Source organism: Vespa mandarinia, chromosome 11, assembly GCF_050613455.1.
Source record: "Vespa mandarinia isolate Hongniang chromosome 11, ASM5061345v1, whole genome shotgun sequence".
Classification (NCBI taxonomy): domain Eukaryota; kingdom Metazoa; phylum Arthropoda; class Insecta; order Hymenoptera; family Vespidae; genus Vespa; species Vespa mandarinia.
Genome location: NC_140820.1, coordinates 7746309 through 7890487, shown reverse-complemented (window position 1 = coordinate 7890487; position 144179 = coordinate 7746309). Strand labels below are relative to the sequence as shown.

The following is a 144179-nucleotide window of genomic DNA, read 5'->3' as shown; positions in this document are numbered from 1 at the left end:
GGGTACGAATGCAAGAATAAAAACAAAATGATAAAAATGGAAAGATTTCGGTCATAATATGTAACATACATACGTATGTGTCCAAACGAAAAATGTTCACTAGATTTATTACGAAATCTAATGACACTTTCAAAAACGGCCAGATCAAGATAATTTTTGTCTTCGAGGAGAACACGTCTTAAATAGATTCATCTACTTTGGGTTAACTGCCAAAGTTACCGAAGAAATGATAGTTACCGAAAAAAATTGGAAACATTAGATGGAGAAAAATTAGATATTTTCCATTACATCTCTTGGAATTCATTGGACATAATATATGATAAAATTTCAAAATTTTTAAATGTTTATAAAATATTTATTCTTATGAATTTATAATATTGTTGTTACATTCCTTATTGAAAGATGTTATGATTTCTGAATTCGCTGAACAATGAAAATCTCAAATTGACTGAATCTATTGATTGGTAATACTACTAAATATCATACTATTTGAAATATTTAATTTTTTATTTATAATTCTTGTTTCGTTTACTTCTTCAGCTTGGTGGATATAACTGCGTAAAATATCTAAAATATGTAAAATATCTAAAATATGGTTACAACCGAACATAATTTTTATAACACTTTTATCGGAAAGAAATTTCAAAAATGTTTATCCTACCTGAATAAAGTTACACGCAATGTATATTTAAGACATACATTTTATTAATCTATCTTATTTCTTTTAACAATTGGAAATTTTAATATTATATTTTATTTATATATATATTATTTTTTGCTAGTAAAGATAATTAAGGAGAAAAGGAATCTATGTTAAGAAGTATAATTAACCAGGGAATGAAACAAGAAAATACAAATAAAAATAATTATCTACACACGTCTAATATATGATTGTTTTTATCTTTTTTTGTCTATTAAAATTTTAATTACATTATTAAAACTTTATTTATTAAAATTTGTTAAATTTATTGTGATTAATATTGGAGCATATATACTTGTTTGTTTTTCAAAAACGAAAGACAAGTTTTTTCCTGGATTTTTTATTCGAATCATCTCATGAAGGAAAAAAATATTCGGAGTAGGATATTCGGGATAAAATCAATACTGTAAGTCGCATTTATTATTTAGTTGCAATAAAATTTTGTTTGTTGAATAAAATTGATGGAAAGTGTCTATTTCATTTCAGGGAAGTAAAATATCAGCTAGCTAAAATTAGCTTTATACTCTTAATGCTTTATAAATTCCCTAATATTTAAGTACGTACATATTACGTACTATTTAGTACATATTACATTTTACGTACTGTAAAGTACATACATTTGTTGAATAATTTGTCGTTACTTATATAATGAAAATTATTTTCAGATTAACTTTGCATCATGTTTTTCGTATCTCTGATCACAACAATGATTAATTTTCATCATGGACAAAGTATACGATGAGAACCAAAGTATAAGCTGAACCAAATTTACAACCCGAGCGATCTAAAACATGTTTCAATAACATATGATGATATTAAAAATATGAATTTTTTGGAACCCATGATAAAGGAAACGTTACGTCTTTTTCCTGCAGGCCCCGCCATCAATCGGACAATAACGCAAGGTATGAAGTGATACACATATAAAATCAACATATGAAATAATAGTTTTTATATGTTTTATCCTTAATACAATATAATAATATATTATATAGAAATAATAATTATTCATTTATTATATTAAGAGACAGAAAATTGGTCTATACCGAAAGGTAATTCAGCGGTATTTCTCATTTATAAATTCCATAGAAGCGAAAAATATTCCCCACACCCATTAGTATTTGATCTCGATATGTCCCTATCGGGAAAGAATAGTCCCACATATTTCTTTCCATTTAGTTACGGTCGAAGAAATTGCGTAGGTAATTACATACTTCTATAGATTATTAAAATTATATTCCATAAAGTTATTGAACAAAATGCATTTATAATTGATTTTATTTCTTTAAGTCAATAATTTGCTATGCTAGAGATGACAGCAATAACCGCTCATAAGAACATAGATAATTAAAATAGATAACCCAATAGCAATTAATGAAATTGGAATAAAAACGTATCTTTCGTTAAAACTGACGAAACCGATAAAATTAAAAGTGGGAAAAAGAATATTCGTTTTTAATAATTATAATAAATAACTTCATAATATGCACATGTTATTAATGCCGAGTAACACTGAAAGCGATTATTGATAAAATCGTTCATTAAAGAACATTAATAATTAATTATTCATGCCCTCTCTACTTTGAACTATATCGAGTATATCAATGTTATTGAATGAGATTATATATCTGTAATCACTACAATTTTTAGTAATGAAAACTACTTTAGAATTTTTCAAAAAGAAAAAAATTTATTTTTATGATTATTGGCTATCAGTTTAAAAATAATATTAACTAATATTGATTTGAATTCGTCCGATAATCAGCGATTATCTCGATGATAGCAAGCAAACGAAAGTTCTATTAACAACGAAAAGCAACATTTATCGTAATAAAATAATTATTCTACTTTCCCATTATAATTACAAATAATTATTCACATTTTTGGACGAATTCTTCTAGTCAGTTTTTTCATTCAGTTTTAATTATATACTTATCCATGTTCCTTTACCAAACAATTAAATGTTTACGTGACATTTTATAGTTAACAGGTTTTTTATAATGTAAAAACATTTTTTCACTATTTTATGAGATAAGTAGCCATTTCGGTATCTTCGGACCTTTACAGCGTCCATACGTAAGCACATTAGATGATGCGCATTATTCAATGCTTTTGCATTCGTCTAGAGTGTATCACAAGAATATTCGTATTATTAAAGTAATGACTCTTCAATTCGAACATCCATTCATTTTTCATTATCTTACAAGTCGTATCAATGAGATTGCTAAAAAAAATCTAATTAAGGATAAAAATAAATATCCTAGACACAGTTCCTGAAACTGATAACTTAAGATCGTTGTAGGTCATATCCAAAAAAAAGTAGATGAATAAAATTCAGGAGAAAAATCGGTTGATATTATAATAAATTTTGTAAGAGTTATAAAATTTTGTTGAATGGAATCTGACTTGGTCCATTGTATTTACAAATATTGCATGCCTATATGCGTAAGCGCGTGTGTATTCTGCCTATATCAATAAAAATTAGATGGCGAGGGAGAAAGAGAGAGAGAAAAAGAAAGACATTCTTGACAATAAGAAATGATTCGATAGTAACTTAGAATAGAGTAAAATGATAATTGAAAAGAATTGTCTATTGTTTGAAAATCTCAAAATCTTGTTCCTTATACTTCCAAACAAATAGTCTACCTCAACAACATTTATCTTACTTCAAAAATAAATAAAAAAAAATAAATGAAAACAATTAAAAAAAAAATTTTATACAATGATTTATGGTCCATTTTGATATAAAAGTACGGTATTTGTTCCATGTCCGAATATTTACATACGATTAATACAGCACGCGAATGAACCGATCTTTTTTCAATCCATCACTCATAAATGTATACGGTCACCAGAACAAAGGACCCAACATGAGAATATTTATCTATTTTGAACGAACAATATGCATCATTCCTTCCATTTCCATACACATTTTTTCCCTTTCCACACACTTTCTTTCCCTTTCCTAAATTTATTTTCGCCTTTGCAGATAATCCGAAAGAAACCATTATAGTAATCAACCTCTACATTTGAAGTTAAAAATAGTAAGACAACCGAGTCTTATTAGCAACGTTAATCAAGCCTCACTCGGATGTAATCAGCACAATTAACAATACATAGTAATGAAACACAAATACCGAAAACTTTGTATCTCAATACTTTAGATATATCATTATAAATTTAAATTCACAAAGTCTCTTTTATCACGCACCTTCCTCATGTATTCTCCTGGATCCATTAAAGAAATCGCGTTATCTCAATGGTTTTTGGAAAAACGAAAAACAAATTAATTGTCAGGGGAACGACTGAAAAATTCCGAGCCTGGAACCGCCATTTTTTACCCTTTGTACTTGAGCGACGCCTATACGGCGTCCGGGTGATTTGAAGAATCAACTCGAGCGACGCTGTTACGGTCTGCTTATTTACGATGTGCGATAAGATATTTCTCTCGGAAATACTTTCGTGGTCTAGGCTCGGCTTACATTTTTAGCCAAATCTTAGCTCAGTTTAGTTAGTCTTAACATAGCATTCGCTTAAAACAGTCTTGGCAGTGAATATAGCAATTGAAAAGTTTTTGTGCCCTTAAAATATGGATAAAGATAAGATCAGCTCAAGTACGGACGAAACTTAATTTTGCCGCTTTGGATGAAGAAATTACATTAATTCACGACGGATTACGCCACTAAACGAACGAATCCAGTGGAGAAAATAATGAGGAAGTAAGAGGTGTGAGACGACGAAAAATTAGAATTATAGAGAGCGAAAGTAAAGTCCAAAGTGAAACTGCGGAAGGTGCAAGGAGTTCAAAATGGGTACTTTGCAGAGAGTACGAAGAAATTACAAAAGTACATAAAGTTATAAAAAACCGTAGCAGCGCCGCTCGAGTTGACACTTCAAATCAGCCGGGCGCCGTATCGGATTAATTGCGATCAATGATTTTATAACATTGATGTAGATATCTTGCTTGCAAATCGACCGTTATCACAGACCACAATGCGACAAAAGTGAAGTTGAAAATAAAAGACCTTTTTTAAATTCCTAGAGAATTCAATACATAACAACGGGTTGTTATCTCTATTCAAAGGGAACTCAGCCTGTGAGGACGTGATTAAGAACATGCATAATTTTTGATTGATTTTGATTTTGATGAAGAAGGTTTCACTTCAAGGAAAAAAGTTTAATCTAGGATCTTGCTTTTTCAAATTTTTTAGAAAGCTTTTTATAATATGGATTGTTTATCCCAAAAAATGTAAAATAATCTTAATTAGTATTTTTTTTCGAATATTAATTTTACAAGTTTTGCTGGTTTCAAACTAACGTTTGTTTCTATTCCAATTTTTTCGAATGCTACTGGTCGATCTATTTTAGATCGATAAATCTTCTTTGCGAAGTAACAATTAGTACTTTCATTTCCAGCGATGTCAATCTTTGATCTGTAAAGTAGAATCAGAATTAAATACATTCTGTTCTATAACTTTTTAAGATGTAATTTCAATAATTTGTAAAAATGTGCAATTACTTGTGTAATTTCTTTCTCCTTGACTGAATGCTAAGAAATTCCATCAATTACCTTCGACGATTTGAAATCCGTCTGGATCGAATGTTAACATTTTGGTTCAATATTTTTCGTTTCGCTCAACTTTGTAGATAAAAATATGGTCGAACTGCATTTTCGTATGATCTCCTCTGTAGATTTTTCTTAAAGAGTGTGCATGAAAGAGAGAGAAAGACAATGCATAAAATAACAAGTATAAGAATAACAAGTAACCATTTCATTTCATTTAGTTCTACCAAGGCTTAAAATGTAATAGATACAACACATAACCGATGATCATGAGAAAACTATATGATGTGAATTATGATTTAATAATCGGTTATAAATATCCCCCCTTTTGTCCCTTTTTCCTCCTTCACACCGTACTCCATCTCTCTCTTTCTCTTTCTCTCTATCAGTCTCTCCATTTCCCTTTACCACTTCATCATCCTCACTATCTTCCTCTTTTTTCCTCTTGCTCCCACTCTATTCCATTCTTCGACTGAGCAATTAGATTTATATGATGTTGCGTACTTTCTTACAGGAATACTTCATTAATTCATTAGGTTTCTATATAGATCTGTCATCACGTACGGAATTTATTATGTATAAAAACATAATATATTAATAATATATTTATTACATTTATATATATTGTACAATTTAATTCTTCTTTAAAACTTTAATCTTATAGATCTGATCGGCTTTAACATAACATTTATTTTTATCAGAATTTCTTCAACTATTACTAACCAATTTATTTTAATGATATACCTTATTAACAAAGTGGAAATTATCTTTATTTCTAGCATTAAGATTTATTGACTTTAGAATATAAAATCCATGGTACATGCGGCTTCTACAATTTATGGCATATAATTTGTATAATATATAAATATAAATATAAGAAATAAACGTAAACTAAGATAGCGATCAGAATGAGTATTAGTCCACGTGCAACTTCCAAGCGCCCTTGGACTAGACGAAGCTCGTTGGCCCGTACTATAAACAAATGTATACGAGTATGACAGGTGTGAAAGAAAGAAAAGCACGATTACAAATCATATAAAACACTAGGCATGAGTGTGAGAGAGAGAGCACATCGGTTGTTCTATTTCAACAATGTCGAACATCGAATGTCGAGCGAATGAACATATGAAAGTCTGTGTGATCGATGACGATATAGATAAATTGAAAGCTTTTCACGGCTGAACTGTATGGCATTGAACGTGTAATTAAAAAATAATGTTTTAAAGGTACGTTAGGTACTTCTTCTACCATATACAAATATCTTTATTTCTTGTACTATAGGAAGATAACGTTTTGACGTGTCAAAATATTGATGGAAGCTTTAGCGATAAACGTGATGATATCGCTGATACTATTTATACATTATTTGGATTTGCTGTATTATCGTTAATACATGTTGATTATCCATTGAATAAAGTAAATTCGATTTATTGTTTACCACAATATGTAGTAGATCGTTTAGAACTGGGACTAACACAAGTGGACAGAAGATTCTATACATATATATATTAGGTGGACCGAAAAGTAATGTCGTTTCTGCGCATGTCGATATTTGATTGTGATTAAAAATAAAAACTTGTTAAAAATTTATTCGTTTGAATTTAATTTAAGAAAGCGACATTACTTTCCGGTCCACCTAATACATTACAGAATTTAAAAATAAATTTAAATTATGAAACATTTAATTACATTATATTTATATATTATAAATCATAATGGAATATGGAATATAATATTTTTTGTACGATATTATCTTTTTTATTTTCTATAGAATAACAAATTTGAATCAAAGAAAAGAAAAATGAAGTAGATTATTAATAATATGTTGCAGGAGTTTATATCATGAATGATCACAATATTTGTCCGATTTTGGTTAACAAAGAATCATTTGAAAGATAAAGTTATTTTACACGAGGTTATTTTATCAGATTTTTGGAAAATGTTTTACCCTTTGCAAAAATCATGAGTAATAATAAATAATTTTCAAGAGTAGTTTTATTATGCTTGTCTATATCTTTCATGCGCATGCACCACTTATTTGGGATTGATCGCTTCTATAATTAAATGAATAGATTTAGCATATTTTGTTTTCATAGTTTAAAATAATATATTATTACCTCCAGCAAACACCAGAATGGTTTTCTACAATTATCAAATATTTGTACTTGTAACTAGAAAATTATTTTATTATTTTATCCTATTATCTGCTGAAACTATAAAACGATGAAAATGAAACAAAACCTACTGTAACAGATCTTTCTCATGCCTGATACAAGAGATATCTTAATATCGAATGAAAACAAAACAAAAATCTACAAGGTTTTATGGTAAAAGGAATCTACGTTACCGAAAATTACCAAAGAGATACTTCGGTATAGGTTGGTGGATAAAAAGGAATCTACTTTGATGACTATTGATGAAGTAAGTATCTAATTAACCATTAGTCAGTAGCAATGGGCTCTGTATACAACCTTGGTTCAAAAGAAGATTTCTTTGTTGTTGACTGATACTTTATCATCAATCGATATTGAATAACTTTTTCATCATTACTCTATTATAAAAAAAAAAAGAAATCTACTTTATCAAGAATCGGTAATCAGTAATCTTTATTAGTTATCCCTGGTAAAACTGGCAATTGTAATATAGATTGTCAATAAACAGCAGGCATTTAATTAGAAACTTTAAATTTAATTAGAAATTTTAAATCGATAGTTATTGAAGAAATGCGATTTTAATTTTCTGGTTGATAACAACTTTTATTTTATTAAATGTTAAAAAGGTTCAAACGTAATTAATAAAACTAGTTCTTATTTTGTTTCTAATGACTGGACGAATTATACATGTTAAATGATTTATTCAGCTGACTCTTTAATTCATTTCTCCTTCAGACATTCGAGAATACAATCTGGTAATCATCTATTTGTTTTGTTCTTTTAACTCGACTACCCGTAAATTTTGTCGAAATAAACAATCAGCATATCCTTCCAATATGCCCAAGCTACACTGAGACCTATCGAAAAAAAACGTTTTTAAGAAATAATACCGATCTCGTAAAAAAAAATAGAAAAAAAAAATATCGAGTTCGCTAATGAAAATTGTCTCGCCATTTAATGCTATAGACATTAGATTCAGTAATCGAGATTTTGTTCATAATATAATAAATATTTAGTTAATGAAAAATCTGAAATTAGTATTGCAATAAATTTAATCACTTATTCATTCCAACTGTTCAACTCATCGCCAAATAAAAATCTCAAATTAGCCAATGCTTTGGTTTACGCTTCTTACTATCGTTATTATAAATATCAATCTCTAGAATCTTCGATGATGCTTTAGCATGTGGATTTTTTGTTCTTTTCCATAAAAAGCTTGGAAATTAGAAGTACAGAAACTTTAACTGACGGATCCCTAAGATGATTATTTTGTTTTTCAGGCATCCTCATATTTGTACTGTTCGATGACACATTTACTTACCAAAGCATCTATCGCTAAATTGGTCCATTGAATAGATAAACGTACGTGTGAGGATACCACCATGAAACAAACCAATTTCCATATTCAATTAACAGAAAATATATTCCGCATGATTGATGAAACAAAACTCCATGACAATGAACCAACATGAGCTTTCTTACCATTAGTTTCCACAAAATTTTCAGTGACAATTCTTCTTAAGCATTATTTGTAATAAACTGCTTTTCTCCTCCTCTACGATTGTTATTAGACTAGCAGATTCGATAGATAAATTTCTTCTCTTTGATCTATACATATTTGCTGCAGCTATGTTTTTCAATATCCCTTCAGATGATCTCTTGCTTTTCTCAATCTTTACGTGCATAATGAATCTTTCGGACGAGAAACCATCGACTAACTGACGAATACATATTATCGAATGATATTCTTGAATCCTAAGATATTTTTCTTTCCTATTTTTATACAAATAACAACCGTTCTTATCCAATAAAAATCCAGTAATCATGGAGGATGGAACGATGTTGAAGCATGATCATATCGTGGCAACATTCTCGTTGAGGGTCTAGTAATAACCTGCGAGAACATAAGTCAGAATCGAGATGAAAACACAACTCTTGGTACGTACCAATTGAAAGCCAATCCAATCTATTGCACAATGGAATATTCCTTTGTTGCATTCATTTCCTTAGTATAGTAATAATCTAGTGCATAATGATACATTTCTGGATCGACGTCATCATCTTTCATTCTTAAATGAAATAATTTCAATGATCGGCCAATTCTGAAATGTTGCACATTACGTACATTCATACATTAACATAATTTGAAAATAAAGAAAAGATACACTTTTGATGCAAATATTTCACTTAATAATAATAATAAAGTCATTATCATCTTATATTTTCTTATTAAGAATAAATGAAAAAACTTGCAGTTAACAAAAGCAATAAAAGAATTATATATTTGACGGAATATTTATTAAATTCTATTTCGCTTGCTGATGAACTATATACCAATGATAGAATATTACCAATTAACGAGTTACTTCATTCAAAACATTTTGTCAATTCTCTGCACGATTGTGACTCAGATTCGTTATTATTCTTTCTAAAAATATTTTGACCTTCCCACATTTTAATATACCAAGTAAAAACTTCTTACTAAATATCTGTTTGAAATGTGCTTTGGAAATAATAATATCTAATAAAAATAATTATTAAGAGTAAGTAGTACTATTAATACAATTAATTAATTAGAATGAATAATATAATGAAAATGTTCCGTAATTTTAGTAATAGCTTCTTCAACTTGTTATGTTTTACTTTAAAAATAATTTGATCCGCTTTATTTCTTGATGTGTTAAAAGCTTTCGATTAAAATCATATTTAGAAGTTAATTTTAGTTTCTACAAACGAATATCATTTAATAAATCTTCAACATGGTAATTTTGGTTTCAAGATTGAAAACCTATTGAAAGATTCATTAAATGAATGACATAAATAATGGATAATATGATATACAAGAACCAATTAATACCACTGGTGAAGACTGTAAGAACACACCAATCCACAAAAATGAAAAGAAATACTAACCTTAAAAATCTTTCTCATCTTTTACAGTGTACCTGATTGCGGCGATAACTATAGACAAAATATCAACTACAAGTGAAAGTGGTGATGGCTGTCCCCACCATGCGTCTGTTCAATAATTGTATAAATTTGCATTGGTCATAACATATCAATGATTAGGGCAGAATAGATAATGTTAGTAGGCCGTGACCTTACATTTTTCAATCTCTTAAATGTAGATCTTTTTTAGATGGTCGCTTTTAGGTGGTTTCGCAGTGATCCGAATTAGATATAACGTTGGTACGCATTTATTCCGCAATTGCATAAAGAATAATAAATATAATTGTTAGATATAATAATTAGTATATAAATATAAGTTAAAAAATAAGATTTTGTAGAATATTTTGCCAAAAATAAGTAGTGAAAACTTATATATTTTATTATTTTAATATAAATTAAAACATGAATTCATTTCCTCTCTACCTACGAGCGTATTTTTCACGTAATTTTCTTTTCATGACTATTCCACTCTATACTATTTCATCTATTACTTCTATTGTTCTATTGTAGTAGTAATAGTCCACTACTGATTATAAATATACTAGTAGTAATAGTAGTCTATTACTGATTATAAATCAATAATAATAAAAACGTATTTAAATATTACATACATTATGCTTATTTTATATTATAATAGTAAAAGCACTAGTGATACTTTGCTATTTGAAAATCTCGGATTAAACGTCCTAAGCATGTTGTGTTTTTAAAATATGCGCGGAATTAGGAATCGAAAGATAACAAATTTTACGAGAATAAACAATTTTGGACAGAGGATACATGTAATAAATGTGAGTATATTCTTTTATTTTCCTTCTTCTTATTATTCTTCCTATTATTATATTGTTATATTATGTATTATTATAGTAATAGTAGTAGTAATAGTAATTACTCCTACAGAGAAATCCATAAAAAGTAGCGCTGAAAGAAAATCCCCGTAGATAATGTGGAAACGAACTCATATTTTGATCTTTAATCTACCACTAATTATTATTATTATTGGAAAATCAATCGAAAATTAATCGGCAACATAGATCACATCAACTATCAGTAGATGAAATAAATATAAAATATTGGATAGTAACGTTCTATTTAAGTATCAAATAAAAAAATCAACGAATAAATTAGTCGATTATTTTCTTTTACATCGATACAACAAAAAAAGAAAAAGAAACAACGGAATCATTCAGCCTCAGAGAATCTACGATTTCAGAATTATTAATCTAGATGTTTGTCAATGTATTACATATTGCTTATAAAAACTCTACGATTTAGTTTATAAAATATAAAAGGAACTACAAAATTTTCTAAAATTTAACAATATTTTAAAAATTCAGATCCATTGACATGAACGATTGAACACGCATTTCCTTATTTTCGCCGTAAAATCATTTTCGAAAGTTCATGAAAATGTTCATTGTTTCTCCATAAGAACATCGTGAAACGCATTTCTTAGCGTTCAGAAAAATTTAGTATCATCAGTTTATGCAAACAAACAAGCGAGCTATCGTTTACTAAACCGAAACAAATCATTCCAGTGTAGATATGAAAATCAGTCGTGGAGGTACGAACTTCTCTTTTGGCGCAGATTTCACAGGGAGGATAATATACAAAACTTTTTCTTTTCAAAAAATGTCGAAATAGCAATTGAACAATGAAAATAAGCATATTTCTTAATTAAAGTCCCATTTTGGAAATAAAGGTTTAATCTAGGACCCCACTGTTTGAAATTTTTGAAAAAGCTTCATATTTCTGCATAAACTATTCTAGAAAGAACATCATTTTTTAACACAATTTTTTTTCAAAGAAAATAAAGTGATATATGTGTATATATTAGATAGTGAGTAGACACCGTAGAAAAGAACAACATGAGAAATGCGAAGCCAATAAGAAAAATCGCTTTCTCTTTATCGGCACGCGAATGAAAAAAAATTCAAGTATATTACCTATATCTCGTTTGCGACGTTGTACACACATAAGTGTAAATAACAATAAGTTATTAAAGATTATATACTTAATCTTATATGTGAATCTCGCCTACAGTAACAAAAATAGCATTAAAGTATTATATATGTATATCATGGGCTAAATGATTAAACAGATTTACTAATTTATAGTGCTCGACCATTGTGAAGAATGACCAGAATGACTGCGTATTATGATAAATATGTCTTAATTTATTGAACCGATCAGACATTATGAAGACAGCTATATTTAATCTTGGACAATATAATATGTTTTGGCATTGTAATAAATTTCAGTATGAAGGCTACATCTTTCCAGACAGTTTTCTATCATTATTTTATTACAATGGTTATAATAATGACTTTGTTCATAATCACAGACTTACGAATTAGCCCTCACAGTCTAAGTCATTGTAACTAATATACGTTTGATTTGGCTACTCCTTTTCATATTTATAAATAAAAAGAGAGAATTATGAATATTTGGCTTGTCTTGTATATATTTACACGTTTCTTCTGTAAGATACAATACGCGAACAAATTCCTAAACAAATGGAAGAGAAGTTTTATGGGCTTATTATATATACTAATATATTCTATATACTTAGTTATGATTCGCTCATTAGTGAATTTCTAAAATTGAATAGTACTCCCCACCCCCAAGTTTTAATTAAAGGTAAAAAATGTATAGAGAAGAAAATCTATATGGATGCAGTTTTAAGTTTTCACTATTTTATAAGAAATTCGAAATTAGTAGTAAAAATGATCTTGAAATTATCAGATTCTGGTGGACGATTTTTATACAATACTTATTTAATACATTTATTAATTTATTTCTGCTACCGATTAACACGCACAGAATTCGTCATGCATGTATATATTTTAATTAATTTCCTCTTTCAAATTTTAGTTTTATTGATTCCGCTGATTTTAACTTTCAAATTTACTCCAACTTCTTCAATTCCTATTGGCTAATCTATTTTAATTATAGTTATTCTTACCAGTGTAACAATTATTAATATCATCTCTAGCGTAGCGAATTTTTTATCTAAAGAAAAGAATAAAATCATTTATAAATGCATTTTATTCTATAAATTTATGGTATGCTATTACAATAATATATGAGTATATAATTATCTATGCAATGTCTTCTTCCGTAGCTGAATAGTAAGAATTTTGATAAAGTACTCATACTTGGTAGAAACCTATCTGCATTGAATAGTAACCGCTGGGTCGAATATTTTTCGTCTCGATAGAATTTATAGGACTCCTTTTCGGTATAGTCCAATTTTTTGTAACTTGCTTTAATTAATAAATAAATATTATTATTAAATAATATTAACGATAACAAATTATATCATTAATTAATTATTAACGCTAACAAAATATAATACTTATCATTTTATATGTAGAGATATCTTCTATATCTTTTTTTACTTTCCGAGCAATGACTAGACCTGAAGGAAAAAGACAACGTTTCCTTGATCTTTCTTTCCAACAATTTTATATTTTTAATATCATCATATGTTATTGGAACATATTTCGGATCGTTCGAACCGTAGATTTGATTCAGTTCCTCGTATCCTTTCTGATCGAAATTGTGAAAAGGATGATAAGAAGTTAATATGAAAATTATTTCCATTATATAAATGTTGATGCATACGTACGTCTCTCCATTGTTCGCGGCACTTTGTCTTAAGAGTTATATATCACCATTGGAAATATTTAATTGGGAATCTATTGGATATTAACTAACAAAATGCATAAATAAAAACATGTGGCCACCTTTGTCTAGGCCTAGGCATTCTTAGTAAAGTATCTGGGATTTGATATATGTCAATCCGGGCAATAAGTAAATAACGAAAGTAGACGCCTAGGCGCGATAAGCTAAGGGCTATCTGGCTTTTAGCTTTGTAATATCCATCGTCATACTCTAATCACACGATCATTAGAACAAAGGAAGCACATACGGAATGTTTAAACATTCCAACAAATTATCCCCGACCAATGGGCATTTATTCTTTCCCTTTCCATATTCAAACTTCGGCCTTTACCAATTTCTGCTTGGATAGTTCTAAAGAGGCCAAAAAATCAGTCAAGTTACATCTTTCAGATTCAAAACATCTAAGCTCTCAAGCCTCCTTCAGAAGCAACTAGTACAACTAACTACACATTATACACGAGACACACAAACAATTGTAACTCATTTAATCAAATATACGATGAGATTTATATAGCATGCATCATTTAATATCGCGCAATTACTTCTCCATTTCTCACGGGATCCTTTAAAAGAACACGCGTTCTACTATTAATTTGCGGGAACGCGGCGAATGATATTTTGCTGACGGCCTACAACGGTATCCTAACCTAGTGCCGCCGCCCTTATTCATTGCGACCAGTGGGTCTATAGCTCGGTCAACAAGGACGAGACGGGGGACATTTCCTCTGGATGAATCGAGGTCATCGCTGGTCCGGTACGAGACGCGCATTTAAAAACGCTCTCGTCAACAATCTACAATAAATAATCACAAATAATTAAGAAAGTGTAATATGTATGTACGTTCTTGAATATCCAAATTTTATTGCATCTAAATAATAAATGCGACTTACATCTGTAGCTATCGTATAGATGTCTTCCCGAATATTTTGCTCTGAATATTTTTCTCCTTCGTGCGTTGATTCGAATAAAAAATTTAGAAATGTCCTCGGCTTTTGTTTTTGGAAAATAAATAAGGATCCTTGATTAGTACAAAAAAAGATGAGAACTATAATTGTATTGTATGTATTATAGTTATTTTTTTCCTCTGTCTCATTAAATCTTCTGATAGAATTACTCATTAAATCAAGAGTATTTAATAAACACGAATAACCAATGAAAGAAATCTAGATAATGACCGGTGGGTTAGGCAAATGTATAATGTAAAATATATTTTTAGTGTAATGTTCAGTTTGTAGGAATGCTTGATTCGGCAAATAAAAATATTTAATCTACTACTATGTATGTTAGTGTAAGTATGAAAGAGAAATAGAATGAAGGAGATATGAAATAAAAGGAGGAGAAAACAATGATAACATAATAATTAAACATGCAATCACCGACAATTGTCACAGATCATACCGAATAGTTTCTTTTTTCGTGGATTTTGGTTATTGCATCGCAGCTTTCACACGCGAAAATTTAACCATTATCTAATAATGAATGCTTAGCGTTCTATCTCTTTCTTTCTTGCAATGATCGAAATACTGAGACAATACATGTGGAGTTATTTTAGAAAATATAAAAATCATGTTGACCAATTTATTTGATTTTAATAATGGTATACATACGTTATACATTGTAATGATTTATGTAGAATGCAACATAAAACGATAATCATTTCCTATAATTCTTTGAACTGGACGAGTCGGTAAACCCTGAATGAAATAGTCTAAGTACTAAACTTTTGATAGATTGCTTATAGCAGCTATTTACGACAGTCAATTGATGTTATAACTGAACATCGTTTTATAAAACGGTTATTAATTAATTTTTCATTGGAATATTAATAATTCATATGTCATAAATCATACGAATATGTTACGAATATCACCTTTTCTGTTAACTTGTTACTTGAATATATATTTCTACTTTAATTTCTAATTTTGGCGTAATAAACAGTAATTACATTATTCATTATACAAAAAGCAATTATTTTCTATTTTCACTCATGAAAAATATTTCTTATATACATAGTTATACAATAAACGCTGATTTTTGAAATAACAATATATATGAAAAGTTCTAACTATTCTAAAGTTACTATACTTTAGTATAGTTCTAAACTAACTATACTAAAAGTTCTAAAATTCTAACTATATATAGAATTAGAAAGATATCCTCTGTGCAAATTGGCAGTCATCATTAACCACGGTAGAAGTACAACGCACCTTTAAAAAATTATTTTTTAATTACACGTCCAATGCCGTGCTATTTAACCGCTCCTAATTTATTTATATTGACATGAACCACACAAAATTTCATCTGTTCATTCGTTCGACACTCGACGTACGATATTTCTAAAATAAAACAATCCATTTGCTCTCTCGCATTCATGCCTAGTGTTTTATATAGGTAATCATGTGGATTAATACTCATTCTGATCGCTATCATAGCTTACATTTCTTCTTTATATCTATTTTTATTTATCATACAAATTATTTACTATAAATTATAGTAGCCGCATTTAACAATGATTGTATATTCTAATCCACTCTTTTGGTGGAAGTCAAAGCAAGCCTTAAAGTATCAGTACGAGTTGATACTTAAACTTTATACTACTATATTTAATGTTATTGCCGGTAAATTTATATTACAATATCTCCATAAAGATCTTTTTTTGAAAAATATACGATTCATATTTATTGTGAACGATAAAACAGAATCCTATAAAAAAGATTTCATCTTGTTTATACACCTTACTTTTTAACCGACAATTAGAGAAATCATTAAAAAGAAACCTGATGAAATAATCAAGTTTTCCTTTAAAAGTATGCGCAACATCTTTAAAAAGTTTAATTGCTCACTCGAAGAATGATAAAGAGCGGGAGAAAGAGGGAGAAAGAGAAAGATTGTGTGGATCATGAAGTGATAGAGGGAGATGGAGAGAGTGATAGAGAGAAAGAAAGGATAACATAGTAAGACTAACAAGAAGAAAAAGAATGTACGTATGATCAGTTGTTACAATTGTGACAATTATGTATCAAGGGATCCTGGCTATGAGCGTAGTGCATATTGCTCGTGAAAAGTTATTTTGGGATAATATAATTATGAATTTTTGCATTCTTTCTCTCTCTCTCTCTCTCTCTCTCTCTCTCTCTCTCTCTCAAATCAGAACACTTAGGTCGAATATATAAATTTTTCTATTAAACCACGAATAGACAAAGTGATCACTGTATCTCCTTTTAATGGACCTATCCACATTTTACATACTGCTATGATTATAATATTCACCAATATTCATGTCGACAAAATACTTTTAGTATGGAAAAATATAATTAGAAATAGTTCAATTAACGAAACGAATCGAAAGAAACAAACAAATCCACACGGTAATGACATGATCGGATCATGATTGAATTCAGGAATTTCAGATTGCCAAGCACTCTTCGGGCGGAAGTCGAAGCAAACCTTAACAATGACTTATATAATCAACCTTCTGTTTCAACAATTAACTGTTGCAAATAGTTGCTATAATTAATCTATCAGAAGCTTAGTACGCTACTGTTTCATTTAGGTTTGCTGACTGTTCGAGTTCAAAGAATTATATGTTCAGATATAATGCACTTTTTCTTACTATAGGTATTTTACGGAAATGATTATCGTTTTCTACATGAGTCATTAAAATATATAACGTATGCATATCATCATTAAAATTAGATAAATTAGTCAACATGATTTTTATGTTTTCTGTAAAAACTAGTGCGATCTCTTCGATCTTGTGATTATGTTGATCATTGCATGAAAGAAAGAAAAAGAATGCCAAGCATTCCGTATTAAATAATATAAATATTGGTTAAATTTCCTCGTTTGACATCTACGACGCAATAACGGATATCTACGAAAAGAGAAACTATTCGATATGATTTCCGTCAATCCATTGGCATGAGACGTATAGGAACGCAGAAAGAACGAGTAAAGTCTGAAAAGAGAGAGAGAGAGAGAGAGAGAGAGAGAGAGAGAGAGAGAAAGAGAGAGAGAAAGTCAGAGAGAAAATGGTGAGTAAAATGAAATATGCAAAATTCGATCAAATTTTTGATTCGGATATCATCACTAACTACGGTGTGAGAAGGGTAACGTTATTCGCTTTGGTAATTGATAATTTATAATGTAACAAATCTTTTTCTTAATGTAAACCAATCACTCTATGTTTAATTCGACGTAATACATGATCGTTTTAGTTGTTTCTTTAGCTAGGATAAACAGTCTTCATTAACAAGTTAATTATTCCATTTATATTTTACGTAGTGCAATCTTCCAATGGTCGAGTTCATGTCGATATTTTGACTGTTTCACTTGCATTAAGTATTTCTTGTTGTAACTCGAAAAGTAGAATAATGAGAATCTTATTAAATATCTGATCAAAATATACACAAATTATTACATAAATTTAGAAAATATTGTAATGAGAATTTTTTTATTATCAACAAAATGTGTAAAATCTTAATAGAAATTTTTTTAATATAAGAATATATAATTTGTATACATTATAAATTAATTGAAATATTAATGGAAAAATATGAGATGTTTCAATTTTAAATATTAAATTTTACATTAAATTCAGAAAATATGCATACAATTGCGCTGTAATTATTATTTCATAATATAAGTTCATTTAAGGTTAAATTCTTTCGGTTACATAAAAATTTGTTAACTTTGCGGTCTACCTTCATATAATATCGTTTAGTTTCATATGTAACGCTTCGTATATAAGTATTCTTCTCATTACCTTAATGTTATTGTTTATTATATCTTATGATGATATACAAAAAATTATTTCTTCAAAAATATTTCTTGCAATTGTAGATACTCATTCAGTGTTTGTTTTTTATCATCAAGAAGGTCGAAATATTTGCCATTTCGAGAACTTTCAGAGTTGTACAAGGGACTTAACCATTGGGAATTTTCCATTTTTTTTCTATCCTCGTCTATTTTAATAAGTATATTGTAAAAGTCTTTAAATATAACTGATACATAATAGAATCTCATTATAATTTTTGAGCAAAGATCATACTCCGTATTTTTCAAATAACTTTAGCAGTCACAGGAAAAATTAAAAGATGTATTTTCATCTGTAATTCGAACACGACGAAAAGAAAAATGTTCGGATCAAGGTATGTGTAGATCTAATAATGATCCAAGTTATTTTTAATAACGTATTTCATTATATAGCTTCTACAGTTAAACGGATATTACTTATAAGAAATGATTTATATATTCTCTTTATAAATCTCGTATATTCTTGCCCAAAAGTGTACTAGTCGTAAGTTATTTTTAAGTACTTGTCTTGTTTATACCCATGAGGGTTTTTATTAGATTGTTTCAATGAAAATGAAATTTCAACTATTCCCATTTTAACAAATATCCTTTAAAATTTTATTATCGTATATAGAAAAATATAAACGAGTAATGTGCGTATATAAATACGTGAAAAGTAAAATATATATATAGACGTGTGTGTGTGTGTGTGTGTGTGTATGTATATATATGCACTCACACACATATGTTGACATAGCAGAAAAGAAAAAATGCAACAAGAGAGGCAAATGAAAAGATAATTATCAATCGATCGGTACTAAATCAATACCAGTAAAGATAAAATCATTTTCTTCCCATTAATATGCATACGAACATCGCGTGACTCCCGATCTACACGATATTCATTATAATTTAAGTCATATTAATTATCTAAATAGTTTAGAATCTCAGTCTTGTGCGACATTCTTTCGTAATCGGATTGAAATTTTCCCATTTTCTTTAGAATGTAGCCGTTGATACATTCAATTTGAAAAATAACACTATAATTATTCAATCGACAGACGACAAAAATGGCGTTGGTTGTATCATTGAAAATGTTTCTTCTTTTTTTTCTTTTTCGTCTGAAGACCGCAAGTTCGTCTGATTTTCATTCTATCAGCGACTAACAAACTCCATTTCTCATAGATATTTACAAATTATACGGGCCGAAATCTGTAGTATTTTTATATACCGAATCGATAAAAGGTAAAGATATTTCTCATTCTCATTTCTTCATTTCTATCATATTTATTTTCATGTTTCTCAGAAATGGAAATGACAACGATGGTGTTTAAATGGAGGCGTGCACTTTCTCGGGAAGGTATTGCGAGCACGAACTTGCAAATTTCACAATTGCACGAATCATCGTACTACGTAAAAGAAATTGTACGACCGTATTACATCGTAGTGATCCCTAATTACAACACGATTAATGAATTTTCCTTAGCAGCAAATACCTTTGACATGTCTTTAGCTGTGTGGCTAGTGATATTCATTTACAAGGGACATAGTTCCGATTATTGTCACAATCCACCAGGTAATATATTTAATTTAAGATTCAACACCGAAATGGTGATACGTTGTGATACAGAAAATATTTTACGAGAATGGTATTCGGTCGATACGAATCTAATCGAGATCAATAATATAGCAACGTGGAGCTTAGAGAAAGGAATCTGTAAACTCAAGGTAAAGCATTTTCGTTTAAATGCTTATTCTATTTTCTATTAAAAAAGATTTAACTTCATTCTTTTCCTTTTTACTTCTTTCCTCCATTAGGATACAGCATTCGTAAGAGTAAAGGAGGATGAAGATTTAGATGGTTTATTCGGTAAAATATTAAAAGAACTTTCTGTTACCCTTAATTTTAATTTGAATATTGTCTCGAAAGTGGAAGAGCATGGAAGATGGAATGAAAGAAAAAAGTCATGGTCTGGAGCAATCGCAGAAATACATGGTGGACGTGCTGACATTGCCCTTGCAGAATTTTCATTAACAATAACAATATCAATAACAATAACAATAATAATAACAATAACAACAATAATAATAATAATCACAATAATAATAATAATAATAATAATAATAATAATAATAATAACAATAATAATAACAATAATAATAACAATAATAATAATAATAATAATAATAATAATAATAATAATAATAATAATAACAATAATAATAATAATAACAATAATAATAACAATAATAATAATAATAATAATAATAATAATAACAATAATAATAATAACAATAATAATAATAATAATAATAATAATACTAACAATAATAATAATAATAATAATAATAATAATAATAATAATAATAATAATAATAATAATAATAATAATTTTTTTTTGATGGTCTAAGAATGCCAAACTTTACGCACTTACCCAGGGACCCTGCTCGCCAGGGGAACCTTTCAGCATTTGGATATCCCTTTAAAGTCCCTGGAGTGTCATGCTCACCTTTGGGATAGGCACTACCGACTAAAGTCATATACATCCTAGTGGCATATTAAAACCATCCCGGCACCGCCATGTGGCATTACTTTAGAATGGCGCCACTGCTTCTTCTCTCTTAACTGGACTTCCTTTTCGGCTCTATGTGGCAGGAACCTGGAGCAACGTTGGTGGCACGTCTATGGGCTACACACCTCCTTCTTCTTTTTACGTAAGATTGCCCTGACGTACCAGGCCACCTTGTTCCAGTCCTTCTGCCCTCGCAGCATTTTCTCGACAACGTTGTCCGGCGAGATGTTTCCGAGGTCCTGCTCCAAGGCTAGTCGTTCGGCGCTCCACCGAGCGTGGATATATGAAGAGCGTGTGGTGGGCGTCGTCATTGATCGAGTCCCCATAGGGGCAGTTGCCGTCTGCTACCTTCCTCATTTTTGCCAGGTAGGAGCGGAACAGGCCATGCCCTGTCAAGAATTGGGTGCGGTAAAAATCGACTTCTCCCAGATCTCGATTTATACAGTTGTCTAGCTGACTAATGAGTCGGGAAGTCCATCTGCCCCTACGTATCTGCTCCCATCTACTTTGCCAGGTCTTGATGCTGATAGACCTGGCGAGCCTTGATGCCTCCTCCTTTCCCAGACACACCTTTGCTGGTGGACGAATTTCCTCTCCTGGGCTAATAGATAGATCGGGATTACTCCGCCGACAACTAGCACTGCCGGCTCTGAGACCATGCGGTAGGAGCACGCGATTCGGAGGGTGCCCCTCCTCTGTACCGCGGCTATGCGCTTACGATATTTCTCTTTTCGCAGCGCATCGACCAATACTTCCGCACCGTACAGCATCACTGCTTCGGCGGCACGCATCAGTAGTCGCCTCATGCACGGCCGGGGCCCGTTGACGTTTGCCATGAGTGTGCCACGCGAGGCTACTACTTTTACCGCCTTGTCGGCTACCCTGATTATATGCTCTCCATAATTAAGCTTGCTGTCAAGCATTACATCGAGATATTTGACAGCCTACTTAGTCTTGACCACCGCGTCTCCTACAGTGAAGCTGCGCAAGGTGTTGATGCGCTTCTTCGTAAGTAGCACGATCTCTGCCTTCTGGGCTGCTAGAGATAGCCCGTGGTCTTCCATCCAGAAGATAACTCTGCGCGTGACCTGATTGAGCAGCAACTGTGCCCCATCCGTGTCTCTTGCGGTTATGACAACTGCAGTAAGGTCATCTGCGTACCCAACCAAGAAAGCACCTTCAGGGACTGCCATACGTAGGATACCGTCGTAGAAAATATTCCAGATATCCGGTCCCAGTATGGAGCCCTAGGCTGCCCCCGATGTTAACTCCAAGCTTCAGGGACCATCGCCAGTACTGTATTCTAGGAAGCGCTCATCAGCCAAGTCCCACCTGACAAAGTTGAAGGCATTTCTCACGTCTAAGATGGCCAGCAGACACAAAGGGCTAGTTAGATGGTTCCCTCGCTCCGTCATTTTAGTGGCCGTGACGACCTCCTGGACTGCCTGGATGATGGAGAGGCCGGATCGGAATCCATACTGGCGGGCAGCAAGATCCCCGCTGCCCTTAAGGCTGCGTGCAGCCGTGGCCTAAGCAGCTTCTCCAGGAGCTTGCCAGCTGTATCGAGCATACAAATAGGCCTATATGACGAAGCGGCATCTGCTGGATCCTTGCCCTTGCGTATGAGCACAAATCTGGCTTTCTTCCACTGGGCAGGAAGATGCCCTCCCTAAGACATGTTGTACATGTTTAGCAAGAGTTTGGGATGACTCTGCGCAACGGCTTTCATTACTTCCGCTGGAAGGCCGTCTGGTCCTGGAGCTTTCTTGTTCCGCATAGAAGATGCAGCCTTGAGTAGCTCCTCCTCTGTAAATTGCAGCCCTTCAGGGCTACCAAGCGTCGCCGTGCGAATCTCTCTCTTCGGATGTGAGAGGAATAGGGTATGAATGATGTTTTCCAACATCCTCGCATCCTGAGATATTTCTTGCGTGTTAGTCCCCAGTTTGCGAGTGACGATCTGATACCCTAATCCCCACGGATTCTGATCGACATCCAGGCTCAGCTCCTTCCAGCACCGTCGTTGACTGGCCTTGATGGTCCTCTTCAAAGCTTTTTTGGCCGCTTGATACTCTGTGGCCAAGGGAGCAGCGTCGAGATCGCGTCTTTTCGCTCGTTGTGCTAAACGGCGAAGTCTTAAGCACTTCTTGCGGAGATCTGCGATCTCGTTCGTCCACCAGTATGCAGGACGCCTGTGCCGTTTCATGCACTTCTTGGACACCGCTATGGCGCAAGCCTTTTGGATGACTGCATAGTTGCTGCAGTAATCATCCTGGCTTGTGCAATTGGCGATAGACTCGCGGAGGCAATTTGAAGGGATCTCCAACCTTCATCTATGACTGAAGACAGCCTGTAGCCAGGGCTGCGGAAGGTTGACGTCGAACCTGTGTTGAGTACTGATAGCTCCAGTCTCGACGCTACCTCCATGATTCATCTTCCTCTGGAGTCCGTCCTGGCCTCCCACCATTCGAGAGCTTTGGCATTGAGGTCTCCAGCCACAATGAGATCCCCTTGCATTTCCCGCAGCGCGTCTTCCAGATCGTCCAGTTTGATCTAGAAGTCGTTCATCCGGTCGTTCGGGATGAGATATACGCTGACATATGTCGTCAAGTTATGTCTCACCCGCGTCCGGATCCTTGATTCAACACATGTATCTGTCGGGGATCTGGGATCCAGATGGCCGTGGTGCCCAATTCGTCTGCGTACCATCCTACTCCTGCTCTGTCCTGGTACTGTTCGCTGATTAGAACAATATCAGCTTTTTTCTCAGAGCAGAGCTGGGTCAGTAGGTAGTGCGCCGTCCTGTTCCTATTGAGGTTACCCTGAAGTACTCTCATCCTTTTTTCCTCTTGTTGGCTGTTTCAAGGGCCTCCTGGAAAACTTTGCAGGCCCTTGATCCCGCCAGGTGCTTCCTAGTTTCAACAACGCTATTTGAGCACAAGAAGTAAGTAGGGTCACTGACTTTGCACTCTTTGATCTTGTGCCCCATGCCACCGCAGAAATAGCAAAACTTACTGCGATCAGGTCCCTTGCACGTGGCACTATAGTGACCATAGTCGAGACAACGGAAGCATCGCCTCACTTCTGTCCTGCGCCTGACCCTGCAGCTGACGAATCCGACCAGCACTCGGCCGGCCTTTAAAAGCTTCGCAGCTGCTTCCTCTTCTATTTTGACGAGGGCCAGGCGTTGTTGTCTTGCGTTGGGGTTCGTCATCTTAATTTCGATTTTCCCCGCGTAGCCTAGCAGGGTCCTCTTTAGGTCCTCCTCGACTTCTACCAACGATTGCAGCAGTCACAGTCCCGTATCTCCAGCGTAGCTCTAGGGACCAGTTCCGTGATGCTGCTCGTTTCTCCTACTTCTTTTCTCAGGGTTTCTGCGAATGAGGCCCTGATATCCGCAGTGGTCTTCTTTAGTTCGAGGAGAACCCCTCCGGTTCTGGTCTGCCGGACCGATCTAACGTCTACCCCTGCGGCGCTGGTCTTGATGCGCTGGTGGATGGCTCCGACCACGTCTGCGTAAGATTTACCTTGCGCAGGTTTCAGGAGGATCGCGTCCGGCTTCGTTCTCTTTCTCGGACTGACCTCCGATTTGCTCGACTTCTTTTTCTCCTGCTGTGGGTGTTTCATCGCTATTTTGGCTAGTATGTCTTTATTCCTTTTCTTCTTGACGACCTCCGTCCTCTCGGTAGTCGTCGCCTCTTGCTTCGGTCTCTTGAGACATTCTTTGTGCAAATGCGGCGGGCTTGTGGCTATTATTTTAACAGCACCAACATCTGATATAGAAGTTGCCCTAGGACTCTGAAAAAATCGGGCGAGGGTCATCGCTCCCTTATTGACATTTTTTTGAGATTTATACATAAACTCGAGACTGTCAATGATATCCTCAAGTTCTGGGAGCCCTTGCTTAATAGCGTTGTTCACGTTTGGCTGTCTAGTAATAGCCAACTTCATTTTGGCAAGGAGGGATTTCGCTTGCGCGAATTTCTCTCTCTCCATCTTGGGTTGTCCCCTTCGCAGGCTGGATAGATGCGGTCAAGCCGGAGAGCCGAAAGCCATCAACGGCCCTGGCAGCCCTCTGCCACTCCTCCAAGTGGCCTTCTTCATATTTTACCCTTCCTGGCACTTTCGTAATACCGCAGACCAGGTCGTCTATCTGTGGTGCACCTCCTGATAAATTATCCAGAGCTGTAGCCAGGTTGACTACACCAAACTCTTGGCAGTTGCTGGATGACGACGGTGCGTGGACTGCCTTACACCCACCAGACACCGCCGTGGCGTGGGTGTCCTTACCACGTACGCTATTATCTCACGCTGTACTATCCGTCATGAGTAATCTACTTTTGGGAGGCAAGCTCCACAATAGACAGGAAAGAACAGGATGGAAGCTAGAGAGAAAGAGAAAGAATAGAAAAAGATATAGATAACAGAAAAAAGAAAGGAATGACCATACAAGAACATTCACACAGTCCCTTTTAGTCGCCTCTTACGACAAGCAGGGAGGACTGTGGGAGTATTCTACTTCCCCCTACCCACTGGGGGGAATAATAATAATAATAATAATAATAATAATAATAATAATAATAATAATAATAATAATAATAATAATAATAATAATAATAATAATAATAATAATAATAATAATAATAATAATAATAATAATAATAATAATAATAATAATAATAATAATAATAATAATAATAATAATAATAAAAATAGAAACATGGATACATTCTTTATATGTTCTATAATTAAGTAACTGATTTCATTCGATTATTTATTCTGTTTCCATTTTGACCAGTCGTTCTATATAATATGGTTATAATTATCTTTATAATTAAATGCAAATGGTGTATATTTGGTATTATTGATAATTAAATAGATAATACAAAATCCATTCATTCTTTCATTCTCTTTATCATTGTCCCTCTCTTTTTTCTTTCTCTTTTATTCATTACAATAGAATTAATAACTACTAGAAAAGAACACTAAAAGGACAAAAGTATTTTTGTATCGTTTCGTAATCGTTTTCAAGATCGACTCTGTTCCTTTCTAACAAACTGAGAACTTTTTACTGAGGTGGATTATTCTTGGTTCATTATCATCCAATGAAAAATAGTGCTATATCAAAGAAGAGGATGACGGTGGAACGTCAAGTTGAAGGGGTTTCGAGAAGAGCAGGCAAGTAAATTCTCAAATAGAAACTTTCCTTTTCACATCAACGTTTCAAGAATGTCTTTTTTGCTTTTTTTCTTTCTTTTTACTTTTCCTTCCCTTTCTCTCTCCTCTCTCTCTCTCTCTCTCTCTCTCTCTCTCTCTCTCTATCTATCTATCTCTCTCTTTATCTCTATAATCGAGTTAAATAGAGAAATAGAGGATGAGTGAATGTGTGAGGTAGTAACATAAGGCAGTAAAGAGTGTGTGAATGAAAAATGTGATGAAATTGTGAATGTTCAGTAAGATAAAGAAATAATGAGAGTAAATGTATGAAAGAGGTAGATAGAAAGATTGTGAGTTAGTGATTGAATAAGATGGAGAAATCTGAGTGTTTCATTAAGACAGAGAAATAATGAGTTAGTGTGTGGGTTAGTAGGATAGAGTAATAGTAAATTAAAATGTGTTTAATTAAGATAGAGAAATGGTGAAATAATTAAATATGGTACAGTAGAGAATGATTTGAATAAAGTTCAAATACAAAGTTTTAGTTACGGAGATTTAAAGTATTTATATTTTTATTATCAAATTGCAAAATCGGATAGAATTATATGATAGTCACTTGCATAGTAAGTGTAAACTCTACTGCGTACAGTAACCAAGAAACTTTTACTTATCTTTTAATATTAAGAAGAAAAAAAATCCTTCAAGTTCAGGTGTAATATTTTAAGCGGACACATGCTTAAGGATACATAAATACTTTTCATATTTTGCATTTTTATTTAATTTTTAAATTTTTATACGTTAATATCTAGTTACTAAATTTTTAACTTCGTCACATCTTCGTAACATAAATAGTATTAATCGAGTGCATCAGTCTATTGGAATGGACTTTCAACCGTTTTGAATAGCAATGTATAATTCTAAGTTTTTTGGTTTTTGTTGTTTTACGAATTTGTCGATGTCGATCTATAATATTTTGTTTGGATTTAAATCCGGAGGCTTTGACAGCCACTTCATTTTCTTAATATTTTGCTCAATTAGAAATTATTTTACTATGCGTGCCGTGAATTTCTGAACGTTATCAGCCTGATATATTCAATTCTTTGACATTTCATTGATGACATATGGGAATAACACATTTTTAATTACGTTCGAATACTTAAAACGGTCCTTGATTCCTTCTATAATGTGTACGGGACCGGTTCCACTAATGCTTATAGCACGCCAGATAAGGACGGTACCTCCACCACCTTTGATTGTGGATTTTGTACAAATCTTTTTAAATTTTTCTCCTAAGAGAAATGTTTGACATATGTTTTCCCTTCAGAATTAAATCGATTAAACTTCAACTCGTCCGTAAAAATTACTTTAGTATTGTTCTGATGTCCAATGAAAATGTTTTTTGGCAAATGCAATTTTCACTAATCGATTCTTTTCCGAGGTTAATAGTTTTTTCCGTGCCACTCGAATCATTAAACCAAACTCATTTAAACGACGCCGTATCATTCAAACACTTACTTTTTTATCGAAATCAGGATTAATTTCTGAGTGAATAGTTACTGCAGTTTTAAATCTATCTGCCTCGGAGAGTTTATTGGATCAGTTCTGCAATCAGATTTTCATTGCCACGAAGGAACATTAATTTGTTTTTGAGAAAAACCTATGGTTCTAATTAATTTTACGAGGAACATTGTTAGTGATTCCAAAACGTTTGATATACTACTTCATGGTTTGAAACCAGGCGATTCTGAATATTACAAGTTTCGAAAAAATTTGGCCGTACGATTCCCCACTTTTTCATAAAAATGTGCACTTGTTTTCATTATTCCGGTTATTTCATTGTGATATTTCTTTATTTACTCGTGTTAATGCTCTTTATAATATGTCTAACTAGAACTACTCGATCGAGACTAATAAGAACGATTTACTCTTGCTGACAGTACGATAACATACATATTACTTCTTATTTCTTAGAATACGAAAAAAACATTTGCTCCAACATTTACATTATCAATACGAATTTTACTCTTTCGTTAGGACAGTTCGCTTCGCCGGAGAAATGCCTCTGAACGGGGCACCGAAAAATGTGCACATTGTACGTCGATAGTCTATGATGTTCGCACTTACGTCTTTCAACGCTATTTTGGTATTTTCTTGTATATACACCTTAAGTGTTACGTAACGACTGTTTCGCCGTATTATATAAGAAACATGAAAATAAGTACATTTTATGCATATTCAGTTATTTATATATTTATAGATTTTGTAATTATTATAAAAAAAAATACAATTTAGGGTAATTAATATATCAAATTATAATTCTTAGTAATTTAATTGAGAATGGTAGATCTTAAAACAAGGATCGACATATAAACCTACATTACAATTTTTAAATTCATACCTAGATTCGCGTCTTTCTTTTACATATTGTTTGTATTGGAAACGATGCACCTTCTGTTTCGGTTTTTCTCTACCGATACATAAACTGAAGGAAAAATATTTTTCTGTTAGTCGCAATGGTAATTATTGCCTGTTCGATGATAATGATTTATACTTTGATGATACTTTCTCTGATTAATAGCAAATGAAATTTGGTCATAGATATAGGTTCTTTCATTTTATATTTGTAAAAGCAATAATATTTTTTTTTCGTATACGTACAGATAAGTTTATCTTTTTTTTATTAATATAGAACGAGGCTTAATAGAGAAGGATAGGTAATATAGATATATGCAGTATATGAGTGTATTTTCAGTCAAAAAGTTCTCTGGTCAAAAGCAAAACAAAAACAATCGAGCGATTAAACTCCAAGGATTGGAAAGAGATCTTCATTCCTTTATAGTATTTCAGTGAGTACAAATCTACGAAAGCGTTGATTAATATCGATTTAATTATGTATTTTATTAGCAAACATTTTCATTCTAATTTTATCACGATTAATTTAATAAGGAAATTAAATATGAAATTTATTATTACATAAAATAGTATAAAAATATGTGTAACTTTTACATTATTCACCATCGAATTTACTCCTCTCTAGTCATTGTATTATTTTAGAAAATTTATTTGATTTTTTTAATAATTGAATCTCTGTAAGCAGCTACCTTCAAATGATAAAAAGGTGAGTAATTTTTCAGATTTTGATAATGAGCAAATTGATATTGACAAAAAATAATATAAAGTTAAAGCATATAATATAATTATATATAATTAACTCTGAATAATTTCATATTATACATTATTTACAAATTTGTAAAATATGTTAGTAAGTGCTTATTTTTTTTTGTAATTTCATAACTCCATTGCATATTAATTTATAAGAGTATAATAATATGCATAATACATATTGAGATTTTAATGCTTTATTTTTTACGCTTCTAGTTCAAAGTTTAACTTATTTTTAAGATTACTTTAAAAACGAAAGTACAAGTTAGTTAATTTTCTACCACCTAATAATTAAGATAGTTTAAATATATATTGGATATATAAAAGGTTTATATACTGAAATGTAATGGGTTGTTCAGAAAGTAATTTCGTTTTTTTTTGTGAAAATGAAAGACAATTTTCGTATAATGAACAAATATTTTATTAAATTATATATTGGCCATTCTGGTTCAATACCTTTTGCCATCTTTCTGATAGTAACATGATACCACGCACATAAAATTTTTGGTCTTTGCTGGCAAAAAATTGATCGAGGTGGTTTTTGACCTCCGTATTTGAAGTTAAGGTTTTACCGTCTAAAAAATTTTGCAGTGACCGGAACAAATAATAATCCGAAGGTGCCAGATCTGGAGAATATGGTGGGTGTGACATTGTATCCCATTCAAGCTGTAAAAGCTTTTGGCGAGAGACCAAACTTGTATGAGGTCTTGCATTATCTTGGTGGAACACTACACCTTTTCTGTTGAAGTGCATCATTCAGTTTGTCCAGCTGATGACAGTAGACGTCCGAATTAATTGTTGTGTTATCCGGTAAAATCTAAAAAAAAAACGGTTCCTTTAAAATCTCAATAAACAGACAGTATCATCTTTTTTTGATGGATATTGGCTTTGGAAATGCTTTGAGCCGGTTCATCTTTTTTGCTCCATGATCTCTTGCGTTTGACACTTTATATATAACCCATTTTTCGTAATGGTGCGCTTCAAAAATGGATCATTTTCGTGACGTTTGAGAAGTGAATCACAGACGTCAACGCGACGACACAAATTTCTATCTGTAAAAACATGGGGAACCCATATATCGAGTTTCGAGGTTAAACCTGTTGAGAACCTATAAACTCAATTTGAACAAAAATAAGTTCCCGCCCCTTTTATAGTCAAGGCCAGCTTCGGCCATCTTGATCGATGTATCGATCCAATGTATCGATTCCTGTCGAATTGAATAAATACTTCTTGTCTTACAGAAAAAAAAACAGATCGATACAAATTTGTTTAATTAATATCCCATGTGCATAATTCTGTTCTATCAAAACCTAGGCCTTTCAAATGATCATAAACAATTGAATTTGATAATTTAACCTCTCATCGATCTCACGTGTTGTTATTCGCCAGTTTGCATCAACTAATACCTTTATCGTGTTTTTATCAGCTTCAACCGGACTTCCAGAACGTGATGCATCTTCGACATCAAAATTGTCGGATCGAAATTTTACAAATCAGTTCTAGCACTGGCGTACTGTCAATACATCTTCTCCATACATATTGGTTAATTTCTTTCTGGCTTGAACAGGATTTTTACCTTTTTTATAGTAAAAAAGTAAAATAGGACGAAAATGCTGCTTATTGCTCTCCATATTTAAAAGGGCACCAACCAAAAACTACTGCGTAGAATCAATTGGACTTTTTAACATACAAGCCTTGCTTAAATCAGCTCTCAAAACATATAATGATTATGCGGCTTAAGTGTGAAGTTGGGTGCAAAAAAAAACAATTAAATCCTCTGTCGGGAAAAAACGAAATTTCCGAACAATTTGGGTTTATATATTGGATATATATTGGATGGATTCATAAATTAATGTCATTAGTTATAAAAAGACATTTTCTTATAAATTAACACAATATTTTTTCATATTTCTTATTATTCTATTTAACTATTAAATGTCGATGAATGTAACATAGGAATGTTAACGATAAATGTAACATAGGAATGATTATAACATACATATATATACTTTGTATATACCTAGGACGTACAAATTATACGTACAAATTACATCAATTCAGTATATAAAGATAATTTCGTAAAACTTCCACACGTATTTGTCTACCAAATGAAAAAAAAATTTGCAATACAACTTCAATGATTTTCGTATTGAGTTCACAGTGCTTATAACCATATCGGTTTTATCTACTGTATCCATTGAATTATTATTATCTAATACGCATACAGATTTTTGGATAACTTCTTTCCTTCATACCTGAATATTGTTGCAAATTTTGCTGTATGCAATCATTAAGAATAAAGGATTTCATGCCAAATTTACTTCTTTTTAAAGGAATATACTGTTTCATGGACAACAGCCGCTCTTTATGTAAAAGTAAACTTTCGTCAATACATAGCCGCTGATAAGGTTGAAATGATTGACTTTATATACACGTTTTTCATAACATATCAATGATGTTTCGTATTTTGTATAAACGATCATTAGTATGTCCGACATCATAGATGAAATGTAGCATCCCTAATAATTTAATTGTTTCTAGTCATTATTTCTCCAAAAATATCACTATGCAGATGTTTGTCTTTATTCCAGTACTGTACTAATTACAACTTTTTGTCCCGTCTGGGTTGCTTCTGGATTGCGTCTACGAATCATATTGGTGCCTCATCACCACAAATTGTCGATGTCCTTTCGATTGGTATCAGAAACGATTTGGGATAGAATATTATCAAGTATTGGTGAAAGCGAGACGATATCGTTGGACAGATGGCAATTAGTTATATAGAAAAATGCTGACATTCACAAAAGAAAACGTTAACAATTATTTTTCGTTTGGCGTAGACCCTCACATAGTCCTTGAGTTACACAAGGTCAAAGGTAAATTCAATTGTTTCGAAGATCATCCCTCTTTTCGATTGACGCGAATAAAGCTTCGAGTGCATAAAAAAAAAGAATAATAATAAATCTTACTTCAAGTTTCGAGAAAAATTGAAACTTCTTTTCTTAGTAGTAAATGTAGCGCAAAGAACGTACCACAAAAAAACAATGAGAGAGAGAGAGAGAGAGAGAGAGAGAGAGAGAGAGAGAGAGAGAGAGAGAGAGAGAGAGACGCTATTATTAAAATAAAATATATAACTAAGAGAAAGGGAAAGAGCAAGAGAGAAAAAGATTAGATATGTCTTTTCTAATCGTGTTTCGCGGGTTCGACGTCTGAATAATAACTATAAATAACGAACTTAGAAGATTAGACGGCGATTATTAATAAAAATTAATGCAAATATCTTATACGTGCTCTTGATGTGCATGTGTGTGCATATGTTAGATCTAGCTAGCTATTTCTATGTATGTGTGTATGAGTGTGTGAGATAGATATACTGGTTGACAAATGACCAGAAAGACGGAAAGTTTCAAAACTTGCTAATGTGTCTGTGTATGTGTGTATATGTGTGTGTGAGATAGATATACTGGTTGACAAATGACTAGAAAGACGGAAAGTTCCAGAACTTGCTAGTGTGTCTGTGTGTGTGTGTATGTATGTGTGACAAATTGGTGGACAGAGCATCGACCAATTATAAATACGATATATGAAATTAAAAACTCTAAAAAGTAATATCTTGTTAATCCAAACCATGAAAATTAATCATTAAAATCCGATATCAATAGAAATATAGGTTGAAAAATAGGAAAAAAAAGTTGTAAGGGAAATGTCGAAACATCTACATAAAATTGTTTTTTACGGAAATATCCTGTTTTCATCATTATAATGACTCGTTAACGATATCGATTGAAAAACATTTATTTCTAAATCGATTGGTATATTGAAAAATTCTTTACGTTAAAAAATAATATGCCGATCTCCTGCTATTGACGAGACGATACACATGAATTCAAAAGAACGATAGTTGGTTGCATCGAAATGAACGAAGCTCATACACAGTGCATTAACACTGCATATATCGCACGACAAAAAAAAATCATTAGTAGTTTTATTAATCGTTAACGTGAACTCAGGTTTAGTAATAATTAATGTCGTTTTCCAATACATTTTTAAAACTAATTTATTTAAACAAAATAAAACAATTTAATCAACGATATAGTCGCCGTTGTTTTCAACTACTTGTGCCCAACGCTCAGGTAGCATCTTAATCCCTTTATTGTAAAATTCTTGTGATTTTGATCCAAAAAATTCGGTCAAGGCGTTTTTGAGGCACTCTTCATTATTGAAATGATTTCCAAGAAGAAAATTTTGTAAGGAACGAAACAAATAATAATCGGATGGGGCAATAATTGGAGAATATGCAGGTTGTGGGAGAACTTTCTATCCCAACTGGCGTAGTTTTTTTTCCGCCATGATTCTTGCAGTATGCGGTCGTGCGTTATCGTGATGAAAAATTACGCCATTCTGATTAATCAGCGCGGGTTCCTTTTCTCTCAAAGCTCGGTCTAAAATTTCCAATTGTGCACTATACATTTCACTTGTAATGGTTTGGTTGATTGGTAAGAGTTCATAATGAAGAATTCATTTAAAATTCCACCAAACACACAACATCACCTTTTTCGCATGCAAGTCAGGCTTTGACGTGGGCTGCGGTGCTTCGCTTTTGTCCAATCATTGTGACCGTCTCTTCAGATTAACATAAAGCACCCATTTTTCATCTCCGGTAACAATTTGCTCTAAAAATAGCACTCGGTTTTGACGAGAGAGGAGCGAACTGCAGATTGCGATTCTTTGGTTACGGTTGTTTTCAGTTAATTCATGTGGAACTCACTTTCCAAACTTTTGGACCTTACCAAGTGACCGCAATTGATTGCAAATAGTTTTTTGCGAACAGTTTAAAGCTGTCGCAAGCTCTTGTTGCGTTATTTGAGGATTTTTAATCAAAAGAGCCTGAAGTGTTTCCTGATCAAAATTAGACACACGACCTCGACCAGTCTCGTCATTCAACGAAAAATTTCCCTCGCGAAATTTCTTAAACCAACGCTGACATTTTCTTACTCCAACAGTATCTTGACCCAAGGCATTACAGATATTTTTTGCAGCCTCATTTGCTTTTCTTCCCAACTGGAATTCGTAAAGCATGCAATGCCGAATATGCTCTTCATCTGCCATCCTTTAACCTTAGTTTCGCAAAGTAAAACAGTTCAAACACAAACTTTTTGCAGCAAAGCTTGTTAATTACGCTTCATACTTTTTGTATGTACCACGCGTTTGTAGGTTATGTTGATGAAGTTAGCGGCAAGCAGGATTTTAAACGAACACTAAAAAACGACACTAATTATTACTAGACCTAATAGATACTACTAATAGATATTTACTTACGTACACAAGCTTGTCATCACACGTACTTACGTAATTTCTTTTTATACAACGTGAGTCAAAACTGTATAAAAAAATATATACTACATAATTACGTATGAAAATACATAATTTCGAAATAAAATAAAGAAATAAATAATATTACATATTTCGAATTTAAATTTTATATTGAAAAATTATTGAATAAATATTCATTATAAAGATTTTTTTTTCCTTTTGTATACGAGATTATCTTAGCAAATTTTCAAATCATACTTTTCCTTGCATGAAAATCACTCTTGAAAATAATTTATTTTTACGCGACGTGATTTTATCACATAGAAAATAATAAAGATTTTTTAAAAAATCTGAAAATATAATCTCAGGTGTAAAAAGAAAAAAAAGAATATCTTTCGAATGAGAACCCTTGTAATCATTAAAATCACGACGTTGAGAATTCCTTGCAACACATTGGAAGAGAACCCATTTAAATAAATACGTGAATATTTTTTAATTAATATATTTATCCATTATTCGTTTAACAATCGCTATCGAATTTATATGGTTTTTATTATAAAGAGAATACGGAGCTATTGTTTTCAAGCTAAATCCTTCGGTACTTTTGATTCTCTTTCGGTACTTTTCATTCTTCATGGGAGAAAAGAAAACATTTTTTGAATGACTTCTCTGAAATCGGATGGTCGAAAAATAGGATAAATAACTAAAATTTTATATCTCCATGTGGAAAAACGTTGATAGAGACTGATCGACGAAGTCTTTTTTAGAAGAAAAAAATTAGGATTATGTATATTTGTGTATATAAAATATACACTATGTATATATGTGTATATAAAATTAGGATTATGTATATATATATATAATGTATGTATGTACATTATGTATATATATGTAATGTATGTATATACATGTTCCTTTTTTTATTTCCCAATTAGAAAATTTTCGACTCGTTTTGATTGGTTTCGTTTGTTGGTACGACTTGTATCAACGCATATGAGAAAAGAATACTTCTGCTAACATTGGAGCCTTTTTTTCGAGATCATAACAAATATACTGAAGCATTTGATTGAAAGTAAAAAGAATTTTTATCATATTCCTTTACTTTTTTTACGAAATTTATATTTTTTTTACATATATTGACATAAATAAAATCATTAGTACATTGCGCACCTTACTGCGCAGATGCGTATTGGTGTACCCTTCAAAATGGTAGTTTATCTGTAACATTTCATTTTTTTGTACAATTTGTTCTCATTTTGTTAATACAGCTATATTATTTTATTATTGAATAATAATAATTGATTTTTTTATATGGAGCTTATATATATATTTATAGATAATCACGATACAAAGAATATAATACTCGAAGATTTAAAAAACAATAATATGCAAAATAATGCTTGTGCTGAATTAATTTCTTTTTTTTATTCTTGTGTTATTTTATTTATTTTATTTTTTTTTCTTCGTTAACGAGTAATTTATTAAAGTGGTAATGCGTTAGAATATAATGTTTTTAAATTAATGGAAAGAATAAATATACTCAGTGTTGCTAAAAATGTTACTTAATAAAGTTCAAAAGTTTAACAAACTCACTGAATGAGATAGAAAACGATTAAGTTTCTGGTTTGGTACGTTGTCTAATTGATTTTACAATTTTACAGGTTATATGTGTAAAATATTGATAATGGATCATTTTACTACTCAAATGGAAGAAAAATTGAATTGTTTATGGAATATGTATAAACTTGCAAGTACAAAAGCAGCAAGAGTAGAAATATAAAGAAGAAATAATTAATGAAATAAAGGAATAAAGAAGAAATAAAAATACTATTCGTTTTAATCTTAGATGTGATTTAGTAGTATTTTCTGTCGTTATCATTCTGAACAAAAGGTAAGCATTTAAAATTGATTATATTTTTAAACATCAAGTTTAATATTAGTTCTGCTTGCACTTATGTACCATATAAGCATTTTTACATTTTATTTGTATGAGTATAATATTTATAATAAAGTTCTAAAAAAAAAGATACATTTTTTTCAAATTGTACGCAACAATAAGCATCAAAATTCCATCACATTTGCATAAAAAGTTATTAAACAAAGTTTCTGATGCACAAAGATACCATATTTATACCGACAGATACTATACCAGCATTCATTTAACAGAAAAATTGTTAAAGATGAAATATCATCTTACTGATACAATAAAAGTCAACCGAAAAGGCATACCTATACAAATACGAAAACCAATATTTTCAAAAACAAAAAAAAAAGAACAGTTGCATGCAAAAAAGATTATGCTTCTTGCATGGAAAGATAAAAGAATCGTTATAATCCTCAGCAACTACAATACTCCAGGAATGCAATCTATTTTCAGATTATGTGGTGAAAATATTATATCAGTCGATAAGCCTTAAATGATTTTAGATTATAAAGCAAATATGGACGGTATGGATCTTGCTAATTAATACGCTTCAACGTATTGTTTTATACGGAAATCTTTAAAATGGAGAAGAAAATTATTTTTTTGGAGACTGGAAATGTGTTATAAATTCCTTCATAATTTATCGAATCTCAGAAATAAGAAAAAAAATAAAAACCAATAACACATTACAAGTTTATCAAATCTTATAAATCAGTTAAGAGGTGATTTTCTCGAATCTATAACACGTCCATTCACATATTCATCGGACGATAGACTAAATAATAAATTACATATTCCCAATGTGGGAGAAAGAAAACGGAACTGTATTGCTTGTTCTAACGGAAAAACACCAGGTGGAAGATGTCAGACAACGTATTATTATGATACGTGCACAAATCAGCCTACAATGTATATTAGGAATAGATTCAAAATTTTTTACACTGTAGAATATTATAAAAAATAAATTTTGGTTTTTTTTGCAAATATATATTCCTCAAGTTCATATAAATCAAATATCATTGCAACACGTTTAAAAAAGTGCCGAGTGCAAAGGATAAAAGTTGATGTTTCATGTAATAAAGGAAAAGTTTATGAAAATAATAAATAACTCGTTAAAAGAAGGTTGCTTCAGGGAGAATTGAAAAACATCAACGATATTATCGGTTCCGAAAATAGCAAAAGCAAAAAAGTAAATGAATAGAGGCCGATTAATATGCTATCAATCTATGAAAAAGTGCTAGAATTAGTTGCGAAGGAGTAAGTTGAAGGGTATTTGAACTTATCATTATCATAACGGAACACAAATCAGGTTTTAAAAAACAGTATTTCAGCAAAACGGTAATACAAACAATTGTTGACGAATGGAAATTAATAAATAATGAAGAAAAAATGGTGGGAGTGATTTTCATGAATATTAAGCAAGCAGTTGAAACAGTGAACAAAGAAACGTTAACAGAAAAACTGTATTAATTGGAATTAGAGGTACTGTTTTAGAATGGTTTAGATTATATCTAAATAATAGAACGCAGCGAGTTCGTTTCTACGGTAAATGGTCTGAATTAATTAACACTGAATATGGAGTGCTACAAGAATCTGTAGTGGAATCCTTATTGTTTATCTCATATATGAATGATATAATTATAATATGCCCCGAAAGATGTAATATAAAAATTTTTGCGGACGATACACTAATCTATGTCACTGGAGAAAATAGCATACAATTAGAATCAGAAATGAGTAAGATGTCTAATATAGTAAAAGAATGAATGAATATGAATAAATTAAAAATGATTCAGAACATGATAGTTAGGAGTGTAAGAAAAGAATTGAAAGGAAATACTATTTTGAAATCCTTAGTAGGGAACCGAGATAAAACGTGTAGAGAATATAAAATACTTAAGAGTAATTATAGATGATAAGCTTAGATTTAAAGAGCATTGTGATTATATATTAAAAAAGATAGATAAAAAAATTAACTTACTAAATAGAATAGGCAATTATATAACAGCATATGCAAGATGTACTATATATAAATCCATCATAGCAGCAAACTTTGAATATTGTGTATCATTGCTAATGAATATGGGAGAGACACAACTGGATAAGTTGCAAATAGCACAACATCAGGCAATGAAAGTTGCGTTGCAATGCAACAGATACCAAAGTGGAACATATGCTGCAAATATTGCAGTTTATATCCATAGAGTCTATGCTATAATGTATGTATATTGATTTTTAAGATAATAAGGAATTTACTAATTAGGTAATTAAATAGTAGGTTAGAAATAGTAGGTAATAAAAACGGAAGACACACGATAGGATGCAGATGTTGCAATAAAATTTCATAAAACAAGGAGTACGCAAAAGAAATTATTGTATGATGAAATAAAAATATACAACGCTTTATCAGCTGAAATTAAGCAATGCAAAAGGCTACATACACGTATACGTATATATATTAGATATACTATATATATTAGATATACTATATACATTGTATACATAGGAAAAAAAATTGAAGATGTATAAAAAATGGCACATTCAATTCTACTCTATTGATAGGCAGACGCAATGCTGAGGAAAACAACGTTCAACTCAACTTTTTAAATATAAAAATATATTTAACAAATATAAAACTATAAAAACAAAGATCACATGCTGTTCACTGTCCGCTGTTCGCAGACCCGCTAGTTCTTCTCACTGTTTCGCTTATACGCTTATTCTTACTTCGCTGGTTACATTCGCTGCTTCGCTGGTTGCACTGGCTGTTATGTTGGTACGTCACCGCTGGTCGTTCTCGCAGTTTCGTTGGTAAGTTATTTCACTCAAGAATCTATCGAGACACTCACTTTTGTCACATTTTATCACTCTCTCTCTATCCTCAGCTCATTTTTTTCTTTTCATAAACATAAGCACTTTGCAAAGATAAATCACGCTCTGTCAACCAATTTGACTTATACACGCGCAAGCTATTAATTACGTTAGAATCTTCCAATTCTTTGTTTAACTGTCAATCGGATTACCTCATACACGCACATACACATGACTAGCCAGCTTTGGAACCTTCCATCTCTCTGTTCCACTGTCGATCGATATAACACATGCATACACAAACGATAAAGGTTCAAAAGCATGCTCTGGAATCTCCCATCCCACATATATGTGCTACCACACAAACGCCGTCACACCTTCTGTTTTGCTTATAAGGCTTTTAGGTTGTAAGGATTTATATTTTTCTCTTTTCTATTTTTTCTATTTTTTATATTTCAAACAAATTTTTAAGAAAGGAAATCATTTTGCTTTTTCTTCATAAATTTTTAATAAATTCTCGCAAAGTAACTTGTACAATTTCTATAATATATGTATATATGTGTCTGTATGTGTAAATTTTGTAATATTAATGCATGAGAAATCAGTTCTTTATTTAAAAATATTTTTTTATATATATGTAATAATCCATTTGAAAATTTTTAATATTCAACGATATTTTAACTTTTTTATATCCTGTGTGCATATAATGTGTGTGTGTGTATGTATATTTACATATATATAAATATATAAATTTCAAATTTTTATAAATAAAATAGTACGGAAATATTTACTTTGGTTAAATGAAACATTGTTGATAATAAATTTACTTCCTTACTGTTTAAGTATAAATACGCATCATTCCAAAAATAACAAATCGACGAAATAAAATGAATTATTTGAAAAGAAAAAAAGACATGAATATATAATATAATATGTATTATACATACATACAAACATACATATTAATTAGTATACGAGCCTAAGTGAATGACTTCGCATTTAATATTATGTCATATTTTTCGTTTTTGTATTTTTTTCGGTTTTTTCTTTTTCTTTTCTTGATACGCGACAACAAAGAAAAAGAGAGGGACGACGATGACAACTTTGAGAATCTTTTCTATTTCTCTTTCTGTTTTCGTTTTTTTCCTTTCCTTCCATTTTATTTTTTTTTCCAATGACCGCATAAAATCAACGTGGAATTTACGAGATAAATTACTCAATACCACTCTAATATCCCGATATGACGAAGAGTTTTGTTATTAAAGCTATTCACTACCCCTGGTTTATGTTATCAATGAGTAATTCTTGACCGATTGTAACGAACAAGATCGTATTTTAAAGATAAATGTTTAATCTAAGGCGCCTTTTCAAAGGATTTTTGAAACAGCTTTATTTTCTTTGAGAAAAATCATATTAAAAAATGATATTTTTCAAGATTAGCTTATGTTTAAATAAAAAGCTTTTTCAAAACTCCGCCGAAAGGACGCCGTAGATTAAATTTTCGTCTTTAAAATAGACCTTGCTCATAGAAATATGTCGAGAATTACTTCCCATTGATGGCGTCAATGCTATTTTCGACATTTTTCGCGAAGAAAAAGTTTAATACTGTGGTGTCCCTTGAAATTTGCAAAAGAGATGAAGCTTATATTCTCACTGATTTTCATATCACGTTTGAATGGTGCATATTTATGTCCGTGAAGTAGCGATTGCTTACTTGGTTGTTGTATAAATAGCTGGTACTCAGATTTTTGAAACATTTTTAAATGCAAACAAATGAGTTTCACGATATTCATACGGAGAAGCTACGGTAATTCACTCGATCATTTCATTAGTAAGCTTTAGCCAGATGATTCTATGGGAAAAATAAAAAAATACATGTCCAATCGTTTATGTCAAGGGATCTGAATTTCTATATTATTGTTAACTTTTGGAAAAATTTATAGTTCTTTTAGATTTTATTAATTAATAAGATAAAGACTCTACAAACAATGTGTAACTCATTGGCAAATGTTTGGATTCGTAATATAAAAATTGTAGATTCTTCATGACTAAATAATTTTTCGGTGTTTTTTTTACTGTATCAATGAAAATAATGAACTAATTTACTCTTTCTTCCTTATTTGATAATTTGATAAAGTCTTATTATCTAATTTCTTATATTTGTTTCCTCCAGTGATGACTGACGTGAATTTCGCGGTGATCTATGCTAGATAGGACATAGCAACAGTATAATTTTGTTCAATGACAAATAATTATGAAGTATATACATTTGTCGATTATTTTTTCAAAATTAATAATTAGTGAACATATATATTATATATATTATTTTTAATAAAGATCAAAACACGAGTTCCTTTCTACATTATCTATGAGATTTTTCGTCCAGTGCTATTTCGTATTATTTCCTCTGTAGGAGTTCACTTCACATTATTACTATTAGTACTACTGTTATTATAATAATAATATATAATATAATAATATAGCAATAAGAGCAGTAATAAGAAGAAATAGAAGATACTTATATACATATGATGGCATATGATGGCTGTAATTTATAATAAGAATTGAAATTAAAATATATCATTGTGTGTGGTGCTTGACGTGCGAACTCTTAACAAATCATGTCCTTGATAATTTCGACATATGAGATTTATCGATAAATAAATCTAACACTAACGACATATGAATAAAATTATGAAATGTTTCTTTTGTTTTCGTCTGCTAACGTTTCTTCTTGTTTTACTATCTTATAACCATTATACATTTGTTCCCATACTATTTCTTACTCACGATCAGTCAAAGCTAATTATCTTTACTGTTATAATATAAAATGTATTAAATAATATCTAGATGAATATAAATATTATTTGAGTACATTTTTATTATTATTATTATATTATATTATGTTATTATTATTATCAGTAGTTGTAGTAATAATAGTAGTAGTAATAATCGAAGTAGTATAGGGTGGCCTACTCCTACAGAAGAAACCATGTAAAAAAAGCACTGAAAGTTCTGCCTCATAGGTAGTGTCGAAATGAACTCATGTTTTAATTTGTATTAAAATAATACAATATATAACTAATTACTTTTAAGAAAACATTCGACAAATTTTCATTTTTTTTCGCAGATTAATATACTGATTCTTACATGTATCAATTATGTTTATTATTTCCTACGCATTTATCATGAAATAAATGCGTATCGATGTCGTATCATCACTGTGAGAAACACGTTACCATCGAAGAAAGATATATATATGAGAGATTGAAAGATGTGAATTCACTGTCTACTAACATACTTACTCTTTCTCACACAAAACCTATTATCATTTAATTGGCATATACCTCACCCTTCGTACTCTCCGGATATTATTGCCCTGTGTGATTATTAGTTATTTTCTTTCATTAAAAAATTTTCTTTATTTTAATTACAACTACAACGGAACGCATTCCGTCTTTTCCTCATATTCTACTCACCCGATATATTCAAATAGATTGCTTGCTCGTCCTTTTATATTTTTACTCATCGATCCTCCGAAGCGATCGCACGTTTCGTTTATAGTACGATTCTCACGCAAAAAACTCATTTGTTCTATCATGTTATTTCCTTTCCGAAATTTTTAGAAATAAATCTATATGTCCTATAATTATTCTGAAAGTCTTGTAATTCAACAGTTATATACACACACACACATACATTTTAGATATTCTAATGTAAGCCTTAAAGATCAACCGAGATAAAGTCAAAATGAAAGTAATTTCAGTTCCTCGCATCCGTTTTAACCAAAACTTGTTTCTTCTGTAATTCGGTCCGCCGAAATGATTGGTAACAACTGCAGAACTGTGGCACAACTTCTATCGGAGTTATTTCGATTCTTAATTGCTGAATCCAGTAACACTCGGGTCTCCGAAAAGATATCGTTGTAATTCAAATAATATTTTCGAAAGAACGTTATATTCTTGTTACTATTGATAAACCTCGTCTATACAATCCGGTTTAGAAAGAATCGGACAAGATTTCAACTTTTCACGTTTTGGCAGACGGCTACATACGTAAAAATAGTCATGAAGCCAAAGTGAATAGGTTTAATAAACACTAAATCAAGTTCAATCACTATAGAATTAATAATGTTTTCTCTAAAATTCGAAAAGATCGATTGACTGAAAGTATCGAAAAATATTTCTTCTTTTTTTTTTTTTATTACTGCATCAGTTCGAAAACGAAGTAAAAATTAATATCTAACCTACGTAATAACAAAAATCTAAATAAAAAGAAAGAAAAAAATCAAAATCTTACCATCAAAGTAAATAACTACAGTCGTCGATAACAATCCTCAAATAAAAGACATATGTAATTGAGTATAATATATTACATTATAAAAGTTTCGTGTTAATAAATAATTTTATTAATTATTAGTTAAACGAATTAATATTATTACTTTAAAAAAATTGTTTGTTTACCTGCTTTCCTGATTACTTTAAATTTTTTTCTCTTCTATTTTTCCTTTTCTTCCGTTGTATTTCTCTTTTTAATCGTCAGGTATTTCCTTTTTAACATTTAAGAAAGTCTTTCCTTCTTTTTTTTTATTGAGAAAAGATATAAAAAATTTATGGCTCTATTTTTTGAAAATATAATCTTTCGAAGGGATAGTAATAATAAAGAGTTTATTCATGACAAGAATTAAACACGTTTAGTTATATAATTCGAGTTATCTCTCATAACATATATATTTATTTTTCGTTTTATGAAACAGAAAAGAATCTTATTATTAATACGTATACTAAATTTTTCAATGTCCATTAGATTTTTTAAATTTATTTTTAATTTCTTTTTTACCTTTTTTTGATTTAATATTGCTACTATATAATATATATATTTTCTCTCTCTTTCTCTCATCTCAGAGAGAGCTGCAATCTTCCATCCAATCTAATCAGTCGGCGAGCCTTTACAAATTTTCAGGAATTTAATTATCTAAATTATTTAGTTTCTGCTTGAGCTGTCTCTTTTCTTATTAAGAAAGCTTACTAGATATCTCCCTCTCTCTCCTTCTTTCTCTTATTGTCTCTTATATCCTAACTGATTTTTATTCTTCAATATCCTTCTTTATTCGATTATTATTATTATTGTTATTGTTATTGAAGTTGTTGTTATTGTTATTATTATTAATGTTTCTAATTTTCTGTATTCTTATTTAATATTTGTTTTCTCTCCTATTATCTAATTTCGAAACCATACGAGGAACACTCTCTCTCTCTCTCTCTCTCTCTCTCTCTCTCTCTCTCTCTCTCTCTCTCTCTCTCTCTCTCTCTCTCTCTCTCTCTCTCTCTCTCTCTCTCTCTCTCTCTCTCTCTCTCTCTCTCTCTCTCTCTCTCTCTCTCTCTCTCTCTCTCTCTCTCTCTCTCTCTCTCTCTCTCTCTCTCTCTCTCTCTCTCTCTCTCTCTCTCTCTCTCTCTCTCTCTCTCTCTCTCTCTCTCTCTCTCTCTCTCTCTCTCTCTCTCTCTCTCTCTCTCTCTCTCTCTCTCTCTCTCTCTCTCTCTCTCTCTCTCTCTCTCTCTCTCTCTCTCTCTCTCTCTCTCTCTCTCTCTCTCTCGCTCTATCTCTCTCTTACACGCAAACATATACATATACACAAATGTAAAGCAGATATAGATAGTGAAATAAAAACTTATATCAATTTCAAATATCTCCATTTTTTTTTAGAAATATTTAAAAAATTTTGATTTAAAAAACTTCATTTTAGAAATAAGTAACAATTTTCTTTGCAGGTGTATATTGATAAATAATATATGAAAGTCAATTGTATTTTTTTCATTTTTGTTTGTTTTTTTTTCTTTTTTTCCTTTTCAACGGAATCTTATTCTGTTGAAAATATCTGCGATAATTTTTGATTCTCGAGTTCAATGTTTTCTATAAAAAAGAAAAAAAAGATATTAATCCATTACGCATATGTATATGTGTAGATATAAAATTATTAATACAAGAGATATATTTTAATTTATAAGGTATCAAATCACACAGAGCGCTCGAAAAATGGACTTATTTCAAAAATCTATAAATTCAAAAATATCAAACAAATATTTTTTATTTTTGGCTACATGCTAGTTTATAGTTTAAACAATCTCTCTTACAAAAATTATTGAAAAATATTAAAAAATGGTAGCGCTGCAGTTGATGCCGTAGAGATTTTCCACCGGAACGCGTGTCGTTATAAGTTTTAATTTTCACATTTCTCGTCAGGTGGATTTAGTGTCAGAAATGTGTTGCGTTCGTCGCAACTGTTATTCCTTCTCCAGCAAGACATAACTAACATGCCTCGGCGCCATCAAACGTACATGCGGCAAACCAACGTGAACACAAGAGAAATCATTCATTCATTCTTCGATTTCTCTAAAGATCACAGCCATAGATGCTAGAAGTCATAGTCTAATTGTACTTACTGTATATCGAACATAGTTGAATGAACATATCACTATTGTTACTTCATGTGCAAAGTTCTTTCTACATAGTGAGTTGTCGACGATAAAATCCATAATTGGTGACCCGGGCGTGATCTTGGTGCGTCAAGAGCTCCTACGAAGGAAAAACATATTGGCGTCAGCCATCCTGTCTCATAAAATACAGGCCTCGTGTTCAAAACACCTGAAAGAAAATCACAAACGCCGAACCCCATTTCAAAAGCTAACAGGTACACACAGATTTATTAGGATTCAATGCGAACCTGAATCCAATCTCCAGGAATTAAAAACAATGGCAAGTTAAATACGTTGGTGACACAGAAGATACAGACGACAAGGATAGTGGAGATATTAGAAATTGATTGAAGTTTTTGTTTCACCATCTATATCTGCCTGCTTTGCATTTGTGTATATGTTATGTTGCGTGTAAAGGAGAGGAGAGAGAGAGAGCGAGATAGAGAGAGAGAGAGAGAGAGAGAGAGAGAAAAAGAAAGAGAGAGAGAAAGAGAGAGAGAGAGAGAAAAAGAGCGAGTTCCTCGTATGGTTTCGAAATTAGATAATAGGAGAGAAACAAATGTTAAATAAGAATATAGAAGATACAAAGGAACCTATCTTGAACAAAGGAATCAAAACAACAACGGACAAAGAACGCTACATAACACTGCGAGAGCTTTACCACTCTCAATAGAGTAAATGACAAGAACAATAGCAGGAAATATTTCTAATACGCAAAATCTGCACAATTATAATCGATTACCAGTGTATAACAAATATTCGATGAGTCGAATTAAATTGGTGAGATTTACCAAAAATCGACTGGATCTCTGGCTCATTATGACTGAAGATGAATTCATTACTTTTGGAATCGTCAATGACAAAGTAAAATAGTTAACGGTCCTTAAGACTCTTGATCAAGATATAATCGAGCTGATGTTAAACGTAGTATGACAGGAGCCCGCTTCAGAAAAGTACAAAGCTCTCAAAATCGCGATAATCTCACGACTCTCTGATTCCAAACGAAAACAAGTAAAGAAAATTTTACCTGAGTCAACGCTTGGAAATAGAACGCTTTCCCAGCTCCTGCAGTAAATGCGCGATTTGGCTGATGGTTCCGGTGATGGCACCATATTGCATCAATTTTGGCTTGAACGAATACCAAACCGCATCTGATTACCACAAATAAATTTCCTTTTGATACTATAGCCGAGTTTGCGGACTGTTTTTACGAGCTGATGCCCTAGGATCAACAAAATAACCTGGTCATGGCAATCTCTGTACGCTATCTAGCATCACCAATTCTTTAGGACATTGACTCAAAGCTCATAGAAATTAAAAAATCTCTTATGATGGAGATCAATGAGTTAAAATCACAGCAGTATAAAACACATATATAAATAAAACACATGTATAAAACACATAACAGCAACTACAACAACTCACTTTAGTACAACAATCAGACCAACAACTGCAGGCTTAACAATCTCTAATTCATTGGGATCATAAAGCCGATTAGCAAGTTATGCTTAAGCCATGCTTAAATTCAAGCCATGCTTAAATTCAAAAGTACGCTCATTTGCGCACAAGATTACTACGCATAGTCCACCAGTCATTGTACGAGCATGCAAACTAGCGGATGAACAGGCAGCAACGCCAAAAACTCAAATCAGAGAATTTCTGGACTCCGGAATCATTAGACTCTCTAGCAGCATGTACGCCAGTTCTATTCACATGACATGTAAGAAAGACAACAGCTGGAAAATGTGTGGTGACTACTGTAAACTTAATGATACTACTGATCCTGACATCTTTCGATCATCCAAGAACTCTTTCTACGTCTACACAATAAAAAACTTTACAGCAAAATCGACTGTGAAAAAGCATACCTACAACTACTTATGCATGAGGACGACTTTGAAAGAGTTGCCATCATAACTCCATGGGATCTTTACGAATATATATATATAGCCTTTGATCTAAAAAACGTCACTCAATCATACCAATATTTTATGGACGCACTTTTTGGAGACCTGGACTTCGTCTTCGGTTACATGGATGACATTCTGGTATTCTCGAACGACGAAGACCAACACCTGAAACACATATGCATCATGCTCGAACGCTTAAAAGACAACAACATTATTATGAATCTCAAAAAATACCTGTTCAACCAAACGGAGATAAACTTTCTGGGTTACACCATTAATGAACATGATTACACTCCAACATGTGAACGAGTTGATGCCATTAAAGGATATTAGAAATGTGAAACTATCTTTGAACTCTATAATTAACTACTATCGTGGTTGTATACCTCAAGCAGCTCATGCTTCTTCTCAATAGTTACTTTAAAGAATCAATAAAAAATGATAAAATCAAGATTGCATGGATTCCTAAAGCCAATAAGGCATTTGAAACATGCAAAAACACACTCGTAACAATCACATTGCTTGCTTTTCCATCTTCTAACGAACCAATAGCTTTTACAATCGACGCATCCGCAACTGCCATCAGAGCTAAACTAGAACAGCTGGAAGGTGATACCTGAAAACCTGTAGGGATTTTCTCCAGAAAACTGAGCCAGACAGAACAGAAATACAGCACATACGATCATGAACGCCTTGCTATTTTTGCATCAGTCAAATTTGTTCATCACTTGCTTGATTGCCGTCAATTTTTCATCAAAACAAATCACAAATCACTCACTTTTGTCTTTAAGCAAAAAATGGACAAAGCATCGGAACATAAACTACAATAGCTCGACTACATTTCACAATATTCTATTGACATAGTCTATGTGAAGGGTGATGATAACACAATCCCAGATACACTATCTCGCATTAATACCATCAACATGCAATTTATTCTAACACCTCTTGAAATCCAACAAGCATAACTAAACGATACTGAGCTGGCTGATCTGATCAGAGATTCAACTTTATTGAAACTACAAAAACTCACACTAGAATCAATATCTATTGTGACATTTCTACAGGATTTATCAGATTATTTTTACCAGCCAGAACCATTACGTAAGACAACTTTCAATGTCATACACAATCTTTCATATCCTAGTAGCAGTACCATATTTCTAAATTTACGCGAAAAGTACATCTGGCCTGGAATCCATAAGGACGCACTAGAATGGTCTAGAAAATGTCTTGCTTGCCAACAAGCAAAAATTCACTGTCACAACAAGATCAAGCCAAATCACATAAACGTATCTGACAACCGCTTCAACCACATTCATTTGGATATTATCTTTCTACCGAAGGTCAAAGACTACCAATAATTCTTAACCATTATTGATCGTTTCACTAGATGGCTTGTAGTTATATATTTAAAGGACATGATAACGGATACCATCGTTACTGCACTATATGAACATCTATCATTACGGTATACCAATAAATATCACAACCAACCAAGGAACTCAATTCGAGTCAATGCTTTTCCAAGCTCTCACCCAGCTCGTGGGAGCAACAAAAACTCGGATGACATCCTACCATTCTGAATCCAATGGAATTGTAGAGAGAATGCACAGGACTCTCAAAGCAGTACTGATGTGTTCTTCTAAACCATGAATGGAGATCTTACCTACAACATTATTAGGCCTAAGAACAAGTTCTAAAACTGACATCCAAGCCACTCTAGTTGACATGCTATATGGTACCTGTTTATGCGTACAAGGCGAATTTTTCATCACTGCTGAACAACAATCAGAGCCACAAATCTTCATGAAGAAACACAGAGAATTTAAGCATACATACAGAGACTTATACTGACTCCTAACCACAATAAAGCCAGGATCTTCATTCTAAAAGACCTTGACATCAGTTCTCATGTATTCCTGTGCTTTGATCACGTGAAAGCTCCACTAGAATTGGTCTATATAAGATTATAGACCGAATAAGTGATCGAGTATTCAAAATTAACATTAACGAGGAAGAGAAAAATATTTCAATAGACAGATTGAAGCCTGCATACATCAGCAAGATCGATGATGATCAACCAGACTCTTCACCAGATTAATAAATCCAACCACATCACTGGAGTTCCATTACAGATAAATCTAAACGAATTTAAAGTCACGTAAGTAAGCATAATGGATCATACTCAAGTCTGTCATGTAAAGTATCAATCGCTTTTTGGTCATATAGATGAATTTTGGAACTTTTTTGTGAAGCAATCATTTCACTTAATTTGCATGTTGAAAACATGGCTGAAACCTGAGATCTCTGACAGCATGATCAGCTTACAAGATAATAACTTACTGAGATATGACAGAATTGGTAAAGTGGGTGGAGGAGTTTGAATATATGTACATTTTTCAAGGCTCGAAAAATTGCAATATCAAATGAAACATATTGTCATCTTCCAGAATATATAATAATCGAAACACTCTGTAAAGATAAGGCCAAAATTCTAATTGCAGTAATATATCATCCACCGAAAATTGGCTTCCTATCTGAGTTCGAATCAAATTTATGAATTTAGCAAGTCTGTCGAGTCATTCGATCATTTTGGGAGATTTTAATTTTGATCTCCTTATAACATCCTTCAATAGGAAATAGTTCAAATGGAGATTCTTATCTTTTATAAATGATCATGATAAGCTAATCGCATCAGGACAATTTCTAATTCCATTTCACTCGGCCCATGACTTAATATTTATAACCTATAGATATAAGGTTCCTTCCTATTCTTGGTGGAAAGATGCAGGACTTCAAAAATTTCAACTACAATGAATTTCTACGGAAACTGGAGAACTTTGACCGGACTGAATTATATCACGCTAACTCTGTTAATTGCATGGTAGATACAATTTTATTAACCCTTTCGCGCCGAGTGTCGCATATATGCGGCATCCATTCGACGACCTGTAGGTACGTGCGCCGTATATACGCGGCATTCACGCCACCACTTTTGGGTACGAGCGCCGCATATATGTGGCATCGAAATGATCTGTACAAGTGCCATCTATAGTCGATGGCAACATTTTTCGTTATCGGCAAAGCATTCTCTGTTGATTTTTATTGACATATTGGATTAATCATTTCTTAAAACTTTTTAAAACTGCTCTTTGTTGAAACCACATACAAACGTATTACGCAATAAACTACAAACATCAAGGCGATCGTTTACTGTTTTATACCAAATATTCTATCGAATCCATTCGGTAGTAAACGATTTTACATATTTGGTTTTTACAGGAATTAGGAATAGATCGGCTTAAGGTATAATTCTTAACTCTTAAAAATTATAGTTTTCAGGTTAGGGTTTTGTTTGAAAATGTATTTACAAAAATAGTTTAGTCCCTTTCAAAATGAGTACAAAGCATAAAAATAGTATTATGTTTGAAACTGAAGTAACCGATTCTGAAAATGAAAATAATGTCCACCAAAAGACGACGGAGTAATAATATATGCAGCACTTCAGAATCAGAAGCAGAGTTAATTGACGATAATACAAACGACACCCAGTGCAACAAAACATGGACATCGAAAAATTTCCGCAAGTATTTATAAATTTTCCTGATAAATTCAGGACTGACGAAGAAAATAGAAAAATCGTCAAAAATTATCGATTACTTCGAACTGTTTTTTATCAAGAGCTCATAGAATATATTGTAGATGAGACTATTACTCGGCTCAAAAGAGCAATATGAACAATCAAAAAAACACGACACTATGTTACCTATAATTTTGTATTTTGTATTTTAATAATTTTGTAAGTCCTTTCATATTAAAAATGTAAATATACTCGTCACATTAGAGCAATGATTGTTTTATTTAGCACAGTTTCTATTTAAGACTTAGAACAACATATATACAGAAACTACAAGCACTGTGCATATTTCCGGTGCGAGTTTCCGTTCAGTGACGGTACTCCGGCGGACAGGGCTGCCGTAGCGAAAGGGTTAAACAACATTGTCATTAATACTTAAATAAACATGCACCAATGCACACAATAGCATATAAAAATAAACCTTAGCTAAATGACAATATAAGAATTCGGATACGAGAAAGAGACATTAAACGGAAGATGGCCTTTAGGTCAGGATCGACAAAGCACTTTGAGAAATACAGGAAACTACGCAAATTAGTCAAAGCCAAAATTAGACAACAGAAGAAAAAATATGATAATGAAGCTCTTCCATTGGGTTTTCAATTGAGTTCTTTCCAATGGGTTTTATCGTTGACAACCCACTATGTAGAAAGAACTTTGCACATCAAGTAACAATAGTGATATGTTTATTTAACTATGTTCGATATACAGTAAGTACAATTAGACTATAACTTCTAGCATCTATGGCCGTGATCTTTAGAGAAATCGAAGAATGAATGAATGATTTCTCTTGTGTTCACGTTAGTTTGCCGCATGTACGTTTGATGGCGCCGAGACATGTTAGTTATGTCTTGCTGGAGAAGGAATAACAGTTGCGACGAACGCAACACATTTCTGACACTAAATCCACCTGACGAGAAATGTGAAAATTAAAACTTATAACGACACGCGTTCCGGTGGAAAATCTCTACAGCATCAACTGCAGCGCTAACATTTTTTAATATTTTTCAATAATTTTTCGAAAAATGTCGAAAATAGCATTGACGCCATCAATGGGAAGTAATTCTCGACATATTTCTATGAGCAAGGTCTATTTTAAAGACGAAAATTTAATCTACGGCGTCCTTTCGGCGGAGTTTTGAAAAAGCTTTTTATTTAAACATAAGCTAATCTTGAAAAATATCATTTTTTAATATGATTTTTCTCAAAGAAAATAAAGCTGTTTCAAAAATCCTTTGAAAAGGCGCCTTAGATTAAACATTTATCTTTAAAATACGATCTTGTTCGTTACAATCGGTCAAGAATTACTCATTGATAACATAAACCAGGGGTAGTGAATAGCTTTAATAACAAAACTCTTCGTCATATCGGGATATTAGAGTGGTATTGAGTAATTTATCTCGTAAATTCCACGTTGATTTTATGCGGTCATTGGAAAAAAAAATAAAATGGAAGGAAAGGAAAAAAACGAAAACAGAAAGAGAAATAGAAAAGATTCTCAAAGTTGTCATCGTCGTCCCTCTCTTTTTCTTTGTTGTCGCGTATCAAGAAAAGAAAAAGAAAAAACCGAAAAAAATACAAAAACGAAAAATATGACATAATATTAAATGCGAAGTCATTCACTTAGGCTCGTATACTAATTAATATGTATGTTTGTATGTATGTATAATACATATTATATTATATATTCATGTCTTTTTTTCTTTTCAAATAATTCATTTTATTTCGTCGATTTGTTATTTTTGGAATGATGCGTATTTATACTTAAACAGTAAGGAAGTAAATTTATTATCAACAATGTTTCATTTAACCAAAGTAAATATTTCCGTACTATTTTATTTATAAAAATTTGAAATTTATATATTTATATATATGTAAATATACATACACACACACACATTATATGCACACAGGATATAAAAAAGTTAAAATATCGTTGAATATTAAAAATTTTCAAATGGATTATTACATATATATAAAAAAATATTTTTAAATAAAGAACTGATTTCTCATGCATTAATATTACAAAATTTACACATACAGACACATATATACATATATTATAGAAATTGTACAAGTTACTTTGCGAGAATTTATTAAAAATTTATGAAGAAAAAGCAAAATGATTTCCTTTCTTAAAAATTTGTTTGAAATATAAAAAATAGAAAAAATAGAAAAGAGAAAAATATAAATCCTTACAACCTAAAAGCCTTATAAGTAAAACAGAAGGTGTGACGGCGTTTGTGTGGTAGCACATATATGTGGGATGGGAGATTCCAGAGCATGCTTTTGAACCTTCATCGTTTGTGTATGCATGTGTTATATCGATCGACAGTGGAACAGAGAGATGGAAGGTTCCAAAGCTGACTAGTTATCTGTGTTTGCATGATCGAGGGTTAATAAACATATATAATATTTATATGTATGCATATATAAAACTATATTATGTAACATTATATGTATAACTTTATTATACGTATGCTCACATGTGCATACGCAAATATATGTGTTTGTGTGTGTGTGTGTGTTTGTTTATATAATATATATTTACAATGTTGCGTTTGCTTAGATTTATGTAGAAGGGATGAATATATCCAAGAAGGTTGTTAATGATATTATTTTATAAGAAGAAAATAATTTTGAACATTAGTTTTGATGATATATATGTATATATGTAGAACTAATATTCAATAGTTATATATATAATATATATATATATATATATATATATATATTATATAAGTTCAAATTATTCAACTATATTATGAAATTTATTAAAATATATTAAAATATATTTATTCATATTATAAAATATATTTAATTCGTTTAAAATTTCAAAAAATTAAATCATAAATGTTAATTTATAATATATTTCATTATTAGAGACTTGGAACTTTTAAACGAACTTAATCTAATAAAAACTCAATAATATTTTTATATTAATTTTTATTTTCCTAGAGGAGCTCCAAATAAATCCTGACAAAATTCTAGAAATTAGAACAAGGATGAGAATGTTTCTGTAATAGCTTATAATTTCGTTCGCCAGCTTTTTACCGAAAAATCGAATCATACTTGCGTTAAACGAACGAGCGTTGGTTCTCTGATAAAATTATCATTTGTTCGTGAAGATATGAGGGAATTAAGAAGAAGAGAGCTCAACCAGTTTATATATTGTACAATACCACATTAAAATTGAAAACAAAATTTTGATTCGATCTTTGCGACAATTTAAAATGATATTTAAGAAGATGAAAATAATTGGAAATTATCTTTATAATTATTAAACATACTTCTCTATTAAAATAAAATATCAAGATTTGCGTTATCATTATATAATATGAATATGATATCACATTCATGTTTCAATATTATATTATATTCAATATTATATATTTATGATACATTTTTGCTAATTATATTGGATTATATACGACGTATTAACCCTTTCGGTACTACTGCCGCCTATTGGCGGCATTCACCAAACATTCCCTGGGTTCTACCGCCACCAATTGGCGACATATACTAAACGTTCTCTGGGTCTTACCGCCGCCAATTGGCGGCATCCACTAAACGTTCTTTGTTGCCTACCGCCACCAATTGGCGGCATCCACGGAAAGTTATGTAGGTATAATTACTCTCTATAGTACGCATTACTTTATTATTCTGTGTTTAAAATTTTCGGCTGTTTTAATCGTTCCATTATAATATATAATTAGTAACAGTCAACAGCATGCCTTAATTATATATGTTTTATAATATATAGATAAGCTACGAAAAACAAATTGGTATGTTTATTAACTGGTATGCTTATATCGTTAATTTTTTGAATGTATAACTTACAATTTAAATTTAGTTCTCTTCAGGATAAGTGTAAAACGCTTGAAAGGAAAACAATGGATAAAGGAAATCATTGATTCCAAAATCATTGATTTCTAGAATGCCGCAAAACATGTTTCCGCGGCTTACGCTATCGTACAGTGCAATCACTCTCGCGGAAAACTTCCTCGTCCCACGAATGTATAACCGCGGCCAGGTCCTCCGTACCGAAAGGGTTAATAATAAAAAGGAAAATAAATATTTAATATACCTATTTTTCATTAAATTATGTTATTATCATTTTCCAGCAAATATTTATAGTAAATTCTTTTATACCATTGAATTTTCTCAAGCAAATTTATATTTAAAACATTTTATACAAAATTTTACGAAAATCCTATTTGATTTTTCAAATAGAATGTTATATCAGAATTTGTAAGGACAAGTTATTAACGAACAATGGATTTACAAAAATAATTAACAATACATTTACCATAATTACTATATGCAGAAAAAATATTTTGTTGACGTATGTCGATAAGAAAAAGAAAAAAATAGAAAAGAGATAAAATAGAAAAATCCGACGAAAAAACGGATTTTTTCTTATTATTATTTTAAACGGATTTTTTCTTTTATTATTGTATACGGAAAAATGATTTTTTCGTGCACAATAATAAAAGAGAATAAAATAGAAGAATCTTAAATCTTTAATAGAGTCAATACGGAAAGATCAGATGGAAACCTTCAACCTCGATATGTAATTATGCGTATACGATAGAAAGGATAGTGAAAAGAAAGAACAAAATGATGTTAATAAAGAGGAATTGTTCGAAGATGGGAGTTTGCAGAAAGAGTAAAAGAGAGAAAAGACGAGAAAAAGTATCGTGAAAAGCCGCTAATGCTACAAATCGGGAGGATATGAAAAGAATAAAGCAAAAGAAAAACAAAAAGAAAAAGGTACACAATAGAAAAGAAAAGAAAGAAAGAGAAGAGAAAGAGGGAAAAGAGATAATAGAAATATATGAAGTCGGAAAAAGAGGAAACAGAGAATGATAAAGAAAGAAGATACATTAGAGATAGACACCCGAGAACAACGCGTTTTCATGCAAAATCTCATTCCCTCTTGAATGGATCAAGGAAAGGATGAAAATTATCTTGCTGTAAATATTCGGAAAGTAACACTTGTTCTGAATTATTCTCTTATTATTTTCTTACAGATATTTAACAATATCAATCCAAGTGAGCTTAATCTTTTCATATTCTATTTAACATAACGTTCTCTTGAATAATGAAGCAATTGTTGGCTATATAATGGATCAAAGTAGATTTTGAATATTTAAAATTTTAATAATCAGATTGTTTTTATTTAAAACAAATGTCCAAATACATGATATATTCAATCTCTTGATTGTTTGCCGTAAGATTATTAAGTTGTCTCTTTATATTTATAGATTGTCTGTAATTATTCAATGTTAATATTGCGCTTGAAAATTATGCTCATAGTAAAGTAATGAGTATATTGTCTCCAATAAGGAGTTAGAAGAATGTTTCTTATTGATAGATGGCATTTATTATCTTTTATTATCAATATTTTATTATCAACATTTATTATACAACATTTTAACACAATATTATCGAACTGTAAATGTTACCAGGTGCATTATTTAAATTATAATTATTATTGACGAATATAAATATTATTGATATTTCGAATTATTTCGAATATATTGCAATAATGGGTAAGAAAAGAAAATCGATGACATTCTTTACTTTTCAAATAAATTAAATTCCGTGAATATCAATAACAAACATCCAGATATTTTCAATTTAATTGATCGGTGCATGTATTTCATTGATATAACTAGTAAAGGAGAAATCGTTGATGATAGATTTGTCATGTAAAAAGAATCTTCTTTCAACTGTCGATTCCAAGTTCTCGTAATCTGTCGTTCCAAGTAATCGCCTTGAGATGTTAATCTGAAGAACATCGATGAATTTCAATCGGATAAATATTGATAAATACATAATTTTATCGTTAAGATATAGAAATCGAATTAAAATAATGATCGAAGATTGTATTGCGATTTTCGAGAATAAATCTACTTTATATATGTACATTATCTATAAACGAGCAATCAAAGATCTAATTCATAAATTAAAAATGAGTTTGTTCGAACGAATTATAAGTTTAAGTAAATAATTCGAAAAATATTAATTCCAATAAAAAATGCTTAGTTTAAAAATGCTTAATTATATTAGTATGAGTAATATTTAAATTATCTGCACGATCTTTATGCAAATATTGAATATATCGCCTAAAAACTGGCATTACTATGTACTTTTGTCATATACTCATATTATAGTTTTCAGAGCACTTTTATCGAACTAATAAACATTTTAATTTAAAAAATAAACAAAAATTTTGTTGGTATTTAACAATTGAATTTAATGTATAGAAAAGTTTATTTATAAAATAAAAAGACAACAAGAGAACTAAGAATGGTAAAATAAGAAGTTTCCTCGTTGTAAGTTCGGCTTAGTCAGACGAAATTATTATTTAAGACGATAATTCGCCTCGAATACATCCAGTTTTGTTTTAATCAATACACTTTCCATAGATCAGTTCAAGCTTCCCATTCAAGGTTGAAAAAAAGCAAGAAACAATAGCTTTCAATTTCTGCTAACGTTATATTAGATGACATCAAATTTTATTTTAATATTTTTTCTTATTTTCTGATTCATTTTTTAATTTATATATATTTTATACAGTTTTACATAATGGGGGAATCATTATTTTTTGTATTCAATCAGGAAATTAAAATTTGTCAAAGTGCTTAATCAATGATGTTGTACAAGAAAATACAGTAGTTTAATAATGATAATATTTTTTTTAAATAATATGGATTCAAATATATAAATGTGTATAAATAAATACAATTCACAAATACAAATTTGTTTAATTTCTATTTATTCTAATTAGTATCTAAATATATTCAAAATATATTCTAAATAATTTCTAATTAGTATTTGATATGTATTATAAAATAAAAAAAATTTTATAACGTGAGTTCGCATTAGATAATTATTACATCGTTTTCTCGTTTTTTCACGATACAAACATCTCTTAGTATATATCTCTTCGTGTATATTTGTACATGTAAAATTAAAAAATAGAAATACTTTCATAAGCTTTAATTGTGTTAATTACGTTAATTATGTACTTTAATTTTTTATAATATACTTCTTATGAATCTGGTGTTTTGCTTCTACTATCGAGAGTACTATGTCTTAATTTAAAAAAAAATTATATTAATAAATTAAAAATTTTATGAAAAAATAAAAATATATAATTAAGTCTTCAATATTGATTTTTTTCTTTAGATGCTTTCCTGTAATCTTTTTATCCTTCACTTATCTAACTTCTTTCTACATGCATTTTTTTTTTGCTGTCTCGAAATTTTACATTTTGTCGCACATTTCTGGTCTATCATAAACTGCTATTATAAATTCATTAAATATACGAGTAAATATAAATATACGAATAAACGTACTAAAAAAAAAAGTATATAGATGATTAGTTATTAGTTAATGCTAGCAATTAATTATGATATTTTACCTGCTGCTTACGTATCTTTTAACTGTTTCGTTTTTTTTTTATAGATTTTTTCTATATTTAGAGGTTTTCTTAATCTTTGTGTCAACCAAGTAAAAGATAAAATATTATTCTCTTTATCTATATTCTCGTTATATAAATTAAAAAAATTATTTCTAACTTATTTCCAAGTATATAATTAAAAAGTAAATTTCTTTATATCAAAGATAGACTAAGTTATCAGAAATTATCTAATTATAACTGTGTGATTAAGTCTAAAGTCAAACTTTGTAAAGTATCTATGAGATTAGAGCAGACATAATCCTTTACCATTAGATGTTTATCAAAGATGTTTATAAGTTTTGCAATTTTGTCAATATCAAAGAGAAAGTTTAAAATCGATTAGCTGCGATGTTCTTAAATGAGCTCATATATGTGTCAATAAAGATTAACTGTGTTCTGCATCACAATATGAAAAATAATTTAATAATAAAATGATGTACAACTGTAAATAATTGACTTTTATTTATTTTATAAAAATAAATTCATTTACCCTAATATATATAAATTTAAAATTCTGTAATCATCTAGTAAGTGTTACTGTATAGTAACTCTAATTTAATCTTATTCTTCTATATATGCTATAACTGTTTCCTTGTTGATTTTATATATACTATTTTGCCAATTCGTTTCCATAATGGATCCAGTTAATTGTAATCTTTTCGACAAATGTATCAAATATTTAATAAAATATTGCTCATTTTGCTTCATATTATGAAAATTTATCTACTGTTAAGCAAATGTATCATATCTCCAAAAATTAATCTTCTGGAGCCACTAATTATTTTGCTTTGAAAACAATAAAACCAAAACTTTTTGAAACAAAATCGTTAATATAATACAGTTAGATGTCATATAAGAAAGAATAGTATATCCAAAACTGTTTTTATATTTTTAAATTAATATTCTCACAGAAATTTAAATAAGTTATAGAAGCTGTGAATATTTATTTTATTTATCCCTTATATTAAAAAATTGAAACTTCTTACAAGATCTTTATATATATATATATTACTACTTATTTCAATATTGGTTATAGGAAAAAAATCTTACTTCTCTATCTATTCTAACAATTACTTGTTTTAGAATTATAATAACTATATATTAAATTCAGGAAATTCCATTTATGAAATAATAAATGAAGTAATAAATGGAATCTCCTGAATTTAATTCGTATCTTTGTCATGTTAATTTCTGTATGCTATGCCATGAAAAACATTAATATTTATTTCACTTATTCTTTCACAAATTATTTTAGGTTGTTATAATATAAGATAGTATTATATAATATATAATTTTATGAGAAAACAATATTCATTTTATAATACTTTAAATCAACCTTTCTTTTTACGACATATTAGTTCATTCCTTATTTTCACACAATCTTTCAAAACTGTGTGTTATGTGTGTATGTGTGTAACGATAACAGGAACTTTTATAGTTCATTTTATATTATATATTACAAGTATATCGTTGTTAGATTTTTATTTTGTTTAATTGAAGAAATAAAATAACTGAATTAATGAGGTTACGGTGGTAATTCGTTCTTTATCACTGCGGCTCTCTAGCGGTATTGTAGTGAGACGTTTGATTCATAATTGCTTTCTCGGCGTAAGATTTCAATGTAAAAATAAATAATTATGCATGGGGCTCCATAAATCAATGATACATTTCTGAACTATCGATTGTCGTAATTGGTTCATAGATCTAGATGAATATATTATTCGTTAGAATTTTCATATGAGTGGAGAGGGCTATCGACAGTGGAAACGATAAGTTTATACATCGTTTATCTTTTGAGAAGAGTGATCCTTCTGCTTCTAGAGAAGAGTTTCGAAATTCTTTATCTCTTATCTCTTCTGATATATTTGTAATTATTTAATTGGGTAAGATTTAAATATTTTATTTATGCATCTTTTTTTTTAATATAAGAATTTGTAAGAATTTTAAGTAACCTTCGATTTACTTTTAATAAGTTACTAAATTCTGATGAACAGTTATAAAGCAAAATTTCCTTTATTCACATATTACGTTAATAGCATATATAATGTTATTTAACATTTTTTGTGTATGATTTTCAAAGTATTTATTTATCATTTATTTGATCAATAATATATTAGTATTTTAGAACGTTTCTATCGATATTTTACGACATATTTTGTTCAATAATTGCTACTTTTTTCTTTTATATGTGTAATATTCGTTTGTTACATACATTTATCATAAATTTTTATTATTCTTAAAAAATCACGTTTATTTTTGTAAGACTCGCTTTATTATTTTGTTCTTTGCTAGCGCATTTATTTGTCTGTTCTTATTATCTATATCCTATTATATATTAATAGAGTATATCCTCTTATTATTATATATATCCTATAATCTTAGAAGGTCATATTTATAATCTGATGAAATACACACAATCACAGTAATAATCAGTTCGCGTTTGTTAAGAATATGTTTCATTCGTTATGCCTTTCTGTAGTTACTTTTTATTCTTGAAAATTTATTATAGAAATATTATTATAAAACGGAAGAAAATAAGAATACGTGTACTAGGAAACAAAGATTATATACGTAAATAAAATTTTGTTTCGAATTTATAGAGGTGACTTCTTTTTTGAATGTTTATTGTTCTTATTCACTACAGATCGCTTTGTGAGTTAACCATTGTCCTTTTGTTTGATATTCGCTCTCTATAGAATCATTACTTTGTATCGAGGTAGTAGAGGTGACTTTTTTGCTAATATATACATAATATATTATTTGCTTTCAATCATTCCAGAAAGTGATTGTTTTTCTATTGTTTAATTTTCATTTCGAAGGTGTTTTCAAATTCATTTCAAGATAATAGAGGTTATTTTTTTTGTAATGTTTATTATTCTAATTTGCTTTAGATCGTTTAAGCATGGTAATCGTTCTTTTTTTACACTCGCAACTTGTAAAAATTCATTTTCTCTTTTAATAAATTTTATACCCTTATGTAATTATAGATATAGCAGCAATTTTTATAAATTTCATAAGATTTTTTTCTGTATTACGTTATTATTTATATCTTTTTTAGATTCTATGTTATTTAATCGTATTTATATAGTATATTTACATTTATAATAAATAATCAATTGAGAAATAAACAATAAATAATAATAAAAGAGTTGTTCAGATTTTCTAAGAATTTAATCTTACTAAAGAATTCTTTTAAATATGTGATATATTGTTTTAATTGAATTAAGAACAATTGAATAGAAAAAAAATATTTTTAATAATGAAAAGAATTATTAAATAGAAACAAGTATTTTCTACTATATTTTTGCTTAACGATCTTTTTTTATTTTATCATAATATTTTTTCAGTTAAAGCTTATTTGATATATTTTTTCTATATTATAATTGGGATTGTAAAAATAATTTTATTCTATCATATTTTTAATTCTTAAAAATATATTGCAATCTATAAATTACTGTTAAATTTCCTAATTTCTCTTTTGGTTTAATTTAATTAATTAATTTTATCATTTTATTGTTATGCTTTATAAAATACTTGTAACTATTCATTGAACAATGTCATTTAATACTTTCAAATTTATATTATAGATGAAATAGCTAAGATTTGTTTATTTGTTTGGAATATTATTTAATATTTGCTATCTCTTTCTAGATAATACACTTCCACTGCCAAAGAGAAGATTGTTAGTGAGATATACGTTCAAGGGATTGTTTTTGCAAGTACTTAATATTATGTCGATCTGTTATGTAAGTTTATTGAATTCAGATTATGTGTGTAATATATAATATACGGACTATAGAGATTTATGGATCTAAGCAAGATAAAGTATACAATTATAACAAGCTTAATGTTCATCTTGTTTATTGTTTTTGCCATTAATTAAATAGATATTCATTTTTTATATGGATATAATATATAATAAGAAATGTTCTATAAAATTAGAAATAAGAATAAGAATAAGGTCATAAAGTTAAATATTTTATAAGATTGACAGTTTCATTCGTTCAATCTTCATCGTTTCATTATATGAATTTGGATAGAGTACATCCTAAAATTTTAATAATAATTTCATATGTATTTGATCTTCTAATAGCTTTTCACAAAAATGTATATCTTTTGATTGTTTGTGGATATCACATAAGGAAGATATAAATCTTTATAAACATCCATTGTTACATATAAGTTAAGAATATGAACACAGCATTTCAAGTCCTTAGACAACAAAGAAACCCTTTGCTCAGAAAAGATACTGGAAGGTATTCACTATTAATTTTCTTATTCATATCATTATATTTTTCCATCCTACTATTATATGAATTTTCATTTAAATATCCACTAAAATTTGTAGTATCGGTGATAGTATTTGAATCTTCCAATTCTTCCACTTCAAATATTTTAAAAGCTCCTATAAGCTTATTTATATTATCTGTTACAGTGGTTATAGTGTTATTTCAAATTAAATTAAACTCATTGTGAATATTTTCAAGTATGTTGGTTATTTTGACAAAAATTTTTCTGTCCAATAGAAATATTGCCATTTGATTGATTTCTATTTATTTGGCCAGTATTTTTATTAATTAATAGTAAGTATTTTATAAAATAAAAGGTTAGTATAAATTTGATTTCACTTTATCAACAATATATTAATTGCTACTTTATATGTAACATTTTTCATAGTTATTAAATATAAAGTATACTTAGTATTGTATAATTGTACTAATAAAAATAATATATAACTTTTAGATTATATAATTTTGTTTATAGGTCCGAAAAAAGATCGATTTTTAGAAAGTTTAACTTATCTTAAATTTATAAGAAAATCAAACATCGAAACGTATGTTTTTGATAAATACATATGTGTAATGATGATTTTGTATGAAAGCCGTCATTGCCTATAATTGTGTCAGATTATTATTTATTCAAAATTATTACTTTATTGCGAATTTCTATCAATTCATGATATTTTATTTTAATTATAAATTCTATATTATTAGCCATGTCTAATAGGTATAATGAATAAGAGATAAATATTGTTTCTTCAGAATATTTACACAAAATGAATATTTACAGAGATTCGAATTTATTACATAGATAAATTTATTTATTATTCGATTTATTGTTCTTTCGTATTTATTCATTTATTATAGGGCTGAGAAATATCTTCCTTATTGCCGCAAGTGTCCTAATATTAGTCTGCCAGTTCCCCTATCATTAGCACCTAAATACTTAATTTGCTGATTCGTACGATGGCGGTCCTATAAGAAGAGGAATAGCATGAGACTCGTGAGCTATCAGTTTACATTCCTATTCCATTGACGTGAAATGCCTTGCTCTAAGACGTCTTGGTCAACCTTATTGTCGGTGTCGTTAAGACTAGTTCGCGTGTATCGACAGATTGACATGAAAATTTATCGTCCTTATAATTACAGGTAATTAACTTTTTTTTTTATTCGTCTAATATATTAATTTATAGCTAGACATGCGATTTTTACATTGTATTGTTTGCGAGTCAAAATAATGTTGCATTTGAAAGATATTCACGGAAATAAAATTGTCGTTTGTCCTCGATAGAGCTATAGTCATATTTTTTCTACAAACTAATTTCCCAAAATTATACCCTCAATATTAGAAAAATAGTTGCATTTACATTATTCAATTTTTTACATGAAACATTGAGCACGTACCTTAGATTAGGAATCACTAGTATAAATTGTATGTGTACGGATACACACATAAATGGTACATAACCGTACGTATCATCTAAATTAACATCCATATCACATGATACGTCATCAAAAACTTTATTATGTAACGCATATAAATTTATACATTCACTGTACATACTCATTCATACAAATGTAGGATTCTTAAAATCAGATCACTTTGTTTCACAACGATAAGTAATCGTTATTGTCAAGCTTATGGTACAAACGTGTAAACAAGAACTCGAATGAATTAAATATGAATGAATTTGTTGGACTGAATTCGAAGAAACTGGTAGGATTTGAAAGACAAAGAAAGGACATTCTGTAAAAGCTTGTGTAAAATGATTCGTTAATAGCCTGATTATATTACCATTTAAAATTATTTTGTAAGATAAACTGCTTCAATTATTTCTTCTAAAAAGCAATACTCCACATATATGTAATCGTATTTTATAGAGATAAAATTTATTTTACAAGTAATAATACGTAATATTTTACGAAGTTCAATACAATACAGTGAAGAGCATGTTTTACTTTTTATTTCTTTTCATATGTATCTGAAAATAAGTTGGGTATTTATTTAAAAATTTCAAGTAAATTCTAGTATAAGAATATACTTTAAGGTACAATGGAAATTATTTTATTTTGATTGAAAAAAAATTTGTTTCCAGAGGTAGATGGCGATGAAGACTTTTTAAACCGAACTTAATACGTTCCCTGTTCACGATACATTCGGCTGTATTATTACATATGAAGGTAAGTAAATTCTTGTTAATAAAATTCACTATCCTTTTTTAATGGTTTACGTCATCAATGAGAACAGGCGTAATTCTTGATCAATATTAATGAACGAAATCTCATTTTAAAAACAAAGATTTAGTCTACGGCGCTATTCTAGCGAAGTTTTGAAAAAGCTTTATTTTCTTTGAAAAAAAAATTGTATTAAAAAATGGTATTTTTACGAAAATAGTTTATGCAAAAATAAAAAGCTTTTTCAAAACACCGCCGGAACAGCGATTTAATTAAAGGCGCTAGAGATTACATTTTGGCCTTTAAAATTTATTCATTAAAATTGATCGAGAATTACTTCAGTTTTCATTGATAGCGTCAATACTATTTTCGACATTTTTCGCGAAGAAAAAGTTTAATACTGTAGCGTCCCTTGAAATTTGCAAAAGAGATGAAGCTTATATTCCCACGACTGATTTTCATATCACGTTTGAATGGTGCATATTTATGTCCGTGAAGTAGCGATTGCTTACTTGGTTGTTGTATAAATAGCTGATACTCAGATTTTTGAAACATTTTTAAACGCAAACAAATGGGTTTCACAATACTCGTACGGAGAAGCTACGATAGCTCACTCGATCATTTTATTAGTAAGCTTTAGACAGATGATTCTATGGCAAAAATAAGAAAATACATATCCAATCGTTTATGTCAAGGGATCTGAATTTCTATATTATTGTTAACATTTGAAAAAATTTATAGTTTCTTTTAGATTTTATTAACTAATAAGATAAAGACTCTACAAACAATGTGTAGCTCATTGGCAAATGTTTGGATTCGTAATATAAAAATTGTAGATTCTGCAAGGCTAAATAATTTTTCGGTATTTTTTTACTGTATCAATGAAAATAATGAACTAATTTACTCTTTCTTCCTTATTTGATAATTTGATAAAGTCTTATTATCTAATTTCTTATATTTGTTTCCTCCAGTGATGACTGACGTGAATTTCGTGGTGATCTATGCTAGATAGGACATAGCAACAGTATAATTTTGTTCAATAACAAATAATTATGAAGTATATACATTTGTCGATTACTTTTTCAAAATTAATAATTAGTGAACATATATATTATATATATTATTTTTAATAAAGATCAAAACACGAGTTCCTTTCTACATTATCTATGAGATTTTTCTTCCAGTGCTATTTCGTATTATTTCCTCTGTAGGAGTTCACTTCACATTATTACTATTAGTATTACTGTTATTATAATAATAATATATAATATAATAATATAGCAATAAGAACAGTAATAAGAAGAAATAGAAGATACTTATATACATATGATGGCATATGATGGCTGTAATTTATAATAAGAAGTGAAGTTAAAATATATCATTGTGTGTGGTGCTTGACGTGAACTCTCAACAAATCATGTCATTGATAATTTCGTCATATGAAATTTCTCTAACAGTAACGACATATGAATAAAATTTTGAAACGTTTCTTTTGTTTTCGTCTGCTAACGTTTCTCCTTGTTTTATTGGGTTGGCAACTAATTGATTGCAGATTTAACAAAAGAAAGTGTAAAGTCCATCTATCGACAAAATCCGCAATCACTTAGTTGCCCACCCAATACTACTTTATGATCGTTATGTATGTTTCCACACTATTTCTTCTCACGATTAGTCAATTAACTTCGACTATCCTTTACTATTATAATATTATATATAAATATCTTTATATATAAATATCTTTACTATTATAATATAAAATGTATTAAATAATATCTAGATGTATATAAATAATATTTAAGTACATTATTATTATTATTATTATTATATTATATTATGTTATTATTATTATCAGTAGTTGTAATAATGGTAGTAATAATAATAATAATAGTAGTAATAATAGTAGAATTAGTATGGAGTGGACTAGTCCTATAAGGGAAACTATGTAAAAAGAAACACTAGTAGTTCTATTTCATAGGTAGTATGGAAATGAACTCATGTTTTAATTTGTATTAAAATAATATAATATATAAGTTTTCATTAATTATTTGTAAGAAAATATTCGACAAATTCTTATTTTTTGTCGCAGATTTATATACTTTTTTTTATTTCTTATGTGTTAATTATATTTATTATTTTATATGCATTTATCGTGAAACAAATGGGTATCGATGTCGTATCTAACATGGATCACTGGGAGATGCACGCTACTATCAAAGAAAGATATACATATGAGAGACTGAACAGATAGTTCAGTCTATTAACCTATTTACTTTCACTCACACCAATTATATCGTGTCAGAGGGGAATGACCAAACAAGGTTATATAGCGATACGATAAATGGCATGGTAGGAATAGCGTTCATGGTTTGTATTCATATTTCATATTTTGTTCATACCTGTCGTTGAAGTTACACACGTTTTAAACAAAAGGTAGTGAATAACCTTAATTATTCTCATGGAAATGTAATTCTATTTTATTAAAATAATTAATAATTATTATAATTATTAATAAAACTATAATTATTAATTGTGCCATGTACTTTTATTATTAGAAAATAATTCATGCTATAAACATTATTAATATTTTGTAGTTCAGGGTGAAGTCACTGGTGGATCCCAAGCTGCACGTGGGTCCTTCTGCTTATTTGTTTCGTTAAATTGTGAGAAGTCAACCTTCACTGTTTAACACCACCATGTCTTGTAAACAGCATGGCTTTTGTTTTCAATAAGATGCCGTTAGTAAGATGAGGTCAGTAAACTTAAGAAAAGAATTGTTTGATGGTGTCGATTGTGCAGATTGCAACGGAGAATAATCGTTATTAAATTGTTCTATTATAGGTAATAATTGATATTGTTTATTAATCTTTTTTATTACATAGTGTTGGTTTATTCCATTGTAATTTTAGTAACAACTCAATCAATTTCTTTTTGTTTACATACTTTTAACGATTTTTCCTTACTATAATAAAAATATTAATATTGTTTTCATTTTATTTCAAATGATCATTCTGTAATAATTCGTACAGCAATAAATGAATCGATCTTTATTTCGCTAAAACAAAAAAGAATCGTAAAATAGACTGTTTTTATATTAATTTTCATTTGGTTATGTTTCGCAATTTTAATTAACTTTTAGGAATATGCTAGATTGCGCGAAACACTCATAAAGTCAGTATTTGTTCATAAAAAGTTTTATTTATCTTTCATACAGTTATATAAACTATTCTTAAATATAAAACTGTTTCGGCCAAATGCCCTGGCTTTTTTCGACACAAAATCTGAAGAGCGCGAAAGTGGCTGGTGGTACGTAAACGGTTAATAAATTATCGCATATTAGATTTAGTGCACCGACCTTTTTCATTAAGAACTATTTCTATATAAAAATAATAGTAAATAAATATTATACGTTTATACTTGATGTAATTTTACAATCTATTTTATTATAATAAATTTAATAAAAATTTTTTTTATCCTTTTCCAGATCATCATTGGAATCTCAATTAATCTATTACAACTTCAACCTATTTTATTTTCAATCTACCTAACGTAAATCTACTTTATTATTGATGTGTTGCGAATCGATCTACTTTAATTTCGATATACAATGTGGACGAGTGTTTTGGAGCCATCGCAGAACTTCTTAACTAGTGAGTGAACAAATCTAAGTTTTTTCAGTGCTTATCATGTCAAAGATGAATGATCTGAATTTAGTATGAATTTAGTAATTTCTTCAATAAATTATTGAAAAGCATGACTTTTAGTAATTCCTTTTTTGTTGGATTTATTCAAGCGGTACATTTTTAATTGTTTTTTACTGTTATTTTTTTATTTTTATTATTATTATTATTTATTTTATTATTTTTATTATTATTATTATTATTATTATTATTATTATTTTTATCATTAGTTAAGGATAGCATTTTCTTGTTTCATTAGTTCGAGTTTTTTACTTAAATAATGCAATTAATTAACATCACTTTTTTGTGTTTTCTTACGATATTAGTCGTGAAATCAAACATTAATTCACTTGATATTGTCTAAAAAAGTAGTTATATAGTATACGTTTCTTATACGTTATTATTTTATACTTAAATTATTTAATTACGATTTAATTACGATTATATTGAAATACCAAACAAGCAAAAACACAAACGCGACGAATAGATTTCGGAAATTAAGTGACGGATCATTATCTAGTTCTTTTATTACAATAGCCATTTGTATGGAGTCATTCGAGGTTTCTCAATTATCTTTGCATGAAATATTAACTAAATATTCAATTAATTTTGTTGATGAAAGGAGAATTTCAATGGAGTTATTGCTTTAAAAAAAATTTACATGAAATACACTTCATTATTTTAAATATCAAATTAATAAGATAATAATGAATAAAAAATATTCCTATGTTATTAGCTCATTCTCGTCAATTGAGATCTTTCTGTGGAATTATTTTTTTAGACTTAACACATTCATTGCGGCAGCTTTTTTGAGAATTTCTATTTATCTGTACAGGATAAATAGGCATTATCATATTAATAATAGGTTGTATTAAACTTTTCTATTTGGCAGCACAAGGTAATAGTGTCTCATAATAATTTTTACTGAATGATCGTATTGTAGTTCTTTATTTAACTGTATAGGATTACCGTAAACATCGTACATCTATTCTGAGTTTTGATGAAGTATATTATAATATAATGAAGTATATGATATTTATTTCAATTCTATAATAAATAACAAATGATTACAAAATAATTAAAGAAAAGTAAAAAATAAACTCTAATAAATATAATATGAAGTGATCTTAAATAAGAATACAAAGTTCTTCGTTTTTTTTTTTATATGATTAGAACAATGAATTAGAGTTTGATCTGTTTTTTAAAGCATTGTTTGTAGTACGCTAATTTTCCACTGATTTTTCACAGAAGGTTGCGACTCTTTTGCATTTTTTATCTATTTGTCGACTGCTTATACTTTTTTAATGCTTGATAAAATCCTTTACACTTTCTTTTTTTGTTATTTGTACCATCGCTTTTAGCTAATGATTGGATCCACTCTTTTCTTTGAATCTCTTTTTCCTAATTGATTCTGGTAATCCTTTTCTATTAGCTCTTAATGTCCCACAAATTATAATTTTATTGTATTGTTTGAATAACAAATGTCTTTTCCAAGGAATTACACTTTCATTTTTTTACATACATCTTTGTCGTAATCAATCATATTATCGGTGAAATGTAAACAGTTCAACGGAAGTAAACATTTATCTCTTGGCATGATTTTATATATATATATATATATATATATATATATATATATATATATATATATATATTCATTATAGAACAAAGGACTTTTTAATTACAACATTTACTTACTATTATTCTTCTATAGAAATGATTCTTAATCAAGAAGATCACTGACTGTAATACGCGATAATTTATTAATTAAGAAACAGACAATATATTCAATTCATAAATGTCTATTGTTTGTTTTATTTTTAAATAAGTTTTATAATTAAAGAAAAGATAAACTGAACTTTTTACGAACAAACACTAATTTTATGACTGTTTTGCATATAGTCTATTTAATTAATTGAAATCGAAAAACACAATCAATAGATATTTATTGTTGAAATTTCTATTAATCTTATCGATATAATAGTAGTCAAAAATGAATTCATTTCTTTCATTGTTAAAGATATCCAATTTTTCAATTTTACGGATCTTTTCAAATCACATGCTTCAATCATTTGAAAAACATAATTCCTGTTTTCATTCACCATAATATCCGTAATATCGTGACTCATGATTCATAAGAGATAAATAATTTGAAAAAATCTAAAGGTTTACTATAGATATAATATATTCTGGAATAATGTATCTTTCTTTTGAATCAGAAATTGGAGAAAGTAATTGATTTGTCACACTAATATTTTTCCACCTGTCAGATACATTGCTACGTACAAATATATTTATGACTAATTCATCGTCACAAATGTACTCATCACTTTCATTACATTTGATTATTTCTTCGGAGGAATCATACGCCTGGAAATCTTCACTACACAGTGAATCTTTTGAATCAGATCTTAACTCTTTGCGGACAGAGCCGCTCGACGGACGAGCGTCGCTGTGGACAACAGGTATTGGAGCGTGCAGTAAAGAAATTGTCCACGTCGCACGTTTGCGTTATAAAAACTAAAGCTTTTTTTAAATAACTTTTTCATAAAATCCAACAATATCATAAACATACAAATTTAGTTCTGTTTACATATGAGACGTTTTATATTCGAGCTTTGTATGGTATAGTTTGAAGCAATTACCTATGTGCAAGGCCGGCTTAGTCGAACAAGTAGCACAATAGTACCTGATTTCTCTCCTTCCATGTTTTACTTTTCGATTGGAACATACGATGGAACATCTTTTCTTCTTCCTGTTTCGTCCCGCCAAATTATATGTAGAAGGCCGTTGAGTCTTTTTGCTGTTCCAGATGTCGAAGGAGATTTGGGATTAGAGTCTCGAAAATCTCCAATCAATTGATCTACCAAGAGACGCACGAATTCTATATGTTTTAACTTTTTTATATTGTATTTCTTGTGATGTTTCTGATATAATAGATAGGAATTTATGACTGAAACTTCCAATCCCCAAAAAAATAATTTTTGCCACCATTTTTGAGACTTTCATATGAAACAGTACGTGTCTTTATACTGGTCTGCTTTATCAACCCCGCCCATACATTTATTATAGTTTATAATCACATCTGGTTCGCATCGTAAGTTTACATTATACGGAATATAAGACTTTATCACTACGAAGCTTCAAATTTCATTGAGAGGCTATTTGTTTTCTTAGGCTAGTATACCCATGCGTATCTTATCGTTTAGGACGACAAAAGAACGCCAGCCACAGCGCGAGAATTGGGCGGCTATATGCCAACATGCGTCCGCAACGGTAAAAAGGCTTGGGCGGCTATTTGCCGACACTCGTCCGCAAAGGGTTAATACTTAATTTAAGTCAGAGGTTGAATTGTCAGACATATCCTGTAAGGGAACTTGTGTTTTCCAAGTTCTCTCAGCGGATTCCATGGCAAATAAATCTTACGCTGCCTCAGCATAATTGATAACGGGGAATTTTTTTTCCATTTCTAGTGCTATGGAAACATCATATTATGTTTCTTTACTCTGCCAAGACTTAATTAGTGTTCATTTTGTCAAGAAATATAGAAAAGTGATAAAATATCAGCTTTGTATGGAGAGAAAATTCAACAAAAAATAGGTCACATATAGGAAAAAGATTCGTTATGGGGTTTATATGCTGCAATGAACGTGTCAAATTTCTAAGCTGATAAGATGTATGCATCTATCGGTAATATATATATCTGAGAAATTGGGAATCTTAGTATAAATGTACTTGTTTTCATCATGACCAAGCACGATGGCATTCGACTATCAGATCGAGTTGCCGTTTTGTTGGAGATAATTTGTCACTGCAATACTAAGTCACCTTCTGAGTGATTATTAACTCGCTTATGCAATCTTTTAATTCACTCAGACGAAAGAAGGAAAACAATTAGAAGATATAAATTAGTTCACTAAATGCACAAACGATGAAATAATATCTTGATCTTGATCTCGTTGATAATGTCCGATAGTGGCGCGTGCGTCGAGCGAGCTTGATATTGATAACATGGTGCCGAATGTCATGAAAAGAACGAATCCAACAGATAGTATACCGGTCGCTTGGAAATTCCAAATCGGCCGAGGCAAATTTGCGGCAATATTGTTAGCACGAATATTGTATTGATGTTCGGATGATATCTCACGTGGTACATAAACGATTATGCAAATTACCGATTAAAATTCACTTATTGACGATCAAAGATAAAGCGCAGAGAAAACAAAACGCGATCGGCAAGAAAATCGATGATAATGCTCGCCAATATGCAGAAAAACAACTGAGAATCTCGCATAATCGCTTACTGAAAAGAGTGCACATCCTCAACATGAAATTGCGATTTCACTAAATCCAGGTGATGATAACTGAGACGGGGGAAGCTACAGCTTGTAGAATAGACACCGGATAGTTTCAGCAGATGTATGCACGTGACGATGGTAACATCATCATGATGGATGCAATACTCAAGAAGATTGACATACATTCGACAGCAGGAGAAGTGATTAAGAGATAGCGTGAGTTTCGAGTCCGATCCAACGGTCAGAGAATGGCAAATAAGTGTTCAGGAGTGAGCATCTCCAGATCGGTGGATATTGTCCAATGCAAATAGGTCTCTATTATTTATATTTATTATTATTTATCTATTTATCTTTCATTTTGCAAAACTAATTCATTCAACATTTTATCAATGTTATCTTTAGATTTTAAATATTTTTTGATGACAACTTCTAAACTTAATGAGCTTGAACAAATTCTATTCTTTTCTGTTCTTTTCATTTCAACTTTCTTGTTATTACATATTGCATAAAAGTTATTAATCACTCAAAACAGCGAAGGCAGAATCTTTATATATATTTCAATATGAGTACATATGAAGTTTATTTTCGAGATTAAGCACTTAAAATAAGTCCTACATATATAGGGCTCGTTACCAGTCTACATTTCGTAGGGGAACGTATTTTATTAATATTTATTATATTAATAAATATTTTTTATAATTTAAATACTTTAATTTATAATTATCTACCTATTCATATATTATTTTTATATTATAATTAAATTTTTATAATTCTATAATTATTTTTTTAAAAGATTTATTAAATATTTCTATTAATATAATTTTTCTTATTCTAAATTACGTTCGAAAGATATTGGCTTAGATTATAAAATAATTAATTATTATAAATTTTAATAGTATATAAATTATATTAATTTATCATTTATAATTTATATAGTAATTACCTAATTATATTATTAAAGAATATAAGAATCCAAAACTCATGTCGGATAATGATTTCGAATATATTGGAATTCCTGTTGGTATTCCTTACCTCCACTCATAAGCTGATATTTATTATTAGTATGATATTTTGTAGTATATATCTTGTCTCCTCTACTAGACTACGATTCGCTCTTTCGGTAACACTGTTTCGCTGAGATGTTTATTCTACGGACAATTTCTTAGTAATACTTAGTAATATTTAGAAAAAATTGATCAGCAATGAAAAATTATGACGTTGATTGATTATTATCGGGAAGTTGTATTTCCTCTTGTAGAATGTTTAATTACTCTTATTTAACTACTTTATTTATTTTAAATGAAGAAAATTTGCTCCCATCGTTAATACTATCATTAGCACCAACATCGATAAGAATGAATTTATAATTGAAGATACAACCAGCCATTAGGACAACGCTGAAATTTTGTTTATAGTTGAAGTAGACGCTTGAAGCATTTACCGTTTTGAATGTTTACATATTATCTATCGAACGATTCAACGGAATATTCCAATCTTTAAGAAAATCTGCTTGATTTCATTTCATTTTTTTTGTTTAACCGCGTGTATTATAATTCAAATGATGATACGACGAAGTACAATCTGTGACAATGTTGCTTACGCGTTGGCGTCTGCAGCATTTTGACTATGCGCGCTGGAACGTGAGTTGATCACGTGAATGCTAATGGTACAACATTCAATATTATAAAAACCATAATATTTTATTAATTTGAATAAATATATTTTTGTACGTATATTTAAATGTTATAATATAATCAGACAAATCATAACATTAACAGAAAAATAAACCTTTTGAGATTTGTAGATGCACACTTCTTACTTTTATTAGTATTAATTTTCCTTTTAGAAAAGATTACGTCAATGCTTTTGTTTTTTCTATTTAAGAAAGAATAGTAGAGAATTAGGAAATGATATATAATAATATTTCTATCTTATGCTTCTTATATTTAAGACGCAAAGTATATCACTTCAAGAGGTCATTCAAATTTTCCAATTCAGATGAATCTTTATACTCTGTGCTAAGTTCTTCTGCTAATTGAAACAAAGTTGATGACTTTCTTGTTTCGTCCTTTCCTAAATATAGGAATCCATTTATTATAAATTTACTTTGGAGATCAGATGCTAACCAAAATTTTATTCCGAACTTATCGGGTTTGTTCGGCATATACTGCGTGAATTGGCATTTCGCTTTGCTTGGGAATAGTTGTTCGTCGATTGTAATGTTTTGTCCTAGTACGTAACAATTCTGGCTATTTTCAATGAATGAATACCAAACATTTGAAATTAATGCAAATTTATCCGTTTGCAATCGTATACTCCGTTCATTTCTTTTATCGAAGCGGATAAATTTTAAAATATCCGTAAACTCCTTTCTACTCATAGTTTTCGAAAAAAAAACGCTGGTTCCCACTTTTTAGACCATAAATAAGATAATTTCAAATTCTTAGCTTCATAAGTACCACGTGCATATAAAATTACAAGAAAAGTGTAAAACTTTTCTTGAGATAGATCCCATTTTTCACCAAGAACTCTAAAAGCTTCTAGTTTTGTGCATATTCTAATATAATCCATCATTCGTCGATTAATTATAAAAAAAAAAAAGTACTACTTACAGTGCCTTTCATTATGCTTCGTTTTGCATATGCTGTGGGTCCAATTACTGCTTTGAAAATGCTATTTATTGATCTCCTTTTTGGAGTAGATCCAGCTTTTATTTTTGTCCACTTCGAACCATTCTGGACGTTGGCTGCCAATTACTCAGCTCTACTTTATGGCAGAAACGTGCATTTACAGACCCTCGTATTATTTAGTATGGTTTTGGAACTAACTAAAATATTATAATGATATTGGACTTATATGAATTGGTTGAAATCGAGAAATGTATCAGGTTAGTCCAAAAGTTAGTGCGCATTTTGGCGAAATTTTTAAATGGTGTAAATAAAACACAATTTAACATTTTAATCTATGATATATTTTCCTTCGTTATCTACAATATCTCGCTTTCTAGTAGCTTTTTTATTCCATTGGTGTAAAAAGATTCTGGTTTTGAAGCAAAAAAACTTCTGAGTTCATTTTGTATATCCTGTTTAGAATTGAACTTTTTGCATTGGTAAAAATTTTGTAAGGCACGAAATAAGTGAAAATCACTTGGGGCAATATCCGGGGAGTATGCAGGATGCGGCAAAAGTTCCCAATTCAGTTCATTAATTTTTTGCATCGTTGTTCGAGCCGTAAGTGGTCTAGCGTTATCATGGTGGAACAACACTTTCTTCATATTCACCAATCGCGGGTGTTTTTTAATCAATTGTGAATTTAAACGGCAAAGTTGTTTACTGTATACATCTGCATTAATGGTTTTATTTGATTCTAACAATTCATAATAAATGACACCATACATATCCCACCACACACTTAGCAGAACCTTTTTGGGATGTAAAGACGTCTTTGGAGTTGGAATTAGCTGCTTAATTTTGTCTGTCCACTGTCTTTTTCTGGTGACGTTATCATCAATATTTTATTTTTTATAATTTTGTACAGTGTAATAAACTTTAAAACACTCCCCAAAATGCATTGCAGACTGATTAGTGCACGTTTGACAATAATAAGTTGTTTGACAATAATAAGTTGTTGCCTGCCACCAGGTGTTCTCCTGTCAGAACAAACAATACAATCCCGTTTTCTTTGTCCCACATCAGGAATATGTAGTTTATTCTCTAATCTATTGTCCGCACAAGATGTGAATGGACGCGTTCTCGATTCACGAAAATCACTTTCCTATTTCCTATCCACCTCAACTGGTCAATGAGTGCCTTGACAAACTTATGGTGCGTCATTGGCGTTTCATTATTTGTTTGTTTTGAGATACGATAAATAATGTATGAGTTAATGACATACATTTCTCAACCCCAAAAAAATAACTTCCTCCACCATTTCAGCGACTTACGGAGAAAATAATACGTCGAAGCGTAGTGATCCGCACGATCCACAGCACCCATATTTGCCGTGTATTCTAACTCCATTTCAGGCTTATTGACTGTTACAACATGTCCACCGCGTAATCTTCTGTGGGTAGATTGTAGTTGTGTGTTGTAATAATTAGTGAGCATTGTGATAATTCTTTTGTCTTTTCACGCAAGAAGCGTAGTGCTATTCTTCCTGTATGCAACTATTGTTTTTCTTGAAAATTTCGGTTTCTTTATTTGTGTCAGTACGTCTTTTGTATGGTGCTAGTAAGATGACAATTCATCTTTAGCAATTCTTCTGCTAATAGAATGCTGGTATAGTACTTGTCAGTATAAATGTGGTATCCTTTTGCATCAGAAATTCTTATATAAATGTAGTGGAACTCTGGTGGTTACTGGAAGATCAAGCCTGGAAATGTTATCGGAAGTTATGCTGCCATAGTACGGAAGTATTGTAAATAAATATCCAGTTTTTGAATCCGCTAGCGCATATATGCGTATACCCCATTTCGTTGGCTTGTTTGGATTATAGGTGATAAATGCTATTCTGCCTTTGAATTTTACAATAGATTCATCCATAGCGACTGCTTTATACGGTATGAAATATTATCTAAACTTCCCATCTATATATTCTAAATAATTGCTAACCTTTTGGATATGAGTTCTTATCGTTGCATTTCTTTGCGTAGGTTTCGTCAATTGTAGCATCGAAAATATTTGCATAAATCTGGCCCTAGTGAATGTTTCCGGAAAAAAAGGAATTCTACTATTGGAAGCGGTAGACCAGTATTCTTTCAGTCTTCAAGATATTTGGCATTTGAATCAATTCCATATTTAGGATAACGGCGATGAAAGCTAAAAATTCTTCTTAGTAATATCGTGCCACTGTGCCATGTTGATTTCCGTGAAAATTGTTCCTTTCTAATTTCTTCGTTGGCATAATTGTTCGTTTCTTTTATCATGCTGTCTGCTAATTCTTCAATAAAATATAATGTAAAATATTCTATGGGTTCTTTTACTTGATAGTTGTGGTTCGGCTATTTCGTCATGTAAGTCAAAATTTATCGTGGTTGGAGGAACGCCCGATTCAGTGACGTCTTCCCATTCTTCACTTGACGATACGTTGTCATGTTGCGGTGTTTTCTTCCGTATCACTTTCATCGCTATCGCTATCTATACAGTCTCTTTGTCGCCTTGTTGCTTAGAAGATATCACTATCACTGCTATCGTTTTCTTCTACAGTTAGTCTTTCTAACATATCTGTATAAACGTCTATCTAGAGATCATCTTTACTACTACTTGTGTCATGAGACTCATTCGTGTTTGAACATTTTGCCATTATTCTAATAAAAAATATGAATAAATACATGGGTTGAAAATTTCTAATTGTTATTACTAATTTACATTTACCAAAAAAACTTTTACCAAACAATTTATTTACCAAGAGAAGAATCACTTTTCCGATTTTCTCACTCGTTAGATCTATCTATACCGGGCGACGATTCAAACCAGACTGAGTTCAGCTTTAAAAATCTTTTTCTCCAGATTTAGACTTGCTTAATTATGATTATAAATCTCACTATACAGTGCGTGTTATGTTTGCATACCGACCTTTCTTCTACTAACTTGCCTTATCGCTCTTTTCAAGTGGCGCCTTTGAAGTGCTCGGACCGTCGTGAGCACGCCTCTCGCGTTCTTGTCTGACCAAAAATCCGCTGTTATTTCTTGTATATATCTTAGTAATTTTTCTATATTTTGATTTGATTTTTTGTGCCATTTCAAGAGAAAACTTCAGAGAAACATGCATGTCTCAAAAAGTTGCGCTGAAATAACTCAATTACCCGTAATCACTAATCAACTTTAATGTCCCATGAGAGAGGACATCCGAGTGATATGCTAGAATTACGATGTCCCATGAGAGGGGACAGCGGAGTGCTAAGGGTTAACATTGTCTAATACTGTCCTGTTGTATTTAGTTATTATACATACTTGATCTGCTAAACTTGGCTATGTTAAGAAATTGAGTTTTGAATATCTTAATGAATATTATCTGTAGTTGTGATTGGTATCTAGTTGTGATTATGCCGAGATTTGTAATTTTATAATAACAGAGCATGAGGTATAGGTTCATCTGATCTTCTCATTCTCTATCTTTGTTTCTCTCCTAGAGTGGTAGCAGGTAATATGTCCTGCAGAACACTTCTATTCAGATCCTTATCCATTGGACGTCATTATCATTATGGCCGGGTATAGAATTCAAGTAATATTCTTGATCGTGGTGTTGCTTATCCGAGGCTTCTTTTATTTTTTGTGTCACCACTTGTTATCACTGAAGAGGCGTTATCCCTGTCAGTGGCTTTCCTTTTAGTAGTCTTTTATGACATATATGGATTACATTTGGTTTATTCTTTTCCCGGGTCCCCATATAGATATTATAATTATTATAATTTCTATTTCTCAGACTTTTTATATTTAATTAGGAATAGGAAATCAAGCAAACCGCAGTCAAGTATATTTTCTCTATGGCTGTTTGTTTATGAAGTGTTTAAAGATTCAATATATTCATTTGTATTCAAAGCAGGAATATTGCATTTTTAATAGGTTTTTATTTAATGCAGGAATTATGTTTTAGGGATTCGAGTACAAGGTAAATAACTACGTGTGTTTTCTTAAGTAAAATATATATTAAGTAAAGTATCCTGATCGCGAGAGATAAATAGAATTTTACGAATGCCGAATGACTCGGAGAGACTGTCCGATTTTCCGAAAGAAAAACTCCCTTCTACACTTTATGTTTAACAAAGTTTTTGAAGAGGAAATCAATAAAAATCATTAAAAGCATTTACTATTATTTAAAGTATACGGTGCGCTTAAAAATAGATGTTTTATTGCTTGGACTTTCAAAAGGTTTGGAAAACCCAAATGCATAATAAAGCTTCGGCGGTGTTGATTTTAGTGCTCAACTATCCCGGATTATTTTTATTACTCTATAGAAAACTAAAAGATGAATGTTAAAATTTCTTTGTATATTAAAATTCTTTGAATGTACAAGAAAAAGATTGCAATTGAATGGAAGTAAGAGAGATGTTTTTATGTATTGTGTTACTAGTCTGGAAGTTACTCGTTCGTATAATATATGTGTAAATTTTAAAATAAAAGTGTTTAAAAAAGTATATAAAAATCAATTCAGAAAAGTACAGTAAAACAAAAGTTAATACAACAAAAGATTAATTGGTCTTATGAGTAATTCTTGCGTTGACTAAGCACATGCATTCTTCACTAGTTCAGATGAACTTATTTGTAAAGGCTTATTTCATTTTTTCGTCGCAACATTTATCATTGATATTATAGTATGTTTTTTGCAAATGAACGTTCATATTCGCTAAGTATAAGTTATACTAAACTAATTTACACCATGATAGTTATATTACAGTGTAAGTTATACTAACATAAGTCTAGTATTAAAATAATGAGTAAACTTTGCTGATATTAAGTTGAATCATTAATAATCCAGTTGAGTTTCCTAGTTTAACAGCTGTTAATTATTAATTAGTTATTATCATCTTATAATTAGAATCTGGAATACGTTTTCATCATTCACCATAAAGATATTTGCTCTATCTATTTTTAATGTATTAAATACCAAGTGTTAATTCTTCATTAATTTACGCAACTTCCGAATGATTAATCAATCAATTTGAATTCGTAATTTCATTATAAATTTTTTTAATATATATATATAAATATATATATATAATAACTTGGATTGCTTATGGGAGGTGATAAACGAAAATAAGTTTCTCTGTGAACAAAGTTTGTAAATCTTTATTTGTTAATTGCTAATTATTTACCATCTATATTCCTACCTGTGAACAAAGAAACGACAATTTACGCTTATATTTACACTGTTAAAATTTTATATTTCACTCTTGTGCTACTTCTCGCGCCTACGTTCTATTTCTTATTGCCCGTTTCTCTCCCAAATCTTAACGGCTCGGTTTATAGGTAACAAAAAAATTTGTAGATAACAAAAACAATGGAAGGACGGAACATGAGACGCGCGGCCAATCTACCTAAAGAAAGTATACTTTCTTTACACATATATATATATATATATATATATATATATTTGTTTACATATTATTACTTTACTTATTTATGTTATTCTTCATTGCTTGTTTTTTATTTATATAAAATATAAATTATATTTAGTTTTACTCTTTTTATTATAATTAAAAATCGGAGAATTAATTCGAAACGTTGTTCTTTTCATAACAATCGTTGTCGTTGTATTTTAATAAATAAATTCTCCATGTTTTGTTTAAAAAATAACTTATTAGTATTAAAAAATCAATATGAGTTAATAATTTTTTTTGTTCTGAGATTTTAAAACATAATTCAATGTATCAGTTACTACATTTATTAATTGAAAAAAATCAAAGAACTATTAACTAATAATATTTTTCAAAGCAAATAATAAGTAGAGATGCAGTTACTTTATACAAATGTGTAAAAGTATATGTGATTGGAGAGAGAAGACATTGTGGCAAGTGCAGAAAATAAAACGATGGTCGATGTTGCTAAAGGATTTGATCAAAGATGGATAATAAATAAGTTGTAAAAAAGCAAAAGAATGTGCAACGGAGAGTCTAAACGTAACTATTATTTCAATAAATCATCTTATACAAAGAACTAAATTCATTCATTTTATAACAATAAGCAGAATGGAACTTCCTTATAAGTTTTCAGTATAGACGAATCTTCTAAGATCATTAACAATTAGTACAAAAAGAAAAAAGGGAAAGTGAGAAGATATATTAACTGTTCGTGTAATCATAGAAGTAAAAAATCGAACTGATTTTATAATTGTGACATTAAAACAAATTCTTCGAGAAATGAATTTGCCAATTAGTAAAAGAAAGGTAGAACTTGTGAGCAGATTATTGAAAGCAAATTCATTAGCAAAATGGATGGAAATATCAAATGTCAAAACAAAAATAAGTACTGAGAAAGGTGAAGAAAATTGAAAAAAGAAATGAAAATTCTAAAACATGAAGCAAACATTATAAGGCGTGAAGTGATCGTATTGGAACATGAATTGCAAATAACAAGGGAAAAAATGCGAATAGTAAATATAAATCTTACTGATAATGGTTAAAGTTCAAGTATAAGAGAAAGGAAAATAAGACAATATTTTTAATTTTTTGAATGACTTTTACGGTAACTGAAAGATTTAAAACGGAAGAATCAGTTACTTTTGAAAAACTCATATGATCTGAGTAATGAAGAAACTAAAGTGATGATATGGTATAACGATGGTTTCTTTCTAATGTTGCATCAGAGTCCACATACCCGTATAATTGCTGTTTGGATTTCTTATAGTCAATACCATATGGTATTGTCGTCCTCTTTAGGTATCAATTAATAGTCATTCTCTTAGTAGCATACTTCACCTGGTTTTTCATCGAACCTGTTTAATATACTAAAGTTCTATGCTTTGTTTAGTTTTATGAAGACTGCAACATTCATCAGTAAATCTACTAATGAGTTATATGATACTAAGTTCCATTTTTAATTTTTTTAGAGTCTTTGAGTTCATCTCTTTAGTTAGCTTTGTTTTAGAATTCAGCGACAAATAGACTGAATGAATTGAAACAATACAAATATAATTTACCTAAAACGATGAGTTTGGAATCGATTTAATCGTTCGGTGTCGATATTTAGAAAGCGATTACCGTAAGAAATGTACATAAATATGATGTGATATCACTACAAAAGTATTTCAATTGTAGGTTTGCTTAAAACATTGTGACTATACGAGACGGAAATTGATATAAAAGAATAGTAAAATTATAAATTTCCTATGAATTTCACTTATGTAAGTGCATCCAATTAAAGGTTGAGGTTTAGGAAGAGCTTAAAGGAAGAACCTGATGATACTGACTATGGTGGGAGTATAGGGAAGACGGATTGTTGATGATCAAATGTGATTTCTTGAAACAAGAAGAGTCTATTCTGAGCTAGTAAAAGTAAACGTATACAATAGACAAACGATGGAAAAAACATATACATTTAAAAATGAGCCATTTATGAGTAAACACAAAAGAAGAATTGCTCATGGTTATGCTCATCAATAATTTATTGAACAAATTGAAACCAATAATTTGTGCCAATTCGGACTTTTCATCCTTAACATGAACAGGACTGAAGGGACTTAAATATCAGTTACTGTTTAAACTTCATGGTTGTTTTCCAGTGCTTTCGAAATCAGAGTAGGTTGATCCGTGGTAAGATGAAAGGGAAGTGTGAAAGGAGGGAAGTGATTTTCAAGTATAAAGCAGAGGAAGCGAGGACGATTGGCGGTCAGAGAAAAGACAAGATTAGGTAGGAGGCGATATCCGTGGAGATAGAAAGGAGTAGAAAGAATCGATGACGTATAAAGTGATAGTCAAAAGACAAAGAAGATATGAATAAACTAGAGGACGGGTGAAGAACGAAAAGAGGGAAGAAAGAGGATAAGATAGAAAGAGGAAGACCGCGAATATGGAGAGATTGGCTTGGGAGAGGGAAAGATATAATAGCGAGGGAACGCTAGAAGATATATGGCAAAGAAAAAGGGAGGAAGAGAAGGAGAAGAAGACATTGAGTATTTAAGAAAAGTAAGAAGGTGATGAAATCGGGGATAAAAGGAAAAAACGGAGAAATAGAAGATGATAGGAAAGATGTATCAATAAGTTAATTGAGAGAGAAGATAAGGCAAGTGCCGAATCAAGTACGAATGCAGAAAAAAAAACGAGGAGAGAAATCGAGATTATCAGAGAGAAGATCAGAAAAAGAGACGAGAAGTGAGCGGAAGAGAGAAAAAGATGTATGAGAAAAGATTAAAAACATGAAACAGGTGGAAAAAAATTGCAAGGAATGGAAGAATTGGAAGACAAAATCGAAAAGTTAGAGGAAAAAAGAGAAAGTTTAGTAAAAAAAAGGAAAAGAAAATAAAAGTGAAGAGAAGTTTTTAAAGAAAAGTAAAGGAAAAGAAAGTGAGAAGGTTTTTGAAAAAATAAAAAAGTATAAAAGAGAGGAGACAAGAAATAACCTTCTTATAAAAGTTTTGAAAACAGAAGTTAGGTTAGAACAGGGAGTGCTTTAGAAAATATTTCAGATGTGCCGAGAACATTTTTAAAGACAGAGAACACAATTGTAGAAACCGCCGCAATTTGTTCTAGCTCCACAAGTACATTAGATCCGCGATTAGTAGATCCAAGAGTACTCTCGCGAGAGATTCCAAGAACGCGAGGGAACTCGCAGGTAGATATCGAACCTTGAATTGATAAGTTCACATCAACGTTGCTGTTTCATTCGTCAGAATTCATTGCAAGATCTTCAAATTGAGGATTGCACTTTCACTCTTAGTAAGAATCACATCCTCCGTGATGTTTGCATTATTCTTAAGAGATATGATAGGACCAAACCATCCTCAACTACTAAATGTAATTTATCAAAGCCATCAGCAAGATATTCAGATTCTATGTAGCCTGCAGTAGGAACTTCTAGATCAAATGCGGCTCCCACGAGAACTTCTGCAATTATGATCGCGAACAGACTCACACATAAGGGAGCTGATACGCGCATTATTATATGTCTTGTATTAGTGCTAAGGAAGAAAAGATTAATAATATTGTTGAATGCCAATGCGCAATTGTCTTTCTAGGGTTCCCAGAGAGGCTCTAAATTATAAGACCTCATGAATCGCACCGGTCAGTCACTCATTCTGATAAGACAAGGTCATCGTATATCGACATGACTCTCGTGTCTCTATATACTAATGCATTGACTATTGATTGGAGGGTGAGGATCAACTAGATTTCTAGCGGTCACAATCACAAATTCGGTTGATGTTGTACTGCATGCATCAAATATAAGGATAGAGATGCTGTGAGGAGAACAAAGAAGAAGAGATTCAACACTAAGAGAGCTGACAGTTGTCCTCAAGGATCAGTTTTCGGTTCTTTCTTAGGTTGAAACCTAATGTTCGACCAACTTCTAAGTACGTGGATGACAGTTGTCTTAATTGATGGTGATAATTCGTAATTGGTATTCATTGGCTAAACTTCAGATCTCAGAGCGTAAAACTAAAGTTATTATTCTCAAGAGTAATTGGATGAAGGGGAAACTAATAAGTAGAAGGTGCGTGCTGATCGAAAGTGGAAAGCGGCGAAGAAATCCGATTTCCCTAAACTGTCCTTTGTTGTGTCAACCTTATTCAATCATGAGTATAGAATATTTTGGATAGCGATAAAATATTCGTGACGGATTTCAAATATCGAAACGATTATAAATAGAAATTCAACCTCTATTTCCTTATACTCTTTCTTGAATATCTTCTATTTGGGAATTCGATCATCCTTACATTCCGATACAAAATAAGAAATATTTTTATCAACAACTGTTTCTACAGTGGCAATAGCACACATGGGAATAAAAAGTAACATTTTTTTTACTTCTTCTGAAAAATGCTCCTATATTTTATCTAATTTTTGTATTTTTTTTTCAGAATTATTTTAAGAGGAATAACCGGCCGTAATCACGATGACAATAATAAATTAGAATGAGTTGATGAACTTTATTTTTTGAAGTATAGAATAATACTCTATTCTTTTACGCTAAGTCAGTTTTATTTTTTTATATATATGTTATATTAACACACATAGGCATAGACTGTGCTTCGTATTTTTTGCCACGTGTACCTAACATTTGAAAAATCAATATGATCTTCCTCCCATCATCAATTAAAACAATATGGAAAGAATCACGATTAATTTTCTCTCTCTTTATTAGAAATAAAGAAAAAAGTTCTTGTGTGATGAGATTAAATAAAAATTGTTAAATTACTTATCTAATGATATAGAGAAATTCGTGCATATTTTGCTGCTATGCAAGAATTATTTCGTTACGATTTCAGTTGTATAATATTCAGTTAAATAATCTACTTTAGCCATTTATATCTGCTTAACTAATGAAATTAAACTTACATTTAAAATTATATAAATATTTAACTTAATTTCAAGTTTTCTTTGCAATTTCAATTCCTTAGGACAAAGAATACTAATACTTCGTTTGAAGATAAAACATCCTACTTGTTTCTATCAGTTTCCATGAGTCAGGGAAGTAGTGGAGTCTAAGTACGGCGTTAAATATTATGGTAATTATTCTGATGGCTTGTTCTGGGAGTTCTTTAATTACTTTCCCACTAATGAGATCAAAGCCTGGAGATTGTTTAGTTTTTATTGTATTTATCAATTGTTTCATTTCCTTTTTGTAGTTTTGTATATCAAGTTGTTTTGATCTTTGCTTTCACTATTATCATATACAGTTGTAGCATTTCCTGTCGTAGCCATACTATTTGGCTGAAAAGTTTGATATAAGTATTTAGCAAATGTTTCGGCTTGTTCCATGGACGTCTTTGCCCAAGATCTGTCTGGTTTTCGCAATGCTGGAATCTGTATTATTGATCTTTTTAATTTTTTTGTTGCCTTCCAGAGTGAATAGTTTGTATCTTCATTTGGCGTAAGGTTTTTAAGAAATATTTGCTAAATCTGGAATTACAGTGTTCTTTTATAATTATTTTAACACGTTGCCGCACACTTTCAATTTGACGATCGTGCTCAGAAACACATTTTTCTTCAATTGTTTATGACTGCCGCATGAAATAGAGCATCAGTTGTATGGTTGTATGTTTGGAAGTGATAATTATCACATTTTGTCACAGTTTTTCTATGAAAACTCGACGGCTGTAACCGTCATTTGTTCATCACGACATTTTTTTCTCTTCTCAAAATAAATGACGGCTATGACTGTCGTAACGACTATACTGCATTTGCTTTACTAATTCATAAATGGTTCCTATGAATAAAAGAGTAAAAAGGTCTAAACTTAACACAAGAAAATCAATTTCAAACAAAATTATCATTTGCAATTTATTTTGCTTACAAAATAATAAAAATAAAATAAAAATTAATTCAAAAAACAAATTAAAATTCAAGAAACAAATTATAAACATACAAAAAAAAGCATTATGAAGGTATCAGCTTTACTGCAAATGAAAGGATTCGAAGTATTCTGGACACAATAGTGGGTTTTGCGGACAAGTTTTACATCTATATGACGTTTCTTTTCTAATTTTGTTAGCCTTTAAAAATTTTCTGCAATGTAGAAAATAAGTTTTATGCTGAATATCAATTGGTTAAGGGATCTTTTCCAAGAAATGTTGTTGTGTAGAACCTGTCAATGGTAATGAATTTATTTATTTCGGTCGACTACGCGTACATGTTAATACTGCTAAATTCTTTCCAGAAATCTCAATATTAAGTAATGTGATCAATGATTGTATCAGCGAATCTCTAAATTATAGAAATGTTGTTGATTTATGAAACTGTCTATAGATGAAATAGGAATTCTAAACGCAGAGGTCTAAAAGAAATGCTTCCCATATTCATTTGTGCAACAGGTGTCTCAATTATATTTCTTGAGAACAGCTGATCAAAAATGTCTTTCGCACTAGAATACTCATCAGCATTCATTTTAATGCCGCATTCACCATCGTTAAATGTAAATTCAATCAATTTTTCTTTATTATCATATTAGATATCGCCATCGTTGATAATTCTCTCATTATCTTTTGTTACTGGTGAACAGTTATGAAATCTTGTACCATTGTCACCGGCAAGATCATCGATATTTTCAATGTCTTCATTCTCAGACGACACTATCAAACGCTTCTTCTTCCGGCGTTGAGTTGCTATAAAATCTGCCTCACTATTGTCGCTAAAAGAGTCCGGTTCAGCATCGGATTTTTCCAAAATAAGACTCTGATCGTCATCAGTGAGGTCGCGGTCACGTAATATTTTTCTAATTTTTTTCTTGTCTTTTCCGCAAGTCTTTTTTAAAAAAATTTTAGTGATTAAAATTTATCTTGCATAAAATGAGAAATATATACACTTATACATATACTCTAACAGTAATATCGAAACAAAAATTTTTACTAATTTATGAAAAAATAAAAAGTAAAATTAGCCGACGGAGTAAGTACACAGGTATCAGTTCGTGATAATAATATAATATAAAAGAGTATTATGTAAATATTAATAAACTTTAATTCTTAAAATATTAAGAATACATAATATATACTGAGGATGGACTTAAATCCAAACCGAAACGTTCATGCATTCTTAATATTTTTTTATATTATACTATTATCAATTTACATATACTGATACCTGTGTACATATTCTGTCGGCTAATTTTACTTTTTTATTTATTAAATTTTGAGAGGAGTAATTGATCTGTGTTTATTTAATTCATGAAAAAATATTTACAGAATAAATAGTTCGTCCTCACAGAAACACACTTTTCAACTGAATGAATTCAAATATACGAAACATTTGATACGTATGACTGTTGTAGCCGTCATTTGTCTCTGGATGCGAAAATATTCCGAATTGTTAAAGCATGAAAAATCGCACAAAAAAACAATTAATATGTTATCTGGAATGTTACATCTTTTTTTTCGATGTATTACTGAATAATTAATAAATAAATGCATTAGTACACATCGTACTAATGATGTTCCCTTTTTTATTAATTAAAATGTGCAAGACAGCTATAACCATCATTTGCCTACATATCGCTAAAAATCGGACGCCTATAACCGTCGTTTGCGACAACGTGTTATGCAACATGTTAATGCATTTAACTGCTTTTTATTTTCTTCTGTTTTATGCCTTTGCCATTTGTATTTGGCTTTTCTTTTTTGTTTAACATTTTACCGACCGGTAGTGTTTCGAAAATCCTATACCCTTCTTACCGGCCACTCAGCCGCAATTTTTCCCAAACACCGACTCGGTTTCGGCTTAGACTGTCATGCGAGAATATATGCACTTTTCTTATGCTCTGATAAAATTGTACGCTTTGTGTTATTATAGGATAACCAAATTTAATAAAATCTTTTATTTTAATGATATCAATGTTAAACAATGTTTATTTTATCTATTATAATCGTTTTCAGTTTAATATTTACATAATATACCATATTCCATATAACAATGTTTTTCGAATAAGAAGTTGTTTAATATTTTTTTAAAGTATGGTACCACTTGAAACAATCACCTTTGTGTAGTGGAACGTTGCAAAATTTACAGATAAACCCTGTTCTGCTTCTTTTTTTTTTTAATTAAATAAACTCTGCATTGTCTTAGGGGTTTTTCACATTGACAGCTTTTCACTATATTTGCCAGTTTATGCTTTCCGGAATTTGTCAGTCTTCCAGGATGATGAAATCGGGATATGCTTCTTATGGGTTCGGGATTAGATAGATCTTTATCTTATTCTTTAGCTTCGCAATCCTCTATCCACGAAACTGCTACTTTGTACAGAAAATTTTTATATGTAATCTTCTTTCCGCTTAGAGTTGTATATACTTTAAAGGAATTAAAAAAAGTACATAGTTGATAAAGAACATCACGACCCGTTTAGTCCATTTCTTTGTCTTCTTAAAAATGGAGTAATAGGACAGATATTGATCTGCGCGATCCACGCCCTTCATATAATTATTGTAATCTATTAATGAAATGGGCTTCTGTATGGGGCAATCTGATGTCCTACTTCTGCTTTTAGATTCGGCCATTTGTGCAGAATGCATTGTCGAGATTATATTTACGTTCCTTTTGCTATTATTCCATACTTGTTATAGAATATGGTCATCTCTACGAAATTCATGCTGGCCTCTTGAATGTTTGGTCGTTTGAAGTGATTGAAGATGATCTCTCTTCCTTCTAATTATTCCGCACACTCGCACTTTATTTTTCAAAAGAATTTTAGCCATTTGACACTATTGTAATAATTGTCTTGATATATATAGTGCCACATGTTCTTATACGGTTCAATAATACAGTGTCTTCTATTTTTTTTTCATCAGCAGCATACAGGCAAAAGTTACATACGTATTCTGTACGAGTTTCAGACAATGTACTGACCAGTATTCCGTATTTTGTGATTTTTGCGGGATTATATGTTTTGATTGAAAGTCTATCTCTCCACGGAATTATACACTCATTCAAAGACAATTGTTGAATATGGTTTATACACATCGTTAAATTTTTGCTTTAAATAATCGACGACAGGCTGGATTTTCGCAAGTCTATGCGAATTGAGAGAAATGCTATCATTATTATAAAAATGCCAGCTCTGCATTATTTGTAAAAATCTGTTTCTGCTCATTACTTTCAAGAAGAATGGTGTTTCTATAGTTGGATCCGTGGACCAATAGTCATAGAGAACGTCCTTCTTTACTTGTCCCATTAGAACTATTAGGTCTAAAAATTTCTTCATTTCAAATATTGTGATGTCTGTCCATTTTTTCGTTTTTGGTATAATTCTATATTTTTCTATGACTTGATAATGCTATCTATTGGATTCCCTCACCAAGTGCTCAAGTAGGTCATTTCCAATGAATAAATTTACAATATCCATTACATTTTCAGGGGAACTTGGCATAATTTTTACGCCAGGGCTGCCTTCGAAAGGTTCCAAAATTATCGTCTTGTCGTTCATCGACCATGTACTATTGCTGTCTTCAACTTTATTATTTATATCATCATCTTCTGAATCATTGTATATTAGTGGTAATATAGAACGTCGCTTTCGAATCATTACATCACTGCTATCACTTTCGTCATCAGTATCACTTGTTGAAGAGCTGTCGAGACAATCTGACAGATCATCGAGATAAAACTCACCAACACTATCCTTTTCATTCATCGTGAAGGCTAAATTTTTAAAAACTGTATAAAAATATAGGTGCTTTCAGAGCAAAGCAACGAGTATCTGACTACAGAGTAAGAAATGCCTGCTACTTGTCAGCCTAACCTAACCGAATCTAACGGATTAATAAATAAAAAAAATTGATTAATCAGCTACCGGTCGGTTAGCTGATGTGACTAAAAGTCGATTAATCGACTGCCGGTCGGTAAAGTGTTAATTTTCATTAAACAAAACATAGGCTGGGTATGAAAAGCTTGTTTTATTTTCTTGTATATTAAGAGTAGTTAATCCTTTGAGTGCTGAATACTCATGGCCTATGCAGTCCATACGGACGGCGCGCGGCTGGCGCTGACGAGCGCCGGAGACTAAATACTTTTCGCACAGTATGGATCTCGTCGACGGAGTATGACACATTATAATATAGTATACAATCCAATTACTATTCCGTAGTCTATTCCACATTGAATGAAAACATTTTTATTTTCAATATATAGTGTTTACTCACCTGCTAGAATTTAAAATCCCAGTAATTTGATAATTATAATGTATTTGGATATTCAAAATCAGAGAATTAAACAAATCATAAGAAAGATTATATAATCATGGAAAGACTTCAAATATATATATTTTAACACTTTGACGGCCGCACGTTTCGAAAAAAGAGTTGCGCTTGTCGCCGATACATTTTGTCAGCTTTGTGACAAATTGGAAGGCTTTTGAGGAAGGCATGCTGGCGATATACTGTCACATAATTCATTAATTACCAGTATTTAATAACGAAAATGTATCATATAACAGTGATATAATAAAATATAATAATAATATACTATACTATATAAATATACAAAATATAATAATTAAATATAAAAATAAAAAAATAAAAATGTAATTATATAATAATTACTCGGCGTACTGGTTTTTAAACAATTAGTTTAGTATTTTGATTTTGTATGATATTTTTCAAAGCACAGTCCAACGTGCAGCGGAACATTACATGAGAAGCACATAAATGCAGTTGAGCTTCTTTTTTTTTATACGAAGCATATTCTGCATGGTTTTCGCGGGTTTTTTATTTTCTCTTTTCCTACGATGCGGACAAGTTTATGGTTCCGCATTTCCGGACACAATCTGTCTATCGAATCGCACTTTGGAGCTCTTGGGGTATTTATCGAAGAGGATCCTAGACCAAAAGAATAGCTAGTGCCATACGTGCAAATTATCTGATTCTGGTTCCTCCATTTCAATCTTCGTGTTTAACTATATGTTCACAACATGTAACAGAAATTTTTTTAATCTAATCTGACTTTTTGAACTTTTTACATAGATTTGGTATGCATTAAACAAGGCTGCATTTATAAAATATAGCACAACTTTCTTCGTCCATTTCTTTGTTTTTAATAAAATTGAGTAATACAAGTATTGGTCTGCACGGTCTACGCCCTTCATGTACTTATTATATTCGACAACACAGGCCGGTTTTTTCACGGTCTTGTTTGTTCTTGGGCTTGTAACTTCAACCATATTTGCCGTGTGTATACTTGAAATCATATATAATGTCTTTTTTTTAGTTCAAAAGGTCTGCATAAAGATATTACCTTTTCTGCAAAAGTCCGTGCCGGACTCCTTTAAATTTATATTTTTCAAACAGTATGGTACACCTCTATTCTTTCGTAATGTTCCGCACACATTTGTTTGTTTTTGTAGAAGCTCTTCTGTGATTGCTACACTATTGTAGTAATTATCCATATAGATATCATGCCACAAGTAAAGGTACTGTGACAGTACCGACAATATGGTTTTTTTTAGTTTTATTCCCCGGGAACAATATATATCAAAGTTACAAATGTAACTAGATCGTACTTCGTACAACATGCGTACTAATATTCCGTACTTGATAATTTTGTCAGGATTATAAGTGCGGAAGCAAAGCTTTCCGCGCCATGGTATAAAGGCTTCGTTTAATGGTAATTCTTTTGTTGGTTTATAGACGGTTTGAAATTTATGTTTAAAATGATCTGTCATGGGTTTAATCTTGTCCAATCGGTCTTGACATTTGTCGTTATCGTTGAAATTCCAGTATTTCCAAATTTGGCGAAATCTATTTCTTGGCATGACCCTTCCGAAAATTGGTGTGCAAATTAATGGACTTGTTGATCAGTATTCATCTTTTTCTGATTTTTTTACTAATCCCATCAGAATTATTAAAGCGAGAAATTTTTTCATCTCCTCAGCGTCTGTATCCGTCCACTTCCTATCTTTACTTTCTTCGATATCAATTTATTACCGTTCGTGATATAGATTCGTTTCAGTTACGAATAATTTCATTAAATCTTCACCAAAGAAAAGATCTACAGCTGATTGTATGCTTCATTCATCAAGCGATATTTGCACTCCTGCTTGTTCCTTACAATTTTGCATATTACCGGTGCCGTTTGTTCGGGTTCATTCCATTTCCTCTTCGTCGGAAGTACTACTATCCTTCTCATCGGAATCTATTACTGGCTTCATAAAATTTTTTAGTTTTCTAACAAGAATTTCACTTCCACTGTCTGAATCTTCGCTGTCATTTGATTCTGGCGCACTAACATTTGACAAGTTATCGGCGTATATCTCGTCGTCATTTTTACTCATTTTTGAGGATTGGATATTTATATGAATATAAATAGGTAGGTAGATAGATGGACATAAATAGATAGATATATTATAGTAGATATATTAATCGATACTCTGTAGTCCTAACCGATACTCAGTAGACAAACAGTGGATAAATAATAGACAAACAATGGATGAACAATAAGCAACTGACGCTTTGCAAATATTTGTATACATGAACCCAGCCGGTAACTGACGATTGCGCGAAGTCACGTGTACGTGAGTTCGACCGATAACCGCTGGCTCGTGAATTCACGTATACGTGACTTCGGCCGTCAAAGTGTTAAGAAATTAACATTTAATACATTGATATTTTAAGAAAAAACAATAGGAAAATTAATAATTCATTTGCATTTAATTAATCTTAAAACAAGTATCAACACATAATCCGACGTCGCATTTTTTATATTTATATGGTGTATCCTTCCTTCTTTGTTGTCTTCTACAGACAACACATTTCCTTCTTGTCGATTTTCTCTCTGCATTTAAAATTTTTGAAGGGAAATGTCTCTCAGTCAAACGAAATGGTAGGTTTTCTACGCTTCTTTTGCCACTGTTCGCTTGTTTTCTATTTTGAAGGTATTTTTGCAGAATTTGTTTGATTAGTGACAGATTAAAATCGTTATATTGTAGTTTTTTACCAGTCACACATTGATACAGGACATACGAGTTATATAATGAGATGTCTACTAAATGGAAAAAATATTTCTTATACCACTTTAGACATTTTCTGCATGAATTAATTGTACTTAGAACCATGTCAACGTGGTCTACAGAACCCATTTTGATGTTGTAATCTGCAACACATTCTGGTTTTAACTTGGGCGATCTTGTAAGATAATTTCTTTGACCAAATTCTATCATTTTCGGTTCGTGAGTACTTGATAACATCCATACATTTTTTCTATCTCGCCACTTCAATGCCAATAAATTATCTGTACATCTGTAGTCAAATTGCTCTTTTGTCAATTTTCCTTCGATATGGGGCATATCTCTTCTGTTTTTCCGTATTGTCCCAAACGCATTAGTTTTATGTTTATGAAGTACATTATACAAATGCGGGCTTATGTACCAATTATCTGTTATCAATGTATGGCCCTTTTTAAGGTATGGATGTAAAAGTGTCATAACAACATCTGCCGATTGCTCAATGGTTGTAGAATTACGTACAATATCTGTATTTTTGTGCAGTCCCACAGGATAAATGATTTGATACCAAATCTACTTCTTTTGGACGGAATAAATTGTTTAAAGTAATACCGACCTTTGAATGACATAAGGCTTTCGTCAATGCACAAATCTTTGTACAGATAAAATGACTGAGAAAGAGTTCTTCAGAGTATCAATTATAGGTCTTATTTTTATCAATGGATCATCACTTTGTACATTATTATCATTAAAATGCAACATTTGCAATAATATCATGTATCTGTCTCGCGCTATAGTTCTTCGAAAAATATTAGTTTTTAACATGTCATTGGTCGACCAATACTCTTCTAGAGTCAATTCCTTCACCCGCGGCATTAACATCGTGATAGCCAAAAATCCGTACATCTCACATGTTGATGTGTCTTTCCAAGTATTAATACGAGAATATGTTTTAAATGTAGTATTTTCAATAACAAATTTATAATAATTGTTCTTCTCCTCAGTAATATGTGAAACTAATCCTTCTGAAAAGAAGATTGGAAAGGCATCTAAAGGCGTAGCTTCTGGAGTTACATTTCCTTTTATTCCAGAATTTTTATCATTAAATGCATGTAGTGTAGGCTTGAAATCGTTTTCCATGACAACGTTGGAAGAACTTCATTCAAGTCGGATCTTTCTAAATTCGAATTTGAATTTAAATCATCCTCATCAGAAGATGTGCTAAGTATTCTTTGCCGTTTATTTTTCCTTCTACATATAACTATCCCATTATTTACGCTATTTCTGTATCTTCCGAATCTGATGACAGTAGAACATATTCGTGTGGTACCTGTATTTCGTCATCATAATTGTCACTTAAATCTGCCGTTTCTTCCAAGTCGTCATCACTGTCATTTCTTGTAATAATTTCTTTAAAACTGTCATACATTTTTAAAGTATGAAACAGGGGTAAATAACAATATGAAAATTACGTGCACTATAAGTTTAATACGACAATATGCCAATGCAACAGTTACAACTGTATGGCGTAACAAATGAAATGAGTTATCAGAAACTAACTGAAGTGGCGTCTAAAACTAAATTTTGTTTTCCATCGTTGCTAAGTGACGAGGTATGTGGTTTCTGTGAATGTCGCAGCAGAGACAGAATGTTGGACAATAGAAACAATTGCCGAACATACACATTTGACCATAGTACACTGATCATTTTTGCCAGGCGCGTATTTGCGTCCATAGTCCATACTGATAGCATTTGCCGAGCGCGTATTTGCGTCCATAGTCTATATCGATAGCTTTCGCTGGACGCATATGTATGCCCATAGCACTCAAAGGGTTAACCATGCTGACTCTTGAATTATTCTTGTTATGTAATCCATGGCATTCCTCGATGTTTTCTGATGTTTTTAGAGGAATTTTGCAATTTAGTTTTTCATCAATAATTGACCTAAATTTATTCCAGTCCGTATTTCTATTGTATAATTTGGGTATAGTTTCTTATGTGGATTGGTTTTTGTAAAAATTCCATCAGTATAGGTGTGTGATCAGAGCTCAGTTCTGAGCTTGAGATTAATTTGAAGTGCGCCTTGTTCAGTCCTTTAGTTATGGCGAAATCTAGAAGATTTGGTGATTTGTTTGATACTGCTAGCCAATAAGTGGGTTCCCCAGTTGATAGTGATGTTAATGATAATTTTTGTGTGATTTCGAGCAGTGTTTAGAGTTACTTTTACCCCTAGGCGAAGTTCTTTTTGATCCCCAATATTTGTGCTTAGCATTGTAATCCCCTACTGCTATAAATTTGTTTCTTAGACTTTTAAAGAAATTTGAATATTGCTCTTGAGTAATTTTATGTTTTGGCGGTGAATATATAGCCGATATTTGTTTTTCTCCAGTTATGATTTCTAGTGTAATTGTTGTTGCTTGTAGATAGTCAAGTGGAGTGTTGGCATGTAGATAGTATTTAATATTATTTTTAATGATAATCACAGAACTCCTGTATGCTTTTCCCGATAAGTGTATCATATGTGCCCATAATTATGAAAGTGGTCTAAGTCATATATTTCTTGTTTCGAGATATTTAATGAATAGCGTTTGAACGAATTAAAAAATATTTTTATATTATGCGACATTTTAATTTATAATTTTCTTAATCTTGATTAATGGAAATTTATTATGAATATGAAATTTTGTATGAATTTCATACGAAAATGTTTTTAAAGCTCTAATTGACTTAGACCATTTTCAAAATTAATTGAATGTTCTATAAATGACTTAAAGTAATAAAGAACTATGAGTATATTTGAAACAATAACTTTAATGAAATAATTCATGAACATTTATTAATTATTTTTAAAAAGTAATCCATTTTTATCATTTTTTCTAGTTTTTATGATTCTTAAAATGTTCCTGATAAACTGGAGGGATGTATGGTAGTAAACACATGATATCTTTATGTTTTTCTTCCGTTACTGGTCTAGGGGTGGTGTATAATGGAAGTAATTTAATATTTTCGTATATTTTTGGTCTTCCACTTTTAGGTGAAAGATCCAAAACGTGGAATTTAGAATCATCTAAAAAAGTTTTATAGAACATTTTATAAGGTTCATTTTTCAAGAATCTCATCCATTGAATTTTCAGCCAAGAGACAGATTCGCCCGCGGTATTTTTTACTCTTTTTGTTATTGATTCTTCTAGTGTCTTCGTTGAAATAAAATCTGGCTGCGACATTCGTTTTATCGAAAATGGCTTTCTCCTTCTACACTTTTCTATCAATTTATAATAATGCTCAGGGTTGTATAAGTAAGTTGCTTTTTTTATTTTCATTTCTATCAAACCGAAATCACGGTCATTCGGTAGAAAGGAATGACCCGATACCAAAAATTTGTCGTCTACCGTTTCAATATTATTATTATTTAACTGAGCAATTTTCATTCATGTCAATGCTACTTTAATGTTACGATTTTGGCTTGAACAGGCATCACTGTAAGCTATTACGTGTTTTTGAGTAGTTATAATATCCTCCATATGCGCTAAAATGCATGATGCTACTTGTGCACCTCTTGCAGCTGTAGTTTCGTCCCATACTTACATCTTGACATTGTCATTATGGAAATTATGGAAACCCAAGTTGTATACGTACATATTTCGCTTATAATAGGTTAACGAAACAGACAGTTTAGGGTACGGAAGTGCTTTTTGCAAATCAAATGAGAATCCATAGTATTCGCTGGAATTTTCTTTTGCTTTTTTCTGGTTCTCTGCAAGACAGTTCCTAGCTTGTTCGGCATTTTGTAAATGTACATAATGACTTTCTCTAAGATGTAATTTCTCTTCCTCATTATTGCATGCTTCGATTTTTCCATTCAGTAAATCGCATTTTTGGCATGTGTCTTTTCGAGGACCATGGAAATTTAACATGGCATACGGGTATACTTCGCCGCCAACTTACGCGTGCAGCGGGCGTTTTTTCGTGAATGGTGCGGAAGTTAATTATTCAGAAAAACCGCAGTAAATCGAAAACTACTTTGTTTTTATGAACGAAACTTTTTTTATTTTACACTTAAATGTATACTGTATGATTATTTAACAAAAAAAAAAAAACGATATTTTTACGAAATCACAAAAATAAACGATTTTTAAAATTTTACAATGTATTCAAAAATATTTTTTCATGACAAGTACAAATAGAACTGATAATACGTTAATAGTTCTTTATAGTATGGTACCGTTCAAAGCATTTTCCTCTGTGAAGAGGAACACGGCAGAAGCTACATATTAAACACGTTTCACTTCGCACTTTTTTGGCTGCGCACACACGGCATTGTCTTTGTGGATTTTTCTTCTTCCCAGCAGCAACAATTTTCTCCAATACGTGTTTGCGCTTATCCATGGATAATCATCCAGAAGGGTCGCGTTTTGATATCATTTGCTCTGGTTCTTCAGTGCTGATTTCAGATAATTCATCAATAACCCAATGTCGTGCAAAAATTTCTTGTATCTTATTTTTTGCGTCTTTGTCGAATTGTATACTACATATGCATTGAAAAATGCACAATTCATCATGTATATAGCTAAGCGCTTTGTCCACTTCACTGTTTTACGCAAAATACTATAGTAGGTCAAATACTGATCGGTCCGATCTACTCCTTTCATGTACTTGTTGTAGTCGATCAAAGCATTTGGCTTTATAATTGTTTGTCTCTTGATACGATCAACATTACTACTTTCTTTCATTTCCGCGGAATGGATTGAAGAGATGATACTGACTTCTTTCTTGGATTTTCAAACTTGTACCAATATATCATTTTTTCTTCGAAAGATTGTTTCTCCTTTTTTCAAATTAGTTTTTTTCAGGCACTCTGGTAGACCTCTATTCTTCCTAATTGCTCCGCAAATTCATATTTTTTTTGTAAAAAGGCTTCCGTGTTATCGATGCTATTGTAATTATTCATATACAAATGGTGCCAAACATCAGTATATGGCGAAACTACTGTGCGTATCGTTTCGATCAACCGTAATCCTTGAGCTGCATAAACTTTAAAATTGCAAATATAACCTGTGTCACTTTCAGACAATATTCGTATGAGTATGCCGTATTTTATAGTTTTTCCAACATTGTAAATTCTAAAAAACAATCGTCCTCTCCAAGGTATTATACCCTCATCTAACGATACTTGTTTCGGTTTGTAAATGTTATTGAATTTTTCAACAAAATAATTTAATATAGGCCTGACTGAATAAATAATGATATACTACCTAAAATTTTTTTTATGCGGTGGACAGGGACCGCATAAAAAAGTCAGACTTAGAAAATACATCAATGATTTATGAAATAGATGAGAGAATGCTTTCAATTAAATTAAATAATTAAATTAGATCTGAAGAAATTGTAAAAATATTTAATTCTTCATTGTACATATACATGGAGAAGTTTTCAAATTATTCATTAAATAGTTTGGTGCCAAAACGCGCATCTTCTTGTGATGAATTGGTTCAAAGTCACTTTCGTCGTTTGAAGATAGGATTTCAATTGATTTGCTTTTGGTACCATAAAGTCAGTGATGAATTTTTGTAACGACGGTCGACTTAGTCAATTGCTTGTAAACGTCACGATAGTGAGACATGCATGATCTCAGCTCTTTTTGGAATTTTAAGCATCTTTCCACATTGGTATCTATTTTAAGAAAATGCGTTTCCAATTTTTTAGAAATCTGGATCCCTGCATATATTTTATCTGCTGTAATAGATTCCGGTTCTTCTTGTCCATTTTCATAATCTATCAAACTATTGATAATGTCACCATTGGCAGTTTGATCCTCAATCATCTCGTCCAGGTCATTTTCGCCGAAAGTATCAAAGCCTTCTCCGCCGACGTTATGTGCGAGCGCACTAATTTCAAATAATAACATTGACGCGTTTTCGGTAACGTTCCGATTAATTACACATTCAGACCAGATCGCTTTCCAGCACGAATTTAATGTGTGTTGTTTGATTTGTCCAATTGCTGCAATAATATGGTTTATGCAGTCTAAAATTGAGAATTTTTTCCAAACTTCAGTCAGGTTTAATTTATCGTTCTCTAGCTTTTTCAAAATGTAGTTGAAAGTTAATTTGATATAATGTTTCTTAAAATTTGCGATTATGCCCTGATCCAGTGGTTGTATAAGGCTAGTCGTATTTGGTGGTAAAAACACTATTTGTACATTAGGATGTACTATACGGGGATGACCGGGTGAATTATCCACAATTAGTAACACTTTAAACGGAAAACCCATCTCTTCTATGTATTTTTCAACTTCTGGTACAAAAGAATCGTTGAACCATGTTGCAAATACAGCTGATGTGACTCATGTTTTTTTATTGGCCATGAAGTGTACTGGATATTCAGATAAATTTATGCCTTTTAGCGCACGTGGATGTAAAGCTTTATTTATAATAAGTGGTGTTAACATCTTTGCACCAGAGGAAGAAGTGTGATCCTTTGCCGCTTTAAAACCACTTGCAGTTTTCTCTGATTTCGCAATGAATGTTCGGCTGGGCATCTTTTTCCAGAATAACCCAATCTCATCTTCATTAAATACTTGATCTGGACAATATCCACCATCATCAATGATTTCCGCTAATACTTTGCGATATTCAGCTGTTTCATCGGCGGACGCTACCTCGCCTTGTATCTTCACATTGTGAAGTGCGTATCGTTGTAAAAATCCAGCAAACCAGCCATTGCTCGCAGAAAATTTCACGTTTCGTAAACAGGATGACGAACTTAGTTCTAAATCCTTCAGTTGGTTGAAATACTGTCTAGCTTTTTCTTGAATTAATTCTTTGTGAACGGGGATTCATTTTTTAGTTAAATCTTTAACCCACAACTTTTCCGTTTTCTCTGTTACAATATTTCTCGAATATGATGCTTTTTTAATACTGTCGTGTGTTGCACTATTAAAAGATTCATATATTTTACTTGCAGGTTTGTGTATAGCTCTGATCGTGGATTCACCTAATTTAAATTCGTTAGAAACAGCTGTGGATCCTTTACCATCTGCTAGTCTATTTAATATTAGAATTTTTGTTTCTAATGGAATTGTCTGTCTTTTTACTTTCTTTTGGCTATAATTATTCATTTTAAGGGAGTACTTATGTCTAAAAATAAAATAAAAATCATAAAAACTACATATAAATAGAAACAAAAGTAACTAATTTATTTACCTTTAATCTCACTATAAGATGAATCCTTAATTACGTGAATCGTGGATAAAACTCTGAATTCGAAGCGTATACTGTTCGCGCGTCGAGCAACAATATGTACGTAACTGATTCTGCCTTGTCAGGAGATTATTTAAAACAAATGAACAGAGCATCGCGAAGTCCAGATATATCCTTGTCAAGGAGACCACGTAATCAGAGTTCGTCCATACATGTATATGTACATTGACAGGAAACATTAAACTGGTGCTAATGCCGCTAAGATTCATATATCGCATAAAAATAAATCGCACAAAACCAATCGCATAAAAAAGGACCGCATAAAACCAGGTTTTACTGTAATCGTCTCGGGCGTCTTTACGAACTTATCCCATGAAAATAATAAGCCCCAAAAATGTCTTCATCTCCGGAATCGTAATATCTCCCCATTTCATACTTTTGAGAGATATTTTGAACTGATTCATATTTTGATAATATCTGTTTGATTCCACGATTAAATATGCAAAGAAGTCGTTGCCTATAAATAACTTCACTGCATCAGCTATGGATTCAGGAACATTAGCCATGTGAGTTATCCCAGGATGACTCAAAAACTCTTCAAGATCTGGAGGATTATCAATCGATGACCATTCATCTGCTTCTTCATCAGAAGTTGTTTCAGAACTACTAGAAATTCTTCTTCGGATGAACACTCGAGAACGTGGAATAATGTCATCATCGTCTCTTTCTTTGATATCTTGACTTTCAGAATTACTATTATACGAAAAGTCCGATAATCTGTCAGCGCATATTTCTTCATCACTATCTTTGTCACAACGGCTCATTTTATCAATTTTGTAATCAATAATAAAAAACCAAGCTTCAAATTGACAAAACACGACTTGTACGTTCTGGAGCTAGGAATTCGATTGAAGACGAAATAACTCAACAAAAGACTGAGTAACTCGACAATCATAACATGTGGGAAGAAAAATGCAAAGCGTTGCCTAGCAACGCAACACACGCATATAATGTCACACATACATATAATTATACGTATTTAGTATGTGATTTGTGATTTGTGGTGGTTAGCAGGTATCCACCACAAATCTACTAAATACGTATTTTTACGTGACCCACGCTCCAGTGACAGACTGCAAAAAACGTAAAAGTACGTTGCCCGCATGCCAAGTGTTAAGTTAAATTCAGTATTAAATATTTTCCTGTAGATCCATTCTTTAACGAAGGATTGGTTATTTTCCTCACATTTCTCTACATATAGGCTATACATTTTACGAATATCTAGGTCAGGACTCAAATATTTTCGACCAGGAGTGTGACGAGCTCTGGTGTAGTGGCTCTCATATGTTGGGAAACTTAAAATATGTTCTCGTACAGCTTTTATCTTAATTTTATCTGTTTTTCGTAAAGATCCAGGCATCTTCCCACGACGATCAGTTTCAGGTATTTCAGCATTGAGAGCACGAGTTAACCGCCCTACAGAAATTTTATAGGTGTTTAAAAAAAAGTTCCTGCAAACCGACACTACTTCTGACTTATTATTTTTTGACAGAAAATACTTGTAGCTGCATTTTCTCATAGGTCTTTCAAAAGTTCTGGGCCGCCTTTGTTTTATTAATCGTTGATGAACTGCAGTACACAGATATAGATTCTGGGTTTCAAAATCTTTTAGTTTCCAGAAATTATAAAAATTAGATTTTTTTTTCATTATATTCTACGCGATCTAAACATTTTTTGAGCAAAAGTTCCTTATTTTCAAAAATTTTGGCACTTACAAGTTTTGATTTGTTTGTCGTATATTCTTCGCCATGATTTCTCTTAATTTTTCTGATATTCTGTGCGTAACTATTTTCATTTCTTGCCCGTTTTCTTTTCTTATCTTTTTCTATCTGCACCATTTCTGGGGTTTCTAAATTTACAGTGAAGTCTTGGTATGATTCATCTGAAGATGATAATTGTCTTATTCTTTTCTATTTCTTGGAAGTATTACGTGGTCGTATAATATCTGCAGATCACATCATAATAATATTATCCGAATAATAATTAATATATTCACATAATAAGTACGTTGTCATTAACTTACCTGAACCGCTAAATACTTGACACAGTGCTAAAATATCTAAATTATTTGCCACCAATAATTAGTTCCGAAGAGTCCAACTGAATTATATTGTGACATAAACCGGAATGAATTGGCGTTTTCGTTATCATTTATTTTACCAGCTTACTATGTAGTTCAGAAACGCGTTGAAGAGGGCCACGCGCCATTTTCAAGTTATATTTATATGTAATTTCTTCAAATTTTTGACTTAGACCACTTTCATAATTAACACTAAATGAATTCCGTATAACGTTGAAATTACATCCACTATCTAAAGGTTCATTTTTGACGATATAGTAAAAATTACATTAAATACATATAGTTTAAGACAGCCTCTGTAAACCAAAAACTGACTGCCGTATCTAGATGGCATCACCCGCTGTAAACTAATAAATGACTGCCGTGTATAAACGGCGTCAGCCTCCATGGGCCAAAAAGTGACTGTCGTATATAGACGACGTCAGCCGCTGTGATGCATCAAGTGACAGCCGTATATAGATGGTACCCGTCGCCAAGGATTGAAAGTTGTTAAGTTCTGTATATTCGTTTCCAAGAGGATTTTTTGAGCAAGTAGGAGGTGCTAGGTTTTGTTGCGAGGTCTGTTTGGCTGTTACTTGTACATAGGTTCTGTTATTTTTGTATAGTTTTGCGAAGTGTCTATTTTTGAATTTTATTTGGATATTTTTTTTTTATTTATTTGAATATGGTTATTGTTAGTTTCAGATAGAGTTTTTCATCTTAGTGGAGGAAATGTTTTGTGTTGTAATTGTTTACGTATCAAACAGCCTTTATAACTTGCTGGATGATTACCTTGGCAATTAAAGCACTTTACATTTACTAGTTTACTTTGTTGTGGGCAAAATGTAGTTAAGTGATGCACATTTAACACAAGCAGGTAACTTATTGCAGTAATTCTTCATATGACCGTAGGTTTGGCAGTGATGGCATTGAGGTATGTCACGTTTTGGTCTTGGCGGTACGTATTTAATTAATGTGTTGAGTAATTTTTGTATGCTGTATATGTCCTTGTTATTATTATTTGGTTTAAGTTCAATAGCAAATAGAGGTAGTGACTGTTTAGTATCACATTTGACTATATTATTAATCGAGATAACAATGTGTTTGTGTTGTTTGAGTTCGTCAAAGATTTTTTGTAAAATTGTTTTTGGGTGAATTCCACGTAGAATTACCTTGTAACTTCTTTCAACTTTAAGTTAATAGGTGTGAAAATTTGCGTTTTTGCTTTTTAACGCGTTTATTATTTTCCTATAATTATTCGAAGATGATAACTGAACTTTTGTCTGACTATTTTTGAGTTGCTTTAAAGTAAAATTGTTGTTATCTGCTTGTTGCTCAAGTAATTCTATCAGCGGTTCAATGACTTGAGCCTGAATGTAAATAGGAGGAGGTTTATTTTCTTCATTTGTTTTGGTATTACCTGTTGGTGTAACATCAGTTTTAGAGAGGATACTATATGAGTTGTGTGTAGGTGTATTTTGTAGTCACATTTCGGATTAATGGAACGTGCGTGAATTTGTCATCTGCGTTTGTATTAGATTTCCTCTTTTTTTTTAGTAAATAAAGACTGAGCTCGGTAGATTGAAGCATTAGTAGACATGTCGATATTCTCTACTTTGTTATTTGATGTGTTCCGTATGGAGCAGATGTTTCTTAATTTTGAAATTTTTAGCTTTATTGGTGGCATATTTGAGCCAGCAGCCATACGATGTACGCTTACTGTCTCACCGCGCTGAGATAATACAAGAGATCATTAATGTACACTATAAGAACTGTAAACAATTTGCGAGCAATAGGAAATACATCTATCCCGTATCAAGTTAATGAGCAGACTCTAAAAACAATTAAAAATCAAATTACTTCACTTTTATTTAGATTCAAATTATTTTCTTTCTTTATATTTTTATCATTAAAAAAAATTAAATAATAATTTGCACTCAAAATTACAGGAGTAAAGAAATATGAGACATCTTATATTTCAGTAAAGAATTTATATATCAGTACTTATATATCTTATATATAAGATATATAAGATATATAAGATATATTAGTTATATATATAGTAAATATATCTTAAATATATCTTCGTAGCGGAGCTAACGGAATACGAAAGATTAAATAAGTGGTCAAATTTTGAGGGAAATGCTTTGGATAAATTAGTAGAATTGTCTAATTTTTTTCGAGTAAAATTTCCTATTATAGTCATTTTATCGATTATTGCGGATGAATCTTTCATGGTAACCTAACACTCATTAATTTCTGGAATTAGGATAAACCACTATAAAAACTATTGTTTACGACTGTATAAGTTTGCTGTATGATGCTCAAACAAATCCTAAGATATTGTTTTCTTTGGTTATCTTCAAGAGGCTAAGTCATTCTTTTCTCTCATGCCTTAACACTACCAACAGTTGTTATATATACTTATTTCTACCAAACCGGTCATTTTAACTGGTCTGATATTTAGTTGTCAAAATATAAAAATTCAAAGAAAAGTTTTAAAGAAAATAAAATATATTTTATTCTAATATTGCAAGTACATAATATATACATCTATTTACATAAAAGGTAGTACTATTATTTGTTTTTTATTTAGGTTTAGTTATTATTTGGATCACCACAATTTTTGCATAAAGAAATTTTTTTCAATGTACATTTATCACAAACATGTTTTTTACAGCCAGCACATATATTCATAGTTTTATTTTCATTATAAAAACCTATTTGGCAAGTTTTTTATATATTAAAACTCTCGGGGCTCTTCAAGAGGTCATTCAAATTTTCCAATTCAGATGAATCTTTATACTCTGTACTAAGTTTTTCTGCTAATTGAAACAAAGTTGATGACTTTCTTGTTTCGTCCTTTCCCAAATATAGGAATCCATTTATTATAAATTTACTTTGGAGATCAGATGCTAACCAAAATTTTATTCCGAACTTATCGGGTTTGTTCGGCATATACTGCGTGAATTGGCATTTCGCTTTGCTTGGGAATAGTTGTTCGTCGATTGTAATGTTTTGTCCTAGTACGTAACAATTCTGGCTATTTTCAATGAATGAATACCAAACATTTGAAATTAATGCAAATTTATCCGTTTGCAATCGTATACTCCGTTCATTTCTTTTATCGAAGCGGATAAATTTTAAAATATCCGTAAACTCCTTTCTACTCATAGTTTTCGAAAAAAAACGCTGGTTCCCACTTTTTAGACCATAAATAAGATAATTTCAAATTCTTAGCTTCATAAGTACCACGTGCATATAAAATTACAAGAAAAGCGTAAAACTTTTCTTGAGATAGATCCCATTTTTCACCAAGAACTCTAAAAGCTTCTAGTTTTATGCATGTTCTAATATAATCCATCATTCGTCGATTAATTATAAAAAAAAAAAAGTACTACTTACAGTGCCTTTCATTATGCTTATTTTTGCATATGCTGTGGGTCCAATTACTGCTTTGAAAATGCTATTTATTGCTCTCCTTTTTGGAGTGGATCCAGCTTTTATTTTTGTCCATATAGTTCCATCAGGAGCAATTTCAGTTTGTTGACGGTCATTCTCATCCGAAGAAGACGATAACCTCAAAAGTTTTCTCGATCTATGTACATTCAAGATGTTCTCTTCTTCACTATTGCTGTCTGAGTAAACACACTTCTTCTGATTGATCCTCTGAAATATCTGCTGGTTCAATCTCAGGGTCAAAATCACCTTGGTCGATATTGGAAAAGTCTTCTCTTATATTTGTTATATTCTCTAAAATTTTAAGTATTTTCGGACGTCTCGGCACTTTTAGGGTAAAGTTTCTGGATAAAAATATTCTAAATATATTTTCCCTTATTATAATAAAAATATTCACAATTTACTTACATTTCAAGCTACGATAACTATAAATTGAAAGAAATATATTCAGCACAATTGTCCACAATACTGAAAGTATTTCAACCGTATACAACAACTGCCAATAAAAAAATGACTGAATACTGTACTGAGTGTAGGTATTTCAACTGTATACAACAGATACCAATAAGAAAATAAAAAAATATCACAAATCATAAAAAAGTATCACACAGAAACATTAAAAATACCAACCGGTCAAAATGACCGATCGGTATATATAGGTATATCACATATTGTATATCAGAAAAATTGAAGTGAACGATCAAAATAATTTATAATATATGTTAAATATATGAATTTAGTAGAAGTCATGACATTATTATAAAATATTAAATAAAATTTCAAGACAAAATCTTGTGAACAATTAATATAATTGGTCATTTTGACCAGTCGGTAGCTCTAGTATTAAAATGGTTGAAGTTAGTTTTTTTAACAACGCTACATATAATACGAATTTGGGTAATGAAATGACAGGGTTTTCAATTCGCTTGCAACCTTTTCCCAACGACAATTAGTTCTCGATATTGTCTTTTGTTACGCATTGGTTTCCTATAATACATTCTATCATTCTCACTCGCTCAGTTCATATTACTCACATCTCAAAATAAATGCCAGTTCCTTTCGTTACTTTCTTTTCTTTCTTCGATGACGCATTAACCTCTTAACCCGCAACTACGGGCATAGCCCATAGTACGATGATCGGGCCAAATATAAATATTAGCGGCGACGCCCTCTTGAAATTATAAATATTTATGGAATATTTGATAAGTAATTACAACCTGATGCAATAGTTGTGGTAGATGCAAGTACTACAAAAAGTTTATTTATACAAAAATCAGTAATACGAAATTAATAATCTGCAATGGTGTGATACAATTCGAAACATTCTGGTATATGTACGGGAACTTTGCACTTCTTACACACTCACGTTGTTTCTCTACGTTTTTTATTTTTTTGGCAGATTCTACAAGGTTTTAACGGTCTTAATTTTGATGTTGTTGGGTCAATGTCTTTTGGAAAATGAGCCCAATGCTTCGCGTGCAGTCTTTCTGGCATATCTCCAGAAGATAATTGTCCTCGTTCTCTATAATTTTTTCTAAACCTTTCTTGGCAATGCTCATTATTGCTGAAGTGTCAATACTTCCATAACTACCGAAATCGGTTTCTTGGTATTGTATTCCCAAAAATAGGTGAATGTAATCCAGGATGAGTAGACCAATAATCATCTTGTTTTGGCTTTTTTATTATTCCCATTAGGATAACAAGCCCCAAAAAATTTTTTCATTTCTACAACATTTGTATCAACCCAAGTTTTATTATTTGTTGATGCATTGTTCTTATCATTATTCTGCTGATTATGATATAAGTTTGTTTGTGTGACAAATAAATTAAATAAATTGTCCCCAATGAACAATTCCACAGTTGATAATATGTCTGGTGTGCATGGTACCTATAACCCAGACTGTTCCAGGCAAGCATGAAAGTCAGGTTTAAAATCAACTTCTGACCAATCATTTGCCACAGAATTCTCTTCATCACTTTCAGATTCATTAATTATTGATCTTCCTTTATTTTCGAATTGTCTCACAATTACATCTCTCCCACTGTCCAAATCACTTTCACTATCAGAGCAATTATCCTCTTTTGATAACAGATCAGCAAATATTTTCTCATCGTAGAGCATTTTGAAGGGTATTTTAAAACTTGTACCAAAATTAACGGAAGTTTCCGATATTTGAAGACAGTGAAAGACAGTCTCAAACTAACAAAACAAGCGTCCTCAAAAAAGATTTCCATAAAAGACAGTCTGGTGAATTGGGAGGGGAAAACAGTTGAAACCAATGTTCCCTGATCGTCAAATGTTGCTTTGCAATAGTATGTCTACCCATACAAACGTCGATATGAAGCATCATAGTTGGCGAAAATAAGTCACGCGTACGTGACAACGGCCGATAACCGTTGGCGAGCAAAAGTCACGCCAGCGTGACAGCGGCAGGCAAAGTGTTAATACTCTCTTTCTAAAAATCTCTCTGTCTATAGTTTCTTCTTCACTTATATTATTTCTTTCTAGATCTTTCTTCACCTCTTGAATCCAGCTAGTTGTTGCCTTTTTCTCCCAAAGGTACGTAAGTATCGTTTTTGTTAATCTGGAATCATCCATTCTGTAAATATGGCCAAAAAATTGCAGTCTTCTTTTTCTTATCGTTTCTGTTATGCCTTCTATGTTCCTGTATATTTCATCATTAGATCTTAATTTCCATACTTCTGTTGTTTTCATTGGACCTAAAATTTTCCTCATGATTCTCCTTTCTAGTATTTTCTAGATATCTAGTTTATCTAATCTATAATTTAGTACCAAACATTCACTCGCGTATAAGCTTTCCGATTTCACTACTGTAGTGTAGTGCCTTATTTTAACACATTGTACGCCGGTGGCATCTGAGACATTTAAAGACTGAGCGTCGGCACGAACGTATTTCGTTTCCGTAAAGTAAACGATTGCCTGTTTGTTTATGTGCATAAACTGGTAATGGTCACATTTTCTTATCCATTTTAAATGCAAAGAAATGCGTTTCACAATGCTTACACGAAAAACTGATGACTCTATGGTAAAAATAATGTGTTCAACCGTCAATGTCAATGAGTCTAAGTCTCTAAAGTATTGTTAAATTATAGAAAAATTTGTAATTTCCTTTATATTTTATATACTAAAGCTACAGAAGTCTTATAAGCAATACGCAGCATAATGGCATCATAATTTGTATTTTAGGTACGTAATAGTAGGTTCGAGCTTGGATAATGATTCCAGTTTTTTTTTATCATGTCGATGTAAACGATTATATTTTCTTTTTGCAATTATATTTAACTTTTAATTAAAATTTAAATTAAAACAACTAATTATTTCTCAGTTATATACTTTTATATGTGTGGTTCTGTATATATATATATATATATATATATACATATAGGATACGATTTACATATACATATAGCATACGATTTTTATGGCGTATAGATCAAAAAATTAAACTGGATACTAAAGATATTTAAAAAGTTTATTAATAAGTGTCTAGATACAGAATAATAAAAACAATATTTAGTAAAATGAAAAAATAATAGAAACAGTGTAAATTTTATGTGTCTATGATAGGGAATCTATTATACATTTCCAAAGTTAACAAAAATTTCTTTTTAATTTGTCAAAATCTTTAGAACATAGCAGTAAAACTATATTTTAAACCGATAAGCGATTAAAAGTGCATAATATTTTTATGTTCCCTACAATGGAAGCAAAAATTTTTTTAAAGTTCTCCCTTTTTTAATAATTAGTAAAGTGCTACTATCCAATCTTTGATATTTATTTCTTCCACTTATGGTTGAGATGTAATCTGTGCTAGATAGAACACACCAGCGGTATAATTTTGTTTAATGACAAATGCATATAAAGTATATATATATAATATCTCGAATTGCTTTTGGGAGGTGATAAACGAAAATATGTTTCTCTGTGAACAAACTGATAAATCTTTATTTGTTAATTAATGCTTAGTTTCCAATTAGTCTTACCTATGAACAAAGAAACGACAATTTACGTTTATTATTCACACTGTTAAATTTTATTTAATATATTTTATAAATTTTCTTATAGTTCTCGTGTTACTTTTCTCTTCTACGTTATATTTCATACTGCCCGTTTCTCTTCCAAATCTTAACGGCTCGATTTGTAGGTCACAAAAGAAATTGTAAATAATAAAGGACAATGGAAGGGCGGGCTATGAAACGCGCGGCAAATCCATCTGAAGAAAGTATACTTTCTTTACATATATTCATCGATTATTTTATCAAAAATAGTTATTAATGTATACTTATTATTATATTACATTAGAACTCTACTAAATAATTAATTAAAGTTGAATTATTTAGACCAAAAAGAAAAATATCACAATGCAAACGGTGCCAAGCTTATGAACATATTAAAAAATACTGAAATCGAAATTCTGTCTGTGTCAAATGTGCACAAAAATATCTAACGACACAGTCCTCTGTTCTCAACAGGGTAAAGTAGACAACGTTAAGTGCATAAACTGTAACGGTAACTACCTGACAAATTATAAAGGATATGAAACCAAAAAATTGCTAGAATAAAAAATATTTCCAACACTTAGGATAAAAGAATTAGAAAATGCTGCTTTCAACCAATTTTATAAGGAACATCATTACAACAAAACAAACGCACGTATCAATAGGGATAACATTTCAACAATTGATCATATTGCACCAAGAAATCATACTAAACAAGTACAATTTCAAAAGACCATAATATAGGAAACATTGTATATTAAAGAATTATTAAAACAAACAATTAAAAACACTGGATCATAACAAAAATGATAATGGAGCAAAATTCTATTCTAAAGTAATAAATGCAACAAATAACCACAATGCTTCAAATTCTAACAAATGCACTGCTAAAATATAAGTAATTGGTATACAATTGAAATTAGCAATTTGGAATAGTAATGGTTAACAACGTAGAATTCAAGAAACCATACTGTTCTTATGTATTAGGTTGGCGCGAATGAAATGTCGGATTCTTAAGTGAATATATTAAACTGCATATTTTTTTCCAAAAGCTGTTTATTTTAATATTATATTAATTAAGCTGATTTAATAAAATCGAACAAATTTAATTAAAAAAGAGACAAATGACATGACTAAAAAAATCGACGGTAAAAAATCCAAATTCAGCACAGAAAATAAACTACTAATCTATAAAATAATCAAACCCATCTGGGCAAATGGGATATCACTATGGGGTACAGCAGCAAAAAGTCACATAGCCATAATAGAAGCCCAGCAGATTGTTGTACTACGCACAATCGTGAGTGCTCCATGATATATCAATGAAGAAATAAGGAAAGATATAAATATTTTTACGATACAAAAAAAGATAATTAAGGCAATTAATGTCTACAAAGGAAGAATGAAATATATATTAACCCGCTAGCCAACAATATTTATAGTCAATACATTTTGCGAAGACTCAAAATAAAATATTTTGGAGACTTTTGATTTATTATTTGTGATCCTATCGTCTCTTTGGAGATGATTGATTTTACGACGAACTTTCCATGCTAATAACAGACATCCATATCATTATACTCGAGTGCAAGAACTTGCCAGATAAACGGCATAACGGAGTTGAAGCTTGTCATATGCATGCAATGCAAGAAGACAATTTGTTTCCATCGAAAATATTATAAACTAATGAAACGACGTTCACGAGAGAAGAAGTTTTTAATATTCGTAACAATCATGTATGGACATAAGAAAATCCATACATAACTCAAACAGTCGCCTTTTAGCATCAGTTTGTATGCAATGTATGGGCAGACGTGTAGAATGGTATGTTATTGGGACCATATTGTTTATTATATTGGTTAAGTACAAATAGATTTTTGAATTTTTTGAGGAATGAATTAGTATATACTTTAAAAGACATGCTATTGTTTCTCATTCAAAACTTGCAGATGTGATTAAGTAATCATTTTTTTTATAGATGAATAGGTAGAGGAGGTTTCCAAATGTTTTCCCTTATAGAAGTAGTTTACTTCATATTATTATTACTACTATTATTACTATAATAATAATGTATAATATAATAATATAATAATAACTAATTATTCACTTATATAATATTATTAATATATAATTTATTTATAATATTAATATATATCATATATCACTAATTATTTTTGATAAAACATTCGACAAAATCTTATTTTTTGACGCAAATTTATATATTAGTTATTATATGTATCAATTTATTAATATAATTGATACATATAATATAAATTATGTATTATATGTATAAATTATATTTATTTTCTATGACGTCGTATCTAGCACAGATTATTGCGAAATACAAACCATTATCAAAGAAGTATATAAATATGAGAGTTCAAGTACTAATACTACTTACTTTAATCTATACGAATCCAATTGTTATGTTACACGTAAGAGGTAAATACCAAAACTTATCGATACAATAGGCGGATGATGGAGACTGTTCCCGCTTATGTTCGTAGTTCATATTTTGTCCATATATGTCGCTGAAATTACACGATTCAATCGAAATATGATGAATACCCTTAACGTCTGTCATTTATCTTTCTTTGTAATTACAATTACGTCCTTATAGGTATGGACTGTTACATCATTCTCTTAGTAATAATAATATTAACTCTAGTTGTGCTACACTTCAAGCACTTTGAACAGCTGTCATTTACACAGAATGAATAATTTTGTCTCCACAAAAATTCTGTATATTTTTTGAAGCTTTGAAAATAATAATCAGTAGATTTGAAAACGTCAAATTCTGACATTATAAAAAAAATTTATCATACAATGCACAAAAAGTGACTTTTTGCATTAAAAACCGAATATTTTTTTTAATTTTCAATATTTTTGAAAATATCTAGTTGCATAATTATGTTGAGATGAGTCTCTTTCAGAAAAAAATAAGTACTGAAATGATCGTTACAAAAAATACAATTATTTTGAGATACAAACGTAACTTATTTTGAGAAGGAAAAAGTACTCGATTAAATCAATTTTCATTATTATCTGCTTTTTCCATTCATTTGATTGAAATATCCATACATCAAAATTTCTACAAAAAGTTATAAAAGTACAAAATTACAATAAAAAAAATAATTAAATGTTTATTCATGACCGATGAAGTGAGCGCATAAGCAAACACAGTGCTTATCGCAAATTTGGTATCTACATGGGGGACATCCAATTTTGGTTTTCCTGTCTTTCAACGTGGACAAATCATACATCGGGATTGCTTTTTGTATATTACAACTTCAGAAAATTCGTCTGCATCCTACTCAGCATCAAGTTCGAATATGATCTTATTACCTAATTTTAAATCATTTCGAAGGAATGATATATTGAAATGTACTATAATCCTTACAAAGTAAATAATCCTTACAAAGATGATTATAGAGTTCTTTCAGATAAGACTGCGGAGAGATTGTAACATTTCTACTAGCATTTTTACATTTCAATAATATTTTGTCATTTATATTAGCCATATCCAACATCCCGAAGAAAATTCTTATAAGCCAACGATTAGTTTTTCTATTAACAGTGAATAAATGATATTACTTATCAAAAGAGTCGATTCCTCCTTTATTTTCATTATAATATTGTGTAATAGTTGGTTTTCCATCTTCATTGATTGGATCTGATTTTGAGTATGAACGAAACAAGATTAGAAAGTAATTTCTACCACACTTGTATATAAGATCACTTTATTTAAAAGATAAATGGGCTAAAAATTTTCGATAATAGAAAATCAAAAATTAATGCAGAACAACTTACTGTGTACACGGGTTGTAGTACACCATAGATTTTAAAGTTAAAGAAAACTTCAACTTTATTCGATTACAACTTAGCCACTGATACAACGCAGAATATTCTGACAATTGGCATATAAAGATACATATCCAACTGCAAATAAATGGTGGCACAATTCTTATTTACAAACATTTACTTGTTTTAAATTGAGCTTAAAGTTGGTCTAGGGTATCCTACATCCCAGGTATGGAATTAGAGTTAAATTCATTTAAATTCATTTGTTATATCATTGGAAAGCATATGAATTATTTGATTTGAATTGATTGAAACCCATGTTGTTTAACTGTTCTTCTGGATGACGATTGTTATCTTGGTTCTTTTTGCTTAATACTTCATATGGGCCTTCATATGAATTGTAGCGATATTTTTTAATCATGATTGTAGCGATATTCTTATTGCGTCATTTCACAAAAAAATAAACAGATGACGGTAAGTCTTTATGAATGAGTATATTCCTTTCTGTACTATACAACAGTATAGAAACTTTTCAAAGGAAAGCTTCTGTAGCTGTACAACAAAATTGGATGCATTAGTTACTGACCTTTTTTCAAAAAATTCATCCGGTAAACGAAGTGATGCTCCTAAACTAATTCCGTTAAAAATGCTTTCAGATCTTCTTTGATAGACGTTTGGATACCTAGGAGAACTAATGGTAGAATGTCTACCCAAGCTTCTGTCTTGTGACATTTAATGGAAGCTTTCAGTTGTCGATGAAATCTCTCGACGTTCCCGTTGTCTACTGAATAGTATAGTGTAGTTTTTAGGTGTATTGTATTAATCATGTTAACTCTAAACAAATATGATCCAAATTGCTTATCTTGGTCTGTGATTTCCCCTGATTTTCTGTATCTAAAAACTTCCAAAAAGTGTTTTAACTACGGTTTGTGAAGCAATATCATCGATAAGGAATGCTTTTGGTTACTTGATGAATCGATTAACGACGTCTTTCCAAAATCAGTAATGGACTGATTGTGTCGACGTGGATGTGATCGAAGAATTCGCTATTGTCGAAGACTTCGGCAATTAGTGCGAAAAAATGGCGTGAAATTTTAATTTTTTTATATGGAAAGAAGCCTTTTGCTTCTCTCGAATACTCGTCGTCAAAAAGTTGACGTATGAAGGATCGAGCCGTTTCAGCCGATAAATAGCAGAAGACTTCAGTGTTTGACTGTGAAAGATGCATTTTTCTGAGTAAGAGGTGTTTGACTCAAGAATATATAATAATTCTAGGTCGGTCTTCTGTTAGTTTTTGGCAGTCTATTTTTGCTGCGATTTCTTCTATGTGTGACTGTGTTAGCCATAGTGTTATTCTGTTCGTCGTCATGACGAATATTTGTTATCAATTGGCTGATGAATAGATAGACCAGGTCTAAATAATAGATCAAATCTGTTGTTGAAAATGTACTTCTTCCTGTCAGGTTTTGCACGAAATCCTCGATGTGAAGAACTGGAAATCTGCCTGATATGTATGATGCACCTTGTCATTTTCTCGAATTTTTGTCTTATCTCGCATTAAGTTGACTCAGTTCCAGGCGTTGCAGAAATCAATGCACGGGCAGTTCTGTCGTTGTTTTGATGTAATGGCTTGGAATTATACCTATGTGCAACAAAATCATAGAAAGGAATTAGGATTTTTATTTGATTCAATAATCTCTCTTTTTCTCCTATAACTTCTAACATTCTCTTAGGTAATAATTCATATAATATTTTATATCTTTAGGCGAAATCGCATTTCAAGTTTCTTCAATCACTATCTTCAATCACTATCTTCAACTCTGTAATCAAATTGAACTACTTACAATTTTTGTAGATGATACAAACTAGTAACTCCCGAACTCATATTTTTAATGTATGATAGTCAAGTCTGGAAATATTGCTGTCCAAGTCAAAACATGAATCTTCTTGCGTCCAAATTGTTTTTTACAGCTTTATTAATATGCGCTGATTATCATGTTGAAATATGAATTTCTCTCCACAAGCTGTCTAATAATACATTGATACTAACTCTTAGTATTTCATTCTTTTGTCGCACTTATTTTTCATAAAAACAGGAGGATAATTCCTCGAAAAAAAATGTAAACAAAAGCCGTTTTTACATATATGAAAATGTGTTAGTTTTGTTATATTGTCGCGAAGTATATATATATGTAAAGAAAGTATACTTTCTTGAGTTAGATTTGCCGCGCTTCTCATATCCCGCCCTTCGATTGACTTTTGTTATTTACAAGTCGAGCCGTTAAGATTTTTAAGAAAAACGGGCATTAGTAAATAGGACCTATGCACGAGAGATTACAGAGAAATTTTATAAAGATAATATATTAAATAAAATTTAAATAGTGTGAATAATAAACGTAAATTGTCGTTTCTTTGTTCACAGGTAAGACTGTAAATAGCAAATAATTATTAATTAACAAATGAAGATTTATTCCTTTGTTCACAGAGAAACATATATTTTCGTTTATCATCTCATCCAAAATAATAAAACATATTATAAAACAACTATTTTTGGTTTATAATGGCAAGAAAACTACAATTCGTATTTAAATGTGTGGCATCACCGAGCGACAGAAAAACAAATGTGATTGCTATAACCTCTATCACAACTGAGGACAAAGAAAGATATATATTACCAGAAAATGAAAAATTTGTAAGTAACCACAGCGAATTAATAAAAACGGAAAGCTATAAAAGAATGAAAAAAAGTCTCGATCAAAGAGGCCAAGAGAAAAAAATATGGATTAAATGCACACAGGAAATGGAGAGCACACATTTCGATGACAATGGCAATCTAATGTTTAATGATCTATACCTAGACGAAATAGTAGAAACAGACATAGTAGAACCCACACAAGAAAAAGAACACCAAATAGATTTAAAGAGTATATCGGAACAATTTATGATCGAAAAATTTCTATACAGACATTCAAATGCAGAACAATGGTTGGAGACATTTGAAAGGGAATGTCAAAGATTTGAAATTAAAAAAGATAACACAAAAATCGAAATCCTAAGATTATTCCTTGACAGGGCACGTTTAGACTAGCACTCAGCAACACTAACAGCGTTAACAATGGAAGCCAGTTGGAACGAATGGAAACAAAAATTCTTGAAATCATTTGCAGACAAGGGACGGAATGCAGGTATATACACTACATCCCACAGATATAAGGAAGGTTCACTGATAGAGTACGTTATGAGGAAAGAAAAGCTACTACTGGATATGGACAACAATATCGGTACGAAGACTCTGATAATGCTTATAGCAGCAGGATTACCAGAATTTATAAGAGATAAGATAGACAGAGAAAAGTGTCAAAACTCAACAGAACTATTACAGAAGATAAAGAAATGTGAAAATCTAGTAGGTAAGAACAATTTAAAAAAAAAGAAAGAAGAAAGACAAAATAATAACAAGAGATTTGAAGAAAAAAAACCATCTAAGCACTGTGAAAAATTAAACAAAGATATTAGATATCATTTAGAGGTCGCCTGTTGGTTTAAAAAAGAAAATAGAAAAGAAACTAGAATAAATAAGAGCAATTCGATGATAGAAGTAGACCTATGTGAGGAACAAAAAAACGAATAACCACACCATTGATCAAAGTAAAGATAGTATTAGAAGAGAAGTTAGAAGTAAACGGAACATATGACCCAGGTTCCCAAGTCTCTCTAATAAATTCGAGACTAGTCAAAGTAAAAAAAAAAGAGACAGAAGATAAAAATAAAATATTTTTAAAGACAGTCAATGGTCTGACACAAACAAAAAGTTTAGTAACCATTAAAATAAAAATTTTCGATAAAAAGGAATACGTTAATGTATTTATTGTAGAAAGAAATAACTTTGAAGATTTCATTGTTGGGTTAGATATGATAAAGAAATTCAAACTAACTCAAGATGAAAACTTACAGATATCTTAAAAGAGAGAAACACAGACAAAAAAAAATATAAATACATTAGATAGAAAGAAAGAAATAAAAGAAGTTAAAATAAATTTTAACGAACATGTGAATGAAGACGAATTTAGAGTGGATCTGAATCACTTGGACAATACAAAAAAACAAAGATAAAAAAACTTATAGAAAAATATAATTTTATATTTGCAAAAAACAAATATGATGTAGGCACCGTTTCGCACTACGAAGCTCGAATAGAATTACTGGTTGATAAATACTGCAGTAAGAGACCATATAAATGCACTATAGAAGATAAAAAAGAGATAGAAAATCAGGTAGCAAGATTATTAGAAAATAAATTAATCGAAGAATCTTATAGTCCATTTGCAGCACCAGTAACTCTGGCATTCAAAAAAGATGAAAACAAACGATCAAGATTGTGTATAGATTAACGCGAATTGAACAAGATAGTTACACCACAAGCTCAACCATTCCCATTAATAGAAGATTTAATACTAAAAACGAGAAACTGTAAATACTTCACCTCATAGATATAAATTCCGCTTTCTGGTTAATTCCATTACGTATTGAAGATAGACAGAAAACAGGATTCGTTATACAAAAGCTGTTGAGAAACTGTAAACTCAATTTGCACAAAAATAAGTTCTCGCCCCTTTTATAGTCAAGGCCATCTTCGGCCATCTTGATCGATGTATCGATCCAATGTATCGATTCCTGTCGAATTGAATAAACACTTCTTGTCTTACAGGAGAAAAAACAACGATACAGATTTGTTTAATTAATATCCCATGTGCATAATCCTGTTCCATCAGGTTATGTGGAGTATTGCCCAGGTGACGTGAAAATTAAATAAAAAGAACATAAAGAAAAACGTTGCGCGCAAAGGACAGCGTCGATATTTTTTACTTTTATGGTATCAGTGTGTGTTGAGACCGGAACACAAGGAGTGGGTGATCTAACCTCAAAAAGGACAATTTCTCGTTCATGTCGCGTAAAGTGTGAAATACGTGTGAAAAAAAAAAGAATTTTATTATTCTCATGGAATGATTCATTATTCGCTGTGAAAAAGGGGGAACTTCGTTACCGTCAAGGATGTCGAGCTCAAATCAAGTAACGCAACTAGTCGAGAAGCTGAAAGGAAAAGAAAATTTCCCAAGATGGAAATTTGCGATGCAAGCGTGACTGGAACACGACAACCTGTGGAGGTGCGTACTGGGAACTGAAAAGTACGTAGTTGATGAAAAAAGGACAACAAAGGCTAAGTCAAAACTCATCTTATCAGTAAACCCTATAAAGTATGCACATATTCAGGAGTATGCCACCGCAAAAGAGGTATGGGAAAAATTACAAACTACTTTCGAAGACTCGGGATTGACGCGGAAGGTCAACCTCTTGAGGACCTTAGTAACTACACAACTACAAAAATGCAAAGATGTTGAGGAATATGTAAACATAATAACAACTGCTCATAAACTTAATGGCGTAGGGTTCAAGGTACCAGACGAGTGGGTAGGAACGCTGCTTCTGGCAAGACTACCAGACGAATACCGCCCCATGATTATGGGTTTGGAAAATTCTGGGATAGCGATATCCGCAGACTCGATAAAGACAAAGTTGCTACAAGACGTCAAGGGAACAAAAAGCGTAAAGGGCGCGAGCAGCGACACAGCATTTTACACAGGCAGGACGAAAACGAAGTCGAAGGCTGTACGGTGCTTTCGGTGCAAATGCACAGGACACTTTACGAGTAAATGTAAAGTAAAGCTAACCGAACAACCAAATACAAGCGAACAAAATGAAAAGAAGACAGTGCCAACACAAAGTAAAGCGTATTGGGTTTTCCTATCGTCAACGGGAACGAACGGTGTAAACTGGTATGTCGACTCGTGTGCGTCAAACCATATTTCGGCGGTGGATGAGTGACTGAGAAACCAGAGGAAATGCTCAGTAGCGGAAGTTACTATGGCGAACAAACAAGGTATGTCAGCAAGGTCTACAGGGGACATGAGCCTGGAGGTTCCAACGAGTAACAGCGTACAAGAGATTACAGCGCGCAACGTGCTCTATGTACCAGAAAGCTCAGTTAACTTGCTGTCAGTAAGTTAAATGGTTAAAAAGGTTTATCTGTACTTTTTATCTGTACTTTTTTCTCCAAAAATCAACGAGATTCGTGATGAAGAGGGAAACAACCTAGGCACGATGTCGCTAGAAAGTGGAATATACAAGCTCGACATCGTAGCGGACAGGGGCTTCTTTGCGGCAGAATGACCGACGGCAAAACTCTGGCATAGGAGACTTGGCGACCTTCATTATCGAGGCGTATCAAAACTTAGTAATGATACGGCGACAGGAATAAAGCTGAGTAATATTGAGGAAAAGCCTTGCATTCCATGCATCAAGGGTAAGATTGCAAAGAAACCGTTTCCAAAGGAAGGAAAACGTGCGAAAGAAATACTCGAAGTAATCCATTCTGATTTATGTAGACCTATGTAGAGTTCATCCATTGGAGGGGCGAGGTATTTCATAACTTTGATCAATGATTTCAGTCGTAAAGTGTTTGTCTATTTTTTAACAGAAAAAGGCCAAGTTAGAGGCGTCATCATGGATTTCAGAACGTTTGTGGAAAAACAAACCATAAAAGATATCAAATCCATCCGAACTGACAACGAAGGTGAGTTCGTGAATCGAGAACTTGAGGAGATTCTGAAGAAATCTGGAATTAGACACCAACGAACCGTCCCATATTAGCCAGAGCGAAACGATTTGGCAGAAAGGATGAACCGTACCATCGTCGAGAGAGCGAAGAGTATGCTCTTCGACACTGAATTACCAAAGGAATACTGGGGAGAAGTGGTAGCAACGGCTGTTTACCTAATCAACAGATCTCCGGCCAGCGAAATTGGCGGGAAAACTCCAGAAGAAATGTGGACCGGACGGATACCGGACTTAAGGAACTTGAAGGTTTTTGGGTGCAAAGCAATGGCACAGGTCCCAAAGGAGCAGCGCCAAAAATGGGATTCGAAAGTGGAAGAACTCGTCTAGGTAGACTACGACGACGACACTAAAGGGTATCGACTAATCGATCCGAACACGCACAAAATCTACAAACGAAGGAACGTGGTGTTCCTAGAAGAAAAGAAAGAATTGGAACCAAAACAAGAAAAGGACTTTGGTCAAACCAGAGAGCTCATTGAGATACCGCTCGGCGAAGAGACTGTCGAAGACGAAAAAGATGAACTCGGAGAGGAACCAGACAACAACGAGTCAGCGCAAAGCTTATCGCAGCACACAGAAGACACCGTACGGGGAGATTCAGAGTCTGAATATCCTATCGATGAAAGTGAAGACATATCAACAGGCGATAAATCCACACAGCTTAATGACTTCCACGATGCTGAACAGAACAAGGCAAATGGAGCGCTACCAACGCAATCAACACCAACTCGCAAACCTGTTAACATGGACGATTTTGTAACCTACATGGCAACCGGGGGGAATACCGAGGATCCACAGACGGTGCAGGAAGCACTGAGCGGTTGAGACAACAGCCTGTGGAGTAAAGCTATGGAGGAGGAAAGAAAATCGCTTTTGAGAAACGAAACGTGGGTGCTAACGAACTTACCTGCAAACAGAAAAGCTCTTGAGACGAAATGGGTGTTCAAGATCAAGCGAGACTAGTCCGGGAAGGTTGAAAGACATAAAGCTCGACTCATCGTGAAAGGTTGTAGCCAAAAAGAAGGAATAGATTTCCAAGAAACCTATTCATCGGTGGTCAGGTATGCCTCTGTGAGATTCCTATGCGCCTTAGCTGTAAAGTATGGGTTGAAGATGGACCAGATGGACGTCACTACTGCTTACTTGCATGGAGAATTAGAAGAGGAGATCTACGTTAGTCCGCCAAAAGAACTCATCGAAGCGAACAAAGAGAAGAAGGTATGGCGCTTGCGGAAAGCAATGTATGGGCTCAAACAGAGCGAAAGAGCCTGGAACAAGAAACTGAACGGAACACTCAAGGAGATGGGGTCGAGACAATTCAAAGCAGATCCCTGTATTTATTATCGAAAAACCAAGGAGTCGAATTTAATTCTAGGGATATACGTCGATGATATGTTCATTTTGGCAAATAATGATGCAACGATGAAATAACTGAAGTCTGAACTGTTCACAAAATTTCAGATGCTGATCTCGGCGAGGCACATCTTTTGGGTGTCCGTATCACAAGGAACGAGGAAATGGGCGAACTATGCATCGACCAGGAGACTTACATTCGAGGGATGTTGGAAAAATTCGGAATGATAAACTGCAAACCTGTGTCGACGCCATTCGATCCAAACCAAAAATTAACCAAAGAAAACCAGCTGATGTTTGATGCAGAGGCGAGTGGGATGAGAAAAATTCCATATAGAGAAGCTATAGATAGCTTACTCTATGCCAGCCAAGGAACAAGGCCGGATATCGCATATGCAGTAGGCCTAGCTAGCCGATTCTGTCAAGACCCAAGGAGATTACATTGGATAGCGGTGAAATGAATATTTAAGTACCTGAAGGGAACTCTCTCCACGAAACTAGTCTTCAACATTAAAGTTAATCGAAAAATTAAAGGCTACAGCGACTCTGACTGGGCGAACGATGCCGACAACAGACATTCGATTACTGGAAGCATCTTCCTCTTCCAAGGAGGATCTATATCCTGGCAAAGCAAGAAACAACGCACAGTAGCGTTATTCACAACGGAGGCCGAGTACATGGCGCTATCTTCAACGGCACAAGAAGCGTTATGGTTACGTGCAATAGCCAAAGAGCTGGACCACGACCCTGTTTTACCAGGAGTCACAATTTTCTGTGATAATAAAGAAGCTATAGATCTGGCAAAAAATGCTGGATATCGTCCAAGGACGAAGCACATAGACATTAGGCACCACTTCCTTCGGGAATGTGTCGAGAAGAAGGAAATCAGCGTAAAATTCATCCCAACCGAGGAAATGGCAGCAGATGTCCTACCTAAAGGGTTATTTGGACCCAAACTGCAAAACTTTAAATTTCAAATGGGGTTGAAAGATTTTTAAATGAATCAATTCTTTTATATATATTTTTGTCATTTTCGTTTATGTGGGGGTGTTGAGAAACTGTAAACTCAATTTGAACAAAAATAAGTTCCCGCCCCCTTTTATAGTCAAGGTCAGTTTCGGCCATCTTGATCGATGTATCGATCCAATGTATCGATTCCTATCGAATTGAATAAACACTTCTTCTTGTCTTACAAGAGAAAATACACAGAACGATACAGATTTGTTTAATTAATATCCCATGTACATATTCCTGTTCCATCAAGAGGGGCACTTCCAATGGACATGTCTACCATTTGGACTAAAAACATCACCAGCTATTTTCCAAAGAATATTATCCAATATTTAAAGAAACCACAAATTAAAAGACTTTTCAGAGAATTACATAGACGACATCTTAATTTTTTCAGAATCATTCGAAGAACATATAGAACACATAGAAAGAGTAATGAAAACAATAGTAAATGAAGGTTTCAAACTAAAATTTTAAAAATGTACATTTGCAACAGAATCAGAGAAATATCTCGGATACATCATAGAGCACAATACAGTAAGACCAGTGAAAGATAATCTAATCTCAATAAAAAATTTTCCCACTTCAAAAATCCAAAAGAATATTAGACAATTTCTTGGAAAAATAAATTTCTATCATGAATATATACCGAAAAGCTCAATACTGCTAGACCCATTACATAAACTATTCAGAAAAAATGAGAAGTTTATATGGTCTGAAGAGAGTGAAAAATCTTTTACAAATATAAAAAAATTATTATATTCACAACCAGTGTTGCAAATATTCGATAAGAATTTACCTATAAGAATTTACACGGATGCATCACTAGAAGGCATTGGTGCAATATTTAAACAGATACAAAGTGATGGTAAGGAAAAGCCAGTAGTGTACTTTTCAAAAAAATTGAATGATTCGCAAAAAAGAAAAAAAGCAATTTACTTAGAATGCCTGGCAATCAAGGAAGCGGTAAAGTATTGGCAACATTGGCTGATCGGAAGAAAGTTCACGATATTTACAGATCATAAACCATTAGAAGCTATGAACATAAAAGCTAGAACAGATGAAAAACTTGGGGAGTTAACGTACTATTTGTCAGAATATGATTTTCAAATTATATATATTCCAGAAAAAAATAACGCTGAAGCAGATAGTTTAAGTAGAAATCCAATACTGGAACCATCTGAAAATACGGAAGAAATATTAAAAATAGTTAATTTAATAGAAATAAAGGAGATAAAAATAGATCAAAAAGAAAATAGAACACTGCAGAGAACTAAAACAAAATTAATAGAAAAAGACGGAGTGTACTATACAAAAATTAGAAATAAAGAAAAGATAATTTTATCTGAAGAATTAAGTTTAAAATTAATTAAAAAAATACACTCTGAATGGTGTCATATAGGGATCAAACAAATGATAAACAGAATATCTCCTTATTATACAGCTAAAGGTATAACTGCAAATATAAAAAAAATTTGCCAGAATTGTGAAATATGTATTAAGAACAAATCCAGAGGGCAAGGAAAATATGGACTGATGTCACAATTAGGACCAGCAACAAAATCATTTGAAATAATGTCAATAGATACCATTGGAGGCTTTGGAGGACAAAGATCGACAAAAAAATACCTTCAGCTGCTGGTGGACCATTTTACAAGATATGCATTTATGATAACATCAAAAACCCAAAGTGCAACGGATTTCATCAAGCTGATAAATAAAATGCTAGAAACAGACAAAATAGGAGTAATACTCGCAGGTCAATACCCGGGAATAAACTCGAAAGAATTCAAGAAATTCCTCATAAAAAATGACACGAAACTGATTTTTACGGCTGTCAATGCACCCTTTTCCAACGGTCTGAACGAGAGACTGAATCAGACACTAGTAAACAAAATAATATGCAAGATAAACGAGGAGGGAGAAAAAAGAGATTGAACAACGATCGCTAAAGAATGTTTGGATAAATATAATGAAACAGAGCATACAGTAAACGGCTTTACGTCTAAATATTTGTTAAATGGCACAAACACCAGCATTTTACCCGAAGAAATAAAAAGAAAAAATAAGAAAGAAAATTGGATAAGAGATAAAGAACTAGCCCTAGAAAGAACAAAAAATCACATGAATATAACAAAAAGATATTTAACAAGAATAAAAAGAATCACGAGTTTAACACTCGTGACCTGGTGTACATAGAAGATGGCAATAGGTTGAATAGAAAGAAATTAGACGAATTGAGAATTGGTCCTTTCCAAATAATAAAAAAAATTTCAGAATCTACATACAAAATAAAAACAGGGAAACGAAAACAAGAAATCGGATTCTTCCACATAACAAAATTACTTCCAATATCAGAAGATGGAGACGAGGACTAAAAATTGTAGGAATTTTATTCAGGGAGGGGAGATGTAAAGAAAGTATACTTTCTTGAGTTAGATTTGCCGCGCTTCTCATATCCCGCCCTTCGATTGACTTTTGTTATTCGAGTAGTCGAATAGTCGAGCCGTTAAGATCGAGCCGAGAAGAAAAACAGGCATTAGGAAATAGGACCTATGCACGAGAGATTACAGAGAAATTTTATAAAGATAATATATTAAATAAAATTTAAGTAGTGTGAATAATAAACATAAATTGTCGTTTCTTTGTTCACAGATAAGACTGTAAATAGCAAATAATTATTAATTAACAAATAAAGATTTATTTCTTTGTTTACAGAGAAACATATTTTCGTTTATCACCTCATCCAAAATAATAAAACATTATATATATATATATATTAGGTGAACCGGAAAGTAATGTTGTTTCTGCGCATGTTGATATTTGATTGTGATTTAAAAATTTATTCGTTTGAATTTAATTTAAAAAAGCGACATTACTTTCCGGTCCACCTAATACTTCGCGACATATAATATATATACAGTAAATATGATAGTAAATACGACAGTAAATATTTATATATATATGTATATGTATATATTTACTGCAATGCTCCCACAAACTAACACTGAATCACTGGCGTGCTTTATAGCTGATCGTAAATTTTGCATATTCTGTGCTCGGTTTGTTCCATACATCACGTTATCCATCGGACATAAATACAAGGTGTATTATTATAGAGTAAACAACTTCAAAGATTTATTGTGATCAAACTATATAAAATAGAAGAACGATATTTGTTGTATAATAATCAGTAACACTTAAAGTTTTTATGAATACCTGCAAATGTTCGATGTGACTTCCGTCAATTATGAAAGATATTCTATTGAAATTCAAGTTCTTGCCACACTTTTCTCAAAAATTCCTTATGCAAAGATATTTGTTTCTCTTTTGCAATCAATTTTCTTCACAAGGACAGCACTCTCCATATTTTGTCTGGATATGATACTTATACTTTGTTACCCTGAACGAAATTTAAGTTCTTGCCACACTTTTACCGAGAATTCCTTATGCAAAGGTGTTTTATTCTCACTTGTAATAAATTTTCTTCACGCTAACAAATTTCTCGTGGAATGAAATTCATATTCTCCTTTTTTTAATTTTTTTCTTAATATATCAAATCTGATTTTTTGCATTGTTCTGTACGCATTCGTTAAATTCTTGTGCAATTCGAAAAATAAAGTAGAACTGTTGTAGCGATTATCTGTTACAAGTGTGTAATCTTTCCCAAAATATGATTGAAGATTATTATTAGCATTTTAAACTTTCCGATTGATTTTGAGAATTCATTTTCATGCAACTCCATTTGTGCTTTAAAATATACAATTAAATTTTAGATATACTCTATTTTGCAATTACGTAAGATAAATCATCTAATTTAGCGCTTGAGAAACGATTGAAATCGAATCCTTTCAAATATTCTAAATTTTCTAAAGAAATACCTTCCTCGATCTAAATAATAATAGACTGTTATCTATGCATAACATTTGATATGGGTAAAATGCTATTGTAAAATATTTTTTAATATATTCAGATTACAGCAAACTTTAGCAAGTAGATTGTCATTTGAAATGCAATTCGCCTAATCAATGTTTCCAGAGATCACATCATCCATATCGAGTGACGATTTTATTTATTAATTTGTAAGACTTTAAAAGAAAAAATGCATTAGTATTTAATAGATACACATTAAATTATGTTGTTCACAAAAATTTATTTATTAAAAAATATATAATGATACAGTAACTTTTTGTGATATGTTGAACATTCATTTTCAAATAAAACTAGGATTGTAAATTAATTTAATCTTAAACTTTTAGGGTCTTCAATTGTAATATCAAGTCGCACGTGGTTTTAAGTATGTCTTTATTCCTTCGCTTTTTATAATCAACACTCCATATTTTATTCTCGATATTCACATCTTATTTTCTTCCGTTCGCGTTATTTTTTGTCCCCACTTCGACGTATATCTCGCTGACTTCAATTTTGTTTGAAAGACATTTAATACATTCAACAATAATTTTTTTGATTCTGAATTATTTTGTTTTTCAGAATAAATTAAAAAATCCAAGAAAATTAAAAAACGATATTCTTTCTCCATTTCTTCTCCTTCATTCTTGATGAATGATGAAAGGGTGAATTTTTTATCAGAAACCAAAAATGCAACTGCTGCCAAACTATACATATTATCACATCATATATTTTATATTGAGAAAAGGAAATATACTGACGAAAGAGAGAACAGATGAATATTGTGTAATCTTTGTGATGACTAAGTCACGTATGAATACAGTCTGGTAGAGTCATGGAAAAAAGATAGACAAAATATACATAAAGATAAAATTAAATCGAGCATGAACAAGATACAAAGGATATGCAATACATACACATACATGGAATAAAGATAAACATGACCGATAATTTAATCTTTTGTCTTAATTTTTCAGAGTTTTAATTAATTCTATTATATTGCATTTCAAATATATTGAATTTCAATTGAAGTGTAATTCAATTATATTCATGATTAGAACAATTAACAATTAAATTAATTAAATGGTTTGAATTATGTAATACTATTACAATGTAATTCATTTAGCATAACTTTGATATTGATATTAGCTCGAACTTGAGCAGACGTCTTTCTTCCTCAAAACGAAGAAACTAAATTTTATTCTTGGGTTTAATTGCTAATTTATGATAGTATAAGTCTGTTACAAAAGTCTGTTATTTTATCATTTACTCTCGAGATAATAAATCTATCCAAAACTAGCAATTAATAAAAGATTAATCAATTGCAAATAGGATCCATCGTATATGAACACGCTCTTCATTGTCGTCCGGATAACCGATGTCAGTTAATCAATCATTCGATGTTATCGACATTCATTTAAGACGAGACCTTATGCGAGACCTTATACGATTTAATCTCATTGTCTTGTTTCTAAAACCTCCTTAAAAAGAAATATGCAAATCGAAATAGTTAATGGTATCACAACCATATGTTAAATCTTTATGTACGCTTATAGGCAATTTTATGGTACTGTTCGAAGTTCCACTTGCAAATCAGTTTTTGATTCCTATAATCACCAATATTAATAATTTTAAAAAGCTATCAAAATAGTGATGTTTGTACATTTTTTCTTCATAGATATTTTTGTAATATGTAGATACTGTTGAAAATAAAAATTGTTTCATCTATTACATCCTGTAGTATAATTCAACATGATCAGTTATTAGCCAGACCATGAAGTCTTTATCAGAGATTGACCTTAACCGTTTGAGTTCCAAAACAATCGAAGAATCCCAAGCAGCGCAATAGTACTTGTTTAATTTTATGTTGAGAAATACCAAACAGCGCGATAGCACTTCTTGCATGAGGTAGGTAACGTGATTCTCGTATTTTTTTCATCGCTCCGTCACATTTATTGCAGTTTGCAAAGTGATCGGACATATTCTTCAGTTAATAATTCTTTTCATTATTGTGAAAAGTTGATTTAGATTAACTGTTTAACTTTTCTAAATTTTGTTCATCCTCAAAAAGGTACAATGAATCAAAAAAGAAAATCTTTAAGCACAAACACAAATCCATGTGCTCATATTATCGTCGATGATGACGACTGCATTGTTGATGTAAAGCGCAAAAGACAACGCATTTTGAGCACTTCGGAGGATAGCGATACTGATTTATCGAATCAATGTTTATTCAACAATCTACCAGTTGCTGAAGACGTTTCGAATCAATATGATTCTCAAGAGCCTAGCGAAGTATCTGATTTGCAATCTAACTTCCCTAGTCAGAGTAAACCGATTGAATTTTTCGAAGTATTCTTTGATTCGACACTATGGGAACTAATAGTTGAAGAAACGAATAAATACGCGGAGTATTCAAGGTTTTCACCTAAAGAATTAGAATCCTTTGAAAGAGAGATTTGGACACCTGTTACCGTTTTAGAAATGAAGGCATTTATAGCAGTGCTGTTAGAAATGGGAATTACGAGAAAACCTAATATACGTTTATACTGGTCTGAAAATTCCCGTAATATACCGTGGTTTCGAAGAATGTTTTCTCGAAATAGATTTCAACAGATTTTAAAATATTTTCACTTAGTAGATAATTCTTTATGTTTTCTTTATGGTCACGCGAAATACAATCCCTGTGCAAAATTTAAGCCACTGGTTGAACATACTAACAAGGTGTTCAAATCACATTATACACCACACAAAGAATTATTAATTGATGAGTCGCTAGTTGGGACGCTGTGTCATTTTAGCATAACGCAATATTTACCAAATAAAAAGCATCATCGTTGGGGAATAAAATTCTGGATGCTGTGTGACTCCGTTTCGAAATATTGTTTAGCGTTCTCTTGCTATAAAGGTGCAAAAGAAACAATTTCTAGTAATAGAAGAAAGTTTGGACTTGGGTACGATGTCGTGGTGAATTTACTAAAAAATAGTAATTGTTTGAATAAGGGGCATCACATTTTTGTTGACAAATTTTTTTATTAGCGTAGAATTAGCTCGCTATTTATATTCTATGGACACCTTTTTAACTGGAACAATTAGAAGGAATAAAAAATGTATTCCCGATAACTTGAAACAAACTAACGTAAACGAGGTAAAATATTTTCGAAACAATGAAGTATTATTCTATGCGTATCGCGAAAAGAAGAGTATAAAAAGCTGTATTACTAATTTCGACGAAAGCAGAAGAGCAAGATGTGACTATAACGAAAAATCGACATGGCAGAGAAATACATTCCACAAAACCCGCTATTATTCAATCTTATAATGCCTTCATGGGTAATGTCGATCAATCCGATAAAATGGTGTATACCTATCTCGATGAACGAAGATCAGTTAAATATTGGAAAAAGCCTTTCACATAATCAACCGCACGGTTTTAAATGCATATATAATTTACAAGGAAATAGTTAAGAGCAAAGCAATATCTCGGTTATATTTTATATCAAATATTATTTTTGAAATTGAGTGTCACTGGATGAGCGAAAAGCAATCACATAGTCATGTAAAAAAAAAAACATTTGGATTAGTAAAGTTGCCACACCGTAACCTGCGACAATGCGTAGTCTGCAGCACCAAAAATGCAATAAAAAGATCACATTTAATTTGCGTGCAATGCAGAAAAGGAATTCATCCAGTATGTTTTGATAAACACCAATGTTACAAATTATAAGTGTTACTCTCTATTTAACTTGTTTGTTTATAAATATTTCAAGTTTGTTCAATAAAAATTATTGAGAAGATAAAATAAAAATTTTTATTTTATAATGTATTATTGCATTATTATAGTACTATTCTACCTATTGTAAAAAGTACTATTTACGTTAAAAAGAGCTTTGTGATGTACTTGCGTCAGTAAATCTAAGCGGTCGACTTTGACAATCCGTCGCGCACCATCAATTGTCCACAATGCTCGAAATACGCTGGGTTTTCTCGACATAAAATCTGAACAGTGCGATCGCGCTGCTTGAATCTCAAACGGTTAAGGAAGTGGGGCAAATTATTCTTCATAAGCATCAAAATTCCCGGCGAGATAATCGTGGATGGCTTTTGCAAAGTATGTTAGTATTCCCGATTTCATCATTTTCAGAAATTATATTCGAAACACTACTGGAGTTACCGTCGAGGAAGACAATTGAGCGGCACAATTTTCTGTCTAAACATTAAAAGTATTTTGTTTTGCTAAAACTTACATATTGTATTTTTTTTCTATAAAGACATTAGATAATTCAGGTTTTATGTAAAGAACAAATATTTTTTTTATAAATTTTACATTGCAAAGATTTTCCGTCATCCACAAAACTTCTATCTCTTTCTATTACATCAAACCAACAAAAAACGTTTAGTTTTTCTTACTTTGGGCATATCGTTAATTTTTTATATAAGAAACTCTTTTACTGCGGAATATTATAATCTGAAATGCTCCACGCAGGCCACATGCGGAATACTTCTCCGCATAGTATTGATCTGTCGATCTATCGGTCGATTACATAGTGTGCAATTAAGTCATTATTTTATTTCTTTATTTATTTCAAATAACAATTAAACATTTTCATTTTTTTGCAAATATACTAGTTATTGCAAATATTGAAATTTTTAAAATAATTTTTTAATTATAATAAACTTAAGTATTTGAAATCGAGAAGTGAAACAAAACATTGAGAATTACATGAATACTTTGCATGTATACTGACATATATATATATTTTATATTAGATTGAATCATAAATAACTTCCGTTTTTTTTTATTAGACATTTATTTTTCTTTCATTAAATAATAAAATTATATTAATTTATTATGTATTCACTGCTATTATATATGACTTTATCCCATCTTCCTGAAAGTTTATCAATTCTTCCCTTGTAAAATGTAGTTGGTTTGGACTGGAAGAAATTTTCGATAGCCTGACTGATTTGTTCTTCAGGATTGAAGGTTTTTTCATTCAAAAAGTTTAGTAAAGAACAAAAAAGATGGTACTCTGTCGGGGCAAGGTCCGGGGAATAAGGTGGGTGTGGTAAAACAGACCATCCAAACTCAAGAATTTTTTCTTAAGTTATCCTTGCTGTATGTGGTCGCGTATTGTCGTATAAAAGAATAACGTTTCTGCTGAGCGCTTTTTATAGAGTTTCTTTTTTACTTTTTGCAACTGCTAAACATATGTATTCAAAGTAATCGTTAAATTTGATTTCAACAACTCGTAATGAATTATACTTCGACAATCCCACTATACACTCAATAAAATCTTTTTTCTATAAATGTTTTGTTTTCAGATGTGGTAGGGATGATTGATCCTTATCAAGCTTTTACGGACGATATTGCCATAGGTAACTCATTTTTCATCGCCTGTTATAATCCTGCCTAAAAAAGACTCGATTTTTACCCGTGAGAGTAGATTTGTGGTAATTGACATGCGACGATCTTCTTTATTTCGTTCACTGAGGTACCCATATTCCTAACTTGCTGACTTTCTTTAATGTCTCCAGGTGGCGGCAAACAATGATAGAGATCTATTCAACCTTTCTGCTATATCTCTTGTTGATAAACATGAATTTTACTCCAATATTGCCTTTAAAAGGTTATAATCAAAGTCGGAAAGACGTCCCGTTCTCGGTTCGTCTTTTATGATCGTATCTCCAAAATACTTATTTGGCAAATCAATTTCTAACCTCCTGATCTGTTATTACTTCACCGTATATACTGCATATTTTTTCAGCTGTCACCTTAGTATTAGGTTGGAAACTATGAAATACCTATTTTTTACTCATCTTGATCTATTGATATCTTGCTGATCTATTTCTATCTTCTAATATATCTTATTTGATCTTACAATAAATTTCTTACATATTAAAACAAATACCAATATGATACCAAAATCTCGGAAGATGTTGGTATTCGATCACTGGAATCAAATTTGTTATATATATCCTCTAATCTCATTGTATAAATCTCGATTTGTTCCTTAAACAATTGTTATTCACATCTTTGAGCATCTTCGATCTTTCTGATAGACTACTTATAATGTACATGTTATATGGATAAAAAATAACTTATATGCGAAAGTGGCTACTTGATGAAAATAAGAAGAAAGATTTTTTTAGAAAAATTAGTCTGGTAATTACTAGGTAATATTATTGAAAGAAGTGATACAACATTTGAAACTTAAGAAATTTTATTGCATCAGCATATAGCAGTAGTCATTGAAAAGAGTGGCAGAAAATTGAAAAGAAACAGAGAATATGATACAAATTTCCGAAAACGTACTAGATGTTGCATTTATATATGTAATGATAATAAGTATAAAGAAACATGTAATAAACGTTCAAAATATGTTTATAATATTCATGGAATATAGAAAACACCTAGATTGTGTGTGAATTATTACGAATGAAAGTTAGTAAATGTTATGTTTCTGTAAAAATGCATTCGTTTTTCCAACTATAATACAGTAGAACATCGGTTACCTGGATCAATATTGACCACATGTGGCAGTCAGAGATAAGCTAGAATATTAATACATTATTGTCAATTGATCTTTACTCTATAAACCAGTATACCGAAACGTAAGCGTAACATTTTATCAATTCAAACGAAACGTGAAATACTAACTAGATTAAATAGTGGTGAAACAATAATTGAAATGTAGCATCTTGTGGAATTAGAAAATCAACAGTTTATGGTATTAAAAGACGAAAGTATGAAATTCTGAATTACAATAAAGTTTCACATTAAAGTTTCATAGTGAATTCATCACAGTGCATAAAAAAAAGTATGAAATCTGCTAATATTAGGTTGGAAACTATGAAACGGGCGTTTTTTGTTTAGTCTGTGTTCAGCTGCGACTAAGAGAGATACATTGTAACGTGCGCTCGATATTTTAATTTATAAAGCTTAAAGTCATTCTTCTTACTCATTTTGTAAAATTTTTTCGTGTTTGTATCCCATTTTTATTTTATTTTTATCCTAAACCAGATGAAAACAAAACGCGATTTACATCTACTCTTCTTGTACGAGTTTAAATTAAATCATACCGCAGCTCAAGCTTCAAAAATATTAATCAGGCATTCGGAGATGGATCCATCAATGAAAAAAATGCTCGATATTGGTTCCAAAAATTTCGTTCTGGCAATTTGAATATCGTCAATGAGCCTCGAGGAAGACCACCGACCCATATTGATAACGAAGAATTAAGGACGACTGTGGTATCCGATCCACACACAACTAGTCGAACACTTGGGTCTAAACTAGGAACTAGTCATACAGCTGTGTTAAAATATTTGCGTGCAATAAATGAAGTCAAAAAATTGGACTCATATGTGCCGCACAAATTGACGCAACTGCAGATGATCGACTGCAAAAGCAAGTGCGCATCTTTGTTGCTTCACAATACACGATTGCCATTTTTACACTAAATCATCACTTGTGATGAAAATCGGATTTCGTATGATAATCGAAAACGATCAAGCCAATGGGTAGATAAAAATACACCCCCAGGACATACTCCGAAACCGAAATTTCATAAAAAAAAAATTATGGTCACCATATGGTGGAATGCCCAAGGAGTGATCCATTATTCCTTTCTACAACTAGGCGAAGCTATAACAGCGATGTCTTATTGTCATGAAATTGATGTCATGCATGAGAAACTTATGAAAAAACAACCAGCATTGCTCAATCAGCACGACGCAATATTACTGCATGATAACGCACGATTACATAAAGCTTCAAATTAACTGACAAATTAACTTCTCTACAATATGAAATTTTACCACATCCTCCATATTCACCCGATATTTCACCGATCGATTATTACCTTTTTCGTAATTATGTATTATTTTTAAGAGAAAAAAAATACAATAACCAAAATGATATTATAAAAGATTTTGAATTATTTATTAACTCTAAAAATAAAGATTTTTTTCAAAAAAGCATATATGATTTGCCCAATTGTTGACAAAAAGTTGTAAATGGAAATTATTTCAATTGAATATAATAAATAATGTGAAAAATTGCGCTTTTCGTTTTTTATTTTCATTCAACGCCCGTTTCATAGTTTCCAACCTAATACTATTGCCTTATTTAATTTCCCAAAGCATCACATGACAAATATGCTTTCACTCTCCATTTAAATAGTCTCCGAAATTTTCTATATGTGAATTTGAATCTAAATTAAAAAAAAAAGTTATAAATTTTTCGTTTTACACCTTATCTTTATCCCGTTATTAATACTGTTCTTCATATCTTTGGAATCATATGGCAATTGAACATATCGGCGCGTTCTCTGTAATTGTATTTCAATCTGTATTTCATCATTACAATCCTCATTCAAATCGGATATTTTATTCTTCACTCTCATCTTTTGTAACAAGTTCTTCAAAAATACTGAACATTTCTAAGATATTACATTATATATAATATAGATTAATATATAATATAATTAAGATATTATATTATATATAATAATAAATAATAAAATAAAAATTACTTGCATAGCAAATGTAATATGATGATGTGTTGCAATAATTAACAACTTACGTCAGTGGAGGAAGTGACTATTTAACCTTTTCGCTACGGACGCATTCTCCGGCACGCTACACCCGCTGAAAGAGCCGCCGCGCCAAAAGTGTGCACTTACGGAATAACTGTAATCGTCCGTCATTCGTTCAATACCGCGGCATCTTATGTAGAGCAAGTGTAGTCGCTCGTAGAAAGGAAAGGATTAAAAAATTATCGCATAATACAATTAGAAAATATGTTCCATGTTCATATCCATGTTCTCTGTCACATATGAATCATACCTGTGTATACGATTGTATCTAGTACGTAGCCTGTTTTACAGTTGCATAATACGTACGTTTTAATATCAAATCGACTTCTTTTGGCTGGTATATACTGTTTAAAAGATAATCTGCCCTTGTATAATAAAAGACTTTCATCTATGCATAAATTTTGAAAAGGATGAAATGAGTTTTTAAACGATTTTTTAAGTCTGCTTGAAACGCTGCTAATTTTTTGCAAACGATCAGAAGATTTTTAATTATTTTCAACAAAATGTAACATTTTCAATAAAACTAAATATCTATCTCTGCACATAATTTCGCTAAAAATATCAGTTTGTAAAAGTTTATCTCTAGACCAATATTCACTAAGCCGTAATTTTTTGTTTCTCAACATTAGTAACGTACATGTAAGAAAACAGTACAGCTCGTCGACAATTCTACCAATTTTGATGTTACGCATGTCATCATTTACTGTACGTGCCCAATAGTTATTTGTCTTATCCACAATAAAGTCCACAAGATCAGGTGAAAAAAATAATAAAACTAATATTGCAGAGGAGAAATTTATGTTGAAGTCTGAAGTCCAGAATTGGAAGTATTAAAATTGTGAAATGTTAATTCAACATTCTCCATAGCCTATTGGATATTATTAAAAATAGTTGATGGCAAAGCATCTTCGATGTAATCATCTTCTGATTCTGACGTGCTAAGTACATTTTTCCGACGGCAATGCTGATTGCCTTCTTTCTAGTACAAATATTATTTATTGCAGTATCGCTATCGGAGTCCGATAATTTATCGCACATCTCGTTGCTCTCGTTTTCGATGGAGTAATAGTTTCCTCTCCTCCTTTTTTAATTCGTATTCATTATCTTTGAGATGTGAAAAATAAACGAAAAATATAATAAAATGAAATGATGTGAAAAATACAAAAAAATTAAACCGCATACCGTGCAAATATTTCGAACTGTGCAAATATTGTAAGCGAACCTAAACAAATGTACTGCCGAAATGTTATTTTTATATTGCTGTTCATTTTGTCAGTCTAAAATTTCACAGCGTAAAACAAGTGCAAAATGCTTGCGATGGATAACCAAGGAGATAACATATTCACTCACGAAGGTTCACGGGTGACTTAAGTCACCGTTCGTACACAGCGAGCGTCAGGCGTTGGGTGACTTGTCACCGTTAGTAGCGAAAGGGTTAAGAAACAGAAAGTAAATATTCAACACTTTCGTTTTTTCTTGTTACTATGCAACCAAGAATATGTTCATCTTAAACATTAATGAATGTTGCCTATCCTGGTTGTATAAGATAGAAACAATTGCCAACCGTACATATGCGTTCATAGTCTACACCAATAGTTTTCATCGGATGCGCATGTATATCCATATTCCAAAAGCCTTCACCGGACGCATATATGCATCCATAACAACCCAAGGATTAATATATTAGAATCAATGAATTTGACTTTTGGTATAAAATGTTTTATTCGAATTCGTTTTCGCTTTTCTAATACTTATTTATCGTCCATCAGTAATCACATAGGCGGTCTGAAAAGTTTCCGACCTAACAAAGATACAAGAAATTTTTTCATCAAATTTATTTTTATTTTTATATATAGTCTCTTTATAAGGCTACACATTTCTCCCAGCGATGCTGCCGATCCCTTTAACCCGTCCAAATAGTACTCGGCGTTTTTCTCTGCGAAATAATTGTTTACGAAAGTAATGAACTCCTCATTCGACGATAATCTTTTTTATATAAGCGCAACTTTTAACGTAAAGAACATAAAAAAGTCACTTGTGGCTAAATCTGGTGAGTAAAGAGAGTGGTCAAGCAGTTCAAATCTTAATTCGTGGATTTTCGCCATGACAAACGTTGAGAACAATGGGAAAAAAATTTTTCATTATGGTTTTCTATTATGATTACCGATAAAGATGTAGTGAACGCCGTTTTTGCGGGTGGTCAGTTCAGATTGAAAATAGGTAGCAAAAAAGGCATTTGTTTGATATCATAATATACGTGAAACTAGTTGCCTGAAGAAGTTGATTCAGATCAATTATGTATTCACATTATGTTCTATTCTATAAATTTAAAGGAGTCCGGCACGGACTTTTGCAGGAAATGTAATATCCTTGTGCAGGCATTTCGAACTAAAAAAAAGACATTATATATGATTTCAAGTATACAGACGGAAAATATGGTTGAAGTCACAAGCCCAAGAACAAACAAGACTGTGAAAAAACCGACCTGTATTGTCGAATATAATAAGTATATGAAGGGCGTAGACCGTGCAAACCAATACTTGTCATATTACTCAATTTTATTAAAAACAAAGAAGTGGACGTAGAAAATTGTGCTATATTTTATAAATGCAGCCTTGTTTAATGCATACCAAATTTATGTTACATGTTGTGAACATATGGTTAAACACGAAGATTGAAATGGAGGAACCAGAATCAGGTATAACCAATAATTATATAATTTGCACATATGGCACTAGCTATTCTTTTGGTCTAGGACCTTCTTCGATGTATACCCCAAGAGCTCCAAAGTGCGATTCGGTAGACAGATTGTGTCTGGAAATGCGGAACCATAAACCGCATCGTAGAAAGAGGGAAAATAAAAAACCCGCGAAGACCATGCAGAATATGCTCCGCATAAAAAAAAAGAAGCTCATCTGCATTTATGTGCTCCTCATGTAGTGTTCCGCTGCACGTTGGACTGTGCTTTGAAAAATATCATACAAAATCAAAATACTAAACTAATTGTTTAAAAACCAGTACGCCGAGTAATTATTATATGATTACATTTTTATTTATTTTATTTTTATATTTAATATTATATTTTGTATATTTATATAGTATAGTACATTATTATTATATTTTAATTTATTATATCACTGTTATATGATACATTTTGGTTATTAAATACTGTTAATCGATGAATTATGTGACAGTATATCGCCTGCATGCCTTCCTCAAAAGCCTGCCAATTTGTCACAAAGCTGACAAAATGTATTGGCAGCAAGCGCAACTCTTTTTCCGAAACGTGCGGCAAAAAATCTATTGTCAATTGAAGTTATTTCTACTGAAAAGGAATCATATTTATTAATATATATAGATTCCAATATTGACATGAATAATGTGAGAAAGTATTTTTTTCGATTTACTTTTCAATGAATTGAACGATTGCTTTCTGAATTTTCCTATAGAATTGGATTACTACTGTTGAATTACATGATCGAAACGTATAACGATTCTTTTTTATTTAATAATCGATAAAGATCAATCGATTAAATTTACTTGATAAGCACAAAGTTGCTTAGATACAGCTAGAAAATGACACTTGACACATTTCTTCATTGAAACTAGATGCCAATCAACTTTTCTCAAGACTTCAGATTTGGAACCATAAAAACTCTATATATCTCCAAACTGTAATAATTATTTTATAAAAGCTGTTATACAAAGTAAAAATAGACTCGAAATACCAACTTACAATTGTAACGACAGGGCTTATAAAATTTTGATGCATGTAATAGAACGGAAGAAAATCTGAACGAATTCTTTGGAATATTCTAACTTCTTTTGTAATTTAATAACTGTTAAATCGTTCAATTTTGTCTCATATTTCGGATGTACGGGATCTGTCAGATAACTATCCGACCTTGTACTATAGCAGGAGAAACACCTAAGTTTGACTAATGGCAACGATATTCCTTTTAAAGTATTCCTCTTGAGGTTACAATCTTCTCTCCTCGAGAAGTTACAAACTCCTTCCAGTGATCCTTCCATTTTCGGACACTCCTTAGATTTAGATTTCCGAGCCAGTACTTTATGATGTACTCAAGAACCAATACTCAGCGTGCTATTCGTACACACGTTCCTTTTTTTAATTGTGAGCGTAAACGCTCAGCAATTTGTGACAATGTATTCCTAGTAGGTAAACCCTGAATTTTTGCAACGCTCTTATTATCGCAAGCACCTCTAATTCATAACTCGCGTATTTATTCTCTGCAGATATCGTTCGTCCGCTCACATAATATATCGGGTGGATCTTATCCATTTCTCCGTCTTTCTGCATAAGTATGACGATTTTCTCTTTCTCCGCGAAATTAAACTCTGCATCCTTTTTAATCAAGCTCGTCAGCGTTTGCGCAATCTCAGAATACTTCGGAATGAACTTACGGTAATACCCTCTCAGGCCAAGAAAACTCTGAACTTACTCGGGCCGTAGACAGAAACTCACACGCGGTTTTGGTCTTTCGCTCTGATAATTTGTCACGTATAATCTATGTATCATTCATGGATTCATTGGCATATACTTTACGAATCGGATGAATGGTTTTATCTAATATACTCTTTATATAATATACACGCGTTTATCGCTGCCAAATCTAAAATATTGAAAAAAACTTGAAGGGACCATCGGAAACTCCCTGCTTTCATACTATATTTACGTGCCATCTGGTCAACGACCTCCACATTAAACTTTGTTTTATTATAAAAAATAATGGTTTCTAGAACATGTTTATAATTGTCTTTTATTTGTACACCTGTAAGTTTGGTGCTTAGAAGGAGAACTTTTACGTTAGATTTACTTTTATATACAGTAAGTGTGCAGTTTCCTGATTTATATAAATGTGAGGAAAACAAAGTCATCTTGTCGTTTTTTCCTCGACTGGTTTTAGCAGTTCTCTTTTGTTAGACCGAATGGTACCAACCAAGATTGTTTTTTTTTTGCAAGCAATTTGTTAGCTAGCGGGATGCTTGTAAAGAAATTGTCTGTCGTTATATTTCTGTCTTGTTGTATATACATAGATATGGTTCGGCTAATTTTAATGTTACAAACTCTCCCAACGATTTTGAGCATCGAGTTCCATCTTTCCCCATATAAGGGAAACCATTCAAAATATATTTTGTTTGGACGTCAACTGCTAAGCAAAACTTAATGCCAAATTTATGAGATTTATTCAGCATATATTGCGTAAACCTGTATCGAGCTTTCGTTGGAAATAACTGTTCATTTATTGAGATATTTTCATATAGCTTGTAACAAGCATGGCTATTATATATCTGTTCCATGTTTCGGATATCAGCGCAAATTTATCTGTTTGTTATCTTTCGGATCGTTGATTTTTTTTTCAAAGCGTATGAATCTCAGAATTTCTGTAAATTTATCTCTGCTCATTGTATTTGCGAAGAAAGCGGATCCCCATTTTTTCGACCATAGAAAAAAAGCTTTCAATGATCTCGCTTCATATACACCCCGGCGTCCTACCCCCAAATCCGTCTGCTTTCAGTTTTATTCACAAATACAATTTCAATTTCACCCATTACATTTTGGGATGTGTTTGGAATGCTCATCCGCGCATCCTCAGAGTCAGAACTAGAAAGAATACGCATCCTTTTCTTGTTACGACACACTTTCAAGAAGTTTTCCTTTTCACTATCCGAAGATTTTTCTATCTCTCCACTTTTAATGGATTTAGAACTATCACTCTCATCTTCGCTTTGGCCCAATTCATATTGATCTTCTTCGGAAGTATCGTCACAATAATCTTCATTGATGTTGACAATTTTGTTCAATATTTTATTATATCTCCTGGATTTACTCATGATTCCTAAAAAAGGAGGATTGGTCAAAATAAAAACATACTGTGCCCAAATTCAATTACCCTATTGTAAATACTTACGATAAACGGAGACTGTCTACAATAAATGAAACTTTTGCACACTGTCTTTAAAAAACGTTCTTATTCTGTCAGTGTAACAATCATACTGAAGATCGCCTTTTGTTTTAGAGGTTTCTTCGGCGATAGACATAAGCAATTTCGTTGAAGACAAAAATAAAAACTCAAGCCCTATAATCTGCTTTTTTTTTTATCAGCTAGCCCATCAATTTGAGGGATTTCGTAGAGATAGGTATACTACATACAAATTTCAAAAATTAGAAAGTTCAGGAAAAAATAATTGTGTGTATAAATTCTTTGGATGAAATGATTAACTTACGATGCAAAATGATTAAAATTAATGCTATGGTTTTTTGGGTATTTCATTTTGAAGTTTGAAATCCGTTAAATTGACGGGTCCCATAAACGTAGTGTTAATGATGAATACCTATTTTGAAAAATAGCACACTTAAGTACAAAGTAGGTAGAGCACAAGGTCGGATATTTATATGGAAGAAATTAAATTTGAATTATGATATAAAAAAATACAAAGAGCAAGGATAATATATGAATGTTTTGTTGTGATTTATTTCATTCTAATGTAAAACATTAGATAAAGTATGCACGTGTTGAAAAATCTCATGGTTTCATAAATAAAGCATACAAAGTTTATGAAAGTGTTATCATTTTTTCGGAGATAAAAGCTTGAATGAAAAGTTATTTATAGCATTTGCAAAGATTTGAAGGACACTACTATTTTAAGATAATAATATATACTAATTCAGTATCTCTATTACAGTAACTATAATTTTAATATTTCTTTGATAACATAATAAAGCGAGAATAATTTACATGCTTTAGACAATATTTCAAAAGAAAGAACAGAAAAAAAATATAAAGCATATACAATATACGAAAAGAACAGAGCAGACCGTTCAGGTAATTCATATTATAAAGATTAAGAATTGTTCAATTTGAAATATGAATTTAAAGATTTGAAATATTAATGTAGGTAATTTTTCGGTAGGAAGTAGCTGATTGTATTGTCTCATACGCGCTCACACACATTCAATCACCAGCAGCGGAATTTTCAATTCCGCATTAATATTAATTTGTATAAGTATGTAAAGTATGACATGAATTTCATAAAATTTTTTAATTAAAAAGGCATTGAAGATGTAATAGTTAGCAAAAGAAAATATCAGTACGAACAAAAAGTCAAAGAAAATCTTTCTATGATTCTTACTTCGATTATCCGAGATTAGTAGAATCTGAAGGAAATCCTGATGTTGTAAAAGAAACATATGAATGAGCTATAGCAAAGGTCCCTTTTACTAAGATA

At 31.3% G+C, this 144179-nt stretch overlaps 3 protein-coding genes and 1 pseudogene across 3 annotated transcripts; all 4 read right to left on the bottom strand.

Annotated features, from left to right (window-relative positions):
* Positions 1-21866: 21866 nt before the first annotated feature.
* On the bottom strand, positions 21867-22340 carry LOC118449124 (uncharacterized). The gene has a single exon (XM_035883346.2). The coding sequence runs from the start codon at positions 22338-22340 to the stop codon at positions 21867-21869; it is 474 nt and encodes a 157-aa protein (XP_035739239.2).
* An 8302-nt stretch (positions 22341-30642) lies between these two features.
* Positions 30643-31364, bottom strand: LOC118449126 (histone-lysine N-methyltransferase SETMAR-like). Its single transcript, XM_085660366.1, has 3 exons — positions 31310-31364; positions 31090-31189; positions 30643-30841 (listed from the first exon to the last, which is right to left on the bottom strand). Exons 1-3 carry the CDS (start codon positions 31362-31364, stop codon positions 30643-30645), a joined length of 354 nt encoding a protein of 117 aa, XP_085516492.1.
* A 951-nt stretch (positions 31365-32315) lies between these two features.
* On the bottom strand, positions 32316-34842 carry LOC118449127 (histone-lysine N-methyltransferase SETMAR-like). The gene is made up of 2 exons (XM_085660365.1): positions 34502-34842; positions 32316-32376 (listed from the first exon to the last, which is right to left on the bottom strand). Exons 1-2 carry the CDS (start codon positions 34840-34842, stop codon positions 32316-32318), a joined length of 402 nt encoding a protein of 133 aa, XP_085516491.1.
* Positions 34843-75967: 41125 nt separating this feature from the next.
* LOC146872685 (uncharacterized) lies at positions 75968-142784 on the bottom strand (annotated as a pseudogene).
* Positions 142785-144179: the final 1395 nt, after the last annotated feature.

Excerpts from the sequence above, each read along its gene's own strand:
- LOC118449124 (XM_035883346.2), bottom strand. The coding sequence starts at position 22,340 with ATGCTTGACAGCAAGCTTAATTATGGAGAGCATATAATCAGGGTAGCC.
- LOC118449126 (XM_085660366.1), bottom strand. The coding sequence starts at position 31,364 with ATGGAGAGCAATAAGCAGCATTTTCGTCCTATTTTACTTTTTTACTAT. Across the intron at positions 31,190-31,309 it reads ACTTTTTTACTATAAAAAAG|ATGCATCACGTTCTGGAAGT; the intron begins GTAAAAATCCTG and ends TTGATGTCGAAG. Across the intron at positions 30,842-31,089 it reads ACACGTGAGATCGATGAGAG|GTTCTCAACAGGTTTAACCT; the intron begins GTTAAATTATCA and ends TTGAGTTTATAG.
- LOC118449127 (XM_085660365.1), bottom strand. The coding sequence starts at position 34,842 with ATGGCAGATGAAGAGCATATTCGGCATTGCATGCTTTACGAATTCCAG. Across the intron at positions 32,377-34,501 it reads AAGGTCCAAAAGTTTGGAAA|ACGCAATCCAGAAGCAACCC; the intron begins GTGAGTTCCACA and ends TATGATTCGTAG.